The sequence below is a fragment of the Hoplias malabaricus genome, chromosome 1 (genome assembly GCF_029633855.1).
Source record: "Hoplias malabaricus isolate fHopMal1 chromosome 1, fHopMal1.hap1, whole genome shotgun sequence".
Lineage (NCBI taxonomy): Eukaryota > Metazoa > Chordata > Actinopteri > Characiformes > Erythrinidae > Hoplias > Hoplias malabaricus.
Genome location: NC_089800.1, coordinates 17,222,791 through 17,366,969, shown reverse-complemented (window position 1 = coordinate 17,366,969; position 144,179 = coordinate 17,222,791). Strand labels below are relative to the sequence as shown.

At 41.7% G+C, this 144,179-nt stretch overlaps 5 protein-coding genes across 9 annotated transcripts; 3 read left to right on the top strand and 2 right to left on the bottom strand.

Moving 5' to 3' along the window:
• Positions 1-63,977: 63,977 nt before the first annotated feature.
• ythdf3 (YTH N6-methyladenosine RNA binding protein F3) lies at positions 63,978-73,989 on the bottom strand. The gene is made up of 5 exons (XM_066662391.1): positions 73,843-73,989; positions 72,816-72,840; positions 72,019-72,098; positions 70,039-71,709; positions 63,978-65,747 (listed from the first exon to the last, which is right to left on the bottom strand). Exons 1-5 carry the CDS (start codon positions 73,864-73,866, stop codon positions 65,724-65,726), a joined length of 1,824 nt encoding a protein of 607 aa, XP_066518488.1. The 5' UTR covers positions 73,867-73,989; the 3' UTR covers positions 63,978-65,723.
• pdha1b (pyruvate dehydrogenase E1 subunit alpha 1b) lies at positions 72,986-85,582 on the top strand. Of its 2 annotated transcripts, XM_066662412.1 has the most exons (12): positions 74,007-74,191; positions 75,465-75,613; positions 77,806-77,874; positions 78,415-78,588; positions 79,704-79,830; positions 80,936-81,027; positions 81,312-81,404; positions 81,496-81,651; positions 83,717-83,788; positions 83,933-84,000; positions 84,238-84,346; positions 84,547-85,582. In XM_066662412.1, exons 2-12 carry the CDS (start codon positions 75,557-75,559, stop codon positions 84,709-84,711), a joined length of 1,182 nt encoding a protein of 393 aa, XP_066518509.1. In that variant the 5' UTR covers positions 74,007-74,191; positions 75,465-75,556; the 3' UTR covers positions 84,712-85,582. The 2 variants fall into 2 exon arrangements, with proteins under 2 accessions (XP_066518499.1, XP_066518509.1); XM_066662402.1 differs by lacking the exons at positions 74,007-74,191; positions 75,465-75,613; positions 84,238-84,346; positions 84,547-85,582 and adding an exon at positions 72,986-73,421 and having other exon boundaries at positions 83,933-84,216.
• Positions 85,583-86,332: 750 nt separating this feature from the next.
• rps6ka3b (ribosomal protein S6 kinase, polypeptide 3b) lies at positions 86,333-133,969 on the top strand. Of its 4 annotated transcripts, none has more exons than XM_066662316.1 (22): positions 86,333-86,660; positions 91,487-91,543; positions 119,470-119,586; positions 121,876-121,957; positions 124,092-124,172; positions 124,386-124,465; positions 124,554-124,660; positions 125,939-125,976; positions 126,652-126,794; positions 126,893-126,963; positions 127,568-127,656; positions 127,806-127,870; positions 128,365-128,467; positions 128,683-128,804; positions 129,375-129,497; positions 129,595-129,684; positions 130,998-131,156; positions 131,346-131,507; positions 131,591-131,667; positions 131,751-131,868; positions 132,022-132,162; positions 133,070-133,969. In XM_066662316.1, the coding sequence occupies exons 1-22, from the start codon at positions 86,598-86,600 to the stop codon at positions 133,190-133,192; spliced, it is 2,211 nt and encodes a 736-aa protein (XP_066518413.1). In that variant the 5' UTR covers positions 86,333-86,597; the 3' UTR covers positions 133,193-133,969. The 4 variants fall into 4 exon arrangements, with proteins under 4 accessions (XP_066518413.1, XP_066518271.1, XP_066518476.1 ...); XM_066662174.1 differs by having other exon boundaries at positions 86,333-86,672; XM_066662379.1 differs by lacking the exons at positions 86,333-86,660; positions 91,487-91,543 and adding an exon at positions 104,150-104,282.
• A 542-nt stretch (positions 133,970-134,511) lies between these two features.
• si:dkey-226l10.6 (myoneurin) lies at positions 134,512-136,696 on the bottom strand. The gene is made up of 2 exons (XM_066684972.1): positions 136,119-136,696; positions 134,512-135,918 (listed from the first exon to the last, which is right to left on the bottom strand). The coding sequence occupies exons 1-2, from the start codon at positions 136,407-136,409 to the stop codon at positions 134,779-134,781; spliced, it is 1,431 nt and encodes a 476-aa protein (XP_066541069.1). The 5' UTR covers positions 136,410-136,696; the 3' UTR covers positions 134,512-134,778.
• Positions 136,697-137,790: 1,094 nt separating this feature from the next.
• Positions 137,791-142,542, top strand: eif1axb (eukaryotic translation initiation factor 1A X-linked b). The gene is made up of 7 exons (XM_066676524.1): positions 137,791-137,955; positions 139,698-139,781; positions 139,903-140,006; positions 140,321-140,371; positions 140,484-140,565; positions 140,656-140,747; positions 141,198-142,542. Exons 1-7 carry the CDS (start codon positions 137,940-137,942, stop codon positions 141,201-141,203), a joined length of 435 nt encoding a protein of 144 aa, XP_066532621.1. The 5' UTR covers positions 137,791-137,939; the 3' UTR covers positions 141,204-142,542.
• Positions 142,543-144,179: the final 1,637 nt, after the last annotated feature.

Here is a 144,179-nt window from a genome sequence, read left to right as displayed (position 1 = left end):
CATTTACCCGCGATGAGATTCCTGACTCTCTGCTACAAGCCACTGGACTGGAGTCTTCTCATTCTTCTCAAGCTGCAAGCTTGGTTTTTTTTTGGCTGGGTGTCACTGGATTCAGGGAGAGGTTGTGTATAAAACAGAGGCTCCTTAAGAGCAAATAGATCGCTTCTAAATCAGAAGTTTGTAGGTCTAATAAGGAATGGAGTGAAATCTGTGATTTTTTACATTTTGTTTTGCTTCTAAAAATTTCTTGTAATATCTTTATTTTTGCATTTTTCTTTCAATTAAATTTGAAATTTGAATGTGCTTGTACTTTAAATGTAATAAAAGAAAATGAATTTAAGAATGGAGTGGTCTCTGATTTTGCACAGGATTTTAGTGTAAAACAATAGGACAAAAAGTTTCAATTGAATTTTAATTTTCTACAAAATAATAATTTTTCTCTATAATGTATTGTGTTTAGCCCCCTCCCGTGTGTGTTCCCACCTTGCACCCAGTGATTCCAGGTAATCTCCAGACCCACCACGACCCTGAACTGAATCAGCGGTTACAGATTATGAATTAATGAATTAATGTGTTGTGTTTAAATCACAATTTGGGAATATTCTTTAGCTGAGGGTCTAATATAGTCCAGTGTAGTGTATGATACAGTGTACAGTGCTCGTGTTTATAGCCTGTTTATAGTATTTGGATAGACTTGTATAGCATTGTTATAACCTAGCATGTCAGAGTGCATATTGTCTGAGATGAACACAGGGATGTATGATGCAGATGGTGAGTTTAAACTGTGCATTCTGTTTCTGTATGGTCACATGGTCCAGCATAAGCTGAGGCCAGTGCCAGGGCCTGAAAGGTCCAGTTCAGCTAATTAGCCCTGTGCAGTGCCGCAAATCAGATAGCTTTTATCCTGCTAAGTATAATCTGGATTGCATCTTTATCGGCTAAAAAAAGCAGAGGAGGTGCAGTGACCCTGGCAAAGTCCAGGTGCTGCCCTCTCACACAAGGGCAACCTCCACAGTCACACACACACACACACACACACACGGTCAGTATGAAGCTTGTGATAACTTTGGTAATTTTGGCTCTTAGTTATTTGAGTTATTCTGAAGTATGTTAATGATTAACGTGTAAATCCCATTATAATTAGGAATTAAATCAATAGATGGTCTCTGACTTTTGCACAGACCAGAGTGTATAACTACACTGTACTATATTATGTTACAATGTAATTGTAAATGTGTAACACCACAGAGCACAGAGTAGAGGCAGCATGGGAAATGATGTGTATTGCACATCAATTTACAATCAATTAAATTGTATATTTTATTAATATTCATATATATATATCAAAGAAAAAAATATATACTATAATTGTATAATTGACATACGTTTGTAGTTTATTTATCTGCGATGACAGTAGAAACCTGCTGCTAAACCCGGCCTGTTCTGACTGAAAGTCCGCAAAAATGGTTGTGTGAATGTGGTTATCATCTACAGTCTATAGGAGGGAGATCTTTGAGGTGAACAAACTATGGGGCAGTGGAATGGACATTTTGCCGCTATTTCAAGGAAAGTGCAACCTTTGCCTTGGGCTTTAATTATGTTCAATTTGCCAAGCAGGGCCTGACAACATGCGCAGGATAAAAAGCTCTCTGACCTATTTATTAATGCAGCATTGGCAGTGCTTTGCTGAGCTCAGATCAGTGCTGCAGTGCTAGCATTGCTTCCTTTGTGCAGAGTAGCTTGGTTTCAACAGGAAAATGAATTATTGTGCAATTACACAATGAAATATGGAAATATTATGGAATATACACACACACACACGTGTGTGTGTGTGTGTGTGTTTATAGGTATCTTAAAAATAGAATGAAAGCTGGTGTTGTAGGTTGTCACTCATATATTAATTAATTTATTATTATTTACTACATTATTATGGAACAAATATTTAATAAGTTACAAAATTTTAATATTGATACAACAGTAGGAACATTTATTATATAGCATTCATTTCTAGCATTAGCGTCGTTCTGGTGGTGGAAAATAAGCCATGCATGTATTGAGCGTGCCTATCATTATTTGTAAACAAACACAGTTCTGAATGATTTCATAATATTTTAGTAATAATATTTTCAGTTTAATTTATTTCTGAAGCCAGCCTCTTCCGTGCTTGTTCTCTTCCTCAGCAGAGCTCTACCTAAAGCACTGTACCAGAGTTCTTTGTGTGGACATGGAGGGAAGAGCATGAATGATTTATGGGCCAAACTGAGCGCTCCTCCACACACACACACCTCCCCACCGCAGCACATACCAGCCGGCCTCTCTCCACCTCTCCACCGCCTTTATGGAGATGAGGTAGAAATGGAGGAAAAAGAGAAAAAAAAAAAACAGCACCAGCCAAGGCACTCGATTGCTTTCGTTTAAGAGTCGCTCGTTTTTGACAATTAGAAATTGCTCCTATTACATGTGGAGATGATGGAGGGGTAGTGTGCTTAGTTCCTTGCTTTCATTTGGGAAGAACATGATGAACACATTCATGGATAAAGTACATCTCAAGCTCATGAGGATAATATTAGTTTCTGTGGGGTTTTTTTATTTGTACGACAGGCGTATAATTATTTCATAAGCCACCATCAGTGGAACAATTGAGCTAAAATAATTGTGTTGAAATATTGTTGCTCTCTCACATTTTATATTAATGTTTGGCATTTATCATTTGAACAATTTTACTAAGACTATGTAGTCATTTCTTGTGTGTGTGTGTGTGTGTGTGTGTGTACATGGTTTGAATAGTTCTGGCATAAAAGCTTTATGTCTCTGTGAATACACTGTGTTTGTGTGTAATGGACATATAGGGATATAACTGTATGTAATGAGTACAATAATGTATCCTGGTGGCTGCACATACTATTTCTGGTATACATGCTCAGCAAGCAATTGTGTGTGTGTGTGTGTGTGTGTGTGTGTGTGTGTGTGTTTGTGTGTAAGCACACATGTCTGTGTGCGTGTGTGCAGTATTCTCTGTCATACCTTGTTCTCCATTCGTTCCAGGACATCCTAAAATGGATCTTACCCAGCTCTGCCATGTCACACCTTAAAGGAATAGTCCGGGATTTTTCAGTTCAACCCCTGTGTGCAGTAAAGATAACCGTACACAATTAAATGGACTGTACTTAACTAATGTAATGGCATTTTCATAATCCTGATTACATTCTGTATAGTTTTATAGTTAAAGTTTTAAGACCAAATCAGAATTGTACACAGGTCGTGATAGGAACCAGACGTCTAAAGCATTGAAAACCTCTAAAAACCTCATAAAAAGCTGTTACATTACAGCTGCCTGTGACACATAGAACAAAAGATTTAAAGCAACATTGCCCATAATGTTTACTATATCAATTCATTGTGGTTAAATTAAACGAAATAGATCTGTGTTCTTCTTTCATAAAGAATATTAGGCAAAAGGACGACTGATAAATCATCTTGGGGATTTTTACATATATTTGAATGTTGATGAATGTCTCTTTAAACAAACAAAAAAATAAAATAAAATAAATAAATAAATTAATTAATTAATCAATAGAATACCCCCAAAAGATGTACCCTTTAATTATTTAAAGAGTTATTTAACTGTTTTTTACAGGTGCGATGTCCAGTAGGAATGGGCAGGCAGCGGTTCAGCACCCGCCTTAAAAATCCAAAATTTTATGTCAGATCACATGCATTAAATTTGTTTAGGTCTTAATTGTTTACATAAGCAGACATTTTGAATTCCCCTTGAACTTATGTAAAGGAAGTCAATGAGCAGGCGCTTAGGCATCTGCCCATTGGTTTCTATTATAGAGCCATTTTGAGCCTTGACCTCAATATAGAACACAATATAGAGATGGAAATGCACTGTATTTTGTAGATACACACTGCTCAGAAAAAGAAATACAAACACTGTACTACATCGTTAACCTAATCATTTTGCAAACATACACATAACGGCATTTGTCAGCTTTCATCTGCGCAGACACTGTTGCAGTGCAGAGTTTGCAGTGTCAGGATTTATTTACCCAGAGCTGGTAACTCTTTTCCTGTAAACAAGTTGTAATCTAGTTGTCAACATGTAGCACAGATTCTGACAAGGCCTTTTGTGGGACAGGGTTCAGAACATGAACTACAGGTGCCTTACAGATGAGTAAAATACCCACAATTACACACACACACACACACAAAAAGGCAGAAATGTGACCCCAGGCCCATGTGTACCAGCCTCCTTCCTCTATATTTATACAGCACGTTGCAGCTCAGCACAGATCCGGTGGCAAAAAAAGTCAACAAATGTCAATAACAAGTGTTTTTGAAATTGGGTGTTTCAAAGGATAATTATCTGAGGTACATGTGCTCTTCCAGATTAAAGGGTTGAGCTCCAAAATCAGCATCTGTCCTCTCAATACTCCCATTTAGAACTTAATAAATAAATAAACATGGAAACTCTACCAGTGCGTTTTCCTGGTCCTCCGCTAATCACCTTGCATTATCCGCTGAGTGCCCAGTGCACAGCGCTCAGCGCCATCAGAACACAGCCCAAAGCCCAATGATGGAAACTCCTCCCAATCAAATAATGCAGCATTAAAGCAGAAAAGGTACTGACCTTTAATTAGAAGCAGCTGATAAGGCCAACTTTCCCTGGGTTTTGTCACCAAATGTCAGCTCTGTGTCTTATTATGACAGCCAAGATTTCAGTTTCTTTTTTTTTTTTTCTCATATAATCGTGCTATAAATAGCCATAGAAAACTTGACTCACCACAAATATCTGAAATAAGACAAAACGATCTCCAGACATTAATACATAGGATGAAATATAGATGTCTAGCCATTTATAACATTTCTACATTATGATTGGTTATGATTTGTAGTTTGCATTTTGTTGCTTGTTTTTTTATACTATCACTAAGCGAGCTCCCATCCACTGGTGGCGCTGTTTCATTAAATATGCTCAAACTGTCTGTTGTGAACCTAAAGAAGAATTACAGAAGAACTGCTGTAAACCGTTGTGGGAGCACATTACAGTTCAGCAGTTTCTGACCGTTCTTGAGGGTAGAATTTGGCTTAGGCTTAGAGTTTGGATTAGGGTTAGGGTTAGGGTCAGTTTACCTACCCTCCTCCAAAAGTTACATAGTGCAGTTTCAGCAGTGCTGAGCCAGGAGTAGCAACAGCAAAGGCACTATTCTCCCTATTACAGGTCATTGGAGCTTCACAATGATTTTGAAAGTGTAATGTAAACATAAAAATACTACCTAGTGTTTCTTTATTCAAATTGTTTAGTAAACACCTTTGTACTTACTATAAATGTCCAGAGTACATAAAGGGTCAATAAGTAAGGCCTAGATAAAATATAGGGCAGGACTGACCTCATATGAACGTGAGCTATCGGGAAAACCAATAATAAAATGCAAATATCCTCCTAATTATTTTCCTACTTTAAAAAACAGGGCCCTTTGAATATTCATATCTGGTCAAAGCCGGTTGCATTGCCGCTGATTTGCATATGCATACGGTTATGAAAGCTCTAACGATTCTTCTTTTGAAGATGAAGCACTTTGAGAAGTTGGGCTGAATAATTGTTTGAAGTCTCCGCTGAGGAGCTGCTGCAGCATCGTTGTGAGGAGGACGGTACGATGGCTGGACCCTAGTGACCTCTGTTCTGGAACAAGGTGAAGGCCTGAGAGCCTGACCACTGCTAGTGCCCTCCCTCCGCAACCAACGGAATATGAATGCTGCATTGGATCATCAATATTAAAGTGTTGCTCTGATTCGGGACTCGAGACCGGGTCTGTTTTGATGTATATTTATTGCTCTGGGTTCACAGCTCTACGCAAGAAAACCACACCAAGAGCTGCCGCAGTGAAACCATACTAGACCATACGCAAACCATACGCAGTGGGCCATACAGATCCAGCCAAGGTCTTCTGGTTCTTTAGGGAAGCAGAAGATCCCTGAGAGAATGTGGTTCTTGGCTTGGATGAACAGTTGTAAGAAAAGCCTTTTAAAGCCTTTGGAATACAAGATTTGTTTCCCAAATTTTCTAGGTGGAGGTTCTTCAAAAATTAAAAAGGTTCTTAAAACCAGTACATTTCATTTACAGCAGTGGTTCTTCAATAAACCATTTGTTTGAAACCTTCTTGAGGGACCCAAAAGTAGTTATTCAATGACTTTGCTCCACGGGGCCCCTCTTGGAAGAGGGTTCCTTTATTGGCATGGGTGTGCGGTTGTGAGTTCCTTAAAGCCTCTTAAAAGTTCCTCACAACCACACCTCTGTTCTACAGTAGCGGTTCTTCAAAGAGCCTTTTGCTGAGGGAATCAAAAGTGCTTCATATGGCATCACCCTAAAATCATTTTTAGGCATCTTATTTCTTTTAAATAAAAGTTTGTCAATGGTTCCTGGAGTGGACGTAGGGTTCTAAAAGAAGATGGTTCAATACTACGTTGCACCTTTCTGATTGACCCAGAAGTGGTTCTTCAAAGGCTCCTCAGTGGTTCCTGGCCTGAATGTAGCTTTTCTTTATTTGGAGGTTCTTTAGAGGAACCATGATTGGCCTCTTTCTAAATTGCGTAAATACAAAGTTATTAACTTGCAGAAAGCTAGTTCCCCAAACGATTCTGGTTGATAGCCACAGATCGATTCCCTGATGACCGTATTCCTGATTGTGTTTGTAGAGAAAATGTCACAACACGGTAATCTCCCTCAGAGTGCTTTCAAAACACCTCCGTGCAGTGCAGCGTATTTAAGCCTCCATTGTTTGGTGCTATAAAGACCCAGTGCATTACTAATGCAATTTGACTAGCTGGTGCAATTGTGCAGAAGAAGGTAGTGCTGATTTTTACAGGGGGAGAGGGAGGCTTTTAAACTGTCACCCGGACTGTCTCTCATCCTGCGGAGAAACCTTTTAGCGCCGAGCGTCCTCTTGTTGGTCACCGCCTCCTAACGGCCCAAAACAGCCCCACGGCTCCGTGACGGCTTACTTTCCTCAGTCTCTAATAAGGCGTCAACTCCCTGAACGGATAGGCCTCCAGATCTGCGGGAAATGAAGGGAGTAATGATTGGATTTAATGGCGTGGGTTGGGGACGCAGCTCGGAATATCGCCGGCCTCCGCTACGTGTGGGCTGTCAGACATCTTTCAAAATGGCTGCTTTTATCAAGCGATTCAGAGTGGAGTTCTTCCGTCTCTAACTTTATCTAAACTGAACTTTTACACTTTTTCAACGAGACAGTCCAGGTGCTTCCTGGATGTACTCTCATATGTTCCCAAAATATATATTACATTCAGGATTGTTTTATTTCTTAATATTGTATTAAAAATATAATAAATTGTACATTTTTAAAATAAAGAATGTGCTAAATTGCTCAAAATTGCAATTCAATCTATCTATCTATCTATCTATCTATCTATCTATCTATCTATCTATCTATCTATCTATCTATCATTTTTTAAATTAAAACATCAAATTATTTATTTTTATTAAATATTTCTGTCTTTTTCTGTGAAATGCTGCAAAATAAAATCAAAACTACCAATCACAGCCAATCATAATATAGCTCATTGTCATATGTACTAACATTTGGACATCTGAAATATTTCTGAGAAGAAATATAAGAAATGAGAAATATATGAGAAGCCTAGCAATATACATTTTCAATCAAAACAGGAGATCAAAAAAAGAAATGAATAAATTAAGTAAATAAATAAATAAAATACTGAGAATTCAAGACACACAACAGCCACGCAATATCTGGTGGACGACCAAAACCATTCCCATCAACAGCACTTAGAGCTCTCATGTCTGAGAGAGAGAAAAGAAAATCTAGCTTCAGTAGAAGACGACTCTGCACCATTCAGATGTTCTCTGCTCAGATGTTTTTTTTCCCCTAATCAATAGTGGGTGTTGGGACCGGGAATGGAAGGAATGAAGGGTGGTCTCTGATTTCTGCACAGCGCTCTAAGGTTGACAAACTTGATGTGTCTGTTGTGGAGCACCAACAGCACAAGCATGAATAATGCATGCAGCGCCCCGGGGCTATAGATTGAGCGTGAATATTCATTAATTTGTTTGCCCTTTGGGAGGCACTGCATATTCAAACAAAGGCGGCGTGCTCGGACCCTGTTTGTGGACTCCCCCAGTTTGTGGCCAGTCATGAGTAAACATGTGAAGATGGCTGCTCTCCATCAGCCTTCAAGGTGCAATCAGTCATTTCCTCCAATGATTCTTCTACACGTTATGAAACAGACATTACGTTGACGCACGGTGGCCTGGATGTATCAGAGGTTCTGTATTAAATCTATTTGAAACATGGCTGCCCAATATGGGGGGAGCATAAACTGGTCTGAAGCCAGTTATGTGAAGTATAATAAACAATGGTATGTTTAAGCGTGTTGCTGATAGTGTGCACGGAACTACAACACACCCCTTAAGCTGACCCACCAAGACCCACGTCTGTCCACCTCGCAATAACATCACGTCAGCTTTGGTTTAAAGGTAAACGGTTTAAACTGGGCTTAGAGACCCACCTTGCTCTTTAAGCACTAAGTCATGTCCATGGTGGAAATCCTATTATTGGCCTGGACAGGAGGAGCTCTGATTGGACTGATGGGAAAGAGTGGACAGAGTGGACCGATGGGACGGTGCACGCCTCACTCGCCCGGGTCAGGACTAATAAGTCTCAAAATAGACGGGACGGCTCCAAACGAGCGCACTTGGCCACGCAAATGTGTAGTGGCAAGTGTAATGAGTCAGCAGTGGATCGAGAGTGGGCTCCAGAAACACAGCAAAGTGCTGCAGACTCCCCCCCCCCCCCCCCCCCCCACACTCACACACATAACCTAGGAGAAAGAGCCTCTTATACAACATCAAACATCCCATTACAATCTCAATAATTTATCCTTTTCCTTCCCAATTCCCTAATTTTCCCAGTATTCCTTATGAATTCTGCACACTCCCAATCACAGGATGGTTCAAGTAAAAATGTAGACAGCTGCCACTTACTCATGAACTACCAGTAACACAACATCATTTGGACTCAGCGCACTTGAAGGAGAGTACCAACTCTCAGATTAATTCGGCTGGCAAATTACAGCTGTTATTTTTCAAAGTTCTGTTTATTCTTTTGAATAAAACTGGCTGCTTTTTGTTGCTTTGTGATTAAGGCTTATTTTCACACGCAGATAAAACAGTGTCTTTAAAGACGGCAATGTCAAATATATACAGGTCTGTTTAAAGGAATACGAAAAAAATTATATATATATTATATTATATATTATATATATCCAAAGACTGTAAACTGACTAAGACTAAAACCGTATGAAATCGACCGACCACCTACTGGTGTGCACTGTGGCGACAGCGGGCCATTTACAGCCCCTTCCCCACCTCCAGCTTCCTGGGGAAAAGAATGCTATTAAGAATAAATTGGTTTTGTTTAGGCGCTGATTTGCGCGACTTCATGAATGACCTCTAGCAGCGTCCAGCCCCCAGCAAGGGGCCGGCCGCTACTCGCTCGGAGATGAATGACTCATTAGGAGCAGATTGATCTGGGGCTGAAGGCCTGCGTGGACATTTCATCATTAATATTTCAATTTAATTACTCTGCAGACGCCGGGCTGTGTTGACTCTGTAGGCCTAATTGGCACGCCACCCTGTGATATATGAAATATTGTAATGAGCAGCATTTAGAGTCGCCTCGCTTTGCATATGTGCATCTGTTTGCCTTTTTTTGGTTCAGTTCATGAGCTCCGGCTCATCCAACACTCGGAAACGAAGGGCATTAATATGTGGATTGTCTCTATTTGCTGCAGTAACAGCCTCTGCTCTTCTGGGAAGGTTTAACTCTCGCTGTTGGAACATTGCTGTGAGGACCTGATTATATTCCTACACAGCTCAGCTGCTGATGTCGGCCGTTGGATCAATTCTGGATTAGTTCTCATCCCGAAGGTTTTGGATGGAGCACCATCCCTCCAGAAAACAGACATCTATACCCCTTTGGCCAACACTTTGGCATAGTGCATTGTGACCTTAGGCTTGTCCACTCAGGTGAACCATCTACTGAAATGTTCTCAAGGGAAGCTAAAGTGGGCTTCTTACTTTCAAGGCTTTAGACCATGTCCTGCAGGACTTTTGGTAGCGATGTGCACTTTGCTTTAAACTTAAAGGGCTGTGAAAATCACTTCAAATAAGTATGTATGCAAATGTTATGCAAATGCACAATCGTCGCAGGTATTAGAGTGGAAGTGGAGCAGGTGTATTATACGGGGAGCGTAGAGGTTGACCCAGATAGGCGGTGGGCTCTGGGGTTTCAGCTGGATTGCTGGAGATAAAGCTGCCGTGGTTTGTGTGGTTGTTAACACTTCTCCCAGTCGTTTGTCATCACGCGGTCGATGACTATCTCTTGTTTGTGGCTCTCTGCTCCTATCACCTGCTCTCAGTACAGCACTGTGACAAGGGGACATACTTATTTCCTCTCTACAACCCATAGAAAACACACACACACACACACACACACACACTAGCGCTGTAACAGCTCAGCGGTGCATAGTGATGCATCAATCTAAATGTGCACTGATTTTATAAATCATATTTATAATGTAATTGTTCTCAAATTGTTATTGAACTTGTTATTACATTGTAACTGAACTCCTTTTGTAAATTCTACAATAATCTTAAAAAACAAACATTTATATTTTAATTTTAGTTTCATTACAGTAATGACATTATAATGTTCATCCAAGTGTAACTGTACCTGTGTTATAAATTGTACCATAAATGTTGTAATGATACTGTACATGTACAAATTGTAATTACATATTAACTAATAGTTTTATTATAATATCAATTATATCGTATAACATAGTAAGTGCAATAACTACAATTACAATAAGTGTATGATAGATATTGAAAGCATTTATACTTTTTTAAACAGGTCCTTGTCTGTCTTATCTACATACGCATGTTGATATTTTTTTGCCACTAATATCTGAAAAATAACACAACCCTCAGAATATCCCGAGTGACTTTAGACGAATCAGGAATTATTAAGGAATCAAATCACATCAAATCAAAAGATGGTGAAATGTAAACCTACATGATGCTTTCAACGATTTACCAAAAAAATCACAACTATATAAAACAGCAGTCCAATTTCAGATTGCATTATGAAGAATTTAATCAAATCTTTGTGACATTTTAGGTTTAATAATCACTGCATCTCAACCATCATAAAATAACTCACAATAAATTGAGTTATGGGCAAACAATGGATTTTAACAATGCATTCAAATTTTTTACAAAGAATCAGAATTTATTTGGGTTGATTTTGGAGGAGGTTTCGTTACACTTCGATATAATTCTCACAATATTCAAATAAAATCAATTTATTTTTCAGTTTTAGAGTTAAGGATCAATTAAATAATTTCTTGAAGTGCGTTTTTATGTTTCATGATGCACACAATCATTAAAGAATTATGGGATATCTGAGGTTTCACAGTGTGTAGAAATGACTCGTTTCTAATTGTCATTAGAATGAAACTGAACTGTGAGTGAATGTTAAATTTAAGATTTCATGATGCAAAGAATCATCAGACGATTCAGAATTGAAGGTTTCACTCTCACTACACAGAGCTCATGGCAGTTTGCCTGTACAGTGCAGTGTGTGTTGACGGCTTTTAATGGTGTATTGTACTGTATTGTAATGGAGCTCTGTGTGTGTGTGTGTGTGTGTGTGTGTGTGTGTGTGTCTGTGTGTGCTCACGTGCACGTGCATGTGTGTAAGAAGGCAGCTAAGGCTCGTTTGGTGAAGGCAGCGATGATGGAGGTAAAGGAAATAGTCGCATCAGCAGGTTCTAATCCATAAAGCAGAGAATCCCTGATTATTCCTCAGACAAAATGTGTGTGTGTGTGTGTGTTTAAATCAGCACTATTTGTGTGTGTGTATGTACTGATCTGTGCTTGTGCAAGTGCATGGCACGTGTCTGTGCATGTCTGTATACTGGCCTGTTTAAATCAGTGTCCTCTGTGTGTGAGTTTGCGTGCACAGGCCTACACTGACAGTGTGTATGTGTGTGTATGAGTGTGTGCTTATGCATGGTTATATAGTCATATTTATATAGCGCTTGAACTGCTTTATTAATCATTTTTAAAGGATTTCATGAATCAAATTGTGATATTTGAATTTTTATACTTGTAATTTTGTGCGTGAGTGTGTGTGCGCTACTGCAGATGCATGATGTGTGTGTGTGTGTGTGTGTGTGTGTGTGTGTGTGTGTGTGTGTGTGTGTGTGTGTGTGTGTGTTTGTGTGTGTGTTTGTGTGTGTGTGTTCACATGGATGCACTGTGCATGCTTGGGCGCGGGTGAGTGTATGTGCTGACGCATGCGCTTCGCCGCCGCTCTGCCGCCTGTCGTTGGGCTTGTGCGAGAGGGGGCGTGGCCTGCTGCAGCAGGCCTGCACTGAGATTGGTGGGTTTGTGGAGTAAGCCTCTGGGCTGCTCTATGTGTGGAGAAGCTCAGATGGGCTTTCAGTGATTCCACATGACAGAGTTCAGGACGCACACGTCTGCGCATTAAGCTGCAGGACGCTGCAGGACGTCCAGCTCCGAGGTGAGGCCAGGTCTTAATGCTCAGTTCAGAGATGTTTCCAAATGCCCTCAGCACCAGAGACACTAATGACCACAGCTGCAGCCCTAGGACAAGGCTGCAGCATGTTGTAGGACAGCTGCAGCCTCTGGGTCAACACCAGAAAACAGTAGTAATTAAGTGCATCAAATAGAAACACGGTTTTAATAATAAAATTATTAATGTATGTAATATTTAGAGTTAGTGATGTCTTTTCTAGATGAATATTAAACAGCAACACATTTTAGGCATAGGCCTACCCTGGTCACTACAAATGTGTATGTGTGTGTGTGTGTGTGTGTGTGTGTGTGTGTCTTTATATCTGTAGTGGTCCTGCTATCCTGGCTGAAGCGGCTGTGATGATTGGGCCCCTCTGTGGCCTCTGTTTCTCTTGCAGTGTGCCACATGGTCCAGGTCTAATCCAGGGTCAGAGGTCATTTCTGTGAGGGGCCGAGTCTGGCTCTGGGGTTTAGGGGCAGATGGGTGCTGGCTGTCTTATTATCTCACTCAGGAGCACTGAGCCCAGCAGGGACAGGCATACACACACACACACACACACACACACACACACACACACACACAATGCATACATTTCAAGGTCTCATCACTACAACCTACACAATCCCATGAGCTTTGTTTCCACATGAATAAAATAGTGTAGATAACATGATATCTTACATCTCCATTTATTCCATTTCTAAATGCAGTGTAATTTATGGAAGGGGCTTGAAACTCACTCACACATTTACATACTCAATCATGTTTAGGATCTCCACTCCTCTCTTCACCCTGGTCTCCTTTCCCTCTGTACTTCACTACCATCACCCCCCCCCCCACCACCCACACACACCTTCTCCTCTCTTCTCTTCCCCCTGTTCCGTTCTGTTTTTACACCCTGCTGGATGGAACAGAGGTGGTGTGGTGTCCTGTGGTGTTTTAATGACTCTGAATGATGGACATATAGGTTAATGCAGTGCATAGGTAGCTGAGGCCTGTGGGCACCACATTAAATGAGATTGAATGCTGACTGTCTGCTTACTGCATTGTTCCCCCAGCTCCTAATTTGGACAGCTTTTGCTCGGGGGACTTCATTCTCTGTAAGATTGCAATTGCTTCCCCCCCCACAACACACCCAGAGCTGCACTCAGTGTATTATTTTACTGCCTCCGTGCTTTTATTCTGTAATGCCAATCTCCCCAAACACCAAGACTCTCAATCAAACTCTGGGCATCCATCTGAGAAACGGAAACCGAGGACGTTTTCCTGCCTGAGGACGAGGCAGTTGGGGTGTCATATTTTGTGGTGTTATCAGTCAGAATAGACTGATTCTTGATCTAACCATAAATTAATCCATGAAGTCTTCCATAGCGACTGTTGCTAGGTTAGACAAGCTTTACAGATCATTGGCAAAATCCCATTATATATACATATTATTATATTATTATATATAATTTATATACATTATTTATATAATTTTACGTATACAAACTTTAGTATGTCTGTGCAGGTTGTTATGGTATTTCTAGGTGATTGCCAAGGTATCCCAGAAGGTCACTAGGGTGGTTGCGATTGTATTTCAGATGGTTGCTAGGCTGTTGCTATGGTCCCATGTGGTGGATTGGCTGTATTTACATCACTGTAAAATAAGAAGCTGTAAAGCAGAACTCTTATTAAAAGGCTGTAAACAAGCACAATCGGACCAAACACTCTGGAGCTTAAACCTTGCAGTTTACATTTATAATAACATTTATTTTAATGAACATGTGACAGGACACGGTGTGGTGTCTGTTATGTCATTTTTAAGGGTCATACCTTTTGGTTGCTCTATAAGGGCTCGTATTTTGAAAGCAGGTGCTCATCTCATTTGATTTGATTGTCTTTAGTTGTCTCGTATTTGGAGCGTATATTGTTTTTTGCCTGTAATCTGTCCGTGTCGCATTTCCAGTGCTAACGTGGTATTAAAAGAGTCCAGTTTAAAAGAATTTAATACAGAGTAATCTGCTTTTCTAGGTCCTGGATTAGATTTTTCACATTAGAACAAATCAGCGGGGATGAGGGGGTGCAGCATGGGGGTGGGGGTGGTGAATATATTAATTTGTGTCCGGCGTGTGTGCGTTGGGTGCGGTTAGAGGAAGCCGTAATGGCTACAAGAGCAGGGGATGTTTTTACACACAGATAGGATTAGTCCTGAGAGCTGCAGAATGAATATTAAAACACACTCTGATTGCATACGTCCAGTTCTGTGATTACTGCTCTCTCCAGCTCTGTGGAAGGGAAAGTGACACAATATAAATGTGAAAGTGTATAAAATAAAGTAATGTAATAAATGTGTGTGTATTTCTGATGTCTGTGTATTGGTTGTGTGTTGCTAAATTGTAGGGGAACAGGTGAGAAGCATGACTTAGGAGGCTGTGGATGTGGCAGTGGTATATGTGTGTGTGTGTGTGTGTGTGTGTGTGTGTTTGTGTGTGTGTGTGTGTGTGTGTGTGTGTGTGTGTGTGTGTGTGTGTGTGTGAGTGTGTGTGTGTGTGTACCAAGTATTAAACCTGTTGTGAGGACAGAAATATTTTTACACACATACATTTGTGGCCCTATCGTCAATGTCTGGAACACAAGCTGTTTATTTTAAGGTGAAAACATGTTTTAGGGCAGGGGTTAATGTTAGTTTAATGTTAGTACCTATGGTTTAGTTTAGGGTAATATTAGGGCTAGGGGTTAGACTACTGTTAGAATGTTAGGGTAGGGGTTATGGTTAGACTAATAGAGGTTTTGTTATGGTTAAATTTTGGGGTAGGGGTTAGGGTTAAGCTAGTAGTAGTTTAGGGTAAGTCTTCACAAATTGTTCATGAATGAATGTCCACACAATTCATAGAAACAAACTGTGTGTGTGTGTGTGTGTGTGTGTGTGTGTGTGTGTGTGTGTGTGTGTGTGTGCATGCGCGCGCGTTGGGATTGCTGGGGCAACTTCTCGGTCAGGCCTGTCAGAGCCAGGCCTCAGCAGGCTGTCAATTCCAACACAAAACACAGAAAATGGAATACATTTCATCCCCGGCCTCCTGCAGGTCACCAGTGACAGCACTGTTCTTCAATTACCAAGCATCACTGGTCTCACTAGTGCACACACACACACACACACACACACACATTCACAAAATCCCATACACAAACACACACACACACACACACACACACACACACACACACACACACACACACACACAAACACACACACACACACACACACACAAACACACACACACACACACACAAAACACATGTAAAAACACACATGCATATACACACACACACACTTGAATTTAGAGTGTTGCTGGATTGTAAACTGGCCATGCTGAGACTATATCACTCTATATTTATATATCTGTGTCTGTGCCTAGGAAATATAATGTACTGTGCACTCTGCTGTGGGGGTGTGTGGGGGGCAGGGTCGGGGGTGGGGGCATGGAGGAGTGGTATATTTACGCTCAAAGTCTCTAAGCGCAGTTGGACTGTGGCTGTGAATTTCTGCTTTGATTTATTTAGCTATGTTTCTTTTGGAAAGCCATCATCACTTCTTGGGGGCGTCTTACACCTTACAGGTGCCGTCTTCAGTGATTAAAGCCACCGTCAAATCAAATTCAGACTCATTTAATGTGGTGCATTAAGTGATCATGAAACAGAAAGGGGGGAAAATGCAGCTTTAAATCAATGTCAGCCATCTGCCTCACTGCTGAAGATGAATCAGAGTTCTTTCGGTGCGCCTCCGATTGCTCTGCGCTCATGAACAGTTTGGAAGCTTGTAGATGTGCTTCAAATAATGAGGTTATCTAACACTAAAGGCCCATTCCTGAAAGCCACACATTGTAATGGCCCTCCAAAAGAACAGTCAAGAACAAACGCATGGCTAAACAACAGAATAGCTTTAGCATAAGTCAATACCCTGGCAGATTGAGCAGCTGGACCCTTCGTCCATTGACCCGGGTCAGCAACCGTTTTAGATGTGCTTGGTCGTCATTCCCAGCTATTTATTTTACCTCTGTCTTATCAAAAGATGGAAGCAGCTTGAGTTTGTGTAATGGCTGTCCCTTTCCTGTTTGATTTTCAAGCACAGAGAGAGTGGGAGAGAAGCCGAAATGACTTGTTTTGTTACTGTGTTGTGTCTTCCGCTTGCGTCTTCATCTTTGTTGGTGAAATTGTGTAATACCCCTGAGCTCCAGGAGGCCTATTTTTGGAGTGAGTTCCGGGCTGACTCAGTTACCTTGTCTCTTTCTGTGTCTCTGAAAAGTTGCTGGGGCCTACGAGAGCACAGAGGGCACAAATCAAACACAATCAGCCTCTTAGTAAATTGACCGGTCCAGGCTCCACCCAGAAACACACTCGTAGCTACTACAAAATGAGAACGTGATCAGGGCTGTGCTGTCTGCCTTCTGATCAGAAGGTTTAGAGTTTGAAACACCACAGTGCTGCCATCCACACAGCAGACCAGGGTTCGATTCCAATTTCAGACAGGAACAACACACTACACCAATAAGAGTCCTTAGGTAAGACCCCTAATGCTAGATTAGCCTACCTGTCTCTCTGGAAAAACACTATGAGTAAAGACCATAACTGTTAGTGTACTGAATCAGGTCAGACGAGTTTGACAGAAATTTAGCCCCTAATTTGCAAACTCACAAAATTCACAAAAATCGATTATTCTTTTGCATATTTAAGAACAGGAAAGGTCTATCAAATTGGTCAACTGTTTAGCCCCAACGTAGTAAAGAATTCCCATAGTTGTGCAGAAATTGGCATCATTATGGTGTTTTTTGACATTGGTGCTCCAAACTGAATATACGCTACCATGCTAACATTAGCTCAATTACATGACTAATGCTTTATAAACCCTGCCCAGCTTTGGCTCATTTGGTACCGAAGAACGCAGTGCAACTGCGCATAGAAGTATCAACAATGTAGCTTAGCATAAAAGCATTACGCAAAGACCCGTTATAGACTGCACTGAAAGCTCAAGGCATGTTGATAGGTCCAGTTTCTTTTATCTGTTCTCATTGTCAACACAGTAAAAAGCACTCTCTCCAGCTTCTGAAGTCACTTTGTGGAGGAAGATGTTAGCCTTAAGCTCCATAGCGTGAACAGAAACCCTCTGGACTTTCCTTTTAAATAAGCAACTGCACTCTGGCTGGACACGTTTACCATTAGTCCAGAGACGGCAGGAACGAGACAATAAGAATGTGCCTCGGAGGTGCTGTGAGAGTGCTGTGTGTTTCAGCTGAGAGTGCCAGTCCACTCTCGAAACGTTACTCCGCTCTGTAGACTGGTTTCAGCAGCTGCACTCTGTAGCGTGTCTTGTATTGTGACGGACCCATGTCAAGTCCACCCTTGTCATTTACAATAGGAGACTATTTCATTTGGATTTGCAAGCCGCTGCTTCCAGAAGCACCCAGGGGCACTTGGTGACCTCTCATGGTGGTTCTGTGGGGCTGTGTAACTCCTCAAAATGGCTGCCTCATATATAGCTCGACTTCTCTGCCTTGGAAACCCATGTCCTGTAGCTCAGATGAAGTATCAGGCTCCTATAGATGTCCTTGGCCCTCCAGTATCATGTCCTCTCTTTCGGTTGCTTCAGATCAATAGTAGCTTCACTGATGAAATTTGCAGCTCGAGTGCACACTGAACTGTGGCCGAGTCCGGGGCCCCGCTCTCTCTTTTCTCTTTGCTCCGATTATATGAGCTTTGGTTGCAAAAAGGGATTGTATTTTTCATTAGGATGATACACAGTATTTTTTCCTTTTATCCCCGAGCTGAGGGAAAGCGGGATAGATGGGGATAGCTTTTGCGGATAGTGTGGAAGGCAGGGCTTTTAGAAGAGCCTTCATAATACACGCACACAAAGGGAAGTGAAGCAGTCACCCCCTCCCCCCCTCCCTCAAACCCCTTGAGTGTCACCATGGTTCACTTAATTCAGGCTGAAGGATCCAGGTCAGTCCAAAGAAGCCCCACATCTCTCACAAACTTCGCTTAAGTCTCCATTCAGTGGAATCATCAGAACGACTCTGAAACCGGAGAGGAGTTATGGCCCGGACACGGTGTCTTCGTTCCCGTGAAAAATCATCCCAGGAATTGTCGTCCCAAATTAACGTTTGCCAGCTTCCAAGTCCTGCAACGGTCCAGATCTCTCCTTAAATCTTTCTGCTGAGGCAAATATCAGCGCCGCCGGCTACACTCTCACATTACATAACTAATTATTATGAACACATTGACCCAAACGGCCCATTTCACACACAACCACGTTCCCCTGCTTTAAGAACGTAGAAGAAATTGAAGTAACACATGAACCCTCTCCACAATCAGTATTGTCAGTGTTTTGAGATTCAAAGTCATAAATATGAGAAAAAAAATCATAATTATGGTAAGTTTCGTAGTTTGCTAAGTGATTAATATGAGATAGTAAGTCATAATTTTGAGATTATAATTGTACATCATATTTATGAGATCAAAATCCATTTGTCAGATAAATATGAGGTATTTATAACAAGGTAAATATGAGAGAATAAGTCACTTTATGAGACAGTAAGTCGTAAATGTGATGTGCTAAGTCATATTTGGGGATGCTAACACATAATTATTGAATAGCAATCCATAAGTGTGAGAAAGTCATAATTGTAAGATACAAACTTCATTTTAATGACAGGGCTAATCATAATCATAGTAAGTAAGGCACAATTATGAGATGCTCAATCATAATTATGATCAAAATCTCTAAAATGGCGCATGCTAAGCGCTAACTATGGTGTGCTAAATAGTAAATTATGAAATAGCAAGTCATACGTATGAGATGCTACGTCATAATTGTGAGCTGTAGCTCTTTAGGTCCACAGCTTCACTTCTAAGGGCTGTGATGTGAGGTGTCAGTCGTTGTGTGCTGTGCAGGGCTGAAGAATGTTGAGCTCCATGTTGTTGCTGCTGCACTACGTTCCATTGATCTTTACACGAGCACATGTGCCGGGCCGAACTAGGCCTCCTCGCTTGTAAAAAAGCAGCTGAAAGACAAGGCATTGTTGAGGAGGAGCTGGAAGAATGCGCCGGGGAGTGGATGTGCCGGAGCCGCTGCAAAGGCGAATTAATCTGCTCCAAAACAACCTTTTATTTTCCCGGGTTTGACTTCTCAGCCTTGACTAAAAGCAATTTGTTTTGGCCCACTTCTAGAGTGGCATATAGGACCCTGAGAGCAGTGTGGCATACTGGTGCAAGAGAGAGAGACACACAGAGAGAGACAGACAGACAGAGAGAGAGAGAGAGAGAGAGAGAGAGAGAGAGAGAGAGAGAGAGAGAGAGAGAGAGAGAGAGAGAGAGAGAGAGAGAGAGAATCGCTGCTTTAATCAGATTAAGCTTGGCTAAAATCCCAAAAACGAGGCTGAAGTGCAGTGCTTGTGGTTTCTGAAGGGCTTATGCTAAGTCTCCACCATGGAAATAATCTACTCTTAAAACCCAGGAAACAAATCAGCTATGCTAAGGACATAAGTCGCTGTCATTAGGGAGTGATTAGAATAAACATTTTTATACTGTGCCCGGCGTGTGTCACAGAGTAGAATAAAATGAGCCATATGTCCTGCCTCCCCAACACACACACACACACACCCCTCGCCCTCCTAAAGACCTGAGATCCACATGTCCAGCCTTTTTTAAAGACAGATATTAAAGTGATACTTTGACAGAGAATCAAATTGATACATAAAGTCCCTGAATGTGGTGAGAACCACTAATTTCAGGGAATTCTACTGGTCAAATCAGAAACTATTCTGAGGCTATAGTCAACTATTTATTCCAAGCAGCACATTTGCCAGTAGGTGATCTACAATGTCACAGTGTTACTAGAGTCTTGTGGTGATTCATTCGTGCTGGGAATCAAACCGAGCAGTGGCATTAATCACTATGCTATCCCAGTATTAAAAGAGACGTTATAAAAAACTCAACATTTTTCTGGGGATCTAGAGCCCACCAACCCACGCATTGTGAAACAAGACCACACAGTCACTTTTGTGGGCTGTCTGTATGAAAATTTGGGATACAATGATTATTTTCTTATTTTGCTCCCCTTATGGGGTATCACTGTAGCTGTGCTGCCCCCCTCCAGTCACAGCGCCAGACCTGAGTTCATATGGAATTGGCCAACAGAGTTCACTGTAAAAAAATATCTGTAAATTTTACAGTGAAAAACTGTAAAACCATGACAGTAAATGACTGTAAAAAGGGTGAAAACAGTAAACTATAACAGTGAAATAGTGTAAATACTTCTAACAGCCAAAACACTAATTTTTACATCTCTTTACTGTAAAAAATACATTATTTTACTGTTAAATGCACAAACCATTATGAGCGAAGTGTCCAATGACTGGGAGGAGCTGAGACTCATTAGGGAGCTCCCAGCAAGCTTTACCGCTCCACATTTTTGTGTCATTTTCAGTGTTTCTTTGTTTTTCTCTGACTTTTAGATTTTGGGTTGCATTGGGGTGATTATTTTGTGTATTTGTCGGTGTGTGTGTGTGTTTTTCTGTGCATGTTGTGATGAGATGAGTGTGTGTGTTGGTCAGGAAAATTCACCATCAGTCTGTGGTGTAATACCTTCTTTTAAGGGCTGGATATGGGATGCGGAATGGCTACATCTAAGTATGGCTATATAGCAGTCTCCGTTCTCTGATTTACATGTCAATTTTATGATAAAATCATGTTTGTTTGGTTTTATTTTTTATGTAAATACTATGGGATTTTTACAGTGTATGTTTTTAACAGAAAAGTACTGTAAACAAAACAGTTGTTAAATGTAAAATATATGATTGCCAAAAATAATACTGTAATGTCATATACATTTTGACCGTATTTTTTACAGTGAAACCACAGCTGCCATAAATTTCTCTGCTGCACACTCAGGGGGTGTTTGAGCTGTGTGTGGCTCATTTGACTTAAAGGAACAGGTGACAGGGAGAATGCTGCTGTGGTGTTTGATCCTTGTGGTATTTCATTAGGACCAGAACTGTTTTTCCGCTGTGGAAAAGGGGGAGAATTTCTCACCTTAAAAGTAAGACAACAGACTGACTGGAAAAACACCACCCTTCTATAAAAGAACTGAGACCATTTTATTAATATAATTTTCACAATTGTTTTTTTTTTATTATTTATTTTCTATATATTCAAAATAGCTTGTGTAAGGAAGGGGAAAAGAATGATTAAATAATGAAATGAAAATAAGACATGTAACCACAGTGCAAGCTATGGAAGCTATGGTCGACTACCAAAAGTGTCAGCTTTAGTGTTTTAGTGTTGCTTATGGCTCGTGTGTGAGAGAGAAAATGAGGTCGTTTTTCTCAGCTTCATCATCAGTCAGTTTGCCTTTAATTGTGCATATGCACTTGTACTTGCACTTTAGATATTTTGAAGAGCACTAACTTTAGAAAGTGTGTGTGTGTGTGTGTGTGTGCACTGCTGTGGGATTGCAGGGGGACTATGGGCTCTGGGACGAATGCTACTGTGCTGAATTATTTATCAAAGCCTCAGAGAAGTCACTGAAGTCTCTCTCTCTCTCTCTCTCTCTCTCTCTCTCTCTCTCTCTCTCTCTCTCTCTCTCTCTCTCTCTCTGTGCTGTTGTATTTAAAGATCTGATAAAGCGGATTCGAGCCTTACAGCAGGATCACACACCTCAGCCAACAACATTTCACCTTCCTTTAACCCTGCATTTAATAAGAGTCAATCGATGTGATACACTTATTCCAGCACCACACACACACACACTTTTCATTTTTCATTTTGCATGTGTGCTGCATACCAGTCCTCCAGTGGAGTGCAGATTCATCAGAGCATGCTCCTCTCAGGCCGTGTCAGCTGGGGCCACACTACTGTGTTTGCATTCCCTCGTAGTACCTTGTTAGTACGGGACATGCGGTGCCTGGCTTTTGGGCCTGATTCCAATTCATTTCATGCTTCCTCCACTCTCAGAAAGAACAGGTGCCAAACTGCGACTGAGGTGTGACTCCTACATCGCCGGTGTGATGCCTTCAAGAGGATGTCTTAAGTAGCTGAATTTAGGAACTCGTGTCATATTCAGAACTCCATACAAACATCCAGGCTCCTGGGATTGTATTATTTATTTTAATTTTGGATGAAAAGAACCTCATGGAGTTTAGTTGAAACTCACTCACTCACTCACTCACTCGACCACATACACAATACAGACTCACTCACGTCCACTCATACACACACATACTCACACAAGGTTAAATTCTCCACAAGGTGGCACCACTCACATGTTTCACAAGGGGGTGCTATTCAGTGATTTGCATCAAAGACATTGTGTCTTTGATCTATTAAACAAGAACCATTGATGTGAGGCAGTGACTAACTCCCAAATACAGATACAAATATGCCTTTTACCACAATTAAGTGTATGCAGCTTGAGCTTCAAAACTTACTCTAGTCTAGAGAAACAAACGTGTTTGCACAGACCCCTCTCTGACAGTGTTCATTAAACATTGAATACACATCAGCGCTCTAGTGCCTTTGGGAACTGTACTGTGTCTACGCATGTGCTCCCACTGTACTACAGCTTTCTGCTAGATTAGTTTAGGGTGTGTTCATATTTGGCAAGTGTTGGCTCAGTTCAGTTGAGCCTACTGTGGTGGTTCATGCAAAGCCATCGTCTCTGTTACACTGGACTTTTGGGAAGGGTCTGCGAGTCACTCAGAATTGTAAAAGTGTTGCAGCCAGCTCATATTTTTTCCTTCAAAGCTGAGCACATTTCTATTTTTCAAAAATGCACGCAGTGAAGGCAGCTTGAGTGGTGGGCGGTTTCCCATAACAACCAACACAACAACAAACACGGACAGAAACAGACATGGAAAGACAGCTGAAAGATTACATTTGAGCAAGCAAAGTGGGCGACATGCAATGGCACAATGGGTGGCCAAGAACTCGGGCAGATGCACAGGACCGTTGTGGTGTTGGGGTATCCACTCAATGTACACAATTTTAAATGATAAATAGCTATGATAAACCATTAACATAACTCAACTGTTAAAGTGATACACCCCTTTTCCACAAGTTCACACAGTTCTGGCGTTTTAATACAATGCCTTTGACCTGCTTTGGTCAAAATACCACAAGGATCAAACATCACAGAGACCTTATCCCCTTGTCCAAACAGCCCTGTTCAGAACGGACTGCTTCAACACCTGCTCCTTTAAATGATAATGAGCCACTTCACCCCAACCCTGAGTGCACAGCAGTGAGGAGCGTGGGGAGGCTCTGCTTTTTAGCCATTTTACCTCGCTTTTACTCAGTGCTCTTGTTTCTCCAAATTTGTTGTGTCTGTTTTGCTCTGTTTAACCTCATCTTTGTGCTCTCACAAGAACACAGGTCCAGCATCGTGATTGGAGAGACTCAGACTAAGAGGCGGGACAATCCCAGTGTGCCGGCTATCTTAGAACATGCTTCACAAAATCTAAATTAGTCATTTTCCCTCACGTTTTTGGACTTCGGAAACCCACAAAAACGGACCGGATCATTTTTTTTCATAATATGCTCTCTTAAACACATTTTGTCAGCACTCTTTGAGGAGAACACTAAAATGCCCCCCACTGTTATGACACCCATCATTTTGTCCATGTCAGTGATATCACTGTCAGGAGAGAGCCACCTCTGGAAACACTTATGTCTGTAGCTCAGTTAGAGCAAGGACATGTTTATTCTTTGGCTGTGACAGTCTGACATCTGTCTGTGATCCTGAAGGTCAGGTTCTATATTAGCATTCACATTTTAGTTCAAGTGTGCTGCTTTCCCACAGTGCAACATGAAATGTCTCCTGGGAAGTCATCCGTGAAATCTGAAATGGGTCGATCTGTGAAGATGGGAGAGCCATTTTCCGGTAATATACAGCAATCTGAGAGGTGAGGAACCAACACACTGACTTGGTGTGAAGCTGCTATGTGAGTGTATGTATATTTACGATAGTGTGTGCAACTATGATAAGGTCTATAGGGTGAATTTGTGTGTGTGTTTGTAACAACTGTGGCTCATGCACTGATTTCACACCCCCATTTACACCTCATATCCCAGCTCCTTTGAAGAAATATAAACGTGTACTTCATAGTTCTAATCAAACAGTCATTTTCCACTGCACAGTGATTTGCTATGTGCCATATATTAGTAATTAGAAGAAATCCTATGGTTATTTAAAGAACAATAACAGCATTTTTAGAAACCGTGTTTTATGGCTGCTGCAAAAATGGCTGATCACTTGCGTACATTCTAAAAAAACATCTGCAGGACAAGCGATCCTGGCCTGAGCTGAGTGAACGAGACTGAGGCGAAACTGATGGAAGGTTACATTAGCGAGAGTCTGCTGGCGAAGTGTGCTGCAGTAACTCATGGCCTTTCGAGCCGTCGGCCCATTGAGAGGCAGTGAGCAGGACCTCCGCTTTCACTCCCGCCCGGAGAGCACAAGAATGGCCCTGTCATGCCTCAGCCAATTACTGGGACAAGTGCCTAAAAGTCTGGCAAACACATCCACACTGCACTGCTCTCAGCCTCCGAGACAAAGGCTCAATTGACTCGGCCGGCCTCCATTCATCCTCCAGCCAATTTGTAAACATCACAGGCGTTAGCTGAGACACCCGTGAGCCGCAAACATCTTTAGCCACAAACTTGCGAACACTGGGCTCACCCCTTTGGGACGGAGGGAGAGCGTCCAGTTGGAGCGGCCAACAACGAGAGGCATGACCTTCAGTGAGTTGGCCATAGTTCAGCTCTAGTTGGAACATGGGCTGCACTTTTAATTCAAAGTGATGAATAGACCAGGAATACACACTTCTCTAAAAAAACTGTCACTATATGGTACCTTTAAACTGTCTCTCTGTTGAGACTCTCAGTGTTACGCCTTCAACTACAACTTAACTGTACCATATAGTCCTTTAAATGTAGAGTTTTAAATTGAATTGATTTTATAAATCAAACACCAGGACTTTTATTTTGTTTTTCTACTTAAAACAGTTATATTATGAAAACATACAAATGTTATTATCTGTGCCTACTAGAGACAAGTATGTTATGGACCTCTAAGGTACCCCTGCTCTACCCCTGAGGGGACATTTACACTCCCTGTATCTTTGACAAAAACAAAGTAACTGTACGAGGCTTTTTTTTCTGACCGTGCAACATTATAAACTCTGGCTATTCAAGTTGTTGGTTAAAAATGTAAAGTAACTGCTTACTGAATCATGAGGCTGAAGTTTTCAAAGTCAGATAGTAGTAGGAGGTGATAATAAATTGGTCGGTAACAAGTCAGCGTCAGTTGATCTATCAGTCTTTTTCAAGTGTCCTCACCACAGACTGTAATTGTTTAGTAACATCACATGTTTGGACACACATTACAGCACTCTGAACACCTTCTATTGGTCATTTAAACAGAGCAAATACATGTTGCGTTATTGTGAACATATTGCAGTACTGTAGTAAATGGCAATCACTGCTTGTGTTAAAACTGGCTTCACGGCTCTATTTCTCAACAGGATTATGTTATTTTTGGTTATGATTGGTAGTACTTTTATGATATGTTATTGAGCTCCAGTCCACTGGTGGCGCTATTTTACTAATTCTTCTTAAACCCTGTTGTGTACTTGAAGAAGAAACACAGAAATAGTGCTGTGAACTTTGGTAGGAGAATTTGGTAGGAGAATCTTCTGGAGCATTAGAGTTAGTAACTGCAGTTGATAGAAGCCATATTATAGAAACACATTTCTTAATTAAAAACTCCATCTACATTCAACTGTTGCTACCCAGTAAACAAGGAACGTCCATGGACGTTCAGAATAGGTCTAAAAGTAGTCTGTCCATCAAGGACATATTTTAAACATCAATGGAAGTCCAAATTCCATCTTAAAAAATTAGTTAAGTGGTGACCAATCGATAACATCAGTGGACGTCCAAAATGTGTTTTATACAAGTTATTTATCTCGGGACCAATTAATAACGTCAATGGACGTCCAAAATATGTCTAATAGTCGTCTTTTCAATGTCGGTGTTTGGATGTCTTTTCAACTTTCATTTTCAACCTTAAGAGAACGTTGATTAGACGGCAGTCATTGCATTATTTCATCGTTGAATCAATGGCTAAATGTTTACTGGGTAGCTTTAGAGACCATTAAACATATTTATATCCAAATACTAATTTACAGTCCCTCTGTCATTGTGTATTTTGTATATGTGGGTCAGTTCCCAGTTCCCAGTTTCTCACTGTGTTGAATAGGATTTCGGTGAAGTTGTCTAATCTAGAAACAAGAAGGGATGCACTGGAAATGTCGGCTCTTTGAGAATCCCTCCAGTGTCACTGGAGCCGTTGTTAGCAGTGGTGAGCTTTACCCTGGTTTTACTGCCTCCACACATTGTATCAGCCATGGCTGCTATTTATATTCGGCCCGATGACAAGATCGCAGAACAGAGTTTTGCTGAGTTCATGTTTAAGCGACTGTGAGTGTTTTGCACTTTCCCCTTCCCTCTCACTCTCTTTTTGTCTGTGTTTCTCTCTCTACCTCTCACTTAGTCTCTCACCTGCTGTAACTGCTGTTTCTGAGGCTCTGTACACTGCTCTATATCCTTACACAGCCCATTTACATCTCATTAGTGCAGTCCATAAAGATGTGATGGCACTAATAGAATGACAAATTTACCTCACAGCTTTTAAAGCTGGGGTCTGTAGGGGCTTGCCCTGGGCTTGAGGAACGTGGCATTCGTTTGCAAAAATACAGCTGTACGTTTTTATTTGAATCAGTACTATTTTAAAAAAAGGCTATTGTTATTAATTAGGTTGTTAACACCTTAAATGTCATAAATAATCGTTTGTAACACGATTAAAGAAAAGAAAACAGTGACCTTTTTGTTTTTCTAATACTGAAAATGTCAAGGTAAAGAATAAGCTCAGACCTGAGAATGTGAATATATTCATTTCATTTATGAAGGTGCACCACATTATCACTGATGTATAAAAAGCACTCTGTTGGTGGTTAATTCATTAAACTGTTAAACTAGTGCTGGGCGATATGAGCGCAAATCAATTAATCACGATTAACATTTTACCCCACTGACGATTAATGAACGATTATTTTGTTTTTGTATGTTTGACCCTCACAGTTCAGTGACGAGGCTTGTACTGTAGATATGCTCCAGTATTAAATGTAGATATTTTTTCTAATGTTGCTAGGAGCTTGTCCCTCTCTTGTTTTTTGAACAAAGTTTATATTTGGTGTGTGATTGTGCTTTAATCACTGAAACTGCAGTTTTCTCACTGGTTACATTTGCTTATTTTTGTTCAGTGTCATCTTTATTTTAGTCAAACCACAGACGTTGTGTGTTTTCTTTGGTACGAGCTGCTCGAGTCGCTTGGTCGGCCTCTGTGTTTAGGAGGCTTCCATGTGGCAGATAGAGGCAGAATCATGTGACTACAGCTTGGTAGCAAGGTTTTAAAGGGACAGTACATGAACACACAGTGGGGACAGAACAGAACAGATATAATCGATATATACAAAATTATGTCGATTAGAACTTCTGAATGTCGATTTCGATTAGTTTTCGATTAATTGCCCAGCCCTATGTTAAACTACTGCCTACTGATGGAGAAGACAAAGTACGGTCAGTATCCAGCACAATCTGGTTATCAGTTTAGATGGATGTGGGTTCACTATTTGGCAAACAAAATTTCACCATTGCTCTTTCTATGTGGTATAACTGATTTAATTGATTAATTTTCTAACTGATTATTAATGACTACTAATGTATTAAAAACATAATAACTATTAATAAAGAAATGTTAACCCTTTATAAACCTTTGTAAGTGTAGTGTTATTCTAAAGTGGTATCAAAGTAACTGTATATCCTATCATTTTAAAACTATATTTTAGTTAAACAAACATGAAAATAAGAAACAACACAACACACGTAGCTTCAACACCTGCTGGGTTTAAAGTTCTAAATGCATTTGGTGTCAGCGGGCACTGTTCAAGTGTTAAGTACGTACACTAAAGCTGGTGTGGGTGATTGTGTAGAAATCAGCAAGTGTAATCTAGTTTCCAACAATATTCAACCAAAACATCCTCTCCCCACTCCATTTTCAGCTCTCCTTACAATGCCATTCCCCAAAACACATGAGCATGCACCGCTGGGCTGCAGCTGGAAGATTCCCAGAGAGAGAGTGTGTGTGGAAGAGAAGAGCGCAGCTGGTCGTTTTCTACTTCTGTCTTTCTTATCTTTCATTCTTATGCAACTAGCTCGCTAGCTTTCAGCAGTGTGTGTAGAGCCACGATCACATGCACAAATGAGAACATGTGCAGACTGCAGAGCTTGTGGATATGGGGAGTTTGTGAGATAAGTAGATAAAAAGGCAAGTACAGGCCATAATTCGCATACATCTGAACACATTTCAGCTTCTGAAGGTTCTGAATGACTCTACACTGACCGCTCTCTATTTTACAGATTAATGTACAAGATACACCAGAGAAACAGAGAAAGTGAGAGAGTGACTGAAGGAAGTCTTGAAAGACCTCTCTCTCTGTCTCTCTCTCTCTCTCTCTGTATGAGGCAGGCCCTTAATACAAGTTTATAATTAGTCGCATGCATACCCCACAGTGATTAGCGCAGGCATAAGGTTGTTAACACTACACTTCCCCATTTCCCCAAAGAGTTTCCATTTAATTAGACACAGCGTTCTCCGCTTTTTACTGCAGCCGTCTCTGTGTCAGTGCTGAAGGAAAATTGCTTTTGTTGTGACATGAAGGGAAATAAAAATATCAAAATACATTTTTGTCATCCCCCACTACCCCCCCCCCCCACACACACACACACACACCTATCACAGCCAGCACCACAACCCACCACCCACAAAATAAATGTAAAAGACTCACAAATTACAGTCTGAAATATTCAGTAAAAACGGAATACTTAGTGTTACATTTAAAATAGATGATTTAAGGACTTTAATGAGATTTGTGCCGTAAATTGCTGGAAACTCAAAGAGGAATTCCAATTTGAACATTCAGGTCTGCATAATTCAACCATGAATTCAGAGTGTTTACAAATACACTTCCTGAGTTAAAGTTTATAATCAGTACATGAAAGGGTTTTTATAAATGTATATATTTTTATATACATTTAGATAAAAATATATACTTTTTTATGTATTTTTTAATCTATGCAGTTGCTTGTCAGGGCAAATCTGACATGATCTACTGTTAAACCATTATCGGTTTTAAATAAAAAACATTTTCCCCCAACAATCAGCCATTTCACATTTAAAAAAAAATAAAAAACACTTTTGTGACTGTGATTGTGTTTCAATAATTGAAGCATTCAACTTCAGGGAAACTGTGTGTTAATTTCTGCTGATTATTTGTGTTGTATCTCAAATATTATTTTTTCAGCAGAAAAACATGTTTGACGTGCAAATGGATTTAATGTTCAAAAATGAATAAACAAATAATATAAATTCCCAACTGTCTGGACCCTTTCTATTAATATGACGTGTAAGTATGGTGTATCTATGACATTTTGTAGGGCAGCTGACTGTGAACTGTGTTATTACTGTTGATACGGTACCGTTAATTAATGTAGATAATAATGTACTGTAACTGTATGAATACTTGACAGAATATGGCAGTGTGAACGTAAAATAAAAGAAAGAAAATAAAGAAAAAAGCTACTGCCGGGAAAGCAGACTGACACACACACACACACACACACACACACAGATAGCAGAGTGACACCCAGAGAGCACATTTTAGCGGCACTAGTCATCGATCCAGCGTCCTGTAGAAGCACAGAAATAATGCATTGTAATGAGCTGTGGTTCCCTCCAGAGCCACAGAGCTCTGCTGCCTCAGAGAACACAGCCCCAGCTTTCTGCACATCCCACCAGAACCAGAGCGCTGTTTACTGACTCTCCATTTACCACACTCCAGCCTTTCAGCATTTCCAAACATCAGCGTAAAATCATCTGGAAAATCACTGTACTGTTTCATCACACACACACACACACACACACACACACACAGAGAGAGAGAGACAGAGAGCGAGAGAGAGACAGACAGAGAGAGAATAACACATTTAACTAAACCTTGGCCTTTTTTTTATTTATATTCTTAAACAGGTCTTGTTTTCCACAAACCTCTGCACCATTCAGAGACTATTTTATATGTTTTTAATAGCAATTTTCATCACATTCATATACTGTTATTTAAAAACATAAAAACTACATGTATAATAATAGCTAACGTCATCTTACTAACAGTGATTTGCTGATTTTAGTGCACAGTTTAATTTTGCCAAATATTTTAATTCAGGCAAATAAACAGTAGATTGCCAGAGGTGCCCAAACATTTCTTTATATATGACTCTGTCTATAAATGGATAGATACAAAGCATTAAAGTGCCAGTGCAGTGTTTGGGTCACTAAGTTGTGAAATACGTCACTAAAATCCACCAGTCCTTCACAGGGCGAAACACACACTCACATCTACAGACACTTTTGATTCGCTAATCCACCAACGTGTGTTTTTGGACTGTGGGAAGAAACCCATGCAGACACAGGGAGAACAGACAAGAACTCCTGACAGACAGTAACCCGGAGTGAGACTTGAACCCACAACCTCCACATCCCTGGAGCTGTGTGACTGTGACACTCCCTGCTGCACCACCGTGCCGCTCTTCATAGGGGTAATGTTAGTGCAAATGTGTATTAAATGATAAAGATGGGACACCAGGTTACCTAGTGATCTATTTATCTCTCTGTCTGTCAGTCTATCTGTCTGTCTGTTTATCTAGCTATCTATCTAAACTGTCTGGAAGTGTTCAAATTATATTACACTGTATCAGAACAGTATCGCTCACAGAGGAATTAGCGTCCTATTTTTTCTGATGTGTATTGCTTTTCCTGTCACCATTTTTATTGCAGAATAAAAGTCTTAGATTGGAATGTCAATGCTCTCTCTCTCTCGCTCACTCGCTTGCTCTCATCTGCATGTTCAGTCAGCAGTGGTCAGAAGAAAGTCTGAATCAGCAGATAGAAGCATGGTCAGCTCCATGTTATTGAGGAGTGTGTGTGTGGGGGGTGGGGGGTGGGGTGGTAGAATAAAGAAAGAGTCCAGAGACTGGGGTGGGAGTGTTAGTGTGTTGGTAGGGGGTAATGGGGTGGAGGAGGGGCTTGTGGATTTGTTGGGGGTTAGGGGGTGGGGCCGAGAGCTGCAGATTATTCTGGAAATTGCCAGCTGCAGTGCTGCCTCGCAATCAGGCTGAAACCGGTTCTGACTGGGGGAGGTGGAAGTCACTGTGGATTTCTGTCAAAGCGGCCGCTCTGCCTCTTTATCTCCGGTGGCTGGACAGGAGGACATGCATTACGGCGGATGTGAAAATGTCCCAGCACCTCATTGTCGACTTAATAATTCATCCGCTCCCTTCCCCTCTTCCTCAGAGAGAGAGAGGGAGCGAGAGGGAAAGAAACAGCAGATGATTAGCATCATCCTCATCTTCAAATCTCCAGGAACGAGAGGCTAAATCAATAGCAGCACCTAGCTAGCCTGGCTGCTCTGCCTCTTATTAGTGCGTATTTTTTCCCCGCTGCAGCTCACACTACGACATTAAAAATGTTGGCCTATTTTCTCTAAATCTGTGAAAACAGTAAAACTGATGTGTGCCCAAAAGAAGAATCACAGAAACAGTGCTGTAAAACTGTTGTGGGAAAAAATTACACAGGAGACAATACTGCTGCTTCTAATCTTTTGGAGCTCAGAGATGTCTCAGCCATGCAAAGCTGGGAGTCTTAGAGAACACAATTTGCCTCTCTGTCTGGTTTTTTAAATTTGGCCTAGCTAACACAGGCGTCTGTCACCCAATGTGACAAATCTGGGCTGTTGATGTTGTCCTCGGGTGCATTGACCTGTTCAGTGGCATCACATTAGCAGAAGTTTGAAAAGAAGCTGTGGGCTGGCTTCAGATGTTTTGAGGAAGCACAAGCTTAGCCCCAATATCCCGGTGGCACTGTGTGTGATTTGGGGAGATTCACTGAAGGGAGGAACTGGTGATGACTAAAACTGGGGAGAGGATTTGACAAAAGAAGGAAAAACTGATCAAAGCAGGGCAAAAAACATCAAATTAAGCTTTGTCTGTTTGATCACATGGTACTATTGAGAATAAATAAATAAATAAATAAATTGTTGAAAATATACCTTCATGACTTGTAATGAATTTAGTTGTTGGGCATGAATGGGTTAATGTCAGTCGTGTGGGCTGTCAGCCTTAGTACAAGCCCTTAATCTTAATCTGTGAGGGCACGCGTGTGTGTGTGTGTATGTGTGTGTGTGTGTGTGTGTGTGTGTGTGTGCCCGCCCAGAGCTCTGAGTCCTGACAAGAACACACTCTTCCTCCAGTGACATCAGCACGCACACGGCGGCCATTTTCCTCAGCAGCCAGGAGGGTTTGTAATGGAGGAAGCTCAGCTCAGACAGGGCTGCATCCCAAATGGCTTCCATATAGCGCACTACTTCTGTAGAAAAAAACAGATTTCAGAGCTATAGCGCGCTATATGTGGAGTAAGAGGCCATTTGAGAATCAGTGAGGGAGCGAGAACTGGAGACTGAAGAGAGAGAGAGAGAGAGAGAGAAGAGAGAGAGAGAGAGAAGAGAGAGAGAGAGAGAGAGAGAGAGAGAGAGAGAGAGAGAGAGAGAGAGAGAGAGAGAGATGCGTGGCTGCCACTTCAGCACATTCACTCATGCGCTATAATGGCCATGTAGGTTAAAACTAGCCTAGCGTTCTCAGACATAGCAACACAGACAGAAATGTAAAAGCACAACATGTTGTTTTTTCACAGGGGGTGCTGTGTTTGTTTTTATAGCCCCCTATATTTGTGTCTTTTCAAAGAATGAACCTCTCAGACAGTTGCTAACGCTCTCAGAAACATGAGAAATTGTTAGCATGGAGGTTTCACACCAGCTATTAACAGAAATGACTTCAAGAAAAAGCAAGGCCTCCTCATGGTAGCTGTTAGCAAAGTACTGTTCCTCTTACCTGAAAGGAGGTGAGGAAAATATAGATGCTAATACTCTCTCTCTCTCTCTCTCTCTCTCTCTCTCTCTCTCTCTCTCTCTCTCTCTCCTGTGTATCTCCAGTGAAGCATTGGTGATTTCTTTGAGCAGTGTTGGACTTGCCCTGAGGCCAGAGGGGAACTACTTTTCATATTCTTTCATATTCTGTGAAAATTTCATGATGAAAGACCAATAGAAATGCTCTAATAAAACATTTTTATTGACGTACATCAAAAGTTATAATTATTAAATATAATTACAGTTGCTATTTTGGAGATATATGTGTTTCTTTGGAGAGTGACGATATTTATCTGTTGCCCGTCCATGCCTCTCGCTCCAGAGTGAGACAGAAAGTAGATTGCAGTGAAGTGGCCAATATAAACCTAATACAGCAATGAAATCATATAAAGAGGACAGCAGCACTACCTGGCAACTGGGACGAGTAGAGTCTGCTGCTATTTACAGTTCGGTTTTCATTTTGTTCTGTTCAGTGATGGTGTTTACTCCTTAAAATCTGATCAATCCTGACAATTCCTCTCATATCAGTCAGAGCAGTGACGCAGCTTCCAGTTTGCGTCACTTCTGTCTTTATGACCTAGAGTCACCTGAATAAAAATGCTTTAAAAATCAAAGAAATAACTTTGTCTACTTTTGACCAGTTTTAAAAAATAACAATACGTCATACACTCTTTCATCGATCAGCCAAAACCTTAAAAATGTCCTCCCTGTTTCTACACTCACTGTCCATTCCCTCAGCTCCACTGACCACACCAGAGCACGTAATCCAGCTGTTGTTCTGCATGCTTTGTTAGCAATTTTCAAATGTTCAGGACCCCCAAGAGAGCAGCTATGATTCGGCTGCAGTGACACTGACGTGGCGGTGTGTGTTAGTGTGTGCTGTGCTGGTCTGAGTGGATCAATGTTTTGGCTGATGCTACAAATGTTCTGACTGGGTTTGCCGGTCCATCACAGTCACATTGACTCAAGCACAAATGGAAGGTTTAGACATGCCATTTTCCCCAGTGCTACATCAGCCTTTCAGCTCCAGCACCAATTAAAGAAGTTAAACATGTCCTTGTGGATCAACTACATTAGCACTAAGTGGAGGAAGCTTATTTTTGGGCAAGCCGTTGGTTGAAGCTATTAAATGGTAATTACTTAGGTGAAGTCCCAGAATGCAACTTGAAAAATGCTCCCTAAACATGAACGAATGGCATGGCTGCATGTGGAGACAGCTGAGAGGACGACCCCACCTACTCTCTATCTCATCCTTGTTTTAGCACGTGCCTGTTCCTCCTCCTCCTCCTCCTCCTCCTCCTCCTCCTCTTCCTCTTCTCTCACTTGTTCCAGTGGTTGCTGTGGCTCTGCAGAGCAGTAATCCCCTGACATTTGGTGTTTTCACGTTTTTTGCAGTTTGGAATTCTCATCCTTTGCTGCTCTCTCTCTTCCAAAGCAGAGTCAAGCATCCTTGCTCACCCTTCGTCCTTCCACTCGCAGCAGTTGTTGCTCTTGTCAGCAAAATAGGTGACAAAATGTGTGGTAAAAAGCAGAATAAATGTGGATTTCACTCATCCATATATATATATATATATATGATCTTTAATTTCCAGAAATCAACCACATGTATGATTTACACTGATACACTGACCAGCCACAAGATTAAAACCACTGGCAATTCACATGAATAACATTGATTACGTGGTTATGGGGGTGTATATCAGCAAGAGAACAGTCATTTCTTCAAGCAGGAAAAATGGACCTGAGCAACTGTGACTAGGGCGACCTGTAACGTCATAAAGGTGGATGTGTCAAAGTGGCTCAGATCCAGATCCTTTTCACCTGCTTCAAACATCAACTTCAAGAACGGACTGCACACTTGGTGCCTAATATACCCCACCCATCGACAAAGCACCACTGTGGTTTTAATGTTGTGGCTACTTTGTGTATTTCTGTATAATCCCTTTTTCTGAAATCTAAGGGACTTCCAGGCCTATAGTGAAAGAGTGACCGTGTAAACAGTGTAAAAATAACTGTATCTAAGTAGGTGAAATAATTCAGTTACATCTCAACAGCAGAAACCATAATTCAATATCATTTCTGGCTATTAATCGTAATGCAGCCAGCTGGTCTTTAGTTATATGAGGACAATTAAGGAGTGGTAGCTTTATTTAGTTCACAGTTGCAGCGAATGTAGTAATTAGGTTTTTAGTGCTGCATCGATGTGGCAGGGTTCAAACATATCGATATGCGCAACAGAAACGAGGGCACGAGGAACTGTGTGTGTGTGTGTATGTGTGGGGGGAGAGAGAGAGAGAGAGAGAGAGAGAGAGAGAGAGAGAGAGAGTTGGGGAGGGTGTTCAGTGATACAGAATGAAGGGAAGCAATTATATGGAAATCCAGAGCACAAGACTTTATAACAAAGTTGGTATGACACATTAACAAAGAATTCAGTAAATCAAAGGCAAATCAAAGGCGCTCCGGCTCTAAAAGCAGAGGGAAAACCTGTGAGCCGACGGATCCAAGCACGGTGGACTGATGGCATGAGAATCTGTAAAGACAGCGGCTCAACGCACTTGGAGGAGAACACTAACTGTTGTCTAGTATCACTGCATCTTTCTGAAACTGTGGCTAATGTAATGTTACGTGGCAGTTTGAGTTCTACTAATAGAACTCTGATATTAGACAACTGCTAGTGTTCTCCTCCTCGTGTTGAATTTCTGCTTAGTATCATTGCGTCTTTACACACTGTGGCTAATGCAGTGACGGTGAACATCATTTCACTGCAGTACATCACCAAAATTAGTTCCATGCATCATTGTTTTCCTCAAACCTGTTTTCTGCCAAAAACAATACACATTAGTACATTTCTCCTGCTTTTTAAAATATTGTTTCCAATTCTCCATCACGTATGTCAGTGTCTGGCAGCGTAGGTGAGGACCTCCGCTTGCTGACGCCCCCTGTGTTGTCTCAGCCGTGACCTAAAGCAGTGATCTCCGGCCCATGCCTCCATTTGCAATCAGCTCAGAAGGGTGTGAATTATGCTCAGTCGAAATGAGCTCATTTGAATATGAATAATACACAAGGTGGAGTGCATTATGTTAATAGCTTTCAATTAAACACGCTACATCTACATATCCGCTGCCGTTCATTGCCTTAAAGAAGCCGGAGTGGAACATTAGACATGCTCGGACTCTGAGGACAAAAAAAACAGCGCTGGTTTATCATAACAATCAAGCACTTTCAGAAATAATTAAAGTGCTGACATTAGTGAGTTCTTGGGCCTTTTCGAAAAATGGCCACATGATCGGGATTTGTTAAAGGACTACTAGGTAGTAGTTTCAGAATCACCGTGAATCTTCAGTGACCTGTAATAAATGAAACAGAGCCACCATCTTTGTAACTCCAGGCTCAGCACTGCGAAAAAACTGCACTGTGTAACTTCTGGAGGAGGGTAGGAACCACCCCACTCCCTCACCTCCTTGACTCCCCTTGTAAGGGGAGACCACAAGTAAAAACACCAAATCTAACCTAGTGTTACTTTAATCACAGTGAATAATCCAGTGTGGAGGTCTTTCCAGACTCCTGAATATTCTTTAGTCATCCTCAGGGGTCAATAATGCTGAAGTTGCTGATGTTTTACTCTCAAGCTCTGGATGAAATCTTTACACGACTAAAGATGTGTTCCTCCTTACAATCCTTGCTCCTTGTGAAAATGAGGGAGTCGCCACAGGTAGGGGATGTTCACCCAGGTGTTTTACTTCACAGCAAATAAACACCGAATCTTTTTCAATTAATAGCTGAATAATCACCTGAGACACATACAGTACTCGATCCTAACGACGCAAGCCGCAGTCTGTATAACAACCCTCCCCCCAACCCCACCCCCACAGCAGCCCCGGCCTGGCCTTCACTTTCCCTCTGCCCTGATGTCATGGCTCCAGTCAGGAGAACCACAGTGGTCATATGACCTCACCCCAGAGGCCAGATGTTTAGTATTCCTGATGTGGCTGCAGCGTGGCAGGGGCTCTGACAGGCAACACTGCCCTTCAGTCTGGCAACGCTGACCCGAGCAATCTGAACTGACCACGCACATCTGAAGACAGTGCCTCAGGAATTTAAAGAGACACTGTGTTGGGAGAAACTGCTCGTTTCCATTAATATTCAGTCTCTTGGTTCAAAGCAATTTACTCAAATTAATTGGAAAATTGAGGCAGCGTTTTCTAACTCATCTGAATGTTTATTAAAAATACTCTCTCTGTGGGTTTATATATATATAACATTTCTTAGTGTCTTTGGGAGAAATATAATTCCCATTTCAATTTCAACAATTTTAAGTCCATCTGAGGGCTCATGGACGATTAAGAGGTCATCTATTATTTCCTGTTATTTCCTGGGGTATAAATATGAGGTGACACAAAGGCCAAATGAAATAGTCTATGAAATATAGTTTGCCCTTCATGGGATTATGAAATAAATACCTAAAATCTGGTGTTCCTTCAAAATACATTTTTTTGGTTTGTTTGTTTGCTTACATTTTTATATATATATATTTTTTACCAAGACGATGTTATGTGGACAATCGCCTGAAGGAGTGAATGATGCAGCGGTTTGACTGAGAGCGCTGGGTAATTTTGTGAGGTAAGGTCTACACAATGACTGCAGAGATACAAATCCACAGTGTTGCAAAATAATGAAGAGGTATTAGGATCATTCATCAGGCGACGAGAGAGAGTAGAGTAGTCTGTACATTCTCAGGTTCTCAGAGTGGAGACGTGAGCGAGTTTGGTCTTACGCTTATTTACTCTTTGGAAGAAATGAAGATTTGAGGTTTGATAATTATCATAATTATACACGTTTCTATGGAAACCCTCCTGTTTTCTTCAATTTAGATTCTTTATGTTTTACCTTCCAGCCGGTTGTAATGAGGGTGTTGAGGCGAAGGAGCGGAGGCACAGTGGTGCGAATAAAAACTCTAAAACACTGTAACACACAGCTTCATAATGATTGTGTGTTAAGAGTGTTGTTTGAGGCCAGGCCTGTTCCAAACTGATTTTGTTTTTGAGTGTTGTTGGGTGAGAAATGGAGCGTTGACACTGTCCTGATGACTGTTTGGTTCAGACATTTATAGACCTCACTAAGAATGAATACAGCTATGTTAGGGCTGATCCAGGCACTGTGTTCTTTGTGGAAAATCATAAAATGTAATGAGACACTCTTGAAGAAGCTAAAGTCATCATGCCCTCTGCCCCCTCATCAACTTGAGAGGTATAAAGCCCCACTGTGGAGCACTGAGGCTGCATTCGGCACAGTGACAGACTACATCCAGTGCTTCATATCAGTCCGTCCATCAACAACATCTAGAAATGATTGTTCACTTGCTGCCTGATATATCCCCCGCCTCGACAGGGACCACCGTAATCAGATCATCAATGTGATTCAAGTCACCAATCAGTGGTTTTAATCTTGTGGCTGGTAGTGCGTGTGTTTCCATTCAACGTTCAGGTCGGCGGGAGTCCTGGACAGACTGCTGTATCACTTCATTTAGAAGTGTATGATTCCATTTCAGTCGGGAAGAATGGAAATTGCATGTGGCTCCAATCAACAGCTCAATTATCCTCCCTGGACTCTATTACATATGAAAAAGGCTAATAATAATTCCATAACAAAGCGAGTTGATTATGAAGAGTATTAATATGCCGCTGAGGATTTTGAGGACAGAATGATCGGCGAATCCCTGTTCCAGCGACTACTGCCTCAGCTGGACACACACTCCACTTATAGATATATATATATTTATTTATTTATATATATTTTTTAAATGTTAATAAATAAATTCATTATGTGTAAAATGCATATGTAACTTGAATATATCTAATAAGATGTGCCTAGAAGAAAAACAAAAACAATACACACACACACACACACACACACACACACACACTATGCCATACACAATGACATGAAATAAAGGGTTTTAGTTGGAAAATGTATTCTTCATAAAACAGCCCCCTTTTCTGAAATCTGTGAGAATTTGATTGTATTCAGCCATGAGAAGGTCAGGTTGGTGAGCTCAAGTCAGACCTTCTGTCTAAGGATGGGAGCGTGATAAGCTTATATGCTTTATTTGATTTATGTTATCTTTTGTATTTGTGTGTGTGTGTGTGTGTGTGTGTGTGTGTGTGTGTGTGTGTGTCTGTCTGTCTGTCTGTCTGCCTGTCTTTTCATAAATCCGGGTTATTAGCTCCGCTCTGTCATTTCTGATAATTGAACATTAAGGAAGTCCTCATCTACTTCACTCCAATCTGCTCTTATTAAAACAATATGACTGTAATATTTATTAGAATATGGCTGTAATATTTATGAGAATCTGTGTGTAATTCGACTCCTGACTCGCTGCTGTTTATCTCTGATATAAAAACTCATTTAAACTGTGGGCTCCACAAGACACTCTTCAACTCTGGAGCTGGAGAACAGCAGAGCGGACACAGCAGCTGTGCAGACAGATGTTCAAACACACATCATTATCCATCACAGTCACTGGCTAACGTTCATATTGCACGCAAATGTGCACACACACACACACACACACACACACACAGTATTTAACTTTTTATTTTTGTCTATTTACATTTTTTTTATAAATGCTTCTTATGTGTGTAATTATTATGTAATAATTGTATTAACATTATTATTATTTATTTTTTAATACAGATATGCATTGGTAACTGTATGCATACACAATTGTGTGTGTGTGTGTGTGTGTGTGTTCCTGGGCACATAATACTGAATGAGGCTGGGAACTGTCCACTAGCAGGTGCTGAAACTCTAACACAATGCAGCTCATAGACTTTAATAAGTGACTTTAATGGATCATTTCTCCTGGTGAGTTCAACATGGAATGTACAAGACATGGTCATTTATTAATCCCCATGGGGATATTGAGTCTCTGCGTTTAACCCATCGTTTTCCTGCTTGTCCTAGGCATCAAACCAGAGAACCTCCGGTCCCAAGCACAGTTCTCTGACCTTCAGACCACAGCTGCCCAAAGAGCACAGCTTTGTTATGATGTAACAAAAAACAGTGCAAAGATGTCAGGCTGTAAACAGTGAAGTGTTTTGATGTAGTTTCTTCAAACGGAAGTGACAGGGTCTCTGAAACGCAGCGGTCTCTCTGTGCAGCGGTCTTTCTGTGGGGGGAAAAAAGTAACTATGATAACACAGTGAAAGCAGCTCCTTCTCTCACATGCTCTTTCAGTGAGGGTGAGTGTGTTGTGTATTCAGCCTTAGCAAGCTCTAAGCCCCTCGTCTGGTCTCCAGCTGCAGGGGTCCGGGGGATATTGATGCAAGGCTGATGTACAGAAACACCGCTTCACTTCCTGCTGTTCGCCTTATTCTCACCTGTGACGCAGGGTCAGGGCCAGCACTCCAACATTAGCCCAGATATATTCACACTGCTCCTTCTGCCTTCTCTCTCTCTCTCTCTCTCTCTCTCTCTCTCTCTCTCTCTCTCTCTCTCTCTCTCTCGTCTACACTGTCCTCTCCATGACCTTGAAGTGTGTTCTGTCACCTTCTGCACAACAAGGCTTCTAGGTGTTTCAGAAATACATCTTAAATATGTAGCAAAATTATTATTATTTATTTATTTATTATTATTATTATGGTGTGCTGAAAACTCTAGGCTCGTGATATCAGTGTGATATTGGGTAATTCCTGTAAAGCTCATATATGACTAATGCAGTTCTGGGAGGGAGGGGTGAGAGGAAGTGACTGTGTGAGGGTCCAGTTCAGGGCTGGAAGAAGGTGGAAGTGACATTTCTGCTTGAGGCTTGAGAATATCGAATATAAATGTGGTACAACGCACCCAGGAAGGTCTCGGGGCTGTAAGGGTTAAAGTCTCCTGCAGACTGTGGTCCTGTGCAGATGCTGTTTATTTATAGGTGCTGTTTATTATTCCAGGGCTTTTAAAGTTTATTTTTGATGGAAGAGAAAATGGAGGCAGTTTGAAACGAAGCTGGAAGGATCCTGGAATGAAAAAAAAATAAATGTCTCGAGAAGTTTTGGAACACCCAGCCGAGCTAAACACCGTCTAAAGACGTGCTCTGGAAGCGGCTGACGGATTTATCTTCAACAGTGGAAATCATCCTCTTCCTCCAGCAGCGAGGCACAGATGGGACGGGTGTGGGGTTTGATGCCTCCGTTAGGTGGTGTTTTGTGTGTGTGTGTGTGTGTGTGTGTGTGTGTGTGTGTGAGTGTGTGTGTATAAATACAGTACATGCGTTTCCAAGTTGAAAAGAACATATAAACATGCAGCATGTGAAAGGCCAGTGTTGTTTGTAATGAACAGTTTTCCGCGGCGTGTTTCAGAAGCGTCTCGTTCTAAAGTCACAGTTTGAGGAGGTCACTGCGTTTGACCTTCACTCCGGTAGCCGCCATTACTGAAAGAGATCCGCCTCCCCATCCTCCTCTACACTCCTCAATCTTCTCTCCAGGTGTGTGTGTGTGTACCAGGTATATATCACGCTGTAGGACCAAAGCCTGTTTACACTCTTACACCGTGGGGGCTTGTCTTCTTCATGAGAACCACAGACTGGTGCCTATCGTCAAGTTTTAAGGTGAAAATATGTTTAATATTATTAGGATGAATGTTAGAGTTGGGGGTCATGAAATGCATGTAAGGCTACGTAAAGTCCCCACAACACATGAAAACAAACTCGAATGTATGTGTGCATGAACCTGATGACCTTCCCTTATGTCCCATCCTTGTCCGCAGCTGCTTGCTGTAGATTAACCCCTTTTTCTAAACAAGCAGGGTTGCCAGGTGTAGGGGAGGGACAGGAGTGAGATTAGAGAGAGAGAGAGAGAGAGAGAGAGAGAGAGAGAGAGAGAAAGAGAGAGAGAGAGAGAGAGAGAGAGAGAGAGAGAGATTGTAGCTGGCGATGCAACAAAATGGGGACTTATTGTGTTCTCCTCCGAGTGTGTTGAAGGCGTCCACTATCGGCTGAAAGAGGTTGTGGTTCCACCACCATAACATTTTACAGGGATGAGGTTTTAAGGTTGTGTTAAGGCAGTGATTCCCAAATTGTTCCCCATTTTGTGCTTGAAAATATTTTCAACCCTCACATGTACACACCTTTTGTTTCAGGCCTCCAGCAGAGGTTATATTAATATTAATATAATTGTTTTAGGCAGTCAGTTCTAGCTCTGGAAGCTGATGTTAGAAGCAGGACAAATGAGTGAGTGTAAGGATCTGGGCCTTACTTTGACAATGACCTGATGTTTTGTTTAAATGGTCTCCAACAAAGCAGGTCATGAGGGGTGTCCCCAGGAAGCAGTGGTCGGTAACTAACTTACGTTGCCCAAGGTTGAAACCCAGTGACATGGCAACACAGCCATGAGCGCCCCAGGTTCTCTGATGTGAGTGAAGAGGCCAGAGTGGGCACAGACTGTTCACTTGCTCCCAAACATAGCCCACCCCCAGACCCTTGGTGGCCTGTTATTCACTTCACAAGTCAGTGTTTTTAATCTTATGGCTCATTGAGGAACCCAGTTGAGTCACAATAAAAAAAAAAAATTACAAAAAAAAGGCACTGAACACTGCCCTCCTCTGGCGATGAAGGAAACTGCAGCTTTGCAGCACTGCAGTCATGTGCACTGTACATTCTTCGGGATGAAGGTGTGTGTTTAGAAGCCTCTGTGGAGGACAGTGACTTCAGTGTCTCGGTCGGAGGGTCTGTGGTCAGATTGTAAAATGCTTTAAGATGTTTTCGCCTTCTTATATTCTTCAAATACAGCGCACAATGGCAGATTTTTAAAACAACACGCCCTGGTGACAATAGAAAAAGCTGTGCGTGCCACATGTCAGTTCACTCTGTTCTCTCTGTGTTTATGTAATAGTCGTCCCGGGCTTGTTTATGGAAGAGTGCTCTGACCCAGCTCCGCTGTCGTTGGTTGCTGCTCTTGGGCTGTTTGGGGGGGAACTCTAAAGAGCTGTTATGTAATCAACTCCCCTGCCCACATCCCATCCCATCCCACCAAAAAGAAAGAGACAGAGGGAGATAGAGGCATTGGAGCCTGAAGCACTGTAGGCCTGAACATCTCCCACATCCTTGTATCTCACACAGCACTGAAGCCACAGCAAACCTCATCCAGAGGGATATTAAATAAAAGATAAAAAAAAAAAAAAAGATTTCACTCACTGTTTTTTTTTTATCAGCTCCACTGAACATACAGAAGCACAGTGTAGATTTACATTTACCGGCTGTAGTGCCCTGAAGTACCATACTTTGTTATCCCTTTTCACCCTGTCCTACAATGGTTAGGACCCTCAGAGGACCACCACCGAGCTGGCTGCTGGTTCATTCTCAGTGCTGCAGTGACACTGATGTGGTGGTGGTGTGTTAGTGTGTGTTGTGCTGGTACAAGTGGATCAGACACAGCAGGGCTGCTGGAGTTTAAACCCCTTACACACACTCACAAACCCACAGTGTCACTGCAGCGCTGAGAAAGATCCAGCACCTAACACATGCCTCCCATGTTGTGGCCTTATAGGGGTCCTGAAAGGGAGCTAACAAGGTATGCAGAGCAACAGAACGGTCTGTAATTGTAGACATATCAAGGGTTCCAATATGGTGAGTGGAGCTGAGAGGATGGGGAGTAGAAACAAGGAGGTGGCCTTAATGTTATGGCTGATTGGTGTATGTAGAATAAAATAGTGAAGTGTAATTTTACATTTTGTACAATCTGGCAACCCGTATCCATTCTCTTATTGGCCTGGCTTCATTTTTTCCAGTTGCAGGTTGAAAATATAATGCACACGTTGTTAGTGCTCACTTTAAATAGTGCTGTCTACAGTGCACTGCAGGTGGAGTAATGGACACAGTATTATTTGCACGTGTATGTAGTGAATGCACACACACACACACATGCACACAGAGGTGGTTGTATGTGAGTAATAATAACAGCGCAGTGGGCTGAATTGGTTTGGCAGTGTGTGGGGGGGCGGTGGCTGGTATAATTGTACGTTTACTGGCCTTCTGTTTGTGTTTATTCGGTTCATTCCGAAACACCTCTGACTGTGATTTACCTTCCTCTACGTAATTGAAAAAGAAAATCAATGACGCTGGCTGACGCTTGGCATCTCCAGGGGAACTCTGGCTCCGCTGGAATGAATAGATCCATGTTTTTTCCAGCTCTGGATTCGGGACCCTGCCCTGGTAAGAATGAGCTGTTGGAGCCTGCAACACCTAAGGCCCCAGGGCCCCCACGCTGACAGCTGTCGATACATCCGTACCTGTTACACCCTGCCTTAGCTCACACTTCACTCTCTACAGCTTTTCACCATAGTGATGAGAAATATACAGTTATACGGATGAGTTCTGAGCCAAGAGATAATTAAGTTCAACAAAGTTAGCCTATCTTTCCGGTATTTTTAGTTACCCTACGGCAGGTAGCACTGCACTGCACTGGGGTTAATAAACATTCAATTTTCTCAAGCGCAGTTCCTGAGAGTGCTGTTGTTTTAGGGCTATGGGTAGTATGTTCAGCCAGTAATAACAAGAATGGCCTGTAGATGGCACAGTATACATGGGCATAGTGGCGTGATCTCATCTAACAGATTCTTAATAGAAAATAATCGAGAAAAAAATTCAGTATGAATTTGCACTGGGCGGCACGGTGGCGCAGCAGGTAGTGTCGCAGTCACACAGCCCCAGGGGCCTGGAGGTTGTGGGCTCGATTCCCGCTCCGGGTGACTGTCTGTGAGGAATTAGTGTGTTCTCCCCGTGTCTGTGTGGGTTTCCTCTGGGTGCTCCGGTTTCCTCCCACAGTCTAAAAACACACGTTGGTAGGTGGATTGGTGACTCAAAAGTCTCCGTAGGTGTGAGTGAATGTGTGTGGGTTGCCCTGTGAAGGACTGGCGCCCCCTCCAGGGTGTATTCCCGCCTTGCGCCCAATGATTCCAAGTAGGCTCTGGACCCACCGCGACCCTGAATTGGATAAGGGTTACAGATAATGAATGAATGAATGAATGAATGAATTTGCACTGTAGTCATTAAATGTTTTTCTAATCTTAGTTTTTACAAGAAATATAGCTCAATTTCACTCAGAAATACGCAGACCTGGCAACTCCCATCATAGCAAGAGGTGGAGCAAACCACTGAGTAACATATGAATGGGGGAAGGCTATCTTTCAAAAGCTAAATACGAATTACTTTCCACTGTGGCACAACGACAAATCTCGCTGGGTCTGAAAGGATGTGTGGGTATGCAGTAGATACATGGTGGGCTCCTAAGTGGCCCTGCAATCTAAACATTGTCCTATCATCAGGAGATTTCCTGTACGATCCCGGGTGGTCCCTCAAGAGAGCGCTGCATTGGACTGTCCACGGATGCTGCAGTAGCATGAGCTTGTCCTCATTTTCCCATTGATGGTGGCAATGTGTGTGACAGGGGGGAGGAACCCAGTCAGTCTGCAGTGATGGCAGGGAAGGAATCTATTGTGTGGACGTTGCATCCTGGAGCAGGCCTCCTCACCTCGATCCAGATGTGGCGGGCAGCCGTAACTTGCCGGATCGATAGCGCTGCTTGTTTGATGTTATAGGCGGGCGGGTGAGGAATATTGATTGGAGGATAATCAGAGAGGGTGCTGGGTGCTGCTTTGCTCCTCTCAATAATTCAGAGGGAGGCTTTACAGCATGCGGTGGGGAAACATGGCTGAATCCTGAAGAAGAGGAAGGCGGCTTCTATCTGTAGGTGAAAAAGCCAGGAATCCTGCTTTAAGTTAAAAGCCAAGGCTCCCCATCCTGGTCAGTGTATTGCATTAAGTGGAAAGCCACACAAGGGCGTACGGTCAGGGCTCTGACAAGAAAGCTACAGGGTCTGGACACTGGAGAAGAAGAAGAACAGAGAAATGTTGGAGAGGTCAGTAGAGATGGTGGGTGCTTGGACCCTGTAATTGCTACAAGAGCGTGGAAATTACAAAAAACTCTTTCCCTCTTATTGTTGTGTGCAGCTGTATATCTCTATTTCATTTCCAGTCACTTTAAAGCTGCGGAGTGCACAGAAGACCTTTAGAAAGCGGGGGGCCGGTCAGGAAAATTGACCTTCTGAATATGTTTGGATATCTGATCTGTGATCCTCCAGGCTCTAGTGGTGCCTTTGTGTGTGTGGAGAGTGAGGAGATGGAGCGCAGAATGAGAGAGAGAGAGAGAGAGAGAGAGAGAGAGAGAGAGGATGAGGGCTCTTTTATTGCTCTCTTTAAGGTCAGCGCTGAGGGGGTGTCCCTGACACTCTCTCTCTCTCTCTCTCTCTCTCTCTCTCTCTCTCTCTCTCTCTCTCTCTCTCTCACTCTCTCTCTCTCTCTCTTCCTTTATCTCTTAATCACTGCAATTACCACACGAAGCCGCCTCTGTTTGTCTGCAGTTTGCCTGGTGTATTAAAGTGTGTGTTTGTTTGTTTGTTTGGGCACCCCCCCTGCTGAGGGGCCCACACAGCAGGAAAGGGGCAGAGACTGTGGACGCTGAATGCTAAAGCTGTTTAGTCCTGAGATAGACAGACAGGAGACACACACACACACACACACAGAGAGACTGCAAACTTGGGTTATTAGGATGTGAGCACAATGAGGAATGCGATTGTAACCCCAGTAGATTTTTTTTCTCTTCTAACATCTAACATCCCAGCGTGGAAAAACCACCTTACACATCCAACTAACACGAAATCTAAACTCTAAACTTAACACTAAACTGATCACCAAACAATTAGAAACAGCAGTGTTTTGTACTTGTGTTAAACTCGACCCTAAACCTAACCCTTAAAGCAACAATACATAACATTTTTACCTTAAAATTACAGCTTCAAAATCATTGTGAGGCTTCATGGGACTTGTAACAGGGAGAATAGAGCCCATGTCATTGCTACTCTGAGTTCTGCACTGCAGAAACTGCACTGTGTGACATTTGGAGGAGGGTAGGAGATCCACACATGATCCTGAAGAGGCTTTGTATGTGTTTCCTGGCACCTCATGTAAACTCTGCTCTGTCAGTGTCTGTCTGTGGCAGTGTAATTGCAGAACGACGCAGACACCAACATTCATTCATACATTATCTGTAACCACTTATCCAGTTCAGGGTCACGGTGGGTCCAGAGCCTACCTGGAATCATTGGGCGCAAGGCGGGAATACACCCTGGAGGGGGCGCCAATCCTTCACAGACACATTCACTCACACACCTATGGACACTTTTGAGTCGCCAATCCACCTACCAACATGTGTTTTTGGACTGTGGGAGGAAACCGGAGCACCCGGAGGAAACCCACGCGGACACGGGGGGAGCACACAAACTCCTCACAGACAGTCACCCGGAGGAAACCCACGCAGACACGGGGAGAACACATCAACTCCTCACAGACAGTCACCCGGAGTGGGAATCGAACCCTCAACCTCCAGGTCCCTGGAGCTGCTTGACTGCGACACCACCTGCTGCGCCACCGTGCCACCCAGACACCAACATAGAAGTTTAAATGCTCACAATGGCGTAGGGCTCTTGCTTGGTCTATGGCATAGGCTCTGCATCAAGTGTCAACAGAGAAGAATAAATCTGCCTTTAAAGTTATGCTAAGGGGAAAGGGTTATGGCTAGGATTAGGCTCAGGGTTAAGGCGGATTGTGCACGCTGAGTAGGTGTTAGAACTTCATGTGTAAAACTATGAATCAGTGAAGTACATACTGTACACATTGTAGGAATCCTGAAAATAGTTTATTAGACAAAAACATAATGAATTCTAATAGGGACCAGGAGGATCTATCGCACTGATCTGCTTCCGGAGCCGCAGATCCGTCTGTAAGAAGGGCTTTAGCTCAGTGAAGGGTTTTTAGTAAAATGAGGGCTCCATAAATGTCTCTCAGAACGCAAATCTATATCTGCAGTCTTGACCTTTTTTCTTTTTTACAGAGTGTGTGTGTGTGTGTGTGTGTGTGTGGGTTTTGTCCTCTCTTCCAAATCAAGGTCAGATCTCAACCTCTTGAAAAGAAAAGGAAAAGCACCTTCACACACTCATTTTATACTCCTTCTCTCACTCTCTCTCTGACCTGCTGTGTCCCTCCCTCCATCATCTTAATGGTTTTCCTGCACTGCTTTTCCAGGTCACTTTCAGCAGGATCATACACACACGCACTCACACACACACACACACACACACACACACACACACACACACACACACATTCTTGTTCCCTTCCTGTCTATCTTTTTTGATGTCTCTCTCTCTCTCTCTCTCTCATACACACACACACACACACACACACAATACTTAAATATATTTAAGACAGACAGACAGAGAGAGAGAGAGAGAGAGAGAGAGAGAGAGAGAGAGAGAGAGAGAGAGAGAGAGATTATATGGATGGGGAAGAGGGTGGTGTCGTGTACTGTAATAGATAGTTAATAAAAGCTATAATTACAAGCTGTAATTTACAGTAATTTTGCTCCGCCTTTTTATTCTCCTCCTTCACATTAACATCAATCAAGGTAACTGTACAGCTGCTTTGAGCTGTATTTTTCTGAGAACAAGAGATATAAAAATACATGGACATGAGTGAAGAGGAATGTAATTAGAATGCTGTATAAGGCATCATGAGTTTAAACGCTGTAAGAGCTTGTTTGTGTGTGTGTGTGTGTGTGTGAGCATGTGGGAGAGAATGAAAACATTCGAATGTAGGCCCTGTGTGTGTGTGTGTGTGTGTGTGTGTGTGTGTGTGTGTGTGTGTGTGTGTGTGTGGGTGCATGTTTTTAATTCTTAACATGACTTGAATAAGACGATCGATGGAGCTGACCAGTGCAGCCACAGGATCAATACACACACACACACACACAAACCCACACATACATATACAGTCAGCTCACTATAAATCGACCATCAGGGGACTGGATTGTTTTTTACACGTATGTGTGTGTGTGTGTGTGTGTGTGTGTAGGTGTGTGTGTGTGTGTGTGTGTGGGTGTGTGTGTAGGTGTGTGTGTGTGTGTGTGTGTGTGTGTAGGTGTGTGTGTGTGTGTGTGTGTGGGTGGGTGTGTGTGTAGGTGTGTGTGTGTGTGTGTGTGTAGGTGTGTGTGTGGGTGTGTGTGTGTGTGTGGGTGGGTGTGTGTGTGTGTGTGGGTGTGTGTGTAGGTGTGTGTGTGTGTGTGTGTGTGTTTGTGTGTGTGTGTGTGTGTTTGTGTGTGTGTGTGTGTGTGTGTGTGTGTGTGTATATAGGTGTGTTTATATTTACCTTAAAATTACATCTTCAAAGTCATTGTGAATATTGTGAATTACTGTAAATAGCAAGAACAGGGCCAGGTATGATTTGTATGACGTTATTTGTAGTAAATCTAAACAGTTTTGTTCCATTTCATAGATGTAGTATATTATACCTGTCAAATTAATTCATAACGAATTATAAATATTCAGAAAATTTAAACTGTTATTTTACAGCAGCAAAACGCATTTAGACAATTTTACAAGGTATTTTTATGAAACAAAAATGTATTTCCTTTTTGTGCAAAATGTGTTGGCTCAGTTGTCAACATGGAAGAAAATGATGATAAAGATGAGTGTGGGAGGTCTGTTGAATCACCTCTTACAGCAAGTTAAGGTTCAAACAGTAACAGAAATAACCGTCGTTCCTCGAAATGTGGAAACACAGTTGTGCAAATAAAAAAAAGAGCCTTTGTGGTTTGGTGTTTTTATCATGACCAGTATATGAAATGTAAAAAGGTCATAGAGAAGAACAGAGTACACATAGGTCAAGGATCTCTGGAGCAGTGTTTCCCATCGGCTCAGTGTTACGTTTTCCTGAGAAGTTCTGAAGAACACAGACAATCATTTGCTATACGTTGTGTAATTGAAATCAAACATTTTTAAAGACATCTGAAGAACTGTTTGAACTTATGCAGTGAACTAAATGTAAGACCAATTCAAAAAAAAAATTCCTAAATATGACGCATTCAGAAATTATATGATCCAACATTTAGACTTTTAGTTAAAAGGCCACATAATGTGTGGTTTCCAAAAAAACAGCTATATTGTATTATTATTTAATTTGTCAGGCTTTAAAGGGTTAACCTGGGGCTGTATGTAATTGGAATATTATATACAACAGGGTTTCTCAGCCCTGGTCTTCAATACCACAAACCAGCGTGTTGTGATGTTCTTTCTGCTCTAAAACTCACATCTCACCTTAGGAAAGACTTAGTAATTTGTTCATTAGCTGCCTCAGCTGGGAATCACTGGGCACAAGGCAGGATTATAGACTGGAGGGGGCGCCAGTCCTTCACAGGGCGAGACACACACACACATTCAATCATCTATGGACACTTTTGAGTCGGCAATCCACCTACCAACGTGTGTTTTTGGACCATGGGAGGAAACTAAAGCACCCGGAGGAAACCCACGCAGACACAGGGAGAACACACCACACTCCTCACAGACAGTCACCCGGAGAAGGATTCGAACACACAACCTCCAGGCCTCTGGAGCTGTGTGACTGTGACACTACCTGCTGCGCCACCATTTTCAAGAAACTGCTTGTAGCTAACTATAATTATACCCTCAATCTGTGTGGCTTCTCCATCTTTCTCATTAAACGATAGCATACCGCCCTCACACTGACCTCTGCTGTCATCTGATGCTCATTAGAGACTGAGAAATAAAGGGAAAACAGACTCAACTGACTACCAACATTCATTGAAATATTCAAAGTCTTTAGATTAATCCTAATACATGAACACAGTCTAGATACTAACATAGAGCTGGCTCGCTAACTGAACCTAACTGAAAGCTAATAGTTTAGGCTAGCCTCTACTTACCCTCGAAGTTTTAGAAAAGCTTGAAGCCTCATACAAATGGGTCATAACTTTCCTGTTCTGCCAGAAACTGGCTGAGAGAAATCCAGATGACGTTTGTGCATAGAGGCTTTTCTGATAAATGCCTGTGAGGATGTACATATGCTTCTGTTGTTACATATGCTACATTAGCCTCGTAGCTCCAGTCAAAACCAAAGCAACTGCCTAACTGTTTTGGCTGATTGACTAGACACTGACTACACTCTCAGAAATATTGTCACTGTGGTGGTACCCTCAAGTGTTCATATTCAGTATCTATAGCTAGGGAACACAGCTGTACCATATTCTATATTTTTGTTTTATTTTACATGAAATGAAAATGAAAGATTATAAATATTCCCTTCTCCTTCTGAAGAGAATGCAATGTACCTTTAGAGAACAAAACTGGACTTTAAAAGCTACAACAGTGATTTTAAAGGTACAATATACTGTTTGTACAATGTCACTCTAGTGACAATAATGCATCTGTACTGTACCTTTTTTCCTGAGAATGCATTTACAGAGAGGGAAGACAAGGAAATTTGTTTTTCTACAAATATTAAAAGTTAAAGAAACAGTTTGGTGAAAAATTACACTGACATGACTTTTCACTGTTTATAGAAGCGAACAGCCAAGCCATGTTTGAAGCCCAGATTTTGTTTCCTTCTTTTAGAGCTGCATGGATATGAGGCTAATGTTGCTAACAAACACTGGAAGTCAGTAGTCACCCAAATGACCCTGACCTTCTCGCCAACCCCCTAAACTACGTTCAGGTTTTAAATGAAGGAAGAATAGAGAAGTTGATGTGATTTAGGACAATGATTCACCAAGCTGTAATTGGGAAAATAGAACCTCTGAGTTTGCTACTCCAGGCTCAACACTGAAACTGCACACTAGCTTTGTACTTTTGGAGGAGGGTAAGGAACCACCAGTTAATAATGTTACTGAAATATTATATTTAAAAAAAAAGCAACTGTACTACGACTAGTACCATTTTTTAATATATATATATTCATTCATTTATTCATTATCTGTAACCACTTATCCAGTTCAGGGCCGTGGTGGGTCCAGAGCCTACCTGGAATCATTGGGCGCAAGGAGGGTATACACCCTGGAGGGGGCGCCAGTCCTTCACAGGGCAACACAGACACACACACATTCACTCACACACTCACACCTACGGACAATTTCACCAATCCACCTACCAACGTGTGTTTTTGGACTGTGGGAGGAAACCGGAGCACCCAGAGGAAACCCACGCGGACACAGGGAGAACTCCTCACAGTATATATATATATATACATTATGCCATGTATTTATGAGGGCTAATCAGGTGAATATTGACCTCCAGCATCTGTTAGCAAGGTTAGCCTCATATTGTTAATGCATATTGCTACTTACTGTGGGTTGTGGGTTGTGTCGGAGCAGGGGAATATGTCTTAGTGTGTGTGGAACTGTGATCAAGCTTTCACAAACACACACATATTCAGCTCCACACCCGCAATGGAAGCACCAATCACAGCTCCCAATATCTGTTTTTCCTTTTTCACACGCACACACACACACAAACAGACACAATCTCACTTTCTCTCTCTCTCTCTCTCTCTCTCTCTCTCTCTCTCTCACACACACACACACACACACACACACACACACACACACACACACATTTAGCCTGCGGAAGTGTGCGTGCAGCTCTTTGATCTGGGCCGATTGCTGGGTAAACAGGGGTCCTTTCCCCGAGCAGAAAGCCATTATGCACTGTGTCCACAGCTGCTTGTCATGCATTGGCTGGCTCAGATCCGGCGAATCAAAGGTGTCCGTTCTGCCTCCAGCGCTGCTCATGAATATTTATGAGAGCTGTGCAGGCAGAGCAGCTCTGTGATGTAATTGCAGTGCTGAGGAGTTGGATCTCCATGGAGGAAAAAAAAAACCTGTACCCAATCAAAGCACATACACATACACATACACATACACACACACACACACACACACACATACAGCCACACACAGGAGTGTTCCTGACAGTTTTACTCAGTGTAACCAGGAATTAAAAAACATTCCAGTGATTTGCTTCTGATTTTCAAAGATTTTGACCTAAAATACACCTGCCATGAGGCGGTAAATCACACAGCCAAAGATGTACAACCAAACACAGCCTCCAACTGCTATAAATTCCCTCCATAAGTGTAGTCAATATGATATGGCAACACACTATGACTACACGTTTACCTATTACACCATGCAGACAATTCAAATCATCCATCTATGTCCAGGGTGAAGCTCCAGCTGCTTGTGTGCAGTACGATGATCCACAACTGTAGCCCACCCCTTCAAACATAGCTTTTGACGATACCTTCAGCAGACCACAGCGGATAGTGGAGAGTTCACAGAAGCTGCTTTTTAACTGTAACCACAAATTAAGACGTGTTTCCAGCAAGTTATTTTGTTCTGTAGTAAACAGTCTTTTCCAAACTGTGACATTTGGAAGAACGTTCCTTGGCAGCAGGAAAGAGACATTCTGGGCGTTGTTATGGGGAAGTACGGTGAGGAATCGATAGCGTGTCCTCACACTGACATACTCAGAGCACTCTTCGAATGTCAAAATGTATTCTGTTTATGGACAAATCTCACTCACACACAGGCAAAGAAAAAACAGTTTCGACCAACTGTGCCCCCAGTAGCAGGACGGATGAGGAGAGGAAGGATAGACTTGAGGAGTTAAAGATGCCTCAACTGGAAAATGCCAGGAAAATCTGCTTAGTTACTCAACCCATGAACCCAACACCACTCAGGTTTGGACAAGTGCAGAATCCTCCAGCAGTCGACTGAACATGTAGCTTAGCTTTCATGGCTTTAACAGCCCCATATACTCCTCAAGGGTCTCAGGGGCTTTTTTTATGTTTACCACCCATGACCTGTTAGATCTCTGGTGGCCAATCCCAACCTTTCCCGGAAAAGCTTCACAACTAATACATCCAAGATGGTGCTCGTCTTGCAGCTAAACTTTCCTTTCATTTTCCTTTGGGCTGACGAGTGTTTTTGATCGGGCTGTAGAACCTATAGATTCCTGAAAGATTTCTGAAGCTCCATTGATTCTCTTTTTCGTCACTCCTTTGAACGCTTTGAGTGACGAGCGCGGCTCCTTCACAGCTCTCTTCTTTCATCCATCTGACGCTCCTCTGAGCCACACGCTTCTCCTCTTCCACTTGTGCCAGGGTCGCAACATTGCCCTGCGCTGCGGGGTGTGTTGCTCGTCTCCCCTCGCCGTTACTGCTGCTGAGACGAAAAGGACTCCTCTTCATCAGGCGCATTCAGATGTTGTGTCCTTTTTGTCTGGCTGCTGCCACTGTGCATTTCTTGCCACACTCCACAGGCCTGGGCGATGTGTACTTTGGTTTTACACCTTCAGAATTCCTTATCCTTGTACCGACATTCCTCTTTTTCAGCACAATCATAATGCAGCTTTCTTGGCCTTCGTTTTCACACCAGCATTTGCTTTAAAGGTTTTTGTGAGAATGTCTGGGAAAGAGATTTTTTGTCTTCAAACAACAATGCCAACTGCAAGAGCTAGCTCAATGCCAACTAGCTCAATGCCAACTGCAAGAGCTAGTGTCAAATAACTGGAGGGTGCCTTAAGGGCAATGTTCACAATTATAATCAAAAAAAATTTTTTCAGAAATTTCAGAGGATGTTTCCTCATCATTTGCTAGCTTTCCAGTCTGTTTATGGGTTGGAAAAAGGTGTATTTATGAAGCCCGGTGTCAGAAAACAGGCAAAAAAAAAACAAAGGGTCTCTGTCCAAAATGGTTCAGGCTTTCTCTCTCTCTCAGCTCATGGCAGAGAAACAGCATCTCTGGGTGTTTAGACAGTGATGGGGCCTGAAAAGCATGAACTATAGTTTAAATATATACTTTCAATGCAGTATGCAGTATAATCAAAGCTAAAATAATAATAAAAAATAGCTTGTAGTGAAAGGTTTAACACGACTTTCAATATAGAGAATACTTTAGTTAAAGAGACATGAGGGAAATGTGGTGTTTAAAATAACTTGAAACAGCTAGCTACAGTTTATTTGGAATATGAGTTAGCAAGTTAGCATAGTAGCTAGTCAGTAGTGGCATAGTTGCCAGCTGAAGTTGTAGTACATTTTAAAGGACAGTAATCTGCAGATTACTTAAACTACACCAAGACCAGTTGACAACCTCTGTGATAACAGTCATTGCTGTTTCTAGTTGTTGAGTGAAGCCAAACATTTCCAGCTGTTTTTTCGCTTTAATTAAGAGAGGCACATTCATGAGTACAGCTTTGTTGCGTCCAGTAGACAGAAGGATTACCTCTTACGAAAGGGTCAGTATTTGAAGCCATATCAAACCTGCGAGGAACAGCATTTCAGAAAAGACTGTGTACAACTGTAACAAAACTGAAATTAGCAAACAAACATTTCTCATTTATTTCCTTGAAACAGTGGGAAAGCTTGTGAGTCTTGTCAGTGTGTGTTTGATTAGTGCACACATTATAAGATGTGACCAGTTCAGTTGAGATTTTCACAGGACGCCTCTCTTACATCAATTTCAGAGCAACCAGTGCTTCTTCTGGGTTTTTTCATGAATATTTTTGCTAACTTTTTGCACAAATCCAAAACGTATTTGACATTCCAACTTGTGACAAAGTCTTGTGATCTAATAAAATCAACACAAGTCCAAACATTTAGGAAAAAGCTGACTCTCTATGGAAGATCTTTATCATTTCATACGCTTTAACGCTGAGGAACGGTGCTCCACAACATCCGCACTCTGTTCAAATCAATTTCTGAGCGCTCCATGATATATGACGAATCCCTTGGTTTTATTTGTTACTTGCTTGTCCTGGATCTATCAGTCATGCAGGGAATGGTGTGTGTCAGATCAGAGCCCAGGATCTGGGGGAGAGAGAGAAAGAGAGAAAGAAAAAGAGGGAGAAAGAGAGCAGTAATCAGAAGCACCAGCCGATCTGTGGACTAAGACCCAGTTCTGTCATGCTCTTCAGATGGGGTTTCTCAGCTTAACGCAGGCCTCTGGGAAGCATTCTTCGGTTCAGGTGCAGACAGAGGGACTAGTCTAGTAGCTGGTATCTGATCACAGATGCAAGGAACTGTTGCATATGTGTGAAAGAGACCCAGCTCAGGTTTTGGATGCTTCATTATTTCAGCAGTGAACGTCAAGAATCTGAATAAAGCACTGCGTAATAAGGGCTTTCTCTGAGGGGAAAAATGTCACTAATAACATCAGTCTAGAAAGAGAGAGAGAGAGGGAGGGAGGGAGAGAGAGAGTGAACCAAAATGAGAGAGAGAAAGTGCAAGTTCTGAACCCTAACGCCCACTGGGACCTTCTCTGTCGGCTTGTCTCCAAACAGATTAATGAGAAGCTTTGTCAATGTTAATAACCACAGTAATTTCAAAGCACAGTCCCACAGGCACCTTTTGGCCAAGTGGGCCTTGGTGGCCTTGGTGGTGTCCAGATCATCTCATCTCCTCCCAGCAGCTCTGACTGTCCAATTTACTTCACAAAACCAGGCCTCAAATGTTGAGTACCTGTAGAGTTTATTGTGTGTATACACATAATATGACATACACTCTGAAGCTGCCAGATATTTATAGCGCAGCCTGGTTTCAATGCGAACTGTTCATATTTTACTAAAAGACAATTCACAAAATATATTTCACCTTTTGTGTGGTGTATATGGGAATTTCTGACACCTACCCAGTGTGGAAAATCAGCCTCGGCCTACAAGGCTGTTCCCAGGATTCATTCATTCATTATCTGCAACCACTTATCCAATTCAGGGTTGCGGTGTGTCCAGAGCCTACCTGGAATCATTGGGCACAAGGCAGGAACACACCCTGGAGGGGGCGCCAGTCCTTCACAGGGCAACACAGACACACACACTCACACTTTTTTGAGTTGCCAATCCACCTACCAACGTGTGTTTTTGGACTGTGGGAGGAAACCAGAGCACCCAGAGGAAACCCACGCAGACACAGGGAGAACACACCAACTCCTCACAGACAGTCACTCGGAGCGGGAATCGAACCCACAACCTCCAGGTCTCTGGAGCTGCGTGACTGCAACACTACCTGCTGCACCACCGTGCCACCCCCAGGATTCATATATTGCTTATTAATTATAATTAGCTTTCACAACGTTTCTGGGATTTCTGCCAAGCAAGCATTAAAAAATCAGCCTTAAAACCTCCCCTAAATCTAACCCTAATTTAACCGTAAACCTAACTGTAAACTCCAAAAGGTATGAACTGGCGATGTTTTGTGTTTGTGCAACGCTAGCATTACCTCTTCTTTGGGTACACAACAAGAGTTGAGTGCAGTGAAACACTGCCACCAGTGGACAGGAGTCTGTTTAGTTAATACACAAAAAACTACGGTTTAAGAAGCAAAATCAACAAATGTTATGACATTTCTGCGATGCACACTTTTACTTCTTCAGTGCTATTCCTATGATTCTTCAGATTCATATCAAAAGGTTTAAGAATATTTATTGAAACAGTGCTACCCATGGATTGGAGTTCACTCAGAGATCATAAAAAAGTATGAATCATAATGTAGAAAAGATTAGGAATATTTCAGAGGCTCCTCTTTGTAAGATGTAAGTGCTAATCTTTGGAGAACTTGTTGACAAATAAAACCACTTTGAAGACCCTTTGTTGCTGCACGTTTTTTTTTTAGCTTCTTCCAACTCATCAGTGGAAAATGTCCACCACAGGACCACAGCTTAACAGACATTATTCTCATCTACATTCAGACAGAAATTTCTCATGGTTAGCCAGAAAGTCTCATCACATGATCATGTCTCGTCTGGCGAGACTACTGCTGATGCACAGTTGGTGTTATTCATCCTCCGGCTCTGTATCAGGAACACTGCTAGCTGGACTTTTTTGAAGAGCAAGATTTACCAACCGGCCAGTCCTTTTGATGCTTACTTGGAGTTAGTCCTGTGGTGGTACATTAAGAGAACACACACACACACACACACACATATATATATATATAGGCCCTGACCTGCGCTTTACAGGAAGCGCGTGTGTCAGCATATGGGTCCACCTTAAAGCCCAAGAGACATAAGGAGCAGAGCGGTGGAAGACGGGGCGGGGGGGTTGGGGTTGGCGTTGTAATCGGATCATTGGCTAAAACGAGTTGAGTCGATGTGATCAATAGAAACTGCGCATGCAGCAAAGAGGCCTTAATGGCCCTTAATCTCCATTAGGTCTTAGGGGGGGTGGGGGGGTCTCAGGACTAGAGCTTCAGAGACAGAAACTGGGTCTGAAAGCCCCTCAGAGACTGCAATGATGTGGGACATGCTGTCCCCCTCCCAGCTCCAAGAGACCCCAACACCTCTGTTATAAGAGCAAACACACATCCAGTTGGGAGTCCCCTCATCAGGGGCTTGTGGGTAATGAAATACTGAGTGCACGTGTCCTGAAGCCAGACTTAATATTCTTCACATAGATTTCATCAGTTGATTGACTTCGTGAGTTTGGGCCTGGGATAAAAAGCTGCCGATGATAAAAACAGACCTTAGAGCATTTTTTAAATAGCAAAATCCAACACACACAAAATGCAAATACAGGCAACTAGTTTAACCTGACGTCTGTGGCAATGAAAACAGCATGCAAATAAAAATAGCTTTATTAAAACAAGGACGCAATGTCTTTGTTACACAGCACTGAGTAGTGTGTGAGTGAGTGAATGATTTATTGAGTTAGTGAATGTGTGTGTGTGTGTGTGAGTGTGTGGGTCACTGAGTGAGTAAGTGTGAGCAAGTTAGTGTGAGTTTGAATGAGTGAGTGATTTTGTATCGTGTGTGTGTGTGTCAGTGTGTGAGGAAGAGTGAGTTTGTAAGTGAGTAACTGAATGAATGAGTGTGTGTAAGACTGAATGTGTAAGTGTTTGTTTGAGAGAGAGAGCGAGTCTTTGAGTGAGTTTTTAAATGTGTGTGTGTGTGTGTGTGTGTGAATGAGTTACTGAGTGAACAAGTAAGTTAATGTGTGTTAATGTATGTGAGTGAGCAAGGTAGTGTGCATATTTATGTGCCACTGAGTAGGAGAATGAGTGTGAGGGAGTAATTGTGTGTGAGCATGAACGGGTGTGTGTGAGTGAATGATATGTGTATGTGAGTGTGAGCCAGATCCACGTGCTGCTAAAAATATATCAAAAAATATTCCCCAAATGAATATTTTGCTTTCAAAAAAAAAGGAAAACATCCTCTTTTTTGCATTAATCTGATCTTTTTGTCCTTGCTCTCAGTCTCTTGTTTAATCAGGATTGTACAATCTTTGACTCGGTGTTCGGGCTTCTCTGCTTAATCACTGAAGCGTCCCTGATAAGAGCCCATGCAGATCATTAAGTAAATGTGTCATACAGAAGGATTGCTGCTATAAAATTGAACATTTTAGCAATTGTACATTCAAACCTAGTTCTGAAAGTTCCTAAACACTCCCCACCTCCTGAGTTTGAACTCCATTAATGAGTTTCCTGTTCTAGAGAGGCATTTTTTGCTTGATGGAAAGCAGAAATGATGAGTCCCAAAGCTCCTAACTGCAAGAACTCTGTTTACTTCACTTCGTAATAATTATACATCACTTCAGCCAATTTCTCATTTGGTGAATATCACAAGCTTGGTTCTTCATTAGAGATTATCATTAGAGTTCATTGTTGCATCATTTAATCACCACCAGCTATTTACATAGAACGGAATAACTTTACAAGGCATGTATCTTGTATTTTAAAAACATGAATGACTCGGCTCGCTGTACAGTTCTCTGTCACGTCACTTTGTTAATAGATGAACTACACTATTGACTCTGAGAAATGATTTCAGTGAGCTGCTAGTGAGCAATGAAGGCTGAAAGATTAAAAAGATGAAATCTCCCTGTGAGTTTACTTTTGGTTTTTTAATTTTATAGTAAATTTATAGCCTACCAATCCAACTATTCTGATGCCATTATTTTCTAGAGTGTAAGTCCACTCCCATAAACCTCAGCTCATCCATTCAGTCCTGGGATTTGAACTCACAACCCTCTGATCTCCAGCACAGAGCACAAAGTGCAAAACATAAAAGTTTAAATTGATTTCTATTTATGCACCCTTCCCAACACCCCTCATTCACCCTCTGGTTATTTTGAAGCCCAGGGAGCAAAAAAAACAAAACAAAAAAACCAGCAACTCCAAATACATTCACACAAAAGCCCACAGATGATTACAACAAAATAAAGTGGTTTTAGAATTACAGCATTGATTTCTGTGTACAGCACTGCACTAATATATCATTCCTGATTTTCTGTAAAATTATGACTTACCATGAGGAGAATATTTAGTATTTAATAATATATTTCCTTTCATTTTCTGCTACTTAAATGTAAGCTGATCTTTAAATGTAATCTGATAATAACAAAAACAACCATCCTGAATAAATACTATGTACACCATTTTGCTTGCACATAGGAGTCATAACTTCACCCCTCATTGCTCATTAGCAGCTCAATGCAGAGTCCAAACACCGCACAGAGCCAGTAGTGTCCTTGTTAGTGTAATACAGAAAAATATAAGTCTTCCATATTTATCATACTAGTTTTTTCCATAGTGTTGCTTCACTATTGCTATTTGCTTTTTGTGTTTGTCTGTATTAAACACTGAACAGGTTTAAGTGCTGTTTTACTTGTTTAAAGGATATCCCAGTCCACCTCTGAAAAAAAAAAATTAGAAAGTTTTACCAAGTAGTTTCCAATACCTTAGACCTCTAACGGTCCACAGTCAGGAGAGCTGTCAAACGGGGGAAAATCAGAACCACTGCTTTTCTCATTTAGAGCAGAGGTTCCACCAAAATTACAGAACGCATGCTGTATAAATCCAGCAGTGACACTAAGGTGATTAGTGTCATTGTAAGCAATGTCTAACCAAAGCACCACAATGAAGGACTGTTTGTAAGAGGGTAGGTTAGCATGGAATATATCACTATTCCACAAAGAATCATTGTTTCCCATGTAAATGTTGGTAAAGACCACCTACAAGATTTGCAATACTCAACCTTTCTGGCAAATGTATGCATTTGTTATGTGTCACAGTGTCTACTGTGAAGCATGGTGGGGGGTGTTGTAGCATGTTGTCGGCTTTCTTTGCTTCTTTAGAGCTGGGTGGATTTCGATCCCTTAGGAACTAACAAATTCCAGATGATGAGGATATTCTGCAGCAGAATGTCACAGTATCTAAACACATAGAATCAGAGAATCATATACACTTTATATCAACAACAAACTGGCTCACACAGAAGTGGTTTCCCCATTGATTTACACTGAAATTCAAATTTCAATAAACAATGTAAGCAAACTTTAATTTTTCACAGAGGCTTTTGTTTACTTTAGTGGTCAGTCCATGAATAAATAAATTGTGGAGACTGCTGTGACAGGCCTTGGCACTTTCTGCCTTGGTTTTGCTTCTAGCTAAACTGTCAAAGGTGGGCACTTTTGGTGCTTTTCTGGTTTATGCTGACAGCTGCTGAAATTGTGCTGAAAAATGTAGCTATTTTACACAGTTCCCAATGGGCCGATGTCCCATCTCTCTGTGATGACTCACTTACAGAAGAGCAGAACTGGGGTCCATGTTTAAGAGATGTGTGAGTGTTGAGGTTCTTACCCATTTATATGCATTAGCAAAAAGGTTCATTATGGAAATAAAAGGGGTTCTTCAATGGTATCATTCAAAGAACCTATTGTAGCACCTTTATTTTTAAGAATGTACCTCCAAATGGCCTCTTGGTAGACAATAATCACACGTTACTAACAAAGAACAATTTCATATCTGTCTTTGTTTAAAATGTAGCCACTGATTTGTTCAGCAAATTTAAAATATATGACATCCCCTGAATCAAAGTCTCATTTTGAAAAGGAAGATTTTTTAAATTCCATGTTATAGTGGTAGATTTAAAGTTTGCTATTAGCATTAAGTCAAATATCCACTTGCAAGCTAATGCTAGCAGCTTATCCACCCTTAACAACAACTACAGCAAGTAGAAGAAAGCTGAAATTAAATCTCAATTTGCATATTCTGGCTTTGTCCTCTTGGTGCTTATGAGTGAAACCGGCAATTTGGAGGCAGCGCTGTGAAGACTATTAATAGCAAGGACAACGTTGTTCAAACTCTACCAGAAGAAAAAAAACCAGAGAGAACAAAATGGTGTAGGCAGTGAATGTGGAAGCAGATGGGCGTCCAAACCAAACATGGATAGGAGGAGGAGGAGGAGGACAGAGTTACAACTCAATTCTGAGATCTCTTAGCACAATTAGGGCCTAGCAACTGGAGAGATTTCCCCACACAGACCAAGACACTGCTGGCAGCATTAATTGCTTTAAAAAGGCCCCGTTTGGACATGTCTAGTTCCTGTTAAAACAGCCCGATTAAAATGGAATCACCAGGAGAGACAAAGAATTGTAGGTTTTGTGAGAGCTAGCTAACAGCTAACAGACTAGACATGACAAGCAGACGAATAGAACTTGTATTCACGCTCATGTCCTCATTTACCTCTAGTTACCTCATTATTCTCCTGCTCCAAATCTCCTTTGTTAAGTAGACTAGAGTAAGTAGCATGTCTAGCCTCAACTGACAAAAGCTACAAACAGCTAGCACTGCCTAGTGAGGCTGAAGTTGGCTTCCCAATGGTTAATTTCTTATTCAAATGTTCCACTTTAAATAAAATAATACACCTAGTTATCATGTTGACTGGTATGATTTTCTAGAACGCAGCCTTGTAGATCAAACCTCTGTGAATGACTTTGTTTCTCCATTATAACATAACTGGAGTATATTTTTTGCATGGATTCATTTTGAGCTCCGTGAACTCTGTGGAATGAACCTGTATTAGACAATGGCGCCCTCTAGTCTTTGTCTTTAAATACAACAGCTCTTATCCTTAAACAGTCTAGTGTCTAACGCTCTCTAGTGTCAGAACCGGATATGGTTATATTTAAGTATATGCAATTTTGTGAAAATTGGAAAGCAGTAACTGATGTACATTTACATTCATAATGGTGCTGTTCAAGCTAGTCAATATTATTATAGCAAAATGTGCTATACTTTCCTTCAAAGCTGTGGGATAAGCTCTCAATATTCACTAAATATCAGGTGTATGGACAGAATGCCATGTAAGTAATGTGTGTATTTCACTCAGACAATGTTCTGTTTCAATAAATCTATATTTATTTTTTAAAATCAGATTGATTAATCACATCATAATGCAATTAGCATTTAGCATCATTACGAAGCATTGATTTTACATTAACCCATACAAACATGGCCACAAATCAAACCACACAGGTGGGGGGGGGGGGGGGGGGGGTAGTGGGTTGGGAGGGTGAAAGGTTGTTTTTTTTTTTTGTTGTTGTTTTTTGTTTTTTGTAGGGGTTTATAATCCTTTGACTTCATCCAGAACGCCAATCCAGCTGTGGAAAAGTAAGGAGCTGCCCTTCCAGCGTTCAACAGAGGTTTAAAAACATCCTCACAGCACAACATACAGCAGAGGAGGAGAGGGAGTGGGTAGAGTGGGAGAGAGGGTAGAAAGAGAGAGAGAGAGAGAGAGCAAGAGAGAGACTGGACCTATGGAAAAGGCAGCTAATGAACAAACAGGAAATACCACAGACGAGAAGTGCGCTTTATTACTCACAGATGTTGTCGAGGATCGAGCCATAAAATGGTGTTTTGGGGTGGGTGGGGGGACTTGTGGGGGATCTGGCAGCTTGGGCCATAGACCACCAGCTGTAGGGCCATTTCCACTGTCATATACTGTCCACAGCAATGCATTTACTCATTCAGTCATTTATAGTCAAGACCTAAATAGATTTATATATTCTTTTTTTTTTTCTTTTTTTTTTGCATGTCCTCTGAATAATGCTCAATATATATATATCGTTTCAAATGCCAAAATGGAACCCAAAAAAAAATCTCTCATGCAACACGACAATAATTTGGACAACATGTTTTTGAAGCCCCCTAAGCGTGACCAAGAGCACATTATTTTAATATTTTTGGAAATGTAAAGTAAAAACTCAAACCATGGTATCGCTAAACATTTAAGGTTTATTTAGCTAATGTACCACCTAAAAGACGACTGTCACTTTCTCGAGAAGCTCCTGAGAGGAAACCTCACCCCCCACACACACACTTTCAAGGCAGAGAAGGGGATGGAGTTTGGCTCCGAAAGCAATACAGAGGAGCTGGAGAGCAGGAGGCCTGCTTCAGAGTGAGGTACGTAGACTTTCAAGGAGAGGGCAGCTGTGAGGGGATCACATCACAGAGCGAGCTTCTCCTTAGACAAATGCACTTCTGAATGACACTTAAATTAAAAAAAAAAAAAAACAAAGAAAGAAAATGGGGATTGTGCATTAACAGGTGTCCTCCACCAAGCTGCATAATGACCACATTTTGGTACACAAACAGACGCTGATACATAGGGAGGGGGTGGTGTGAGGGGGATTCAGTCTACAATAACATATGATTCCAACTTCCATAAGGCCAAAAAAAAATAAAAATACCTTCCTCTCAGTCTTGCCCTCAACTTGGAGAACCACACAGCTTCACAGATTCAAGTAAAGATTTGTCGTTTGTCGTTACACATAGCTTTATTTTTCATCTCCTCTGAGGCGCTCAAGTGCAGAGCAATGAAATTGAAGGGGGGGGGGTCGTACAAATAACAAATAAAAATAAATGATCAACCTACAAAAGTCTGGTGAAATACTTCCAACGTCACTGGTTAATCAGTTAATACCAAACAGAAGTCCTGCGCAAGTTATTAAGGGTAACTGGTAGAAGTTTTTAAATTTTTAAGAAGGACTGAAAGTGCTTAAAGATACAGTTTTAAGTGAGCAATTTGCAACCTCTGTTGTTTTTCGTGAGAGACTCAAGAGTGAGGGGCAGATGCATCAAAAGTTGACATAAAGAGTCCATGGGTCGTGTTAAGTGTTCGTACATGGTCTTCAGCAGAAAATAGAATCAGAACCCCCTTCTTCCTCTGTGGTTAGGCAATATTCAAGGTTCTACATTATTAGTGTTGAAGTTCTAGCATGGAGACCTCTGTAAAGTTACTGTTTATTTCTAGTTCGCTCCTGCAAAACAAAGAGAAGGAGAGAGAAGAGCATGAGATCACCAGAACATTAAGCAAGTCTAGGTGGAGTGGACTGAGCCTAAATGTTTGTTTGTTTGTTTTTAGGAGCACCAAAACATAACATTTTCACGATACACTTCACAATTGTACACGTTTCTTATGCTTTAACTAGTATAGGGCTAGTTGTTATCTTGTATCTTTGTAAAATGAATGGGGACAGCCGTGAGACATGTTGGGTAGGGAATATAACCTTGAATAGTGTGGGAACAAATCAACATACTCTCATTACTCTTGTTAGGCCCAGAGAGAAGGGTTTGATATTTTTGAACATAGGCACAGGCACCAAGAGTGCCATATATTTCAATTTATCTCTTTAAAAACTACCACATATTTTTAAAAAGGATTAAGATAATCTGTGATAAAGGCCTTAAGTGATCTACCGTGATGCTGGAAGACTACAGCCAGCAAGACACTGCTCCTCTGGTGCACACCACTCATCTCTGTATCTCTCCGTTCAACAATAGAGTTACAATGCCAGCACTTTTGACCTCCAGGTTTAAACGCATTGCTTTAATGGAATAACTGGGATTGTAAACACAGTGCCCACTGAGACTGAGACAAAGTGATGCGCTACCTAGAGTGAGCTAGAACTCTAGAGACAATCTTAACCTGAGAGAAAAATCTCAGAAATAATTCTGCATTCATTCAGCCTCAAGCCACTTCTGACAGGCCAAGCAACAACGTCCCATAAACAACTGACCCAAGCTCTGTGGACGACCGAGTGCTTTCATAACGAATATCCAATCCAATTCAACCTAAAGGGGAAATTGTAGCACACAACACGCAACTTCAGCCATGCTATAGCAGGCAGCTAGTGATTTAGTTGGCAAAATTAACTTTGCTTTCAAAATATATTATAACTAGGGACTGACTGATAGGAGCTGAGAAATGAATAGTAGATTTATCAGTGAAAATCCAGACCGTTAAACAGTGTACATTTAAGTCATTAAAGACCAGTTTGGAGTTGAAACTGTTTAATGTTTGCCCTTATATCTTTGCCTTAAAATTTTCCAGTATGTTGAATGGAGTTTTTGCCAGTGTTTTTTTCAAAATCTTTTAAAATCTTTCAAAAACTGCTATAAAAGAAGGTGGGGAATTAATAGCTCACATTAACAAATCAGCATGAGAAAGTCTGCTGGCTTTTAACTGTGACTAACAACAATTCAAATGGTCTTGTGTTGGCGAATGTCGGTCGGTCAAAGCCTATGACTGATAGTTTTCAGGCCACCTCACTTCCATGTTCCTGAAAAATTCATGAAACCAATTAACCAGCATGGCAGTGTGGTCAGTACACGGCGCGGAAAAGGTGGTGTCAGCCAAGAGCTGAGAGGTCAACCTTAAATCCATCTCGGTTTGGACAATCCTTAAACTGAACTAAGTGTTGTATGTTGGAGGAGTAGTTTTGGATCACAAACACCAGTACAACTCATGTTGGATAATATTGGAGACTTGGCACTGGGCACGGAAAACTTGGGCTCAGGTGCAGCTGCTCCAGAGCATCTCATTTCATAACAAGCTTTCCATAAAAATTATACAAGCTGTGTTTGCGCAACTGCCTCTGTCCACAATGGACGGAGCACACCTTAAAGTTTCAGGATTCACTAATAATAAGGCTGTGTGTAAACATGCAATATCCTACAAAGCATGTTAATATCTGGCCAAGTTAATGTGTCTTAAAAGTGGAGGAGCCTGTGTTTTTTAAGAACGATTCTTCACATTCACAACTTTTTCAAAGCAAAACCAAGTCATTTTCAACTAGCTCAAAAAAAATAGAGGTTTTACAAGCATGGGCCGTCAATGAGTGTAAAGACCTCGTGCTCAAAGACACAGCAGAGCTACCTCCGCTTTGTCTGAGAACAGGAATGTGAAGAATGCCAGCTGTATCAGAAAAAGTAATGCCTGCCTCCAGTTAGCCTAGCGTTGCCTAAACCAGACTGATCCTACTAAGGCCATCATCAAGTTACTGCTCATCAAACCTCCCAAAAAGAATTTGATTCATAGTGAAAATGACATGAAATACTGAAAAGTTTTCCACCCACCTAAATACTTCTAAAAAGGATCCAACTACATAAGACGGCTCTTTGAGATTTGTGTGTGTTTGAACCAAACCATTGTCTATAACTGACGGCATAATGTTACTCATATACTCAAATATTAACACCGTTTATTTCAGAACAGTTTGAAAGAGTGCTAAAAGATACAATCCCAAAAGATGCTAATTTAATTGAAGCCTACATCATCCAGATCAATCTTTCATCCATAAATTTAAACAAATTAGCTTCTATTTAACACACTAAACAAAGGCAGCCAAACACTGTGCTGCGTACATGACCACAAAATACAAGTGAATGAGTCTGGCACTTGACATTCGGCACTCAGATGTAAAGCCAGATCTTCTTGCACCATGCCAAAATTAGTCAGACGCTCACTCAGAATATTAGTCAGACTACATACTTCCTTAAACCGTTCAGACCTAGTGTGCAGTGGTTTGTAATGTCTATATAAATGTAAATCCCCTCACAAAGTCAGAGGAAAATAGAAATGCACATGTGCACATACACAATGCCTTACAAGCATGTTTCTCTTGGTCGAAAGCCATGCTTCCAATACGGAATGCTTCCTAATCGTTCTGAACCTGTCACACATTTCTCTGAGGTTAAATATGCTTGCTGTGGCTTAGCCCATTTTATAGGATTGTACACCATAAATCTTTCTCTATGGGCCAAACAGGAGAATAAGGCAACCCCCACCACTCTTACACCCACCCCACCCCAACCCTGAGAAGGTAAGTCTCTGGAGTGAAAAAAAAATGCACTGGCCTTTGGAGTGAGTGTGTTTTAATTCATTACTGTCCATGCAATCCAGGAGAGATTATTAATCAAATGTACTGGAAATCAGGCAGAACCCAATTCCCCAAAGTGCTGACCTGCCACACACAGTAAATGCTTGTGTAACCTTTACTACTGATTAAGTATCGCCACGTTTTCCCACTCAGCCTCTGAACTCCAGCTCAATACAACTAATATTTCCCACTGAAATATTTTAACTATCTGTAAAAAGGATGCTCTGGTCCTGGCATGATGGCCAATGTAGATAGTCCATTTTTAATGTATAAACAATGGCAACTAGTAAGTGACACTAGATCCATTTGCAATAGAAGAACTGGGTAATGTAACATTTATTTTACATACTGCACTGCCAAAAATTTCAGTAATTTGCTATACCGTTTTGTGGAAATGTGTGGCTCAGTGCAAAACTCAATAAGCATGTGTCAGCGTCTTTCCATTGTTAAAAACTTATTAAAAAAATAAATAAATACGTTGTAATCTGTAAATTATTTTTTAAAACAGCAGTTTTCAGGTTTATGCCATCACTGGGGGGTTCTGTTTCTTAAATAATCTAAACCAGATATAGGCCATGAGTGAGGTGCTCCAAGCAGGCACATTTACAGACGGCCAATCACCAATTTAGATTTGGTTATCATAAAAGCAGTGAACTAAATTACCCAGCTATAGTCCTCATACTGGAATTATTGTTCTGTAATGAACACTTAAACTTCACCAATTTGTATATTTATCCTCTGATACTGGGTTTAATTAGACAAAATACATCATTTGTAGCCAAACGCATGTATAATGCAGTCTAATAACTCATCAACCATCTCTGCTGTCATGAAACACAGATGTGATGAACAGCGGCTGATGTTGAGGTAATGGGTACGGTCATTAATAATTTGTGTTGCGTGGGCAGGAAATGATGTCAGTCTAAAATCTATTAATGGGACATCTGCTTGCTGTTTGAACTGCTTGAGTATGGCATTACCAGTCAGGGCCAGTTGTTTTGTAATACCCCCTCCCCCTCTCTTTTTAATTACCATTTATTTCACAATGTCTTGCAGTCCATTAATGAGAAGTACCATTAAATACAAGTGTTAGCTTCCAGAGATTTGAATACAAGCAAATATTTAAGATTCTTTACAATTTCCACAATCACTGTCTTCCTAATATAGACCTGATTTCATTTTAGGAAAATAATGATACTTTCCAATGGTTGCCTTTGTAAAGCTCATTTGGCTTGCAAATTCAAGCACTAATAAAAGCCCTCCCTTTGAAATGAACAAACATGCTGACAGCATTCTAATCCAGTGGGTTTCGAGCGATAGGACCGGTGTAATCTACAGATGCAGAGATTGCTTTCAGCTATGGTAGAGTGTGCTGGAAAGCCACGCTTACCCTTCGCGTGGCTTCCTCCTCCTCCTGCCGCTTTTCATAATGTGCAAAATCATCAAAAATTGAGGTGGTATGCTTGAAAGTAGCGATAATTTTAAGCACTTGCTTTGCCTTTTCTAGGGGCACCTCCTGAGTGTCCCTGGAGTTGGTGACAGGCTTGTTGTCATTGTTTTCTAAGCGGATGTGTCGCAGCTGGTTGTTGGGCACGTCCTTGACAAAGATCCACTTGACTTCAAACTTGCCCTTCCACTTGTCCTGAGACCAAACGCCAGCATAGGCATTGTAGTCCACTATGGACTTCATTTCGGCCACGCCGCAGAAGTGGCCGCTCCCATTGACGCTGAACAGCAGGTAGAGCGGGCCCTTGGATCCCAGAGAGCGGTAGGCAGCGTCCAAACGCTTGTTGCCATGCTCGGTGCTGCACCAGATGGAATACTTGATGGAACGGTGGATGTCATCCTCTGAGTAGCTCTTGATTATGAACACCCGTCCATTCTTCAAGTTCCAGTCAAAGTCTTTGGGGTTGTAGTTGTTGAGGGCTTTGAGTTTCTCCAGCACAGGGTGCACTTCGCTGGAGGAGGGAGAGGTGCTCAGAGGCACACCCGTACCAAGGCCAAAGTTTTCGCTGCCGCAGGTCTGGTTGAAGGTCGCCACCCGGTTCCTGGGAGCCACCCAACGGTTTGGGGGTGGTGCGTTCTGCTGGGGAAGTGGGTGTGGAGGCTGAGGAGGGGGACCAGACTGAGAAGGATGATGCTGGAGAGGGTGAGGAGGGCCTGGGGGAAGCTGCTGAGGGGCCTGGGGGGACTGCAGCTGCAGCTGCTGATGCTGATGCTGATGTTGATGCTGTGGAGGCAGTGGGCTCTGCAGTAAAGGCTGGGGCTGGGCCAGGAGCTGCTGCTGCACCAGGGGCTGAGGGGGCAGCATCTGTTGAGCAAGGGGAGGCTTCGTGATGGAGCCTTTATCATCCCAAGTACCAATGTTCATGTTATGCTTTATAGGTGGTGGTGGAATTGTAACACCACTTCCCATACCTGTATTTGGTTTGGGCTTTAGCTTGGGCTGAGGTTTAGCAGGTTTTCTGGCTATAGCCGCCCACGATGTGGGTTTAGGGGCGGAGGAGCTCACAGGTGGCACACTGTTGGCTGCCATACTGCTCATACCAGCGGTCCCACCAAGAGGAGAGCCCACAGTTTTAGTGACGGCAGCCATGTCGGATCCGAGCTTGAGTCCGGCCATGCCCTGATCGATACTGCTGAGACCTGGAACTTTGCTAAGCTGCGTATCGCTGCCGAACCCTGCCTGTCCATCCGCTATGGCCCTGCCAAGAGAGCTAGGGGCATAGCCGTAGCTGCTGCTATACGCTGAGCTTTGTGTAGACTGTCCCTGTGAGCCACTGGTACCCCAGGTAGAAAAGTCTGCATTGCCAGGAAAGAAGTTAAATCCATGTTGGCTGAGAAAGGGGGGTGTGTTGCCTAGGGCTCCAGGCTGACTAAACACTCCGTCAGGAATGAAGTGGTGCTCGCCATTGCTCATCTGTCCATAGGTAGTCAAGTACGGCATCGGGGGGTCACCTGCGGTGGACCAAGCAGCTTCACCCAGAGAGTAAGGGAATCCGATGGATGGGGCATAGTAGCTGGGCATGTAGGGGTCAGACATTGGTGGGTAGCTATTACTCTGTATGAGAAATAATTAAATGATTGAAATAATTACAAGGTCAAGAGAAAAAAACACTAAAAAAATACACAAAGAGAAGAAAAAAAAGCATTATAGTTTGCAAAAAGATATTAAGGTAATCACAATTTTTTTAAATTAAGCTTAATGTAGACAGCATTTTTGTTTATGAATAAATGTAATGTTCTGGACTGGAACAACAATCATCCGTTCTCTAAAAGAATAGTTGGCTATTTACTTCTGTAAATTATAAGTAATAAAAATTAACTGGATAATAACATTGTGTAAGTCAATGTAATGATTCTGGCTCACCTGATTTGTCTGGCTGCTTAAGTAGTTCTCAAAGTCATCATCATTTACTGCATCCTTCTGATGCATTGAACCGTTTTGCACTACAGAAAACAATAAGAAAACACCATTAATAGTTTATTTCCATCAGGAAGACTACTTCGTGACCTGAAAAACAACATTGTTTATGGTCATTATGTTAGGCAGAATGGAAGAAATGACCAAATAACAGGAGGCACAACTGAGGTTTTCTAATAGATTGGTCAAAATGCTGTTAACATTACAGTGCAAATCAAAACTCTTCTATTCGGGACCAAATCATATATAACCTGAAACATTCCTGGTATCTGTATGCATTTATTAATCTGTACATTTCCAAATGAACAGAACTGGGTCAGGATTATGAGAAGGCAATAAACTGACATTTATTGTTATTATGATAAACTACATAATGAAATGTTTTTCTTACAATGTTATGTATCCTTAGTGCTTAGCATTAAATTACACAGTCTTGGTGTGTGCAAGGTTATTTTATTTACAGTATATGAGTCCATTGACATTTGCCATAAATGCACAACTGGTAAACATTTCCAGGTTTTCCGTGACCTGAGGAAACACTAGGCTGCTTTGCAGTCTATATGTGGAAGTTATAATGCAATATTTTAAAAGCTGCATTTTCTACACTATAATACACTACATTTTAGTCTTTTGCTTCAAAATATACATTCTTCCAATATGGGGACTCTAAGCATCATATACAATGTTTAACACACAGCATCCAACCAGGCTAAGGCAAATAGTAACTCCAACAAGTGACGTACCTTTATTTCCTTGTCCTTTAGGTCTCTGCCAGAGATGAAAAAAGAAGAGGACAGAAAAAAAAAACACAGAAAAATAAGGGTGAGATTAAATGAATAAACAGAGGAAGGTGGAGGGACCATCTGCAGGGATTTCCACTGTGTGTGTGTGTGTGTGTGTGTGTCTGTGTCTGTGTGTTTTTTTGTGTGGAAAAAGGAGGAAGGGGGAAACATGGCAAATGATTCGGCCTAGCAACAACCAACAGCATGTTAGCTATCACAGCTTTTACCTCTAAACATAGTGTCTTGTGAGGCTAAAGTTAGCTTCTCATTCGAATTGTCCCTTCCACCTTAAATAGTATAACAGGTACGTCCTGGCGCCTCCATTTAGGCGGAACACCAACTTTAGCATCCAAACAATATTTTCTCCAGCCATTGACACCAATTCTCGAAAATGCAGGTGTTCTCAATTTAGATCTTTACGTATTTACTCTATTTTTTCGTCGTATTCTAAAAGGAGGCACCCGAATGCAATGTTATCTAGCGCACCGTTTAAGGTGGAACTGGAAATCCATGTTTAAATTAACATTAGTGCACAAGGTTGGAGAAAACTATGTACAGATCCTTAAGGTATGGTCTTATTCGAATTTTCTCTTCCACCTTAAACAGAGGCGCCAGAATGGCAACTGCTGCAACATTTAAGGGGGAATGAAAAAATCGAATAAGCAAAACAATATCGCATCAAATCTGTATATATCAAACATTTTCAGCAAGAATTACAGGGGGATGTTTCGCTTAGCAAAAGAAATAAAAGAAGGAATTAAGTTTACGTTTGTGGCTTGTCTTCAGGCGCCGGGAATGTTATATTAACTGCAGCACTATTTTAAGGTGGAAGGAAAATTTCGGATTAGAAGCTAACTTCAGAGTCGTCGGGCTTCAAAATCGATATGACCAGGTGAACAAACTGCGGGACTAAAGCACAGGGCAGAATTAATAAACAAGGGTAAATCTAGGACAGTCACTCTAGTCGTTTAAAGAATACCTAACGTACCTGGTCGACAGTTGTGGCAGACATCCTCCAGGAGCCCGAGCTGCGCTGAGTGTCCGCGGTGTCTGCTCCCACTACTGCCCACTGTCTGAGCGCTGTTTCCCGGCTTCGCCCTCGGTTGCTCCCCGGCGCGCTTCGGCCAATTCCAGCGGCTCACGCAAGCTTCACACGACGGAGAATAGGACTCAAATGGCCGCCAAACATACACTCAACGTGTCCTCTGATGGGGAGTAAATAGAGCAAAAGCCTCAGTGTTTTTCCCCCCACTTTATTTTTCTTTGCTCCACAATGGCGGATCGGGTTAGCAGTCTTGCTTTCCGGTTGTGGTCGCTGACCTTCCGCCGATGACGAGGTGACGTGGGTTTGTTTAATGCCGGAGTTGAGTTTTAATGCCAACTCTGGGACATTAATTGGATTTTCTTATGCAAAATACATGAAGAAATACTCTTTTCCTGTTGCCCCTAAATAATATATCATTTTTGGTGCACTTGCTGATGGTGTCAAATTATTATTTGAATTAAACCCAAGGAGCACACCTTACCTCCTCCTCATTTAGAGTCGTCCATTTTATAAATCCAATAGATTTCATAAGCAAAAGTTTAAAATAGTATGAGCAAAACCCAAATATCTATTCTTGCTCGTATTGTCTGTTGGAACTGCAAATTAAATAAAACAAACTGAAAAGTACCTGGACACTTAGAAAAGCTGTTCTCATTTCCAACAAATTTGTGGAAGGTTTCTCTTAAAATTATTTATAATTGTCATGAACTAAATTACAGACTAGTTATATTTAACCCTGCTGATATGCCAGACTGCTGTTTCTGTCACTGATATGATATGTATCATCCCTTTTGGGAATGTGTTTATGGCAAAGTAATTGACTTTCCACATTTTATTAGAAGGTATGTAATTTTGCCTTCAACCTAAATACGAAAATGCTGTTTTCTTCTTTTTGGACAAAGTAATAACATTATTTTAAATGTATTAGTCTAATGAAAATTAGATATTAATATATCTTGTTCCCACAGGTTATTAATTTATACCACACCCATCACACAGAATGTTCCCTTATATCTTTCCATATCTCATTTAGCTGTGGTGAATTCCCGCCACCTCGACCATTGATTATGATAAAATCAACAATATAAAATCACTGTCGGTGGCTAAAACATTCTGACTTCAAATGAGATAGTGGTCAGACTTATAGCTATTTTCAGAGTCTGTTAGTGTATGGTTAGCATTAATAGGGCATGGGAATGACATATGATATATTGTCCCCAACCATTATTAAGTTTTCTACCACAGGTTGTTCCCATGGCTAAAGTGATTCCCACACCTTAGCTGTGTATGTTTAAGGGTGGCATCAGCAGGGCTCTGCAGTCTTTTTTGGCCTCTCTTGAATATAACACAAAATTATATCATATTCTCTCCGTCTTAGTAGAGAGCCCTACTTCTAACATAGTTTCAAAATAAATGAAGAGGCGTGTGAACGAGTGGGAATGAGATATTTAATGAATGGGACATGATAATCCACGACATATTAGAACAGGTTGGATTGAAATGAAGTACACAGAGGATAAAACGGTGCCCTGTTTCCCTTCTCTCCCCCTTTGGTGGCGATATAGTCCGTGCTTGGTGAAGGTTTCCCCGCAGAAAGGGAAGCAGCTGAGGGTGGAGGACCTGAAAGAGCAGCTCTGTGTCTCCTCGGTTCTGTAGCATGCAGAAGATGCTGACCTTCATCTCTAACGTATTGAGAGGCGGCGCCGCGAAAAATGTGCGTAGTTTAATTTTGTTTTTGTGTGGTTTTCACTGAGTAAACAGTTATAACGCTATATAAACCGCTCTGCTAGCTTCTCCGCTAACGTTAGCCACTGTGGCTAAGATTGCAAGCTAACTAAATTATCATTGACCTTGGCTTGTACTAATCAACAGCCACCTAGCCTGTCTGCCTACATAGCTAACATCGGAGCTAGCATGTTCTTCTTTTTTTGAATACACACTGTTTCCACAGCTGCCCCGAAGATGCGGTTGTTTACTGAAGCTCTGACAGTATTTACTAATATGGAGATGTAGGTGTAATGATGTTTAGATGTCTCCAAGTTTATGGCCAACCTTTAATACAAATCAAAAGCTACCTTCTGATTCATATTTTCAATTCCACCTTAAAGTAGTGCCACAAAGGGATTCTGGCACCTGTAGGAAGATTAGTACAGGAAAGACAATAGCTTTTCTTCTTAAAGGAACACTATATTAAATTTGACCCTAAAATTACAGCTTCAAATGAATTGTGGTGCTCTGTTGTTGCTTCTCTTGGCTCTGTGCTGCAGAAACTGCATTAAGTAAATTTTGACAGAGGGTAGAAATCTGTATTTGGGAGTCTGCAGTGGTTCAACTCAGATAACAAACAGCATGTGTCTCAGTCACAAGTTCAGGTATTTAACATATGGGTCCATGAAGGCTGCTGTAAGGATGCATGCGGTTAAAGTGCACTATTCAGAACTGGGAATTCTAGTCTTTAACACCAACTGTGAAACAATGCATTGTAGAGAAACATGAGCCAAATTTCTAGGCAGTGGTAGCGATAGGAACCAGAGTTTGTTGTGTGAAAAGTGTCAGGTGCATCCAAGCAGGGCAACTCTCACCAACTCTGCACAAATCCAGCCCTCCGGGACCACCACAGTTCCCCATACCTTATATGAAGAGTCCTGGCTATATTTTTCATCGCTTTGTCTGTTATAAATGAATGTGACATCTCAAACCGTTCCTCTCAAGTCTTGTCCATGTTTTGTTTTCTTTCCGTGGTTGCCGTGTAGGGTGCCCAGACAGTGTCAGAGGTAAGGCGTCAGTGAGGCTGTAGTGCTTCTAGCTCTGGTGCTTTGTTTGGTTTTAAATTTGTTTGTTGAACAGATTCCTACTCTCTTCTTCTGTCCTGCCACATTTCTTAGTTTGTCCAAAAGTGAACATAAACAACTAGGTGAAAAGCTGTTCCAAAGCCTTGCGTCTCCACTTGTCCTTGTGAACTTTTTGACAGTATTTTACAAACAAAAACAAAACCAGCAGCTCTTTACATTGCATCCAGGTTTCAGGATGAATAAAAGTGGTCCAAATGTACTTGGAAAAACACCTTATTCAACGTCAAGGACCCTTTTTACTGTCTTTGTTCCCATTTTGGAGATCCAACGTTTGTTTCAGCACCATTTTTTACATTTTTACATTTACAGTTTGTGGTGGTTGTGTTCTAGACAAACCTGAGTTCGTCAGCTCTGTCTATAGTGAAACGTTGATTGTTGCAGCAATATATGGAGAAGCTCATGTCTGTACCTCCTGTTCTTTGAGGCACTGTTTTTAAAGTGTAATAGTAATCGGATAAATAGATGATTCCCAAAACTGGTGTCACTGGCTGGCTTTTCTCTCTCCAGTCATCCACACATAGAGCTGTTCTTCAGCTGCTGACGGCCATGTCTGAGCTTGCTGACTTAACCTCTCCACATGAACCAGCTACACCACCTCAGCACCCCCCATCAGTTAGTACCAGAGCGATCTCTAGATCATCATAAAGGCTTCTGCGTCCTCTACAAGGGCTGGTCGAGAAACAGATCAGCAGTTTCATCTCAGGCCTAGTAATGACTTCATGCATATTCAATGTACTGAGCTTCAACGTGAATATAGTAATGTAATCACAGTTGGGTTATGATGCTATCATTCAGCTCTGAGTTCTGCGATTTTGAAACGTCTAATATTTAACCTTCCTTTTCGTACACATTACTGCAGTGCTAGTCTTTTCATTTACTTTAATGTTCATTGTTCAGTGGGCCACTGAATGTCCTTCAGAAGCTTAGAGTATCTTTCCACTAAAGTGAGATACTATAAGACAGATTATTTAATACCTGTAAACTGAGTAAAAACATGTTCAAATGATCTCCACTGAATGTTAAAATAGACGTCTAAGTGGTCTCTTTCACTCAGGGCGCCAGACTGGTGGTCTCAACCCGCTCCTATGCAGACTTCACTCCCCAGGCCAGCTTTGAGATCAAGGTGAGGTTACGAATCTTTTTGTGCATGTCTCTGTATTTTACTTAACATTCATTCACGTTTTTTCACTTTAATTAGGGAAAGCTGTGGAATGTCAGCAGTGTTTTCTGAGGAAATCCTGGGATATTAGGGTCAACATGTATATCCTGGAAATTGATACTACCGTTTGTTTTCAGCTTATGAGGTGTATAAAAGCTATTGGTATCGTGATATTTTTAACTAAGGTACTTGTTACATATGATGGAAGAGACACTGGCACAAACAGCAAGTTCAGCGGCTGCATCAAATGGAAAGGCACCTTGGAGTTTGAGCTCAGTTTATTAATGGATTCATATACAGATTTTACCCAGTCCATTTCAGGGAAAGTTGCTGATTTTTGCTCCAAGTCCTTCAGTGTCAGCAGCGTGGATGTCCAGGCTGTGCATTAGATGCTCAGGCTGTTCTTTATTCCTTTGTTTAAGAATATGAAAATTCAGTGAACGCTTCCCTGGAACAAACCCTGTTTGACCTTGTTTATTTGAAATGCGCACTCTTCCCTTAAAGAGGTGTGAGCTGCACCGTCTGGACGAGGGCCCTCCTGTGCAGGCTTTACTGACAAGGGAGCAGGGGCTGAAGTACTACCGCAACATGCAGGTCATGAGGCGAATGGAGCTGAAGGCAGATCAGCTGTACAAGCAGAAGATCATCCGAGGGTTCTGTCACCTCTATGATGGGCAGGTGAGAACTGAACTTTGGAGATAACATTCTGTCAGATATTATTTAAATATTTATAGTAGTGTTACAGTAGTCCGTCTAGTATTCTAAATTTTGGTGATGGATGTCCTATAATTGATTTAATATAAATATCTCTGGTATGAGAAGATAATTACATTAAAGGTGGGGGAAAAAAACGCTGAGTCATTGCAAAGCTCTCCTTATTACATTTGTCACCTGTAAACATCATTCGGCTCATATTTCATACCAATAACCTTCAGTCTGCAGTTTACTTTAAAAGCACACACTGATACTAATACCGATTAATATACTTGTTTTCACTCTTGTAAAATGTAAATTGAGAGAATGTAAATTTAACTTATTGCTTGTAGTAAATGGAGACAGAGGGAAGTGACTGATACCTAAAGAAAGCTCATGGCCCATTAGAGCCCATCAGAGATGTAGTTCCTGTAACGGTCCTGTTTTTAGTGTTCGTGAGGAGCTTTTAGCACATCCAGGGTGTGTCTCAAATCATTCCCCATTCCCTAAGTAGTGCACACGTAAGTCATAACTGGGTTTAAAACTGAGCACACAACGTTTAAAATTAAGTCATGGAGACGTGGTTCAACGTGGATATAATATTAGAAATATAATGAACTGTTTGGCTGGTTAAAACCGAGTACTCCACTACTTATGGTGCGGTTCGACCGAGCACACCAGGCTAGACGAGCACTCTTTTGGGCAGAAGTTTATCTGGAGTAGTTTATTCAGCAGATTAGGGATCTGAGTAATTTACTCGACAGGTTAGTGATATTATAGTGATATAACTAACCAATAGAACACGAGAGGGAGAGCGTTATCATGAAATAACAGCATGGCTGAGATGGCCACGGCACCCACCTTCGGCTCGTGCTTGCGCCGCATCGCAGCCGTGCTGTGATTCACACTCCCTCTTGTGTTCTATTGCTAAATATATATGAATATATGAACAAAGAGTGAACACAAAAATGCCAGACATTAACCATTTGTACTTGCATCCAGCACAGTTTCAGTCATTGGTGTTAATGATTTTTGGATTCACTGCTGTGTAGCTTTAAAGTCCTTTGTCCAATTCTGGAACACACTTTGTTTACTCTCAGGAAGCTTGTGCAGTGGGCATTGAAGCAGGCATTAACCCCAGTGACCACCTGATCACAGCGTATCGAGCTCACGGCTACACCTACACCCGAGGAGTGTCTGTGAAGGAGATACTGGCCGAGCTTACGGGTTTGTTTCGTTTCATATAAGGCTGCAGGAGAAATGATGCAACAGGCTCTACCATTTAATATACTATACCTACTATAAAACACAATTTATAGCAGCAGTCCTGTCCTACTAGTAACAATACTTGAAAATGTCTACTAACATAGTGACAAACATAGAGACTAATTTGAAATTAATGGGAATGGCTTTTGACTGGTTCTGTCAAATAATGAATATGCATAATAAACGCAATGTATACACAGTACCAGTACTACTTATTGTTTAAGTATAGATTCACCACCCTCTCCTTGAGTCAACAGTCCTGGTGATAGCACTAATGTGAGCGGTTAAGCTTTATCCACACAAGGGGGCAATAGTGTCCCATACACCGTTTATGTTGTTGGTTCTCTGAAATGGGGTGTAGACTAAATGTGCCTTTGTATAAACTGGTCAAGGCAAACCCAAAACCTAGTGAGCTGACTAACTATAGAGCATTTTACGTCATAGTGTGCTTTATGCTGCCTACTAAGATATTTAAATCTGGCCCTCCCTCAGCCGAGAAGGCAATCCCATGATGCAACGCCAGAACAGCTCACGGTTATTTTGCTCTTTTCCCAGAGAAAAATAATGAATATCCCGATTAAAAACAGAAACAGAGACGCTAACCGCTGAGGTAAATAAACAATGGTTGCGTGCGGGGGGCAGGAACAAGAAATGACAAAATCGCTCTCTAAATTGTACGTCTCAATAATCTGCCTCATGAGGACAGACAACCGTTAGAACGCTGCCGACTTAAACAGCTAACTGTACAGTCAGTGCCTACCTAGGCAGCTCATTAGATTTTGGGACAGACCTCATTATTATCATCCAGACATTACTGTTTTATAAACTTTAATCATTCAGTAGCAACCATCAAATAGCAATGTGCAGAGGTATTAGTTATTTCCAGGCAAAATAAAGTGGCTCACAGGTAAAATGATTTGGTAACACATTTTTAAGAGCCTTTCTTCCATAGACATAGACCATTGTTAGAATGAAAATGATATTGAATGGAGAATTGACAGTGCAGTTAAGTTCATGAACCATGTCGCTGTCTGTGTTTCAACTGATGTTTTATGACATTTCTCAGGCCGAAGAGGGGGGGTAGCGAAAGGCAAGGGAGGCTCTATGCACATGTATGCAAAACACTTCTATGGTGGAAATGGAATCGTGGGAGCCCAGGTGAGATTCATTGACCATCTGTTTATAACTTCCCGTGTGATATTTCACTGCAGTGAATATTCAGCTTGGCAGAATTTAAGGGCCTAAAGCACTTCAAACACTCACTTCTCTGATGTTAGTGAAATCCTGTGTGCATTTTTCCACATAGTTAATGTAGTTATCAGTTATGCGAATGTTACTATCCCTAAAGTTCTAGCAGTCAGATAATTTTCATGGCAGTCTGGCCCTTTGCATCACAAAAAAAAATTATTGCACTGTTAAGGCATATTTCTTTTCCCTCTAAGGTTCCCCTTGGTGCTGGATTGGCCCTTGCATGCCAGTACAAGGGCAGCAATGAAGTGTGCGTCACTCTGTATGGGGATGGAGCCGCTAACCAGGTCAGAGGCTCTGTACTGAAATGACCTCTGTTGTGGTAGAAGCTGTATGACGTTCTGTTTGTGAATATTCTACTTTTTTATTTTTTTCAAGGGTCAGATATTTGAGTCTTTCAATATGGCATCATTGTGGAAACTCCCCTGTATTTTCATATGTGAAAACAATAAATATGGCATGGGTACGTCAGTGGAGCGAGCCTCGGCCAGCACAGACTACTTCAAGAGGGGAGACTTCATTCCTGGACTTAGGGTAATGCACACATTCATGTTGCTACCTCAAAGGTGTGTGTGTGTGTATATATATATATATATATATATATATATATATTTTTTTTTTTTTCTTTATAAATACTTATTTATTTCTTGCAGCTCATGGAAATTAACAGATTCTGCCAAAATGATAAATTCTAAGTATTCAACCCATACCATCTACAGTATAGTTTTGCAGAAAGAGAAATGGTGTGTACGTATTATTTTGCCATATAATGATCAATATTTAACCCTGAGATAAACAAGTGCAGGCTAAAACCTATTATATAATCCATTACTTAAGTAATTATTTAATCATTGTATTGAGCTTAACTGATGTAGCAAAATGACTTCTAAGTGTTAAATTTAATCACTCGGCTTGTACATTCACAAATTAAATTTAAACAAATTGCCACAGAAGCAGCTTTCTGTCTGGCCTCATTATAATAGCATGCATAGAATATCCATCAGATTTGAAGTTTATTTACTGTTGGAAGAATCATTGAGTTTAAAACTGATAAGTGTTTGCATCTGAAAATCCTATAATTCAATTATATTTGTGTCACATTTAAAATGTAGCTTTTACACCATGGACACAAAGTCTTTATGAAATGGTATGGAGTATTATTAAAATCAGATGGCCTATATTTCTTACAGTGTCAAATATTAAATCAAGCAAAATAATACTCTGTAGGCGGTTTTCCATCCACTGAGTTTTTGCGAATTATGAAAATGCACATGAAAAACCCAAACCCCAATATCGGAGAAAGAGTTGTACTCTCGGACTAGGTAGAGAAGTTAGAATATTGCTAAATGCACAAAAGGGCGATGGAAAAGTGTTTTTCAAATAAATGATGACATTTGAGCTTGTTTATACACACTGCGCATGCGACACAGTGCCCCGGACTGATCCCGCCACCACAGGCTTTGAATGGAATTTTACCACACTGTTTTCACACCACCACCCAAGCTTCTTATTTTAGTACATGTTTGGAATATAGTAGACACACACGCAGCACTGCGCAAAAATCAGAGACCACAGGAATGACACAGACGCCCCAACAAAAAAATATTTTGTCAAGCTTTTTGATATAAACGACCCACTCAGGTCTTTCTCTCACTCGTTGCAATGCTGTCTCTGATCATAGGGGCCTATGTCATCTGAAATTTATTTGCAAAAGTGCATTGGATGGAAACATGAGGCATTTTGCCATTTTTGTTTTTCTTTTGCCAATATTTCTTTATTATGCAAATGTTTTGGATGGAAACCCACCTTATGAATCTGCAAGTGTTTCAGTGACCCAGTGTTATGTAATGAAGAGAAAAATAAAGTAAATAAGACTATCTCCGACAGCAATGTCACTGTGTATTTTACAGATTTTCACATTACAGTGAAAAAATAAAATAAAAATCTACAGAGTAGAATTGAGTGAGGGAAGCCTGACAACAGAAATCACAGTGCTAAGCTAATATAAGGAATTACTGATGCTCTTACTTCATTAAGAGTTTAATCACTCTGGTAGCGTGTACTTTTCCTGAGAAGCCTGGAGAGTAGCACATTACCAGAGCCTGAAATTCACTAATGACGCAGCAGACGGCATGTCAGGTGGATTCCGAAAACACATCAGATGTTAATTGTCTGCTGTGTTTGTGGTTGGAGGTACATTTGGATTTATTTATAGAGGAACTGAATCGTAAGGCTTACTCTTACATCATCATGGTGTGATGTGCACCTTGGGCTGTGCCTTTTGAGTAAATCTGGGAAAGAGGTGAGAGATGGTGTTATAGCAGTAACAAAAATTATTAGAACTAATATGAAACAATGATGTTTTATTAGAAACATTGACCATATACGTACACGTTAATTTGCCAGTGACTAACTGTAGTCTGTGTTTCTCCCTGGACAATTGACATTGTCTCTTTCTTAAATAAAATGTACCTGTACAGGCCTCTTTTCTTACAGTGTAAAGAAAATGCAATGTGGATGTTTCTATTAAAGTGGCCATTAAATGCTGATCCACTGACTGAGGCCTGTAAACACTGGTGCTCTGTGCTCTCTGTTTCAGGTGGATGGGATGGATGTGCTTTGTGTGAGAGAAGCCACCAAGTTTGCAGCTGATTATTGTAGATCAGGAAAGGTAAGTTTAACCAGAGAGCAGCACACATCACTCAGGAGCCACAACAGTAATGAGCTACAGAGCTGTGGTAACAGCTTCGTTTGGGAGAACAAATCTGTAACTCTTGGGCTCTTTGTTGACCCACTCCTGACCCATCCACTCCAGGGTCCAATACTTATGGAGCTCCAGACCTATCGTTACCATGGACACAGCATGAGCGATCCCGGGGTCAGGTGAGGTTGGCCTTTGGACTTTCCCCTGTGCCAGTCGCTGTCCCTCCCCAATCAGCACATCTACTGGTGTCTCTTTAAACCTAAACCCAACGTCCCTGACCACACCCTCGCTGTTCCACACAGATATTCCTCCCAGCCTTTGTTAGTAGTGGTAGCCTTTAGACCAGTAGACAACTTAGTTTCTCATTGGCTGTGTTCAGTGTGCTCTCTCCCTTATCCGTTCTTTTGTTCTTGCAGTTATCGAACACGTGAGGAGATCCAGGAGGTGCGCAGTAAGAGTGACCCCATCTCCATGCTGAAGGATCGGATGATCAGCAATAATATGGCCAGTTTGGAGGAAATCAAGGTGCAGTCAGACAGTTCACATAAGTCTGCACAATGCTTTACACATGGTTAGGGCTGGGTATCTTTCACATTTTGTTTTGAGAATGTATGTTTGTGTGTGTGTGTGTGTGTATATATATGTATATATTTCTCCCCCTCCTCCCCCTCTGGTGCTCATTCACACACCATTCAAGGTTTTGTTTTGTTTTTTCCTCCAAACAGGAGATTGACGTGGAGATCCGTAAGGAGATTGATGAGGCGGCGCAGTTCGCCACGTCTGACCCAGAACCCCCGCTGGACGAACTCTGCAACCACATCTTCCACAATGAGCCACCCATGGAGGTGCGTGGCACCAACCCCTGGTCTAAGCTCAAGTCTGTCAGCTAAATATCACCAGCTGCCCTCACCTCGACACAAGCTGGAAATTCTCACTGCAAAAAGCACCTTAGAGCCAGCAGCACAGTCTTATGTCTGAGCACTCATGTCCGGTTCTTTTGTTTGTTACCTGACTACAAACGCACAAGTCCCAGGGGTGAGGTTTTTCACCATCCAGTGAGCCAAGTGTTTCATTCCTGAGAAAACAAATCCAAATGTTATTTCCGAATACTGTATGTGACATTTAATAGAAATATGAGAATGTTTTAGTTTCCAGTTGTTTGAGAAGTAGACCTCCACTGGTAGCAGCAACCTCATGTTTACAAGTCCTCCTCTTGTCTAATATTTGCTTGATGAAGTTATACTTTTGCAAATGAACAGTAAAAACCTTAATAACAGAGATTCAGCCAAAACCCAGGGAGTATTTGCACATTGCATATGAAGTGTGTTTTTCTTTGATTTTTCCAAATCTGTAACTAATTTTAAGAATTGAGAGTGGGCGTGTTAACCCACTTGGTGTTTTATTTGTGATATATTCTGTTCAGCCTAAACTGAAAGAGTACATAGTCTTAATGATGTGAGCCCAAATCCTTTTCGTTTCCTGAATTATTGGTAAAATAAATGCACACATGGCACATATTGCAATTTAGGCAATACAAAGCATTGTACCATTAGTTCAATAAATGCAATTGTGTCTGTAACAGAATCCACATGGGAACCTGCAGGTATGATTTAATAAAACTACTAATGTTAGCCACTTTATTGTTGTTGTCTGTGTGGTTCACTATTCCTTTGTCTGCACCTGTGTACAAGTCCAGCTAATGAGGATACTGTAAAGGTGCTGATTTTTATAATGGGGTAAATTTGGAGCAATTTGGAATTTATGCCTGTGTAAATAAATAAATTAAGTTTTGTGAATAAAGTCGTATGAATGATTTATTAATGTGTGGGAATGATGTGTTTGAATAAACAGGCCTTATTTTGTCATTCCCATGAATGGTTTCCCATCACCCCAAATTTACATAGTGCAGTTTGTACAGTGCTAAGACATGAGTAGCATTGACCAAGAACAGAGGTCTCTAATCTCCCTCTTAATGTCAGTGGAGCATCATAGTGATTTTGAAGCTGTAATTTTAAGGTAAAAAAATACTACATAGTGTTCCTTTAAAATATTCTGAAGACCTGTCATCAGCACGGCTCAGGGAGTGTAGGGAGTTGTTAGGGGTTATACTCTGGAAAGTCGTTAGGGATTTACAGATGTGGTTGGGTTCAGTTGGGAGCCTGTAGGTGTCGCAGGAGATCACTAATGACCCAGCAGCTGAGAAGAAGGGCCTGGCGGGTGTGAATTGGTGTATAATCTGATAAAAAGCGGAGCAGACGGGGCGGTTTGGCGGGGTTCCCGGGGCTCGTTCATGTTTACGGACCTGATCTTTCATTTAGACATCCTCGCGCACCTGAGCGCGAGCGGGTGACTCACCTGCCTATGGGCTGCGCGCCTCAGACTTGACCCCGCCTTCCGACTGTGACGCGAGAAAGGGATATTGCGGATTGACGAGCGGCTGAGCCAATGGCGAAGCTCTAATGTTTTCCGAGCGGATATGAGAGTGCAGGGGCTTCGAGAGGATCGGACAGCCGAGGGAGGGAGGCGGAGGGTCGGGTTCAGAGGCGGTTATCAACGCTTTGAACGTTGGGCTCCGGAATCTCTTCGCTTTTGTTTCGAGCTTGGCTTTCTGCTCGTTTTTCACAACCAGCCGTCTCATGAAATCCTTCCGGAGGCGACTGGTTTGCTGAGAGAGAGCTATATTGTTTCCTGCTGTGTTATTTTTTACATTTTTATATCTCCCCCAGCTTTTCTTTGTAACTTCCAGCCGAGAAGCGAGGAAGGGAAAGAAGGGAAGATGCCCCTGGCGCAACTAGCTGACCCTTGGCGAAAGATGGCCATTGGGAGCGCAACGAGTGAGGTAAGTCACGAAGTAAGTTACTCCTCCACTTTCCTGAAGCGTTAGACTCTATTTTAAGGGGGTACTTTTATTAGAAATCCGTGTCTATGCTTAGTGCAGACTGCCTTACTCTCGGTGCCTGTCCCCAAGCCCTGTCAGATATTTCTGTATTCTATGTGTAATGTGTATGTGCCTGGAACCAGAAGGCAACGGAGGTAGGTAGTGTCCTTACAAAATAAATTAAGACGCATGAACGAATTAATAATGCGTGGGAAGAATTTAATAATTGGGCATTTATTAACAAGCCACGGAAACAACTTATGTAGTATCTGGGTCTAGGTATTTAAATATCTCGCTCCTATGCCTTATTTTGTCGTCCCCAAGTATTATCATATATTGTACCCACACCTTATTAAGTTGTTCCCATGCGTTATTAAGTTGTTGGAATGTAGGTCTAATAGCAGTGGCGTGGACGCAGGTTTGTAGTCGGGTAACGTCGTGTTACTGACGAACTTCTTAGCCCCCAAGTCTAAGGGGGCGTTTTTGAAGTTCTTGTTGTGGGTAAACACCTCGCTTCTGTTGGGATTCATGACTCCAGTTATCTTCAGTCTCTTTAGTCTCAGGTGTAGCGTCATGGCATCAGTGAATCACACAGAAAACTGATTCATGCGCCCCTGTGTTACTGTGTGAACCATTGACAATGACATTCGCACTTAGTAATGTCTGTAGCACTGAAGACAATGGACAAACCTAGACACCTTTTCTGTTTATTATCTTTTATTATTCTCTTCTGAGGTTCTTAGATATAACACTACAATTACATGATACATTTCCAAATGTCTTTTTTCTTTATCCCTTAGAATTACACACTGTCTATACACAATTACACACTGCCTACACATACACACATATATACACACACGCAAACTCCTCTCTTATTGGCCACACTCTATTTTACCTCACTGCACTGAAACAATCCAAAAAGGTCACTGTTGTATAAATCGCCTAAACTACAGACAACTTGCTGTTGTGGCTGAATGCAGTCAAATCCTCAGCTGCGACACCAAGGTTAAACCCTTCCCAGAAGGGAGAGGGCTGTCACTGCAAGCAGAGATGGCCAGACTCTGTAAATAAACCTAATTGCAAAATAAGTGTTGTTATCTGCAAATTTCTGGACACATCTGGCCAGTTTCCCAGACCCTTATTAAGCCTAAAAGAATTTCCATTGATGATTCCCTCATGACACTGCAGTTCAGTTCGAGAGAGGAGGACATTTACATTAGGTAAAGAGGTGCAATTAAATAGCTAGAGCATACCGCTTCGTTTTCAGTTTGTCATGGTTGACGTGACAGAGGGAAATGAGAGGCTGTTGAACATGCTGTTTGTGGTTGTTGTAAAGCAGTAATAAGCCATCTATGATGATCTGTTTACCTACATCGAGGGCAGTGACGTGTCTGGTGATAACTGACTTGTTTCGTTCGTGTGGAGTATTAGTCTACAACAAACAAATATTAAAACAAAAGATATTGAATCAGATGTGTTTAATAAAACCTCATGTCTTATCTTTTCAAATTGTTAACATGGTCCCGTCAGCCTGATTATAAAATGATCACATCTGTCAGAGCCAGATGTCACTTGCATCAAGTAGAAATGTAGCACATGATTGTGTTGAGATAACTGCAACAATTTTGGAAATACAGTATTTTTATTCCTAAATACCACACACTTTCAAAAAATTGATGGTTCTTCAAGGCTTCATTAGTGAAGGCTGTGGTTCTGTATAGAACCAACAACACTAATGACGATTTACATGCCTAATAGATACTTTGCATCATGAAAATGTTCTTCAGATGTATGTAAAATGTATTGTAAATGGCTATGTACAAAACTGAAAGTGCTTCTATGTAGTGCAAAAATGATTCTTACTGTTATAAGCTTTACATTGTACCAATAGCAAAAGGCTTTTTGATGTTGTATAGAGCTCTTTTCAAGAAGGTGCTACATAGAACCATATCAAATATATTTTACATTTCATTTAAATAATAATAATAATAACAACATTATTAAGACCCTGTTGGTAGCCAGTTCTATTCATTCATTCATTCATTGTCTGTAACTTATCCAGTTCAGGGTCACGGTAGGTCCGGAGCCCATCCAGAATCATTGAGCACAATGCAGAAACACACCCTGGCCTTCACAGGGCAACATTCACTCACACATTCACACCTATGAGCACTTTTGAGTCACCAATCCACCTACCAACATGTGTTTTTGGAGCATGGAAGTAAACCGGAGCACCCGGAGGAAACCCACGCAGACACAGGGAGAACACACCACACTCCTCACAGACAGTCACCCGGAGGAAACCCACGCAGACACAGGGAGAACACACCACACTCCTCACAGACAGTCACCCGGAGGAAACCCATGCAGACACAGGGAGAACACACCACACTCCTCACAGACAGTCACCCGGAGGAAACCCATGCACACACAGGGAGAACACACCACATTCCTCAAAGACAGTCACCCGGAGGAAACCCACGCGGACACAGGGAGAACACACCACACTCTTCACAGACAGTCACCCGGAGGAAACCCACGCGGACACAGGGAGAACAGACCACACTCTTCACAGATAGTCACCCGGAGGAAACCCACACGGACACAGGGAGAATACACCACACTTTTCACAGACAGTCACCCGGAGGAAACCCACGCAGACACAGAGAGAACACACCGCATTCCTCACAGACAGTCACCCAGAGGAAACCCATGCAGACACAGAGAGAACACACCACACTCCTCACAGACAGTCACCCAGAGGAAACCCATGCAGACACGGGGAGAACACACCACATTCCTCACAGACAGTCACCCAGAGGAAACCCATGCAGACACAGGGAGAACACACCAAATTCCTCACAGACAGTCACCCAGAGGAAACCCATGCAGACACAGGGAGAACACACCACATTCCTCACAGACAGTCACCCGGAGGAAACCCATGCAGACACAGGGAGAACACACCACATTCCTCATAGACAGTCACCCAGAGGAAACCCATGCAGACACAGGGAGAACACACCACACTCCTCACAGACAGTCACTTGGAGGAAACCCACACAGACACAGGGAGAACACACCACACTCCTCACAGACAGTCACCCGGAGGAAACCCACACAGACACAGGGAGAACACACCACACTCCTCACAGACAGTCACTCGGAGGAAACCCACACAGACACAGGGAGAACACACCACACTCCTCACAGACAGTCACCCAGAGGAAACCCATGCAGACACAGGGAGAACACACCACACTCCTCACAGACAGTCACCCAGAGGAAACCCATGCAGACACAGGGAGAACACACCACACTCCTCACAGACAGTCACTCGGAGGAAACCCACACAGACACAGGGAGAACACACCACACTCCTCACAGACAGTCACCCGGAGGAAACCCACGCAGACACAGGGAGAACACACCACACTCCTCACAGACAGTCACCCGGAGGAAACCCACGCAGACACAGGGAGAACACACCACACTCCTCACAGACAGTCACCTGGAGCGGGACTTGAACCCACAACCTCCAGGTCCCTGGAGCTGTGTGACTGCAACTGTTTAAGTCTTTTAAAAAATAAGTATAATAGTAGTGCTGATGCCTTGTATTTAAAATGATCTCACATTACATCATATGGTTTGTTATTGTACTACTATGCTGGTGCATATCTCATAATATGAGGCACTTGCCAATTTCCAGCTATAATTGCAATGTTAGAATATTAAACACTCCTGATGTCTAATTTGATACTTTATAATATATTTCCAAATTGGGCAGATGTCCTTCTGTAGCGGTAAGAGAATAGCGTGGGAAGCCCGTGTGTGTGTGTGTGGTGTCTGTGCAGTAGGGAGTGATTTGCAGTGAGTGCTTATGGCCGAGGCGGTCAGCAGATGGAGAGGGTCATCAGTCAGTCTGCTGGTGATGCAGTGACAGAGGCTTGTGTGAGGCTCCGCCCAATTTAATGGACTCTTTAATGCCCAGAGGGAGTTTGTGTGATCCGAACAATGCACTTTTCCAAAGTTATTTCCATGACCTGGAGGTTTTCCCGGGACTGGAATAAAGAGATACAAAGTCTTTACTAGCCCTTCTCCAGCTGAAATTCAGAATTCACTTCAGTATGATACTGTACTTCCTGAAAATGGGCCTCGTTAATGTTTAAAAGCACTGCTTGGTCATTACAACAGTTAAATCAGGCTTTGCTTTGAGTTCAGACAGAATTTCCTGGAGCTCAGACTCAAAACATGATGCTATATGTTATGTCAAATGGGTCAAAGGTGTCATTGGTGGAGCTTGGACAGAAAATCCTTAAACGTTCTTTGGGTTCAGACCAAAATCCCAGGCCTGATTCAGGCTCTACTTCATGCTTTTGTTCATGGTTTCCTAATATTAGTACCTTATTACTAGGTCTATATAAGGAAAACTTTAGATGGGAAGCGCCACTTGGAACTGGCTTGTAACTCAGGGACTCACTCACTCATACGCTCACTCGTTCACCTTTAACAAAACTGCACAACAAGGGACACTGTCTGGTGCCTCGCATCAATGGCTCTGTGTGTCCACGTTTGTATCTCAGTGCATTAAAACTAACTAAAGCATTCCTTTCAACCGCAGTCTGCTACTATTTTACTGGTGAAGATGTGAAGGCCTGTCATTTGTGGGTTGCTCTGCTGTTATATTTCTTCGGAAGTGTGTTATGCTCGAGTGAGTGGGTGAGTAAATGAGTAGGAGACGTTTTATTTTGTGTATTTTTACCTTCGGCTCTTTGTGACCGCAGGATACCCACACTGTCCCGGAGGATTCTTTAGGAGAAGATGATAACCTGCTCTGTCCAGTAAGTCACTATTTACTCTCTGTTTGATGTCTTTGTTTCCCTTTCTGTCTTTTCTTCACTTTCTCTCTCTCTCTCTCTCTCTCTCTCTCTCTCACACTCCCACATTTCTCAGTGCTCCATTTCTAATGTCATCAAGTCAGACTTTGAGCAATTTGGAAAAAAAAATGGGTGGGCTCCAGACCCACTGCGATCACCATAGCAATGAAGCAGCTACAGAAGATGAAAGAATTAATGAATGAAAAAAGGATAAGTTGATAAATGGAAGTTATTGATCACAGAGTCCCCTCTGACAGAGGTTGTATTGATCTGGCGGGAGCTCAGGAAGGCTTGGTTGGACATGGACAGGCCCCGGAGTCATCCATACCTCCGCTCTGATACAGACCGGACAGTCAGGTGGTGATTATCTGAGTCAGGGTGTGTCTGTATTCACACGGACGAATGCGCAGCTGCAGTGACGAGGGCTGTCTGTGTTAATTGTATTTAAAAGTCCACTGATTATTTTGCTGATTAAGCTAATGGTTTAAAAGAAGGTATAATACAAATAAACAGAGCATTAATAATCTGTGCATTGATTCTGCAGTGGATAAATACTTAAAAACTTGGAAGCTTTGAACAGCTTCAAAATGTGGGGGAAATGCAGAGTAAATGTCCATCTGGGGTTTGTTCGTTAGAATTATGCAAATTGCGCTGATCTAATTTGTCAAATGTCCAGTCGAGTATTTTGTACGTAGTGGTTCTTTTAGAAAACTGACCACAAACCTGGGATCAAGTTTACAGTCTCTGTTTTTGACGCTGTAAATGAGTTTAAGAGAATAATTGTGATTCACATAATAATCAGCTCTATTGCAGGAGTGCAGCAGAGCAGGTGGCAGGTTAAATATTAATGTGAGGCAGATCAACATCAAACACATGTGTGTAGACACACATTACTCTTGTAAAATCTCTCTCTTTCTCTTTCTCTCTCTCTTTCTTTTTCTCTCTTTCTCTTTCTCTCTCTTTCTCTTTCTCTCTCTCTCTCTCTCTTTCTCTCTCTCTCTTTCTCTCTCTTTCTCTTTCTCTCTCTTTCTCTTTCTCTCTCTTTCTCTTTCTCTCTCTCTTTCTCTCTCTCTCTGTCGCTCTCTCTCTCTCTCTTTCTCTCTCTCTCTTTCTCTTTCTCTCTCTCTCTCTCTTTCTCTCTCTCTCTTTCTCTTTCTCTCTCTCTCTCTCTCTCTCTCTCTCTCTCTCTCTCTCTCTCTCTCTCTCTCTGTTCCCCAGTCTTGCTGAAAGGCATTGATTTTTAAATGCAGGGGAGATGGGCCTATAGATCTTTAGAGGAAAGCTGGGATGTCATTAGAAATGTCTCTAGAGTGTTTGTTTTCTTTTCTGAAAGTGTATACCCACCCATCCACACACATACACACACACACACACACACAGAGGATATTTGTTGGTCAGAAGAAGGTCAGACCAGCGGTAGATAGTGGGCTCTCTTGCTGACCTCTAACTTCAGTCTGAATAGACCGGGGCTAATCTAGGACTGTGTCACAGAAGCCATTTCAACCCTTTTCCCCATTGGACTGACATCTATTTTTAAAGTGTGTGTCTGTGTGTGGGTTTATTTATTTATTAATTTATTTATTTAACACGTTTCAGGACATAACTGTCCTGACTTAGTGAGAAATTCAGCAAAACAGGGGCGAAGAGGACAGTAAAGCACTTTTAACTTTGTACAAAAGGCTCTGTTTAATTGTGAAAGAGATTGAAAGCTCAGAATTTGAGGGTGTGTGCATGGGTACTTTGCAAAATGTTTTCTTAGCACGTGTTTTGGAGCAGTGTGTGAGGGGGCATACATTAAGGTGAGTTAATGTGTGTTAATAAGTGAGCGAGTGTGTTAGTGGAGTGGAGTTAAGTGGCCTTAGATCAGGTCACTCTTGCTTTTTTTGTCACGTCTCATCTCAGTGAAGTCTTGGTGTGTGTGTGTGTGTGTGTGTGTGTGTGTGTGTTCGATGTTCACTGGCCCTCTGTGTATTGCAGCAGAGCGTGTTGTCTGCACCTGGGACCGTTACCTAACTTCATTAAGAGTCTGGTTCATGTGCTTTAGCAGATGTTACTTGTTTGTTTAAAGCGATGGTTTGCCCAGCAATATCTTTTTGTACAGTTTACTCCTTTAAATCTAATGTAATCAATCAGACAACACCTGTCTGGTGACTATAATTTCCTTCTTTGGTTTGGTAGTGGAGCTCCTGCAAGGCGAATGTAGCTACGGTTTAATGGAAAACCATATTAGAGTCGTGTGTGTGTGTGTGTGTGTGTGTGTGTGTGTGTGTGTGTGTGTGTGGACCTTATTTCTCTAGTTTTGTCAATGAGCTGCATGATAAATGTGAGCTCTGTGGCACCCTCTGCTGTGGACTGTAGTCAGACAATGCAAGGCTGTGTCAGTTGGATAGAGATGATGAAATAAATATTATTAATCAGCACGAGGCTGCTATTCATCAGGCCACTGTTGATAATTGAAAGTCTTATCAAGAGGTCTCCCAGCACGTATCAAGGTTGTACATCACGACATCATTAAAATAAAACCGGCCATTTTTATCCAAGTCAAAGTAAATCAGAAAGCTCAGTGTGGCGCTCTTCTAACACCATCCACCGCAGGAATGTGATAACTCCCTGACACGGCCCATTCCTCCACTCACTTTGTAATGCCATGAATGGGATCAAATGTCCGATGGCTGAAGCAAGTAGTGATTTGAAATATGCCAAAACGTTTATTGTCTGGAGTCAAGACTGGAGTTGAAAGGGTGGCCGTTGTCTGTCTCAGTGACATTTGACTGTTCACTGGGGTTTTTTTTTTGTTTTGTTTTCTGGCAGCACCATCACATTTTGACTGTTTAATAGAAGTTGGCGTCTAATCTCTTAAGTGCTCTGGCCATTTCCTACTGCCCATTGATTGTCATACAGTTTCCATAGAGCATAAGCCCTGCTGATCTGTTGATTATCACTGCTCCACTGCCTCCTAGTGTCATGGAGGTGTATGTAATAGTTGTATAAAATATCAGCATTCTGTAATTAAAGCATCCTTACTTCTACCAATGCCCGCGCTTGCTCTCGCCGAGATATCGGGGTGTGTTTGTTTGTATGTCCCATTCACCATCCACGTGTGTGTCCAGGGCATGCATGTCCTCCATAAGTTTAGCTGTGTGTATCACATGTTAGTTGTGTGTTAATGGTTGGCTCTGTCTCTAGATCTCTCTGGCAGATGGTATTTAATCTTCCACGGCCATCTGGACCAACTCTCTCACATCTTTAACACCCACTCATATCTCTCTCTCTCTCTCTCACACACACACACACACACACACTTTTCCTGTCCCTCTCTGTCTCTCCCGTTACACACTCTTTCTGTCTCTAATCCTGATCTCTCTGTCTTTTGTCCTCTCTCTGTCTCTCTCTCTCTCCCTCACACACACATCATTTCTCACACTCTCTGTCTCTCTTTCTCACACAATCTCTCTCTTGTACACTCTCTCTCTCTCACTCACACACACATGCACACACACACGCACACTCTTTCTCTGTCTCCTTGTCACACACTCTTTCCGTCTCTATCCCTCTCTCTCCTTCTTTCTCTGTCTCAGTCTCTCACTCTCTCATACACAACCTCTCACACTGTCTCTATCCTTCTCTCTCTCTCTCTCACTTACACGCTTTCTCTGTCTCTATCCCACTATTTGTGTTTCGTTCTCTCTTTGTCCATCTCGCTCTCTCTCCCTCTCTCTCTCTTTCTGTCTGTCTGTCTTTCACTCTTTCTCAGTCTGTATCCCTCTCTCTCTCTCTCTCTCTCTCTCTCTCTCTCTCTCTCTCTCTCAGGTGTCAGTGAGAGTGGTGAAGCTTCACACACACTGCTTCACGTTAGCAGTGACTCATCCTCACAGTCTTAGGAAGATTATTTCACTGCTGTTTTGGTCCATAGTCAAAGCTTTATTTTCAAATCACCTCTGGTTTGAATTCATAAAATCTTGAGCACACTTGATTGGACGACACATTGCTGAGACACTTGGATATAATTACACATTGTCTTCTACCAATAAGAATGCAGTCTGTCTTGCTCCCTCACTGGAGAGTAAAATGGCCTACCAGCATAACCAACAGCTACCAGAACTTTTCTTTTTAAACCATACTGTGCTTTTAGCTTGGTCTTTGTGGAAAAGTACTTGAAAAGACTGTAATACTGTAAATCTGTTTCTGCTTTACTTTAAAGGATATGTGTTAGAATCCTTTTCCTCAAGGATCAAACACCAAAGCAGTGTTCTCCCTGTTTAAACAGCCCCAGTCAGAACGGCCGGTTTCAGCACCTGTTCCTTTAAACAATAATGAGCTGCTGTTCACCCCGACCTGAGCACACAGCTGTGAGGAGCAAGCAGCTGGTGAGGTTGGGTTGGTACAGTGGTAACACCATTGACTCCCATGTGGGAGACCTGGGTTCGATTCCAGGTCTCAGCAAGCAGTCTATGCTACACCGATAAGAGTCCTTGGGCAAGACTCCTAACACGGCATTGGCCTATGTGTAATACCAATTGTCTTGTACGTTGCTCTGGATGAGAGCGTCTGCCAAAATGCCATAAATGTAAGCAGCAGAAGCTCCAATTTGTAGCCATTTTAACTCGGTTCTCTTTCTTCTCCGTTCTCATTTTTTCTCTCTTTTTACTCAGTGCCCTTATTTCTCCGTGCTCGTTGTGTCTTTCCCATAAACACCGTGACTGGAGAGACTCAGACAAGGAGGTGAGACAATTCTGAAGTGTATATCCTTCATTTTGTCCAGTGGATTTGGAATAAGGCAGCCCACAAAAACTACACTGGGTTGTTATTTCACAGCGTGTATGTCAGGGTGCTCCAGATCCCCAAATGATTGTGTATATGCAGTGAACACATCTTTTTCTTATTCTTTTTATTTTTTCGGCATGAAATGATCCCTTTAAGTTGAAGGCTTCATGTCTTACTCCTGGTCTTGCTGCGTATTTCAGAGCAATGCCCTATTGTCTGTTACTACACAGTGTAATAGACCGGGGTGTTGAAGTGTACTGGCACATCTTGTGCTGAAAATAATCTGGAACCTCTGTGTTCTGGCAGATGAGTGCCATCAAATGAAAGAAAGTAATTCACAGCCTGCACATTTCTTGTTCTGATCTAAAACAAGGACATTTCAGATGCGGCAGTGTGTCTGTCTGAGGTAAAAGGGAGGAAGTGGAACCCTGGGGCTTGGAGGCTGCAAACTCAACACTTAACTATCACATCTTAGTGTTTGTGATCTTAGGTGCGGGAATTAAAGGGGGAGGTGTGGACATTTTAAGCAGCCGGTGATGTGCAGTGACTGGTATGGTATTTCTTGAGATTTCTTTGGGATAATTTATGGTAAATAGAGCCTGTGATGACGTGCTGTAATATCATTTCTCTAGGTGGGAAGCTCCGTGCTAGCTGATGAGGTTGTGTTTTGGTTAAAATAGCAGAACTGTGCAGATAGTGTTCTCCGCCAAGAATGCTGGGCTGTGCAGAGGTGTTATACGTGTGTATCATAGTGTGTACACTGTGTATATAGTACTGTATATAGTATTTGTTTCTAGCCATTTGGACTGTGTCTGCTGGTCCTTCCTCTTCCCAGAGGTCCTCTCTTCAATCAGTCAAAGGCCAAATGATCTCCTGCCATATGCTGCCAAAAATCCCTAATAGCTTCCACATAGGTAGTGTGTGGAAGAGCCCATATGCTCCAAGCTCCTGTGGCCATTTTAAAGGGTTAGAGGATCACATCAACTGTAATGAGTTCATTGATGGAGTTGCCATTGGGAAGCGCCACCCTAATAAACATGGCTCTTCTACTAGAGATCGATATTGTATTTTATGGCTGCCCTTTCTCGGTGGTCTCTGTTCAGACTGCAGTCGGGGGAACATACCTTTCTCAGATAAAAATCTCTTTCCATTTCTAAAATGCTGCAGCTGGTCGTGTTCGAATTTTTCTTAAATTAATATCGACTTAATGTCGAGAAGTCAACGAAATTGCACTGCAGTGTGTGTTGCTGCCACACAGCTCCAGGGTCATGGGGATTTATATCATGATATAATTCTTAATTATGGTCGACGCGATATAATTCTGAAATCGATATGAACAGTAAAAAAAATCCACCGATAAACGTCCAAGAACAAACAAGGAAGTGCTGAACTGATGACAGTGCCCTGCAATGACCGTCAGTCAGTGACAGATGTTGTAAATTTTTAAATACAAAACAATATTGTAATATTGAAATGTATTTTAAAAAATCATCTCATTGTTATTGGGATATTTTATATTGCGATATATACTGATATTGAATTATTGTCCAGCCCTTGTTTCTACACACAAATTCTTACAAAAATAAATAAATAAGTGTGTGTGTGTGTGTGTGTGTGTGTGTGTGTGTGTGTGTGTTGAGAGTGGGCGATGCCCTGTGATGAGCTGGTACCCTGTGCAGGGTGTGTTCCATGCGGATGTCAAAAGTAGGGATGGCACTGGCACATGGCCTACACACTCCTGTATTAACCTACTGACTAACACTGTTGTGAATAAAGCCATTCACACAACGTTCCAGTGTGAGGACACTAAGGCTCCCTCTTCAAACGTCCCACGCTCCCGGGACACAAAGCGCTGTGTCGGCTGTGTGTGAGGCAGAGAGAGCAGGTGTGTGTGTGTGTACTGAAGCTAAGACAGCCTCCAGACCCCGTGCTAGTTAACCTCTCTTCTTTGTTCTACACTGAATAGGAGTGGGAGTTCTCCTCTGATTCCACTGTTGATTCACTCTCTCGTTCCCCTGTTCAGGCTTTGCTGTTCTTGTCTGACCCGCTCTTGATGGAACCTGAGCAGACATTTTGGGCTTTAACGTTAAAACAAAGGTTTTGGGGTTTAACTGAGCCTAAGACCAGCATGGGCTAGATATTCTATGTTTTCAGATTACCTTGGTGAGAGTTTGTGGTCATTTAGCCCAAATGCATATTTCCAATGGCGCAAAGCATATGACCCTTTTAATTTTTTTACATTTGTCCTATTTACTTTCAGAAAGTGAGTGGATAGGGCATATGCAATCCACCTACCAATGTGTGTTTTTGTACTGTGGAAAACCGGAGCACCCGGAGGAAACCCACGCGACACAGGGAGAACACACCAACTCCTCACAGACAGTCACCCGGAGCAGGAATCAAACCCACAACCTCCAGGTCCCTGGAGCTGTGTGACTGCAGCACTACCTGCTGCGCCACCGTGCCGCCCTGTGTATTTATTCTGTTTATAATTTTGAGATTTAGGTATTCATCGTTTTGGATAAACGTGGCAATAAAGGCAGCCCTCCACTCCACAATCATTCAGCCTTGTCAACATAAAAGTCTTGAATGAAGCCTAAAACAACCGAACACGTAACAACAACCTACTTACAACAAAGCATGGCAAAGCAACAGTTAATATGGTCAGCTTCACACCTCTAAGAAGCTCTGGTTTATTTGTGTACACTCCGTGCTCTTAGTGGCACTGAGTATGCATGAGTTAGCAAATAACTCAGCGAGCGGAGCAATGCTGGGAGCCAAAGTGCAGTTTTAATTTTACAGCGGGCGCTGAGAGCTGAGTTTCTGAACAATAGGGCTGGCTCTAAGTATTCAGGTATTCAGATATTTGTTCATTGGGTATGTATTCCGTTTCTAATTTTGAGATTTGGATATTTTTGGATAAATGAGATTAAACTGGTGAAACTGGGTATACTCTGTGCCCTTAGTTAGCGAGCTAGTCCACAGGTTAGAGAGCGTAGCAAGCAAAGCCACGGCCTGGAGAGAGGGATATTACAGCAGGGGTCAGAAGCAGATTTGGTTAATGGCAAAAATATACACCACCCCACTCTCTGAGTATTTGAATATTCGCTGAAGCTCTGAAGCCCAAAAAACAGCTCTAGTAGAAATTAAGGATGCACATATACAGCTATAATGAGCACCCTGGTTTAATTAACACTTAAATAAATAAAGCTTTAAGGCTATGGATTTAGCTTAAAGGATTCCAAACAGGAATAATCTTACAAACCTCTAAAGGTCATGGCAGGGAAAGTGAGAGTGTCTGAAGCAATGCTAACTTTAAAACCTTATGTAGTTCCATGCTGCTTCTCTCTCCCCTCTCTCTATACACTGCTTACTTTCTGGCTGATTGGTCTCAACCAGTTTGGGGAGGCCGATGTATATAACATCCTGTAACTTAAAGATATTTGTTTGCGTTGATAGTCAGTGATTTTGTCATGCTAAAATGACTATCAATAACTAAAGTATTTTCCCTACATTTTCCACACAATGAGATAAAAGTCTACCCCATCAGTTTGTCTTGGGCAACCTAAGTCATAAATATGGGCTCTCCAATCATAACGCTGGACCTGTGTTTATGGAGCAAAACAGACACAACAAGAAAGGGAACAGAGCAAAAACTGCTAAAATGCAGAGCTTCTGCTGTGCTCTCAGGTGAACAGCAAGAGGCTCGTTATCATTTAAAGATACAGTCGCTGCTGACAGGGGGAGAACACTGCTGTGGTGTTGGATCATTGTGGTATTTTGACTAAAGAATTTCACCTCCTTTATGGAGGGAAAAGAGAGCACCTCTTTATTTTTGAATTGGCAGGACGTTAGAGTGAGAAATAGAGTAAAACTGCAGGAAAGCAAATGGAGATCTAGAAGATGGAGCACTGCGGAGAGGAAGTGAGCAGTGGAGGTATATTACAGCCTCTTTCAAGCCAATAAAACAATGTCAAAACAGAAAATGGACTGGAATGATGTAGCATTAATCTCTTCCTCTGCCTCCACTAATTCAAACGTCTCCTGTACCTGCACTACTTGTACGTCTCCGTACAGCAGGGTCATAAAACCCCTCTCTGTTAGAAGGCAGTGGCTTAGTGCCATAACAGAGGATAATTGCAGAGTGGCTCCTATGAGGCTCTTGATAAGGAGGGGCTGAGAATTTACAGAGCAGCAGAGAGCCCTGAGATGGACCGGGGAGATGCTGCCGTTTGTGTGGGCTCTGTCTGGGCCCTGTCAGGATGAGTAAGTGCTGTCCTCTGTGTGTTAATGAAGGGCACGCTTGCTGGAACACCACCAATCATCTAAAAGGCACAATCACAACTCCTGCAGGAGACTGGTGCTAACGCCACTCTCAGTTTAGGACTCTTCAGATCACGGGGGGATCTGCTCTTGTGACTACAGCTATATGTGTAGATCAGGGTGGGATTCAGGGGTGTTCATCTCTAACCTCATAACAAGCTCTTTGCATTACAGTAATATATATATATATATTTATTCACTTGTCCATACACGTGAGCTTGTGTGTCATTTAAAAAGAAAGAATTCAGCCAAAAGATGTTGAGTAGCTACCTATTTTATTTTGTTATGTATTTGACTGGCTAACTATGTTTCATACAGCATATTCAAGTCTTGGTTGGTACAGTGGCACTGCAGCCTTAGGGCCCTAGCGAGTCACTGTTGGTGAGGGGTTTGGTGTGCTCTCCCTGTGTCTGCATGGGCTTCCTCCCACTGTCCAAATCGCATGTTGGTAGGTGGATTGATGGTGTGAAACTGTCCACAAGTGTGAGCGTGAGTGACTGGGTGAGTGTGTGAAACTGTCCACAAGTGTGAGTGTGAGTGACTGGGTGAGTGTGTGAAACTGTCCACAGGAGTGAGTGTGTGAAACATTCCACAGGAGTGTGTGAGTGACTGGGTGAGTGTGTGAAACTGTCCACAGGAGTGAGTGTGTGAAACATTCCACAGGAGTGTGTGAGTGACTGGGTGAGTGTGTGAAACTGTCCACAGGAGTGAGTGTGTGAAACATTCCACAGGAGTGTGTGAGTGACTGGGTGAGTGTGTGAAACTGTCCACAGGTGTGAGTGTGTGAGTGACTGGGTGAGTGTGTGAAACTGTCCACAGGTGTGAGTGTGTGAGTGACTGGGTGAGTGTGTGAAACTGTCCTCAAGTGTGTGTATTTGAGTGATTGGGTGAGGGTGTGAAACTGTCCACTGGGGTGTATGTGTATGTGTATGTGTGTGTGTGTGCGCGAGTGACTTGGTGAGAGTGTGTGAGTGAAACAGTGTTTTCCAATATGGCTCTGTCTAAGATGTTAAAATGGCTGTTCTCTCTCTCTCTGGAGTGCAACATTTCAGAGACGAGGCAGTTGTACAGTCATCTCCGGACGGACGCGTGGACACATTTTGACACCCCTAGCATGGCCGATAATTTCCTCTGTATGACAAATGTTCTGAGTAAGCCCTGGCGTGGTTCCCTGCTGGAGTGGGGGATTGTGGGTAAGGTAGGGCTGATGTTTTTCCACATTTTCAGTGCAGTGTTAGGGGACGTTCTTGGCGCCATGCCCTGTGTGTGTGAGGAGGATTTGGGAGGCGGTGTGAGGTCGGCTGTCGTGTCGGGTTGTTAGGGTGATGTAATGCCTTCTTCGGGGCGCCAAACTTCCTGAGTGCTCTCTAAGAACCAAGAGCTGCTGGAGAACTCCCTGCTCTATCAGTCGTTCCGGAAGTGTACTGAGCTGTTCCAACAAATAGCGCCACACCTTTTGAACTCTAGGTCCTCCCAGCTCACAGAGGAATGTGGAAAAGCCTGCGTTGGAGAATTTGTCACATTTACATGTGACTGGCCAGAGGTTTTATTTTTAAATCATAGAAGATGTCATTTCATATAATTCAGCTCAACACCTGCTGCATAAAATAGATGCGTTCAGTTACAAGGTGAAGTTTTGTTCATTTCTATATGTGACTTTAAAGTATACTGTACGGTAATGAGGGCCTGGATGCAGTTAAGAACATTTTAGGGATGGAATATGTCCAGGAGATTTTTGTCTTAGTGTTTGTTAGCTGTCATTTAGTACCAGTGCAAAAATAAAAAAAAGCAATATTTGGCCACTAGACATGTAGTCTTTGATATATGGAGAAATGTGTCAGTCTGATTTGGTCTTCATCAATAAGTGTTATGAGCTACACATTCAGATCTCTCACTCTTGACCCAGATCCTGCTGTTTGACTTTGTGGATCAGCATCACTGTCTCTGTGTGTTTGTGTGTGTTGAGAGATTGAGAGAAAAAGATGGCGAAAGAGAGGGAATCTCTCCTACAGTCCTGCTGAGGCGTGTAGAGATCTGGTTCTGTCCATTCAGCACAATCACATTGAGCAGGAAGTGCACCTCCGCTTCAGGCAAACTGACAGGAAACCATGAGAAGCAAATGGTCTCACACACACACACACTCAGAATAGTGTAGAATGTAATGGCCATTAAAGACTCACTATATCATTATAATGTAGTCTGTTTTCACCTTGACACAAAAGTTAGCAACCTGCGCTGAACTGTGATTCATCATCACTGTGAAACAATTTCCCTGCTTTAAGGAGGTGATCAGCCAAGATGTTTGCTTTTTGCAGCATAGAAGAGCCTTCGGGTCTAAGTGACTGGCTGGCTGATCAACCGACTGACTGACTGATTCATTGAACACCTGATTCACTGACCAACTAACTGACTGATTCATTGACCGATTGACTGAATCTTTGACCAACTGATTGACTGATTCACTGATTGACTGACTGATTGATTTACTGACTGACTGACCAACTGATTCAGTAACCGAATGATGGACTGATTCACCGAACAACTGACTGAATGACTGATTCCTTGACCGACTGACTGACTGATTCATTGACTGACTGATTCACTGACCAACTGACTTACTGATTTATTGACCGATTCACTGACCGACTGACTGACTGATTCATTGACCGACTGACTGACTGATTCACTGACCGGCTGAAAGGTTTCATAGCACCAGTGCAGCAGGCAGAGCAGGTAGAGTGAGGTTTTAATGCACCTGAGAGCAGTTAAACAAACCAAGGCTTGTCTGATCTTGTTTAGATTCTGTATAGAGCTACAAAGTTAATTTGGGCGTTGCCTCTGTGAATCTAAAGGCATTTGTTTCCCCATAGAGAAATATGCTGACATACACCATGCCAAATATAGACATAACATTGACTACAGTATAAGGACATGACTTTCCACAGTTTTGTATACAGATCAGTAGATGACCCGGCCCCAGAAACAACATAAGCAAAGAGATTACAGAGCAAAGAACACAGTATGAGTCAGGTGTGTGATAATGTAGAAATGCAGTTCGTTTACACTGTGCTAATATAGGGCTTTAACCCTACATTACATGTTAGCTCTCTTAGCCTGGTCCCAAAACATGACACAAACGGTTTGGTGGTCCAGAGCAGAACGACTTGGATCTGAAACATGCCCCTTTTCTGTAAAGGTCAGGCAGATTCCACTGCACCGTGTCCATAATGAACCAGGGTCAAAAGGCCCTGTGGGTGGGTGTATGTGAAGTAGTGGAAACCTTTGACAAACATGGGGGAGATGCTGTGACTGGACAGCTGTGCCTCTTCCTGTGCAGATGTTGCCAGGGGAACAAGGACAGGACATAGTCTAATCGTGGCGCTGACCAGCAGCTCCAGGCCTTTCCTGGGCAGGCCCTTCCTCTGCTTTTCTTTGTCCTCGACTTTTTCTTTCTGTGTGGATGCATGTGCATGGCTGTAAAGGCTCCTGCCGGGTTTCTGTCTCGCCGTCCATTCTTTACCGTCTCAGATGAGCAGCCGAAACACCGGGCCGATAGCATGAGGACATGAAGATGCTGAAGATGTTTCCAATGCGCATCAGGCATAGATTCGCACAGGTAGGACAGCTGGAGCGGAACCTCTATAAACTTAACTAAAGAGTGTCCATGTCTGTCAGTAGACCACTTCACGTGTAGGCAGTGTCTGTGCAAATATCCTGTAATCTGAGCAAATTGTTTAAACGCAGCATCAGATGAGTTTTCCTTGTGAAACACCTGCAACTTTATTTCTTACCTGCATTATCAAGAACAATGTCTTAAATTTTAAATGGGGATTTTGAGCTTCTCTAAGAGAGTTAGACCAATCAGAGGCAAATAAACACTGCTGTGTACATGATGATAATCATAGACTGTATGACACTCCATGCTCAGTGCACAAAATTAACACCAGATTTGATTGATCCTTAAGTCACAATTACTATATTCATCAGAAAAAAAAAGATATTTTAGATACAGAATTAGTGCAGTAAAAATATAACAAAAATGTCTTATCTTCAGAAATGTACATGTTCCGTGAGCAGATTAGAAGAGCAAGTGTTTGTTTCCCAATTTGCCCTTGAAACTCTCAGTTAACAGTTGTGTTCAAATGCATCAGCAGGTTCAGTTAAATCAGCTTCTGGATGATGATTAAAAGTAATACTAGGCTTCGCTGAGGAATTCAGGACTAAATAAATACTTATTTCATGAATGTTATTTGTACGTATTCAAATATTAGTGTTTGTTTTGTTGACTGATTGAAAACAGTAATGTATGGCTTAACACTTATATTCACGAACAACTAATACCAATATTAACCCACTTACATAAACCACTGCTATATATTTTAAATAAATACCAGCATGAATTAGCGGTGTGCTAATGGCTGTGTGAGGCCATATATAGCTTGTGTAGTCAAGCTATGCATTTAAAGAGTTAATGCCCCAATCTGTTTGTAAATGTGTGACCAAGTTTCTGTTGGACGGAGGGACAATGTGTTTTCTTTGTGAGAGGTCATTTGATGGGAACCAGGGGGGAAATAGCATAGGCAGCAGGGCACTGAGTTCAGAGGCTATCGCCCCCCTCCTCTGTGGCACGTTGTTTCTGCTGGACTCTGTCAGCTGATGTCTGAGGTCACAGAACCACATCAGATGGATTTCACGTTCATTTTATAAGATGACTGGCATGAAATACATGAGCTTTGCCCTGTTTTTCTCTCCTTTGCTCTTGGTCTTGTTTGTCTGTATCTGCTTACTGTATCTAGACATGTCCGGACATGAACCTTTTGTCATTCCTTCTGTTCTTAGCCATGCCATTCCTTCTGATCGCAGCTGGGGTTATGACGGAACAGCAACATAAGTAATGATGATTACTTCATTTGATCACCAAGTTTCCAAACACTGAAGTTTCTCACTGAAATAGCCTCAAGCATCAGAACAAACAACAGTGTGTTCACTTTTATCCTCGGATGGGCTTGTGTGTGTGTGTGTGTGTGTGTGTGTGTGCTGTGCTCATTGCTCAGTAATTAGGAGCAGTTCTCTCTCTGTCCTACAGCAGTCTATTGAGTGTTGATGGAGCGCAGAGTGAAGTTCCTAATGAATAGAACTGAGCTTCAGAGAGCAAAATGGACAGACAGTGACAAATCAGTGTACGAGCACAGAAGGATGAGAAACAATGCCCCCTCTGTGTGTGTGTGTGTGTGTGTGTGTGTGTGTGTTAGTGCTTGTGATGTACCATGAGGCTACAATGCCCATCATACTAAAGATAGCTGAAGTGCCACGTGAGTCAAACCTGAAAAGCCAGAACATCCTGAAAACACATGATTTTTAAAATCTATTTTATCAAACGGCACGATTGTTTGTTACTAAAATTACTTTTGAATGCAATTTTAAATCTAAAGTATAAATAAAAAAGTTCTGTTTAATAACATAGTTTTGCTTCTTTTATGAGGTGAGTGGAGGGGGATATGGAAGCTTTCTGGTGAAAACAGATCCAAAATCCTCACACTTTAGGCAGACCTGGGTCACTCTGAGTCCACAGCATGCAGAGAGGTTGTGTAACTGCGAGCAGTGTGAACTTTCAGTAGCGATAAAAACTGTACACCTTCCTATAGTGTGACAAACTTATACAGTGTGAATTATGGCGGGATGTTAGGGGGATAATACATGTAGAAATATGGGGCAAGTTTTTGGACCAAATGTTCTCTAAACCCTTTAAACCAACACTGTATTGCACTTCTTTTAAATGGCCCCCAGGCTTCCACTTCACTTTCTCTAATCGAAGATTAAGCCAAATTGCATTGATTCCAATCACAGAATCCCAGAAGTAGTTTCCATTCTGACCATACTCAGAACTATAGCCACAGGTTTTCCATCTCATTAGCCAATTACATGCTTCTCTGCATATTCGTGGTTTTACACAACCACTGTTTTACTAAAGGATCCTTGAGGAACCACTGTAGTGGGATGTAATATTTGAGTGGAGTAGTGATCAGAGAGAGGAGCTGAAGTGTGTTGACAGATATTTTGCAGGCTTTTCAAAATACTTCAGTAAAAATTGGGGAATAAAAAAGGGGAACTGTGAGTGACGTGTAAAGAACCCACATTCACTTCTCAGCTGAATAAAGAAGATATTTCATCTCACTTATTACACACTAATGGACTATTAGTCAGTCCTGCTGCTGAGATGTTGTCACACTCTCTGACAGAAGCAGGGTCATGCTTTTTCGTTTGTTATGCGTGCGTGTGTCATCTGAGTGACTTTTCCACCCACGGCTGACAGTGAAGAATGGTGAAGATGCCTTTCAATCCTGAGTCATGTGTTTCTCACCCCCTTCTCTAGGATCGTTGTGCGTACACGCCTTAAAGTTCAGAGGGTCAAGGAAACTAGTGTGAGGAACAAGTTTAAGCCTCAAACTTGTTTAATCTCTTCAATCAGCTTCAACTCTTCATCTTCAGATTTTCCACATTTCTTTCCTTATGATAACAATGTGTCATTCATGGGATCACAGTGTGCCCTATCAGAAAAAATGGAATATACAGCATATTTCTTGATTTTGGTCGATGCGATATAATTCCGATATTGATGTGAACAGTATAAAGTCCACTGAAAAACTTCCAAGAACTAATGAGAAACATGACATCACCATCAAACCTATAAACCTATTGGCTTTGTCAATATTGATATTTAAAAAAATGTTTTAATTGAGTGCGCTAATGTCACATCCTGGCCCAGTCCTGTCTGTGTTCCCCACCATGTGCTCATGTAACACATAGCCCTGTTTGTTTTTGTCCCTGTCTCCGCCCTTGTTCCACCCTAGCTTCACCTTAGTCCTGCCTCTGTCCCGTTATTGTCTCCAGGTGTTCCTCGTTTGTCTTGTCCTTATATATTCCCTTTGTTTCAGCGCTCCCTTGTCTGGTGTTGTGTGCGTAGATATGTGTTTCACAGGCTTTCTGTCCACACATGTCTACCCCGGTTCATGGCTTTTCCCTGTCCGTCCTTGTTTAGCTCTGTTCAGTTAGTTTTGTCTTTATTACCTGTGTTTATTTTGATTCTGTCTGTGTCAAATAAAATTCCTTGCATTTACGTCCGTCTTCTCCCTGTGCAGCCGTGACAGCTAAATTGACGACAGCGCTGTAAAATGACCATCACTCAGTGACAAATGTTGTAAAAAATGTAAAGTAATATTGAAATGTGTTTAAAAATATCATATAATTGTTATTGAAATTTTATATTTTGTGATATATATTGATTTTGAATTATTGTCCAACCCCAGTTATATTATATTATGTTGATATCACGGGGGGGTGGCATGGTTGCGCAGCAGGGAGTGGGTTGTGGGTTAAAGTCCCGCTCCGGGTGACTGTCTGTGAGGAGTGTGGTGTGTTCTCCCAGTGTCTGCGTGGGTTTCCTCCGGGTGACTGTCTGTGAGGAGTGTGGTGTGTTCTCCCAGTGTCTACGCGGGTTTCCTCCGGGTGACTGTCTGTGAGGAGTGTGGTGTGTTCTCCCAGTGTCTGCGTGGGTTTCCTCCCATGGTCCCAAAACACGTTGGTAGGTGGATTGGCGACTCACAAGTGTCCATAGCTGTGTGTGACCTGGCGCCCCCTCCAGGGTGTGTTTCTGGTTTCTGCCTTGCACCCAGTGATTCCTGGTAGGCTCCGGACCCACTGTGACCCTGAACTGGATAAGTGGTTTCAGACAATGAATGAATGAATAAATGATGTCATATGGCTACAAAATATGTAAAATCATATAAATGTTATCACCTACCTCTTTGTCCTACATAGAACTCTTAAACTCAGACAGAATTTTTTTTTTTCACAGAAAACATGGACTCTGACCTGAATTAAAATCTATCTTTAGTCACAAAGTTATGATTCCGAATCTTTCCTTCAGTGAAAAGTGCAGAGCGAGCGCCGCTCACAGCAGAGTCAGAGCCATGTGACCAGAGCGGCTCACTTATAATTGATCACCTAAATTGATCTTCCTGTCCTCCACTCGGAAATGCATGAATAAATGATGCTGCCCTCTCCTCCCCTCTTTGCCTCATGTGGGATAGTTTCTGTGAGGTAAAACCTGCATGAGTCAGTGTACTTCTCTCCATCATTTGCATGTGACGCAAATGTGAAATGACGTGAAGTGGTAAATCTTCTAATGACCCAATTCACTCCAGTATTTTTGTTTAACTTGGCCTTGTTTGGGTGATGGACAGCTCTGGTCTGGGTCTCTTTATTTCTCTCTCTCTCTCTCTCTACTCAGGACAGTTTTTCTTTGCATTTGTTGTGTTCTGATTGCTGGGACACTTGTAATGCAGTGTAGTGTGTTGCACTGGTGATTTGTTTCTGTGCAATTTCCACTAATGATCAAACACAGTGTGGAGCACACATCAGCATTAATGGGCAGGCGCCGTTCAGGCTGGTCTTAAAATGCCCTCATCTGTTTTCCTCACTGTTTCCCCCTGAGGGAATCCCCGTGTTTGTCTTCAGGGTGTTTCATTACTGTTTTAGCTCTTGTTTAGTTGAAGAAAGGTATGAAGTCAGCATAAATAAAGACTTCAGCAGTAGCACTGTTGCGATATCAAACACATTTCCTTTTTTGTTTTTTTAAACCTCCAAAAAGGTGAATTCATAGAAACATTTAATAAAATAATAAATAATAAAAAATCAAAATTCAAAATAATGGAAATACTTTTTTTCCAAAACTTCAGCATTCCCTTTGATACAGACAAATTTGGAGTTGGGGGATATGTACGAAGCAGTCTCCAGTGTGTTCATTAGACGTCATGGTTTGTTCTCTCCCGTTGGTCGTTCAGATAAAGTGCCTGATGTAGGGGCCTTCTACTCTGTTAAATGTGCTGTTACTCAGTTTCTGTATCTTTGAGTTGCACTGCATAAAGGCTACGTGGTAACCTTGCTATTCCTTATGGATGCGTTTCTCCCACGTTCAGAGTGTTTTATTAAATAAAAATGCACATCAGACTTTATGTGAAGTAAGTGTCAAAAATCCCATCTGGGGATTGCACTGAAACATTAATGTTAGATATTTAGTGAAGACATTAAATAAATGTAAGTTATTTAAAAGGGCAGTATTCCTTAAAGAAAGAAACAGAATGGTATTAGAAATATATCTCTACCATCTCTAATCATTTACAGACAGAAACACATGAATAAATCCAGCTCAGTCCAGCTTTGGTCAATGTCAGGATGTTTGACAGGGCAGGACTGTGTCGTACAGGGCTTTTACACTTATCCTTTGGTGGAAAAAAACGTCAGTCCCTTTGGTCAGACTAACCTTTACCAATACAATAAATGTAACTGGAGTCTGGGAGAGAGTGCAGCTGTTCTTTTGTGTTACATAACTCTAACGTCAAACACACACACACAAATCCGAAACTCACATCATCATCCAAACAGAACCACAGCTTTCCATCAAACAAAGTGACTCATTTCTATTGTTTCTATTGATATTTAGTGGTGTGTCCATTTGTTGGTTGCCTCTGGCGACCACTGACCACTCGACCCTTGGCTCGACTCCATTATCCAGGTCTGATGTGCATGACTGGCTGCTCACCGGACATTGTACCGGTTTGCCTTTCACTCCTCAGCCTTGAAGCCCAGGCTAACGGAGCTGTTAATTGTGTTGCGCAAGCGGCGTCCCCAAAGCGATTCCCAGAATTCCTCTCACAGCTGAGGGGGCTGTAGGGAGTCGGAAAGTGGAGTTAGAGAGAGCTTCTGTGTTCCCTTTATGTGAACCTGACACCTAGCTTACTCTCCACTGCCCCGTCCTGCAGAGGCCCGGGCTGAGAATGAGCTTGTTTATTAATAGGCTTTAATTGAAATGTATCTGTGGGAACAGTGGAAGAGTTCCATGTTTCTAATCCAAGCCTGTCTCTTGTATCAAGTTCTTCCATAATGTACTAGCCTCATTTTGTACACATGGTGTGTTCACAGTGAGAAAAGATACAGGATGTGATCTATTATTGTTAATAGACAAGCAATGTGCTGTAATTGGAAAATATGTTGACGCCACTGCTACATCATGTCAATAAGACTGGTCAGTTAATATAAGATTAATTGAAATTGGCATTCAAACTTCTAATGAATGTAAACTTGCTTATATCAATTGAATCAATTTTCCCTTTAATTCTGTTCAGTCCTCCACTGTGTGTTAATTTACTGCTCCTTTAAATCAGGGTTCCCCAATAGGTGGCCCGCTGACCTAGGCAGCCACAGTCACAGTCGCTACTGCTAGAATACTAGCGCTCTTGGAGAATGCAGTGGAACGAGACTTCTTTACACTTGAGAGAGCCTAAATGAAATGGAAAAACCCAGTGTGACCAGGGCTTAACGCTACTGGTGCCAAAAAGAAAAAAAGCAAACCAATCAATGAGCACCGCCCCAATTTCAGGTCTGTTGTTTCAACCCACTGCTGTCACTTCTTTCATTGAATGGTGAGTAAAATCAAATAACTGTAGTTAGTTAGGTCTAACTACACATAGACTTAATTATAATCACCGTAATAATAATAATAAGATTACCAAAATAAAAACGTAGGTCATGTACTGCATTAAATAGTATGAAAATGACACTCTGGCCCTTGACTCTGCAGTGTTGGTTGGTGGTTGGCCCCTGAAGAAAGGTAATTGGGGACCCCTCTGCACACTACAGAGCATTTAGGTTCTGCTCCATCTAATCTGCTACATGGAAGCAACATGGAGGATAACCTAAACACAGAGGCCAACCGAGCAGCTTGTTTTGACTTAGGTGAAGACGACACTGAACATAAAGAAATCAAATGCAAACAGTGACCAAAATAAACATTTCAGCAACCAGTACTAATCCCACCAGTCTCAACATATGAAGTGATCACATCACGAGATATGATCAGTGAACGGCTCAAGAACAGAGACTGACAAGCTACCAGCGACATTAGAAAAACTATCCCAGCTTTAATACATAAGCATATAACATTCATTAATCGTAATTGAAGTAATATGTTCAATTATTCGAGATATTGATTTTCAATCCTGTCGTATTCACAAATATGAAGGAAGCTTCATCTCATGGAAATACAGATGAATCCAGGGGTCAATATAGGGACAGTATTAAAGAATTAGGGGTGTTAAAGGAATACTGGGTAATATCCTTACCTTAAAATTACAGCCTCAATACAGTTATGATGCTTCACTGACCTGTAATAGGGAAAATAGAGCCTCTGTCATTGCAATTTCAGGCTCAGCAATTCAAAAACTGCACTGTGTAACATTTGAACGAGGATGGAAAATCAATAAATATATATTTTTAAAAAGTGTATGTCAGTTTGCCATGACCTTATTTGTAAAATAACCAACCCAAAGTGGGGTTGTGACTCCCGGTTTGGGAACCCCTGGTCTAGATAGTGAGGTTCGCAGGATATGTTCGGGAGAATCCAGTGCACAGACGCAGAACTGAGATACAGAGACCGTGGTGTGTTTTGATGTTGTTATGCAGCAGGAAATCTTGGCTCTGTTGGTTGAAAGGAGCAGTTAGAGCCTTGCACTGCTTGGTGGAGCACAACAGGTGCTTTTAATCTCAGTTGTAGCTCTACAACTTGGAACAAGTTTGTGTGTGTGTGTGTGTGTGTGTTGTGTGTGTGTGTGTGTGTGTGTGTGTGTAGTGGTCAGCTGAGGGAGTATGGGGATCTCCAGTTTTTCCCTGAAGGGGGCTTCAGAGGGGAAATTCCTTTGAGCTGCACACACCCCTCTGTTGGGCTTCCCCCCTTAGTCAAACACTGTCATACAACTGGACACATGAACACTCCATACACACTCTCTCTCACACTCAGTCAGGCAGTGCGTTCATCCAGGGGCTGAATGGACGGTGATAAAGGCTGGGTCCTGGCCCTTAGGAAGACACTGGTGCGTGTCGTGCAGATCCGGCTGAAGGTTCTCCGGGGTCTCATCCACAGGCAGCCGCCGAGATTCCCACAGCCATCTGTGAGTAGCTCTGAGTGGACCGGGATCAGGGTTCTATCAAACTCAGAGCACTGCCGTGGACTAACGAGGCTCGTAGTGTGTGTTGACTGCCCGGGTATTCCTCTGTGAAATATTGTTCATATTGATGTATCAGTTTTGAGATCACAGAAGAGTATTGACTGTTAGTTGAAGGGATGTTGGAAGATAGCTGTTTGTCAGTGATTGGTGACTTAGATTCTGAAAGAGCAATTTGAAACATGTTGTAACTATTTAAATAGTGGGGAGGCTCTGAGTTCTTTCCCAGTTGCGATTCTGATAACGGAGCTTAGGGTATCAGCCGATATTTAAGCACTGATCCGATACCAATTCTATCTTTTTCTGTTTAATTTTCAGGTCTAATCATTCGGGTAACACGATGTTTATACAAAAATAGGATCAAATATTTGTATGGAAGATAAATAAATGTTATTATTTTATTTGTTAGCAGCTGTACGTCCAAGTATTGTTAAAGATATTTTGAAAAAAATTGACATAAAACACTTTTTAAAAAAGCCTTCACTCTGGACTTGCTTTTATGTGAGAGAACAATGGAGCAAAAAAATTAAAAAGTTAAGGAAAAGTCAACGGAGAAGAAAGAGAAAAGAGTGCAAATGGCTAAAAGCCAGAGCTTCTGCTCCTCACTCCTCACTGCTGCACTCAGGGCGAATAGTGAGTGGCTCAAAGCACCACCCTCTGAAACAGGACTGTTTCAGAGCTGAACAGAGCTGTTTAGACGGGGGGATGCTGCTGTGATGTTGATCCTTGTGGTATTTTGACCAAAGCATGTCATCGATATTTCATTAAGATGCAGATTGGTGTTCACTGGAACAGGGGTGGAATATGTCCCCCTTTTAAAGTTCTACAATAACATTGACTTGAAGGGTTTATTGGGAATGTACCCTTTGGCGACTTTTATCTTTTTCTGTTTTGCACATCTACTGATCTCACCACGTCCTGGCTGTAGTTCTGTGTGTTTTAAACCCTGCCGGCTGTTTTGGTTTGTAGTTGACTGTTTCGGATCCACGAGGCTCTTAAGGAATTTCTCCAGGGTTTCGCTAAAGAGAGGGAAGTCTCGCTGCAGAGATCACACACTCATGAGCCTTATGGCTCTTAAGCGCTACAACTGCCTCTCCACAGCACACTTCAAACACTCTCACACACACACACACACACACACACACACACACACACACACACACACACACACACACACACACACAGGGCTCAGATCCAGCACTGCCCCACTCACGCTGACTCTCTGCACATTCATAGAATGGAAAATCATCTCTTCCGCTCGTTCTTACACACACACACACATACAGAGACACACACGCCCACACAAACACACACACACAGGGTACCTCAGACAACCCCTTCCACTGTGCAAAACCTAGGGCTGAATTAAGGCTGTCATGATTCCTTGAGTAAAAAAAGTAATTGATTAAACCATTGCAATTAATTGTCAGTGATTAGTTGCTATTATTCTCTCTTGAGGAAAGAAAGAGCCGAGTTGACATTCATTTATTTTTTCAGTATTTTTTTAATGTGCAGTGCCATCTTCCTTTTTTAATTGCTTTCTAATGTAATAACTAGGTAAATCATCAGAATAGCTTGTAGATGTTATTATTACTAGTACAGTCATTAGCAGTAATGCTATCATTGACTCAGTGTTGTTGATAGCGAAGCTCTCCTAATTCATCCGTATTTGTTGTTTGGCCTTGAGACAACTCTGACTAGTTCATTATTTGTTAAAATGTATGTGTTTTCATGTCAGTCATCGACCAATAATGAAGCCATTGTTGTGTTGTTTGGTCTGTGTTTTTTTTTTTTTTTTTTTTGTAATAATCCTGAATGCTCAGTTAATCACCAGGAAAACACACACTGGTAGGTGTGCTGTTTTGTGTTATAATGGGTAGTGAGTGACACATACACACATACAGTGCTGGAATGGATCAGGCTGCGACTTCACTCTTCTTGTGTAATCTGTAAAATTGAGCAATGCCCAGTTGCTGTGGATGATGAGGCAGATTAGCTTTGCTGCTGCTGGGTGCCGTCTGCAGCACAGGTGTCTTTTAATCCTGTGATTAAGAGGTGGGACGTGAACATCCTGGACACCACCATCTGTGGGCTGAGTCACAGCCTCTGAAATACCAACACACACACATCCACGCGACTCCCACTGAGACTGTGACAGTCACTGTCCCTCAGACAGACAACAGCCTGGGATTAAGTGATTTAAATATCATTTCCTGTCTATTTGACTTTGTTTAGACTTGAGCACATGGGTCCAGTGGTTGTTTTGAAGTCTGTAAATTATGAAGAAATGGCTGCTTTTAACCACTTTACCACAGACTGTTTGTGGACCTCACTCTCATGGCTATGCTATATGTCCAAACATTTAGACACCCTTCATTATTGGTGATTTCAGCAGGTTTTGCTTGTATACCCACCATACAAATGAAGGATGTGGACATGAGCTGTAGGTGACTATGTTTGGGTTTTAAAGGCTGTGGAACAGTGGCTGAATGCAATCAATATTTCCTAAAATGCTGCATCTAGTGTAAAGCCTTCCCTGGTCTTATGGAGCATGTATGTATTAGACTGAAAATGCTGCCCCTTGTGGACAGTTTTCAACATGCTAAACTTGAGTGAGTTAAAGACAGGGTCCCTGAGGTGTTTCACAACTTAAATTAATGATGCCTTATCAGTGTCAGCCTATAGTAGTTTCCTGACCAGTATCAAGAAAAGATGATCAAGAAAGATTGCAGAAAACTTCAGATGTTGTTTCCAGTGACAGTTTAATTGGTCTAATGGGTAGAAGTGTTTCTTACATTCCAGTCTTATAAGGTCCATAGTAGGTAACAGTAACTTAAAAACCAGAGCTTCTGCTCCTTGCTTGTCACTGCTGTGCAAAGTGCAAAGTGGGGTGAAAAGTGAGCGGCTCATTATCATTTAAAGGAAAAGACGCTGAATGCAGCGGTTCTGATCAGTGCTGTTTGGACGGGGGAGAACGCAGCTGTGGTGTTTTTGTCCAAAGCATATCATAGAGGTTTCATTAAGACTCCAGAACTGTGTTCACTTGTGGAAAAGTGTAGGATTTGTCCCCTTTTACGATAAAAAAAACAAACACACTGAGAAATAAAGTAAGCCTGTTGTATGAGAGTTTAATTCTGTGCTGAAACACGGTGTAGGAGAGCAACGCAGGTGAAGAGGGCCATATTTAACCAGCAGTTAAGTGGCATCTATTAACCTCAGTACTGCTTTTGACAGTTAGTTTGACTGAAACGTGTTAAAACTTCATTTTCATACTGAGGCATCACTTTCCATTCTGGGTGTGATTAAGATGAGGCGTGAATTCTGCTCAGTGTGAGGCATGGGGAGGGGGCGGTACGGTGGCGGTGGGGGTGTGTGAGATGATGGCATCCTGCTCTCTCTCCTCCTTTCTTCCCTTTCTCCCTCCCGCAATTGGTCAGATCCTCCTCCTCGATGAGGTGGAAGTGAAATTTGGAGCCACGGAGACAAACGCTTTGGAGAAACAACGTCTGACTGAGCGGCCTTTTCTGGCTTGGGTTTGGCTCGGTTTGAACCCATGAAAGCAGAGGGATCGTCAGCAGAGAGCATTTCTTTGTTTCTGGTGTCTCCTGAGCCAGGTCTTTTTTTTTTTTTTCTTTTGTGGACTCTCTCACTGTTGTGGACTGACAAGGAATCTGCAGTCAGTGGATCAAGCAGTGACCTCCAGCCCAGTGGTGGGTGAGTGTGGGCCTGAGAGAGCCTCTCTCCTCATGGCAGGATGCCGGCTGAGCTGAGGGAGTCGAGAGAAGCTCAGAGCTGCAGCATGGAGAAAAACTCCACTCCTCCTCCTCCTCTTCCTCCAGACTCCCACTGGGAAGCCCAGGTACCCAGGGCCCGAATTAACACAGAGTAAAGTGTGATATCTGACCTTCAGATGAGCTCTAATTTGAGGTAGGGTTGTGCATGAGTCATTCAGTTCACAGTTAAAGCTTCCAGGTGTCTGCTTTTGGATGCTGAAATCAGCTGGCGTTCACTAATTTGCCTCGTTTTGCATTTGAAAATTAGGAGAACATGTGTAAACAAAATGTGAGGTTATATCCATCGATCTGCATCCGTTTCTGTGTCTAAGGAAACCTTTATTAATTTATCTAAATAGTTGACCACCCAAGACATATTTGGTGGGTGCACTGGAGTCACAGAGCTAATTTAATTCATGTATTCTTCTGCTTTATATCGTGTAAGTCTTGCTACAGGAGCCTTCTCGTCCGGTTCAGTGCATTTGGACTTCTAACAGGTTTAAGACCTTGTTTCCTTGTGTGTTCATGTAAGGTCTTATCATTAAATAAATAAAATGTTGTTTTGGGGGCGGCATGGTGGCACAACGGGTAGCGTTGCTTTCACACAGCTCTAGGGTCGTGGGGTTGTTGGTTCCATCCAGGGGTTGTGTTCTCACAGTGTCTGTGGGTTTCCTCCATGTGCTTCAGGTTTCTCTCAGTCTAAAAACCCACATTTCCAGGTGGATTCTAAAGAGTCCAGTGTGTGTGTGAGTGACTGGATGAGTGTGTGATGCCCTGCGACGACTGGTGCCCCATCCAGGGCGTAGCCCCGCCTTGTGCCCAGTGGTTTCAGGTGAGTTCCAGACTCACCATGACCCTAAACAGGATGAAATTAATTAATTCATTCATTGTTTTCCTTTGGTCTACTATCAGAATGTTATGGCTTTGCTCCTGGCCTGTAATGTATGTGCACTTATAAATCTTGACCTTTTTTTTTACAAATAAAACCTCCTACACCTGTATGAATGGCGTTCAATGGTTGGATAACTTCAAATTTGAGTGGTTTCCGAGCTGCGAAAATTTGCTCTGTACTTTGTCAGGGCATGTTACTAATATTGAAATAAGGAAAATAACTGGCTGGACATCAATATATATTTCAATATAAAATAGTTCAATATATAGACCTTACTTACAGCATCTGTCACTGACTGACGTTCATTTCTGGGCCCTGCCGTCAGATCATTGCACTAAATATTAAAGTTCATTTAGAAATAAACAGAATAAAAAAATAAAACATTTACGTTTGATGGCGATGTCATGTTTCTTGTTCATGACAGTTTTATCGATATCGGAGTGATACCGTATCAATCCATATCATCTAGCACCAGTTTGTGTTGAGCCACTGGATCCTGTGTGAAGTTTCAAGTCTTCAAGTGTAGAACAGTGTTCTGAGAACTATTTTTACTTGTTGATGACAGATGCCCCGTCTTCACCTAAATGCTTCAGCGTCTGACTGTGGTTTCCTTGTTGCTTTTCTTCGCGTGGATACAGATGGATGCCTAGTGCAAGAAGCAGTGAGCTGTGGGTAACTTCTAGCAGTTTTTGATGAAAGGCACTTTGTCAACACGCCAACGTGCGATGACATCATCTCATACTGTGTAGAGGGGGAGAGAGTAGAGAGAGAGAGAGAGAGAGAGAGACCAAACTAGAACCTGAGCGCCAGCTCTTTAGTCACTCTCCTCCACGCCCACTGATGCTGTGATGGAGCAGGAGGATTGGGGGCGGTGTCATGGCAACTGTGTAGGAAGCTGTCCGTCACATGGACTGTGCAGAGCGCTGCTCTCTCTCTCCTTCGCTATTCTGTCTCTATTTCTTGCTTTCTCGCACAGCAGTCCATCAGTCCAACAGGTGCTCCGCTGGGGCCGGCCGGGGCTTGACCCCTCGCTGACCCATGGAGCAGGGCCTGGCGTCCCCCAGCAGCCCCCAGAGCGAGAGTGAGGGCGCGGGACAATGCTGTGATGTGCGTGACGTGGGTGAGACTGAGCGGTTTTGGGGTTTATTTGCACTTTATTTGATTTCTGAGGAAAGGAGCTTTTGACCTCTGTGTTACTGAGCACGTGTGGAATCCGGACAAGCTTTTGGGATGCTGGGATCATAGCTTCACACAGGTTGATGCTTCATGTTTACAGACACAGGCTCATGTGCATGGATACAAGTTAGTTAGTTAGTTTTAGGACAAATCTCATTTTGAAAGCTCATGGTGATTTCAGACCTATAGAATTTGCCCAGAGTTGCTTCAAGTAAAACCTTGATACTCTCTTGCAGTGTGTTTTTTTTTTTTATTTGAAGATACAAGGTTGAGCTCAGATTGTGATGATAAGCAGCTATTTGGTATCAGCTACAGCTGCTTTCCTGCTTATCTTAGAACTGCTAAATTGGTTTGATGTTTGGAGATAACGAGGTGCTCAGCTTAGCTTGGCTCTAAATTTTGCAGCTCAGCCTCAGTTTATAAGACTTTGTTAGCTGGTTTAAACAGGTGCTTTAACTCTCCGTCATAATCATAACATAATTCTGAGAAACTGAACGAGACTAGATTTGTCTTGTCTGTGAATCAAAGCCGATGTCTGAACAAAATCTACTGCAGCCACACTGTTACTGTCAGAAGCAAGTAAACAAAAAGAACGGTGCTGATATAATTTTGTTTACTCTTCATTTTGAAATGACATTTAAAGCAAGTCAATTCAAAGCAGCACTTTCTCAGTGTGGGAATGAGTTTCTATCCTAATACTCTCTCTCTCTCTCTCTCTCTCTCTCTCTCTGTCTCTCATCGTCTCTTTCCAATCTATCTCACTCTTCACTATTTCTTTCTCACTCTTTCCCCAGTAATTTGTTTTTATCTCTTTCTTATCCTCTGCTATTTCTTGCTTTCTTCCTCTTTGCTTCTTTATATCCCTCTCTTGTATCTCACTCACTCTGTTTTTCTCCTTTTCAGGATGAGGTTCCAGTTAAAGAGATCAGCATCACTCATCATGTTAAAGAAGGCTCAGAGAAGGCGGACCCAAGGCAGTTTGAGCTCCGCAAAGTCCTGGGACAGGGCTCCTTTGGGAAGGTGTGTTCTACTTTCTGTTTGTGCAGATGCGTATCACTGCTGTCATGTACAGATTTTATAACTATTTTTGCTTTACAACTGTTACACTATTTGAAAACACCAACTGCTGTTTTACACCGTGTGAATATTTTCTACTGAATGGACAAAAATGACTAGGAAATAAATCACACGGTCTACCAAAGCGTGGCACTGAGCTTGGCATCATTAACCCCGTGAGTGGCCTGTTTCACTGTCAGCGGACTTCAGAACACATCTCAATGATGGGTTCAGCTTAAAGGAGACTAGAGCAGTTTTGAAATACCAACTTTTGAATATACCGCGTACATTTTGATGTCACCTCATCTGTTCATCATGACTTTCACCTTCATCAGAACAGATCTAAAAATAAACACAGACGAAAGCCACATTGTGTGCATTGTGTGGTCATTCGTTTTCCCGAAGATAATCTCTTAAATTACACACAAAGGGCTTTTAAGCTATGGTCACTATAGCTACGGTCGCATGTTCTCTCAAAGACACAGAGCACTGACTGAGTGTGTTTCTGGGAAAATTGTGCCTTGAAATAAGCCCTGTTTTAGCAACTCAGTTCCATTTAGAAAAAAAACGAATGTTTACTCACTGTTATGTGCGGATGGTATTGATAGTACATAACAAAAAAGGTACTTGATATTTGCATGTGTGATATGTGCTGACGTCTTCAGGTTATTTGAGGTTTCTAAAAATGTTGGAACACATAAAATATGCCAGGAAAACAACATTGGCATATTAAACAGGCTATAGAGAACAGAACACTGCAGTGTTGATCACATTCAGTAGTTCTCTATTTAAAAGACAGTAGGAGTAAATGAGGAGGACTGTTTATTTTGCCAGTAACTTACTAATGCAGAGGAAGAAGCTCAATGTCATTTGAGTTTTTATAGGCCCCTACATCAGTGATATTCTTTATCATTATCATCAGGGGAATCCCCGAGGTGGTATGATGCATTTGCATATTGTAGGAATAGAAAATAGATGGATTGTCAACGCTCTAAATTCTCTCAAATCACTGAGGCTTAAGGATATATTTCCTGCTTTGAAAACCTAAAAGTAAAAAACAACAAATATCTATTTTTTTATCTGTGTTTAACATTATCATTTGAAAAGGTGTTATATACGAAACATAAACTTTACAAATAAATTAAGCATAACATTACAGTAATAAAACACCTGTGAACTTTAGCTTTTGTCGACATGCTCTGGGTTGAGGCAAGAATGAAGCCTGCTGAGAATGATCCCTGCCTCAGAGACTCTGCCCTCTGCGGCTCTCTCTTCAGAACTGCATGGGGCTGGTTAACCATGACTCATAGCATTGTGCTAACCCCCTGTCCCAGTACTCACACTTGCACCCCGTTCCCCTCATTTGCACGTGGCTGCCTAAGTGTGCAAAGCCCTAGGGTGCCCCAGTTATTTTATTTTCCTCAACAAGGGTGCTCACGAGTGGCCCGCCCCTCCTGTAAGTCCACAAAAGATGACACTTCCGTGAAGAGAATTAGCCATGTTCCATTGCGAGCCTGTGATGCTCGTAGCAGAAACCAATAACTAGACACCTCGAAAAATGGGGAAACATTAACTCTTTTAATGTAACTATAATATTTTTATCTTTAATAAGACCCGTGAAGTTTGAGGTTTTGGTTTTTTTTTTATCTTGATGTTATGGGCCCTATTTAAATGTAGTGATATAAACATAAACATCAGGAAGTTCCGTTGATATTATCAGTGTTAATTTAACATTACTAAATGCAAGTTCCTTTATATTTTATCAAACAAATGTAATATATTCTTGATAAACAGGACATCAACCATTCAACAAAGCCATCAAAGTGGACATTTACAGGAAGGCCTTAGAGCAAGAATTGGGACAGGGGTTTAGGGTTAATATTCTCCTACATATAACTGACTCTGTCAAGGCGTAAATTTTACAGTGCCCCCTGGTGGAGTATAGGGTTGAGGATTTTTTTAGTTCAGGAGACTAATTTAGTAATTGAATTTCAAAACGTCCTCAGTTAACAGATGCACATCTTTATTATAAACGAATGTAAAATAAAGGCACTCTGAAACTAGTTAATTGTTGTTGGAGCACTGATTATACAGCCATATGGAGTAAAAAGCCCAGTGGTGTAGTGTTATTTTCATGCTATTGCCATAATGCCCTCATACTGCATCATCATTCTGCTCATAAGCTGCCTTCAGTCAAGATACCAGCCTGATTGATATACGCAACACTGACCAGCCTCCCTCACTTTGTTACAGGTGTTTCTGGTAAGGAAGATAACGGGGCCAGACGCAGGACAGCTCTATGCAATGAAAGTTCTGAAGAAAGCGACACTGAAAGGTAGGAGCCCCCGACTCTGGGGAGGAAAGGGAGAACCTGTGTGACTCAGAGAGGAACTGGTTAAAAAGAGGAAGCAGACTTGAGTGTTTGCGCAAACTTGCTTGTAGTTACCATGGTTTCAACTGCTGTCCTGTGGTTGACCGTGCGTTTGACAGTGAGCCACGAACCAACCTCCTGAATTAACTTCAGCGTCAGCCCGGACATCGACAAACACAACAGTTTACTGAGAATTCCTTTTCCCTTTGGAAAGGTCAGATACCTTTTTGTAGGTTTTCGTTTGCTGACTGTACACTGTCGCTGCTCAGTTTATTACTCCAGTGAAATATATAATTGAGAAAAGAGACCACATTATGATGGTGGACCCTTCTCAGCACAGCTGTGGCATCCATTGTGACCTTATAAGAAAGTGTAATTTGTTCTATGAAATTTAAAATACCTTTCTGTAATTTGGGCAGCACTGTGGCACAGCAGGTAGGTGTCGTTGTCACACAGCTCCAGGGTCCTGGTGTGGTGGGTTTGAGTCCTGCTCCAGGCGACTGTCTGTGAGGAGTGTGTTGTGTTCTCCCTGTGTCTGCGTGGGTTTCCTCCGGGTAACTGTCTGTGAGGAGTGTGGTGTGTTCGCCCTGTGTCTGCATGGGTTTCCTCCGGGTGACTGTCTGTGAGGAGTGTGGTGTGTTCTCCCTGTGTCTGTGTGGGTTTCCGCCGGGTGCTCCGGTTAACTCCCACGGTCCAAAAACACATTGGTAGGTGGATTGACTACTCAAGAGTGTCCATAGGTGTGAGTACATGTGTGAGTGTGTGTCACCTTGCAAAGAGCTGGTGCCCACTCCAGGGTGTGTTTCCGCATTGCGCTCAGTGATTCCTGCTGGGCTCTGGACCCACCGCCACCCTGAACTGGATAGGGGTTACAGATAATGAATGAATGAATGAATATCTGTCATTCAAATACACATTTTGTTTTAAAGTTTTGATTGGAAACAGCAAAGGCACTGTGCTCTGGTAAGTGGCGGTCTTATGGTGGTCATTTCCCATTGATTTTCCCAATTGTGTAGCAACAAATGGTACAGTTGGTAACTGAAAAAACACAAGAGTTCACCTACATTGGCAGTAAGTGTAGGAGGTCTGAATAAATTGGCAAATATATATGCAAACATATCCTCTTACACCATATACACACCACAGTGCTCTCTCTCTCTCTCTCTCTGTGTGTGTGCTCTGTGCTCTGCCCTGCTCTGCTCTGCATGTTCTTTTCTCCCCTTTATTTAATTAGTCATCCACTACCATCTGTGTTATTCTGCCTTGCCAGAACATGAGGGCTCTGCAAGGGTACAGGACGGTGTTGTTACTTAGGAGCAGTTTAGTAGAAATCATGTACTCTGTGTGAAAGTGTGTCTAGTATATAGAAGGGAAAAAATGACTTCAGTGTTATTGTAATTGAATATAAACAGTATTTAACTGCAAGAATGTATTAGGACACTTGTATTGGGCCTTTCATCACAATGCTACCACAGTGTAAAGGGCACATAGTGTTACCCAATTATATTCACAAAATAAACTCAAACAAACATGAAGAAGGTCTTGTCACCTTAGGGACAACATATACATTAAACACCTTTGCATTTACATATTGTATATTAAAGTGTATACATGATATGAGACAAATTATTGCATACATGTAATTACATAATATACATATGTGACGGAGGAATTTGGTGTGTTCTTCCCGTGTCCGCGTGGGTGTCCTCCCACGGTCCAAAAACACATGTTGGTAGGTGGATTGGAGACTCAAAAGTGTCCATAGGTGTGAATGTGTGAGTGTGTGTCACCCTGTGAAGGACTGGTGCCCCCTCCAGGGTGTGTTCCCACCTTGCGCCCAGTGATTCTGTAGGCTCCAGACTCACCATGACCCTGAACTAGATAAGCGCTTACAGACAATGAATGAATGAATGAATGAATGTGACGTTGTTATCATTGTTATTACATATAGGTTCTTGCGTGTGTATATACACATACACACATATATATATATATATATATATATATATATATATATATATATATATATATATATATATATATACAGGTAGGATACAGTGCCCTTATATTGTATTAAACCAAGCCGCTGTGTTTTCAGTGCGGGACCGCGTCAGGACTAAGATGGAGAGGGACATCCTGGTGGAGGTGAATCATCCCTTTATCGTTAAGCTGCACTACGGTGAGTCTCATCAAAGCCCACAGCCAATCCCAGTGATTAATGTCTCCCATTATTTAGCCTGACAAAGTCTTATGAAACAATTAAATCTCTCTGTCTCTCTCTCTCTCTCTCCCCCATCCCTTTCTTCTTCTCTCACCTATCTCTTTTTCTCCCTTTCTCACACATTCTCCTTCCCTGTATCTCTCTCTCTTATCTACCTACACACATCTTCAGCATTCCAGACAGAGGGAAAGCTTTATCTGATTCTGGACTTTCTCAGAGGAGGAGATCTCTTCACCCGTCTGTCAAAAGAGGTAAAAATAGACAGCACATTTATTCTGTGTGTGTGTATGTGTGTGTGTGTCTAATTCTCTTGCTAAAGCCTGCATGCTGTTTGCGCAGGTGATGTTCACAGAGGAAGATGTGAAGTTTTATCTGGCTGAGCTGGCTTTGGCACTGGACCATCTGCATGGACTAGGAATCATCTACAGAGACCTCAAACCAGAGAAGTACATCCAAACAGCTCTCATACTGTAGACATTAGAGAGTTGAATCTTGAGATGTATGAACACAAGGCTTAATGTGAAGTACTTTGTTCTACAGAAACATATAGGGTCATTATAGTTACAGACTATAGAATAGTTCAGTGTTGGTGGTAGGAACTAGATATTTATAGAATTTAATGACTCTAAAATCTACTTCATGAAGCTTTTCTACAATTATGGTTACGACATTGGCTATGGATATGCATTATAACAATTTTAATTAATATCCCACATCACCACCGAACCTATAAATAACTTCTGAATTTAATATAAAATATTTTAAATAGTAAAATATTCATCATTCATTAATTGTCAGTATCCACTTATCCAGTTCAGGGTCACAGTGAGTCCGGAGCCTACCCTGAAACAGACAGTCACCCGGAGGAAACCCACGCAGACACAGAGCGAACACACCACACTCCTCACAGACAGTCACCCAGAGGAAACCCACGCAGACACAGGGAGAACACACCACACTCCTCACAGACAGTCACCCAGAGGAAACCCACGCAGACACAGGGAGAACACACCACACTCCTCACAGACAGTCACCCAGAGGAAACCCACGCAGACACAGGGAGAACACACCACACTCCTCACAGACAGTCACCCGAAGGAAACCCACGCAGACACAGGGAGAACACACCACACTCCTCACAGACAGTCACCTGGAGTGGGACTCAAACCCACAACCTCCAGGTCCCTGGAGCTGTGTGACTGCGACACTACCTGGTGTAAAATAGTCACAAATTTAAAATAATTACTTTTTGAACCATTTACTTCTTAAGACATCTGATTCCTATCACCATCACTGAACTCAGTTACTCATTTGTTATGAGACCTTTCGGAATGACGCTCGTTGGTTTTCATGACTGTCTCTAAGTAAATATCTCAACCAGTTTTTTAAAAGCACTGCATAATAATTATTCAGTCTCGTATGCTGTATGCTGCACTGTTCTGTGCTTTTTTTTTTCTTGATCTGCTCTCTCTCGCTGTCTGTCCCTCATGCCAACGCACACACACACACACACACTTTTCCTCCATCAGACAAGGTCAAGTCTAAATCATTCTGATGTGCGTAGAGAGGAGAGCAAAGGCAAATGATGAGTGCTATAAAGTCTGTCTGTGGTGTTACGGCTCCATAGATATGAACACCTAAAGCAAGAATGTAGGATGTGTGTTTAATGCGTGTAAGTGTGCATATGGACGCTTCCTGATGCTGTGAAATTTGTGTCATTTCAGCATCCTGCTGGACGAGGAAGGCCACATCAAACTGACGGGTTTGTAATTCCACACCGTCGCACTTCACCTCGCTTCCTGCCTCAACTGCCAGGCTGTAGTTAGATTTTATGTTACGAAAGAAAAAGTGCTATCAGATCCTAACATAATATATAATGGTTTCCTCTGTTATTTTAAAACACCACGAGGCCTGAGTGGCACAGCAGTCTAAAGCCAGCAAAACGAACAAAGGCAAATGATACAGTGCTCCCTCTAAGTCTGTGTTTAGTCCACATTCACTGTTCCTTTTATTAATGCAACAGTTAGCATCTTAATGTGTGTTCCACTAAATCAGTAACATGTTTTTCATTTATCGGATGAATATGAATTATTAATATTTTAATGCAGTGCAGTGGCATATAGTGAAATTAGCTTTGGAAGATTACCCAGAATATTTCAGCTGCCATCTATTGTCTTTTTTAATTCACTCTCACAGCGTGTAGTATACCCCTCATTAACACAATAGTGTCTGCCTGTGAAAATAGTCAACCTACACTTATGTAATCTACAGTTATGGAGTGTGTCTGTGTGTGAGGGATGTATGATGTAACGTCAAATTTGCGTCAGATTATTGTCCAGTCTTTAGGCACTAAAAATATATTAAAGCTATTCCGTTAACAGCTGACTGTGTTCTACGATGCCTGTCTGTGACCGACAGTGTGCATGTGCATTTTTAGACTTTGGGCTCAGTAAGGAGTCGATCGATCATGAGAACAAAGCCTACTCTTTCTGCGGGACAGTGGAGTACATGGCGCCAGAAGTGGTGAACCGCCGAGGCCACACCCACAGCGCCGATTGGTGGTCGTATGGTGTGCTCATGGTGAGAGACGAGGTTTCCTAGCCTGTGTTTTCTCATATTGCCGTCTGTCAACGTCGATGTTCATTGGCTATTGATGTTTGTATTGTGTGTGTCCCCAGTTTGAAATGCTGACTGGTACGCTTCCATTCCAAGGAAAGGACCGTAAGGAAACCATGACCATGATTTTAAAGTGAGTGCTGTGGCTGCATGTTTACTGCTGGGGAGATTGGGGACTGTATTGTGCTGTAAATGCTAAGCTGGGCTTACGCAGCAGCTGGAGGCCTGCAGCTCTGTGGTAATAGAGGCTGTGGCCACGCTTTAACTGACACTGCTACTGAGCCCCGGCGCCCTACACTTAACCTTAACAGTCAACCTACAATAAAAGCAAAGCCACTCCAAACACACTCGTTTTGGCTTCTGTAATGGCCTGATGTGAATAAGCCAGCAGTGAGTAATGCTGCCGCTAGTGTAACTGCGGATAATAATTAAGCGTCCCAGGCCTGTGTATGTGCTCATCTGCGGTGGTGGGGTTTTACTGGGCTGTCAGCAGCTCTTCAGCATGCCGTAGCTATCCTGGAATATGATGATAAGAGATGGCTTGTCAAGTGTGACCACAGATACAGAATTTCCACAGGAATGCAGCCCTGTTTTGTTTTTGTCATACACCTCGGTTTTCAAGACGTCATTAGAGCAGTTTCCAATATTTACTTTGACTTGTGCTGACCATCATGAGGGACATCTGACTTTTGTTTTGTCTTGTTCCTCTGTCCTGTTGTCCATTTGTCTTTCTCTAGAGCCAAACTGGGCATGCCTCCATTCCTCAGCACTGAGGCACAGAGCCTCCTCCGTAACCTCTTCAAACGCAACCCCTCTAACAGACTGGGTAGGCAGAAAACACATACACACACACACACACACACACACACACTGGCTAATATCTCACTCTTCAGTACTGTGTTGTTAAATGTTAACCACTGGAGTGTTGTAATGCCTCTGAAGCAGAGCCACAGCTGTCAAATATTGTCTGTACAGGTGCTGGTCCAGATGGGGTCGAGGAAATCAAGAGACATCAATTTTACGCTTCCATTGACTGGAATGTAAGTGTTAGTGTGTGTGTGTGTGTGTGTGTGTGTGTGTGTGTGTTAGGACTGCGCAGTGTATCATAACATTCTTAAAGTTAAAGTGAAAATTCTTTATGATCATTGTAAATCCATACAATTTTGACCTCTGTATTTAACTAATTTGTGGCAGTGAACAAACTCACACTAAATATTAGGGGCAGTGAACGCCCACATATCTGGAGGGTCTGAAGGGTAGGTGCCTTGCTCCAGGGCACTTCAGCCGTGGATGTTACTGTCTGTAGTGGGATTCAAACCAGTGACATTCTGGTACTACGTTTGTGCCTCTAAACATTAAGCTGCAGTTGACCCCCAAGATGGAAGATCAATCAGAACATGCTTTGAGTTCAATTATGTTTTTGTGTATTTTTCATCCAAGTAGATGGAAAAATGTACTTATACTTTTATGCAAAACAATTTTTGTTTGATTTCAGCTATAATCACTGTTTATTCACTGTGTCCATTGTCCCCAGAAATTATTCAGGAGAGAGATTCATCCGCCCTTCAAGCCTGCCTCTGGGAGACCAGATGACACGTTCTATTTTGACCCAGAATTCACAGCTAAAACTCCCAAAGGTACTGCAATAGAACAGCCGTTTAACCTTGTGTATGTTTTCCCACTCGCCCTTCCGTGAGTAATAGGCTTCTTTTGGCAAATTTTAACATCCCTCAAACAAATAGATAACAGAGAACAGCATTTACTTACTCATAAAACTTCACTCATGGCGAGTGTTCAGACAGGAGCTTCATGTAGAGCTCAGAAGTGTGTGTGTGTGTGTGTGTGTGTTCAGATTCACCAGGTGTGCCCCCTAGTGCCAACGCCCATCAGCTCTTCAGAGGCTTCAGCTTTGTGGCCATCAGCTCAGAGGAGGAGATCCAGCCACTGCAGGGTAACATGAGCACTATAGTTCAGGTACACAAACTAAACACACACTAATACCATTTAAACATTGTACACTGTTACTGAACATACTGTTAATGTTCATAGCTAATGTCCTGGATACTGAGGATCAAAGTGGCATCGTAATCCCTTGATTAAAATGTGATAATAAAATGTATTGTTAGTCAATTTTTTGACTAATAAATTCTAGTGCGCTCTACACCGTACAAACTAGTGTCTTCCAGGAGGATGGGCTCCTACATTAGAGTTCCCTTCCTGCCTCAGGAAGTTTTTTGTCATCATTGTCTTCTTCATAAAGAGTTTCCGGCCTGGGTGTCTCTGTTTAGCTCCATTTGTGACAGCTTCTGTTAGTGAGAGGCTCCTGGTCTACATTAGTGCTGCTGAAAAATGTGCAGTACTGCAGTAATATTAATGCATACTGTAATTGTGTAATTGTTCGGAATTAAACTAAAACAGTTAAACTCAGTATTGTGAGAAGAGTTAACAAATAAACACTGTGCAGGTCCAGGTTTGAACTGAACTGAATTGTATAAACTGCAGCTGTTTGTGTTTGAGTTTTGGTTCCCCTCTTCGTTCCACCAGCTCCACAGAAGCTCTGCTCAGTTCAGTGACGCATACGAGGTGAGGGAGGACATAGGCGTCGGCTCGTACTCAATCTGCAAACGCTGCATTCAGAAGAGCACTGGCATGGAGTACGCCGTCAAGGTGAACGCTCAGTTACATCACAGTGAAATCTACTGTGAGGATGTGTTACTTAAAGGTGATCACATAGGGACCGTTTCTGTATCCATTTTTCCCACAGATCATCAATAAAGCCAAAAGGGACCCTACAGAGGAGGTGGAAATACTGTTACGTTACGGTCAGCACCCAAACATCATCACCTTGAAAGATGTAAGTGTGTAAAGGGACAGAAAGCAGTGTTACGTTGATGTTAAGATGAAAACAAAGAAGCATACACAAAGAATACTGTGATTGTATATTCATAATCATTCTGTGAACTACCAATTACTGCCCCAAATCTATATAAAATCACAAGTTATCTATTCCTTCATAAACATTCATAAAAAAGACAGCAATTGGTAGATAATAGAAGTGTTTATAAATATTGTCCATCATCTCAGGCATATTCATAACCATTCTGTCAACTACGAGTCACTGTCTTTAGAGAAATGGATTAGTAGTGATTTTATATTGATTTGGGATCTTATTAAGCATCATATTTCAAAGTTTCCATACATTTGTGGAGGTTAACCCAATCCTGAATGCATTATAGTGTTTCTCCTGTTCACTCAAGGTCATGTTCTGTAGTGCATGCTGGATTGCATTACGGATCTCATTAAAACAATAAAGAAAGGGCTTTGAACTGAGATGCACACGAAACGCAGGCATGGTGCAGTGAGTGGTGAAACTAAGGCAGTGCATTTGCCCTGAACCATCCACAAGAAAGTATTTACATAATCCTGACTGAAACGGGTGGCAGGAAGAGCAGAGTACAGTTAAAATCCAATATTCATTGCTTATAACACTTAATAAAGTACACCATTTGTTTAAATCCCTTATAATCACTTTCATCTGTTATAATGGTGCACCTATTGTGGACACCACACACACACACACAATACAGGCCAGTGTCTTCTGGAGGGAAGTCAAATACCTTTGGGGTTAGTTGGACATCACTCAACCTGACCTCATTAATGTTGTTTAGCCAAATACCAGCAAATCCTTAAAGGTGTAGTTCATGGTTGTAATAAAAAAAACCTTTTTATAAAATTCAGATGTTTCCTCACCATTTGCTGCTCTCTAGTCTTTTTTAAGCTGGAAACCAGTATGATGTGTTTATGAAGCCCCGGTGTCTGTGAGGGAGTGTATCGGTCCTGTATGCTAGGCTTTCACTCTGCTCATGGCAGAGGCATCTGGAGTTTTTTAGACAATGAAGACATTTTCCAAACATTGAAAATAATTAACTAAACACACCATTCCACCTTAAAAGACGCGTAGCTTCGGAATGTAAACAACCAGAGAGAACTGCGATTGCTCACAATCATAGACGTTCCCTTTAAAGATATGTTCCAACATCTGGTATAAAGTCTTCCCGGAGAATTCGAAGAAGTGGCTGAACAGCCTGGCGAAGAGTACGGAAATGGAATAGGATTGAGAAATGAAACCTGATTTGTGTTAACGTTTCTCTGTGTGGTGTCATGCAGGTTTATGATGATGGTCGCTCCGTGTACCTGGTGACAGAGCTAATGAAAGGAGGAGAGCTGCTGGATAAAATCCTCCGGCAGAAGTTCTTCTCCGAGAGGGAGGCCAGTGCTGTACTGTATACCATCACCAGGACTGTGGAATACCTGCATGCACAAGGGGTATTTATATTCATATTGCTTTTATCAAGCACTTCAGAAAAACAGTATGTTAAGAACCCAGTGTCTCAACTGGTCAGCATGGAGGTAAACAACTAACAAATATTACAGGTATTGTTGCAGTGGGGAAGGAGCTACAGATAATGTTTATGTTTTAGATTTGTAAAGTGCAGTTTCCGTCCCACTCCTCAGGTTGTCCACAGAGATCTGAAGCCCAGTAACATTCTCTATGTGGACGAGTCTGGTAACCCAGAGTCCATCCGGATCTGTGATTTTGGTTTCGCCAAACAGTTGAGGGCAGAGAACGGCCTGCTGATGACGCCCTGCTACACTGCCAACTTCGTGGCCCCTGAGGTACACACTTCTGCCCCCACTGTTCCAACACTGCTATTTACTTTTCTTGCAGTAACTAATGAAGGACTATTTTTGCTCTCCAGGTGCTGAAGAAGCAAGGATATGATGCTGCATGTGACATCTGGAGCTTAGGAGTCCTATTGTACACCATGCTAACAGGGTAAATACAGAAGAGGGCTATAAAATGAAAACTGGGACTGTGAGATATGTCCAGTTTCATTGACACACATTACTGTTTTGTAGGTTCACTCCATTTGCTAACGGCCCCGAGGACACACCAGAGGAGATCCTGGCCAGAATCGGCAGTGGGAAGTTCTCACTGACGGGAGGATATTGGAACTCTGTCTCAACTGAGGCTAAGGTGGGTTCACTCTTATTTCAAACACCCCATATTAGACTGAACCTTTTAAGCTTTATTGGAAACGTATATGTATACTGCAGTTTTGTTTAAGTTCTAAAATATGTATTATGTGTCAGCAAACTGATCATTTTGGTCTCACTCCATTACCCTCAGGACCTGGTGTCTAAAATGCTACATGTAGACCCCCATCAGAGGTTAACAGCTGCACAAGTGCTGAGGCACCCCTGGATCGTTCACAAAGACCAGCTTCCCAAATACCAACTGAACAGACAAGATGCTCCTCATCTGGTCAAGGTATAAACTCTTTTCTCATTGTGAATATTGCTCCTAACTCTCTTGCTATTTAGTGTATTCTCAGTTTGCTGGAGTTCAAATCAAGATTTCTTTCTGAGCCGAACAACAAACTTTGTGTCTGAAGCAGTTTAACATTTGTACAGAATTACTGAATGAATATATAATTGGTAGTTCATTGTATATTATATTATATATTATTTAATAAACAGTATTTTATATTTTGTAAAACACAGGGTTCAAAAACTGTACTTAACAAACTTTAATTATTCAACCTGGTGCTTTCTTTCGAGCCTGAAAAATGTACACATGGTTCATGTTAAAGATGTGAGAGAATTGACACTGAGCTTAATTTTTTTTCTTTAAAGAACTTCTGCATTAACTGTGGTTCACACATAACCAGAGTATAATTATGAATCTTGCTGACATGGTCCCTGTGAAAAACATGTTTATGTGAGCGGGTTAAAGTGCAAATTATTGTTGTCGTTAGACAGTCTAACATAATGTCAAACATGCTCAGAGACTGGACATAGAACGAGACAATCATTTATTTATTTTTGTTTAGCAATCAAAATGCAGATTCGTTTGCAGCTTTATTCTGTTGAGTGTATTGATATTCGGTAATGGTGGGGAACAAGTTGAGGCACTGCACTCGGTTGGGCTTTTGCACAATTTCTGAGTCCACCTTAACTCGACACCAAAACAAGACATGCAATAATGTTCAGGCAGAGGCCACCTTCAAATACTAACACACTTGAAATCTTGTCCAGCCTAGCAACAGTTGCTAAGAAAGACCACATCTGTAGGCTTAGCACAGCTATGCCAGTTGCATTAATGTGTGAAATCCATAAAATTCTCCAGAATTCCGAGAAAAGAGAAACGATGGTCCCCTCCTCTCTCTCTGTTGCAGGGCGCTATGGCGGCTACTTACTCTGCCTTGAACAGGAACGTCCCCCCAGTGCTGGAACCTGTCGGCTGCTCCATTCTCGCTCAGCGCAGAGGGGTGAAGAAAGTGACCTCCACTGCCCTCTGAGCCACCGTCCTCTGCTTCCAACCACACACCTCACAGCTGGCGGGCAAACTGCCCACCTGTCCTCCTGCCCTTTAAAGCAGCTCAGCTGTCCAATCCAGCTGCATCCAGGGCACAAAAGCCAAGCGTGGACTCAAAGGACCCCTGCTGGACAATCTGATTCTTCCTAACGTGCTTACAAGAGGACCAACAGTCTTTCGCTTGTACAATCACTGCTGCCTCCAGACTCTATACAAGCAAAGCAACCGGAGTAACCGGAATATTTTTTGGCACGCCGGAGACGGTGTCATACATGCATATAAACTTGTAATATAATGTAATATCGATTTTTATAAAGCTGATAGAATATGATATTATATGGGCTGTTAAAGAAAGTTGAACTATTGAACTGAGAAATACAAACCATTATATTCATCTTTAATGACCTCTCCAAATTTGTTAGGTTTCCATGTTGATTTATGCTGATTTGTTAAAGCCAAGAGAGAAGGCCCTAATGGTATTTAAGGTTGTGAAATTTCCATTTCTTCGTTCCCTTCCTGGCATCTGTACGGCTCACTTATCCACAGATGTCCTAATAAGAAGACCTGGTGTCAGTACAAGAATTCCCATTAAAGGGGGAAAAAAAAACTTTTAAAAGATCATTTTTGTGAAGTGAACAGGCCCCTACAACAAAACTGAGTTGTAGCTTTACAAACTGTTTAGGTGGATAAACTGCATAAAAGAGGTTCAGAGCACAAGACAACATAGAACTGTAAATACTTAGAGAACTCAGGTTTATAAAATGCAATGTATTATTTAAAAAAAAAAAAAAAAAAAAAAAAAAAAAGCTGAGTAACAAAACCTTACAGCAGTGTTGTCTCTTTTTATCACGGGTGACCTATACGTCCTCAGAGCACATTCTGGTTTTTTTTTGTGTTGCATTCTATAGCATTTCCTCTCTTTATTGGAAAGAAACTGCCGCTGCTATTTGGCAAGATGCTGTTTTACATTTGAGAAAGCTAAGACCTTACTAATGGGACTGATGTCTGTATAGACAGAAATGTTTCCAGATTTTAAAAATAGGCCCCTATATTACTGCTGACTGTAAATACTAGGTTCATTAATTAAGAAAATCACTGACCTCACTAATGCTCAAAGCTGAGTACAACCAAATCTCTAAAAAATAACCAGTCATTCAGAATAGCAAAAAAAAAATCCAGCATAAGGATAATGCTAAAGTGCAATTACAGCCCTAGCTGCACCTATCTAAATTAATACAATTAATGTTTATCCAATAAGGGTTGTCCACAGATCATCATATATACATATATATGTTTAATCCCACCAAGTGCCGTTACATTGTAATAAATACTGTAATAAAACTGTGGAACAATCTGTAGCACGGGCTATAATACAAATATGTACATTTGTAAGCAATGTTTACGACATGGACAGTTATTCTTTTATGAATAAGAAATAAACATTATTCTACATTTAAAAAAATTATACACACACACACACTTCTATTACAGGATAAATCTAACCATTGCAAAACTACTTCTTAAATGAAGTTAGAGTAGGTCATCAAGAGCAATTGATCAAATGCTTTCTCAACTAAGATCATCATCAGTGTCCTCGCTGGTCTCAGAGTAGGACAACTCTTCAGGTGAGAGATGAGAAGTGTCCAGCCCTGGAACGTTATGATCTGTCCCACTGTCCTCAAACTCAGTTACTGATTGTGCACAAACCATCAGATCTGCTCCTGGCTCCAAACCTTTGTCAACCCCTGCCTGCACGTTGATCGGTTTCTTCTCAGTCTCACTCAGAGATACAGGAGCTGGCTGTGTTCCTGAGCCATTTTGCAAAGTGCACTCTGATGACTGTCCTTGAGCAGTTTCTCCTTTATCAAGGCCCTTCTGTGCATTCAGTCTCAAAAGGCTCCTCTTCTCATGGATGCGCATATGGCACAGGTAGCCCCTCTCAGTGAGCTGGTAAATATTACAAGTGCTGCAGTAGTAAGGGGTGGCCACTACATGTCTATCAATGTGTTTAAAAAAGGCATCAACTCGTATGAAACTTTTATTGCAAAAATTGCACACGAGCCTGCTTCCAGCGTGAGTGGCCTTAACGTGTACAGTGAGATCCAATTTGAACTGATAAGGTTCCTCACACAAGGGGCATTTATACATAACCTGGGACATGTGGTGTCTCAAATGAGTGTCCAGAGCGCCCTTATAGCGGAACCGACGAGGACAGAGAGAGCATCCATGCGTTAAACTGGACTCCCCGTCATTGTGGCGCTTCACATGAGCTTTCAGAACAGACTGGAGCTCAAACCCTTTTCCACAGATGTGACAGCGGTAGGTTCGGACCTTCCTCTCCTCCAAGTGACCACTTTCATGCTCCATAAGAACGCCTTTATTGCGGAACTTGCATCCACATGTCGAGCAACTGAAGCGTTTTTCCTTCTCATCGTCGTGTTGGTCAAGATGACCACCTTTACGTTTGATAACTGCCCTCCGAATACTCCTCAGCTCCCTACTCCCCTCCACGCTCTTATCAGCAGAAGGCAAACACTCGTCTTCCTCATGCTTGACCTGCCGATCCAAAGCCAACTGACTTTCTTCTCTGGGCTTCAAGACCTGGCTCACTTCATATTCAGAAGGCTCTTCCTTTACAGGGGCCAACGAGACTGCATCACTGATGGTAATACCACAGGTGTCCTCCACATCATTATCACCCCCTGCTGCCTGTCACAGGTAAAAACTCATGAGGAATGAAACATAAACCACTAGCTTATTTTAATAAATTTTTCCTACCCAATATTTGCTAGTATCCATAGATTATTTTTATGTGTAATAGAGGACTATATAAAATTTAAAAACTTTGTGTAATTCAAAGGATAGACTTTTCGGAAAAGCAATGTAAAACATTCGGTGATTAGTTTTACCTGTGTCTCGTGTCCAGATTTAGTCGCTCGGTCTCGTGGGAAAATGGTTGGAACCGCGTCGACGTTTAAAACGAGGCGTGTGGTGAAGCCGAGGTCGAGTTTGGTGAAGTTTTCTCTGGAAAAATGTTCACCACAAACGCGACTCGAAATGTCGATTTGTTCTCCGTCGTTTTTACTGTGCTCAATGAACTGCAGCCACAAGCTTCGCCTCCGGGGCTCCTCCGGCAAAATGTAGTGAATTACTGTGTCCGAGCGGTTCGGACACCCACCGACTACACATTTATGTGCCATAACGTCAGAGTGATTTCTCACTTTCTCTTTTTCTGCCCGTATCTGTATTTTATCTGTGATTTTAGCGCATGACTGAGAAGATGACGAATTATGGAGATGCTCTGAGCGTTAGCCTGTTAGCTTCAGCAACAAAGAATTAGATTGCTTTTCAAATTAAACATGGTAAAGCTTTATTTTCCTATTTGAATAACCACCTGGCTGTCCGTAGGTTTGTGTAACGTGTACAAATTTCTGTCTTTAGACGCGCGAAATCTCCAAATAAGTATATTTCTAAATGTTAGTTTTATACATACTTTATAAATGATGCCGTTATCGCCCCTCCTCGCGCGGCGCGTTAATCTCTGTGTCTCCGCCTGCTGGAAAGGAGGCCGCTGTTCTGTGGAAAACCGCCACCTTTTATAAATGAATCTCCTACATTAACACCATGCTACATTCACTGAGACGGTGTTTATATGAAATCAACTTGTATTTTTAGTTGAAATTGTCTCTGTTTGGATTTAAAAACCTAAAACACCTGATTTCAGTAAAGTTCCTCACAATTGTTGCGCATGCGTGTTTGGTTTAAGCTGACCGATGCGGCTGTTCGATTCCACTGTTCTGGTGTCGACTCGGGAACAGCTGGAATGAATAACGGGAGTCGATTCTAATAATTGATTCGAATCGTTTCCAACAACAACCTTGATTCGCAAAACCAAAACGTTACATCTGCCAAAGTAAAACGTACTGTAGTAAGTATATTTGTCCCCAGCCAAGAAATGTGAAGATTTAACACGAGCTAATTTAACTTAATGGAGAATCCCTACATTATTTCTCCTCTATCAAATCCATAAGATGGGAAGATCTCTGATGCTTCCACTGTCGTATATTATGAGGGTTTCTTGTTACAAATATTACATTATAGTTTGCTTCGCAACTGTCCAATGTAAAATTAATTAATACTAGATGATATTTTACTATGGTTAAATACATTAATAACAATGATTATAGTAACAATAAAAAATAATATATTTATAAATTAAATCTGCTTCATCCTAATCAGGGTCATATTTACAAGACAAGAATACTACATGAACAGATGTTAAGCCTAAAATATATTACCTTCTATAAGTCAAAAATAAAAAAGCTGGTACGACAATGGATATGTGCATTTCTTTCTTTTAAATGAGAGTTTTATTTTAGTTTAGGGGATGTTTTATGAGCATGTCTGAGATATCACCCTTCTTACATTTAAAAACATATCGTTTAATGAGAGCATTTTCCACGACCAGAACAAAATACAGTCATACTGTCCACCTCATTCTACAGATGCGCGGCAAAATGTCTGAAAGTTTGGGAGTCGACACACAATTTCCGATTAGCTGAAATCAAAGAATCGATTCCCTTTTTAGGAGTCGACTCTTAGCCCGTCAACGCGAGTCTTTTGTAAGCGGTTAACGTTGCGTTGTGGCACAAAGTCAGCAACTTTTCATCGTTTAAACACACAAACCCTTCTGGACACGACTCGGGAGCGGGTCAACAGCTTCGTACGACATGCCAAAAAACAAAGGTACAGTCATTCTCCGAGAGTATTCTCTTAAAAACCGCTGATCTCGTGGTAACGCGTGAGGTCCGGAACGGATGGTTGCTAAAGCTACAACTGCGTTTCATATGGGTTTTTGGTTTTTGTGATTAGAAATAACTGACTAATAACACAAACGTGAAGTTAAACCAAAGTTTTGTACTTTGTTGTGGTTATAGTTTGTGTATTTAGTAAATTAACGTAACAATATTTTGTTTGTTTAGATATTAGCTAGCTAACGTAGCTAGCGTTATCTAGAAAACGAGCGTGGACGCACACCGGCCTGGTTTACACTCCCTATTTTATAAAGTGGATTACCACAATAATACAACAATACGTTATCTACTACCAACAGTTTCATGCTAATATATCTGTTCTACATTAAAATAACTATTCGTCTATCTAAATGTGAGGTGTGGTGTTTTACTTCGTGTTAACAGAATAGCATTACCGTATCTTCAACAAACGGTGCTTGCGGTTTAAAGGGGAACACCACGATATTTGAACTTTTCTCTATCGTTCTAGTCATTGAAAGTGGATTGCGGTGAAAATATTATTTGTAAAAATAAAATGTACACACTGATATCTTTACCGTTATGGTATTATAGCCAATTGTCGGACTTAATCATAAAAAGAAAATCCTCAAAATAACGTATTATTTCAGACATTATACAAACTTTCTGTAATATTAATGTGGTGTCTTTGAGTTATGGTTGGGGGGGGGGGGGGTTGTTTGTTCATTTTACCCCATTTTTGCCTCCAAACATTAGTAATGACTAATTCCACCCAATAGGACCTCCCTTATTATACAAAATATCTCTCACTAGTCCCTATATTACTCACTATATACTGCACTGTTCAGGAGGGGTGAACAACTGGGGACGATACTTCATGAGATCGATCTGGTGATCTCCTGATCAGCAATATGAACATTTGTAACGGTTTCATTAGAATGAAGTGTTTGATTCAAGCCACTATGATTTCCTCTTTAAATTTCTCTCATCCAAAATGAAACAAGCGAGGTATTTTACAGTTTACACATCTTTTAGTGCTGACAAGTCTAAGTGGAATATCTGAAAGAATATTGTCCAGGTCAAACACTATAACCGCAAATTATGATTTCAAACATGATTTCATGTAATGGGCTAAAATATAAAATCAGTACAGTACAATGCATTGTTACTTTACATTCCTAATTAGTTCCTAGTCATTTATTTTCTCTGCTTATCCAGTTCAGGGTCGCGGTGTGTCCAGAGCCTACCTGGAATCATTCGGCGCATTGGATACTGGATAAGCGGTTACAGATAATGACTGGACAATACCTCTCATTAAAACGGAGGAACAGAAATATTTAGTGTTTTTGCAAGGCCAGAATTTTTCTCCTTAAACATTAGTGAAGCAAATTTATTTGTATTAAGCTCGTGTCTATGAAAAAAGGTCTTTTGAATTCTTGGTACTTTGTGTAATAATACTGCTTTATAGTGATTTAATGTATTTCTGTACACTTATTTTTCCCAGTTTACTATAAGAATCTTTTAGGAAGCATCAGTGTCTTGTACTAATTCTTTTTAAACGGGATGGAAAATAATGTTCAGACTGATACATTTTATATGTGTATAGTAGTATGTGTAAAAAATACACCTGCTTTGTATTGACTACTTTAAAATATGTATGCTTGAAGTAAAAAAGATAATTTTGAATAAAACATCTCTCTCTCTCTCTGCCTTCAGGTAAAGGAGGAAAGAACAGGCGACGTGGTAAGAATGAGAATGAATCAGAGAAGAGAGAGCTTGTGTTTAAAGAGGATGGTCAAGGTGAGTCACATTAGTCAGTCTTTTTGTGCCCTTCTCTGATGTTTTTGTTAAAACTGTTTTTAAATATATTTTTTTAATATGTTATGTAGACATAAACAAGTGAATGTCTCCTTTATCCCAGAGTATGCACAGGTAATAAAGATGCTGGGAAACGGCAGGTTGGAGGCCATGTGCTTTGATGGAGTCAAGCGGCTTTGTCACATCCGAGGAAAACTCCGGAAAAAGGTACAATTCTCCCTGGAGGACACTGCTGATTCAGCATTTTGTCTACACGCTGTCAAGTGTTTGAATTGTTCAGAGTTTTGTGCAGAGTCATGGGGACTGGTTCAAATGACGTAGGGCATTCACCGACGTCAGTGAGTTAATGTGATTTTATGGGTTGAATTTGTCCTCCCGAAGAGCTGAAAAAAAATATATAAGAATAAATGTAAAATTAAATAAGGCAATGGCTAACCGAGTGTGTCTGAGTTTTGTGTGTCTGTGTCTATCAGCATCTGTGATTGATCCTTAGTTTTATGTTTTCATTCTTTCATCATCAGGTTTGGATAAACACATCAGACATTATACTTATTGGTCTGAGGGATTACCAGGTATGTATGGATTCCATTTTTCTAAGCAATAATAAGCCAGTAGTTCTTAAAAGTGCCAGTGATGTTACTAAACTTTATATAGATTTGCTAATAAAAATTTCTCCCATCACAGGACAACAAAGCAGATGTTATTTTGAAGTATAACGCTGATGAGGCCCGCAGCCTGAAAGCCTATGGAGAGCTTCCAGAGCATGGTGTGTATTTGTTTTACCGTAAACCTCTTCAGTCTTCAGCTGACAGGCTGCAGATTAGTTCACTGTTACTTACGGCACTGTGTTTCACAGCCAAAATCAACGAGACGGATACATTTGGAGGCGGTGATGATGATGAAATTCAGTTCGATGACATTGGTGATGACGACGAGGACATTGATGATGTAAGTGCTGCCTCAAATATAAAGCTTTTTGGACCTGTCTATAGAGAACACTCTTTTACCATCTCAATTAGGGCTGGACAATAATTCAATATCAATATATTGCAATATAAAATGTTTCAATTATGAGTTTTAAACACATTTTCAGTATTTCAGTGTATATTATTTACAGCTGCTATCAGCTGATTGCACTCAATTTTATAGTTAGTCTTAAAATATTAATATTGACGAAGACAAGAGGTTTTGTTTGATGGTGACGTCATGTTGCTTTCAGTTCTTGGCAGATTTTGTGTGGCTTTTTATTGTTCACATTGATATCAGAATTATATCAGATCGACCAAAATTAAGAAATATATGGTGATATAAATTTTGGTCATAGCGTCCAGCTCTACTCTGACTTACAAGTTTGTTGTATAATTTACTTCATTTATCTTGCTTCCGTTTTGCTTTTAGATCTAATCTGGAACTGCTGCTAAGGGGAAAGTGGACTTTTCTCCGCCTGCAGAGAAAGAATGCCTATGTCCCCAGTGGAGTTGGCCCTCTCTCCTTACATCTAAGGTGGCTCAGATTTAGGGTTATGTTACTAACTACATGACTGCACCATTATATTCAATACATTTTGTTATCTTTTAACATATTTATATTAATTTCACATCAAGTGGAATTTAGTTACAAGTACAGAATCTCTGGATTCGCAATAAACATGAACAATTTTATGTTTGGTCTTGCAGTCTGTATTCTTGTAATGTTCAGAAGCTCTTTAAAGTTGAGGGAGAGAAATACTCTTTGGAAACAGCTGATGCCTCTCACACGCCACTGTCATTTTGTATGTTTTCTGAATGTCTTTATCTAATCTGTTGTTAAATAGGCTACTGGACACAGCAGTGCATTTGCATATGCATTTAATGTAATGAAAAATTGAGAAGCTCCAGCCCTTTCTTTTCCTTCAGTCACCTGATATTTTTAATATAGTTTGTGTTCTTACTGAAAAGTCTGATTTCACAGCTACTGTTAAATAAAAAAGTCAAGCTTGTTTGTACTAGTGATGCACTGATACTGCACTGTTAAAGCTGACTCTTGTCTGCTGATACTGAATGCTGATATTAGTGTTCCTCTCCTAATCATTTAGAAGCCGTGTATCTGCATAGGTTTGTTCTGTACTCTTAATTCCTGTCCTCCACCAGGGCCAATTCTCAAGCAGGCATCTATTCGTGACATCTTTATTCAGTCATTTGTAAATGATAGAGATTCTAATGAAATCAGATTCTCTGATAAATATAGCACACAGTGTTCAGTCTCAGCAGTGAAGATTTAAAACCCTGGTCTTCTAATAGCTGCGTAATAATACAGCCTTTTCTCCACCTTCAGATCAGAGCATCAGTCACGCTTAACCAATGCTGTGTGTGTCGGTGCTTATGTCAGTGCATGTGTAGTTCAGATTTCTGCAGGAATATTTGAAGTATTTTAAATGTGAAGAAAAATGTGGTGGCTAATAAACCCATCTGTTTTTTCCTGTACTTAAAAATTTCCAAACATTTGCCACACTAAAGTAAAAAAAAAAAACAATCTGTAAGACCTAAATATATTTGTATTGATGTAGTGAGTTAAATTCCAGAATAATGTTATAAGTTAATTTTTTTCCTAAAATGTGTCCTACATAAGAGCAAAATGATTGCAGAATTAATGGGTCAGTTTTACACTGGGATTGCCCAGAGTTTAATGAAAGAGTCATTGTCATTTTCCTCCTCTGCTGCTTTTGATCGAAACCTTGATTTTGAAATAAACAGTAAACACTTGATCTGTGATATTCTGAATCTTATTTAATAGAATCAGTTCATAGCAGCGAAACATAATTCTAAAGTTTTGAACATCTTTAAAGGACCCATACCAATTATAAAGGACCCATATAATTATATGCAAATCCTAGCATCCATCTCTAGTCCTTGAGCTGTGTTAAAGCTGCGAAGCCATTTTTCTTCTATCAAAAAATTATTTTTTTTTAAAGCACTATGTGGAAAAGCATAAATCAAAAAATAATCATTGCATTATATAGATTCCTCAGCTTCTCAGGACCCAAAGTATTGTCTCCTCACAACGGACTGAAAAGCTTGTGAATTTGGAGCTTGAGTGTTTTTTAACTGAAGAATAATGACCTTAAAACACATTTCACTGAACACAGTAGAAGACCGTCTGTGAGTATAACATTGTACTGCACCACATCCGGATACTCCTTATTCTTACAAACATTTTCAGTGTGGCGGAGTAACTGATTAGAGGTGTGTTTTCTGGACGTGGATGTGCTGCAGTTTGCTCTTTGCCCTTCAGCTTCATTCATCTGACTCACTGCACGTTTCGGTCTCTTACGCCCACGTGCTTTACAGCATGGAGAGCTGTGTGTGTGTAGGGTATAGAATAAGAGAGCAGCTTCTCTGTGGAGATTACAGTGAATTCCTGATAGGGAGCGGATTAAGTGGGTCATGGACTCTGCACAGTATGCTGTCATTATTGGTTTTCAGCTTGGAATTTTCTGCTGCACAAGCAGCACGACAAACAACATGATTTAATGTTATTTAAGAGCAAAGTAACTAATGTGTTGTTTATTGAGTTATATCCACACAACACAAGCACAATGCATCCAAGATTTTGTCGGTATTCTTTTTGCAAACGTTTAACTGAAGGAAAGCCATAGTTTAGTGGTAATCCAATTTAATATTTAAAATCATAGCATAATCAATAAACTCTGCTGCCCTTAACACAGCAAATTAGTTTTCAGTTCCCAGCTCAAGCAGGAATACCACTCGACAACATGCCTGCATCTGCGTTGGCCTATCTCTGAACTGATCTGTAACACCTTGACATACGACACCTGCGTAAGCCTTTGATGACATATGAGACCTTTATAAATGCTTATGTAGGTGTCATGTAGAATCACTTAATAATTAAGTGTGAATTTTAATTAAGGAAGTACCTGTGTGAAACACTGACCGCTGAAATCACGTTCATAGACTGTGTTAAATTAGACAGCCCCATTGAAGACCATCCTGTGAAAATGAATTAAGGCATGAGAACAAGATAATAAGGCAGAACGATAAAGTTACTTAAGGTGTGGGAATTAGATATTAAATGCAAGGGAACGAATCTGAGCCTAAATATTTAATGTGTATTAATAACATAACAAGGTGTGAGAACAAGGTACTGAATGCATGGGAGCGACTGAATAAAGTGGGGAAAAATGAATGCAAGGAACAACTTAAAGGAACACTACGTAATATTTTAACTTTAAAATGGCAGCTTCTGAATCTTTGTGATGCTGCACTGAGCTATAATATTGGAGAAAGGGCCTCTGTTGTTCCTACTTTGGAGCTCAGCACTGCAGAAGCTACACTATACATTTTTGAATGGGGTAGGAAACCAAAACCCTTCCCTCTGCCTCCC

Bases quoted from the DNA above. Each gene is read 5' to 3' on its own strand.
- ythdf3 (XM_066662391.1), bottom strand. From the start codon at position 73,866: ATGTCTGCCACAACTGTCGACCAG. The intron at 72,841-73,842 runs GTACGTTAGGTA...CATCTCTGGCAG, and splicing joins CTGCCACAACTGTCGACCAG to AGACCTAAAGGACAAGGAAA. The intron at 72,099-72,815 runs GTACGTCACTTG...TGTTTTCTGTAG, and splicing joins TAAAGGACAAGGAAATAAAG to TGCAAAACGGTTCAATGCAT.
- pdha1b (XM_066662412.1), top strand. From the start codon at position 75,557: ATGCAGAAGATGCTGACCTTCATCTCTAACGTATTGAGAGGCGGCGCC. The intron at 83,789-83,932 runs GTAAGTTTAACC...CATCCACTCCAG, and splicing joins ATTATTGTAGATCAGGAAAG to GGTCCAATACTTATGGAGCT. The intron at 84,001-84,237 runs GTGAGGTTGGCC...TTGTTCTTGCAG, and splicing joins ATGAGCGATCCCGGGGTCAG to TTATCGAACACGTGAGGAGA.
- rps6ka3b (XM_066662174.1), top strand. From the start codon at position 86,598: ATGCCCCTGGCGCAACTAGCTGACCCTTGGCGAAAGATGGCCATTGGG. The intron at 91,544-119,469 runs GTAAGTCACTAT...TCTCCTTTTCAG, and splicing joins ATGATAACCTGCTCTGTCCA to GATGAGGTTCCAGTTAAAGA. The intron at 131,508-131,590 runs GTACACACTTCT...TTTGCTCTCCAG, and splicing joins CCAACTTCGTGGCCCCTGAG to GTGCTGAAGAAGCAAGGATA.
- si:dkey-226l10.6 (XM_066684972.1), bottom strand. From the start codon at position 136,409: ATGGCACATAAATGTGTAGTCGGTGGGTGTCCGAACCGCTCGGACACA. The intron at 135,919-136,118 runs GTAAAACTAATC...TACCTGTGACAG, and splicing joins AATCTGGACACGAGACACAG to GCAGCAGGGGGTGATAATGA.
- eif1axb (XM_066676524.1), top strand. The intron at 139,782-139,902 runs GTGAGTCACATT...CCTTTATCCCAG, and splicing joins GTTTAAAGAGGATGGTCAAG to AGTATGCACAGGTAATAAAG. The intron at 140,372-140,483 runs GTATGTATGGAT...CTCCCATCACAG, and splicing joins TTGGTCTGAGGGATTACCAG to GACAACAAAGCAGATGTTAT.